Source organism: Athene noctua, chromosome 1 (assembly GCF_965140245.1).
Source record: "Athene noctua chromosome 1, bAthNoc1.hap1.1, whole genome shotgun sequence".
NCBI classification, from domain to species: Eukaryota; Metazoa; Chordata; class Aves; order Strigiformes; family Strigidae; genus Athene; species Athene noctua.
The window spans coordinates 150,310,949-150,455,127 of NC_134037.1; positions in this window are offsets into that span (position 1 = coordinate 150,310,949).

Genomic DNA, 144,179 nt, shown 5'->3' on the forward strand with positions numbered 1-144,179 from the left:
TCATCAACTAAATAAATAAACAGCCATTAGTAGCATACCTGGCTGGCTGTCCCATGCCAGTGCATAGTCATTCCCACAATAAAAGTGTTTCCTGATGTTCAGACAGCACCTCTTATATTTCAGTTTGTGCCCACTGCCTCTTGTCCTGTCACTAGACACCATTGGAAAGAGCCTGGCTCCATTTTCTTTACACCCTTCCTTCAGGTATTTATGTACATCAATAAAACTTTTCCCTCTGAGGCTTCTCTCTCTATATGTCCATATCTCTCTTGCACTGAAGAGCCCAGAAGCAAACACATTACTCCAGGTGTGGCCTCACCAGTGTAGAGTATAAGGGAAGGATCACCACCCTTGACCTGCTAGCAACACTACTCCTAAGGCCCAGGACACTACTGGCTGCCTTTGTGGCAATGATGCATTGTTGGTTCATGTTCAACTTGTTGTTTATCATGACCCCCAGGTCCTTTTCTGCCAACCTGCTTTCCAGCTGGGTGGCCCACAGCATATACTGGTTCATGGGGCTGTTCTTCCCCGGGTGCAGGACTACACTTTTCCCTGTTGAATTTCATGAGCTTCCCGTCAGCCCACTTCTGCAGCCTGTCAAGGTCCCTTTAAATGGCACCACAACCCTCTGGTGTATCAGCCACTCCTCTTAGTTTTGTATCATCAACAAACTTGCTGAGAGTGTACACTCTGTACCATCATCCAGATCATTAAAGAATATGCTGAACAGGCTTGGTTCCAACATTGCACCCTGGGGTACAATTTACAGACCTCCAGTTAGACTTTCTTCCACTGATCACCACGCTTAGGGCGTGGTTGTTTAGCCAGTTTTCAGCTCCTTCAGAAACTTATCAGAGCCTTGTCATTGATGTCAACATAAGCAAAACGATGTTCCAAACGTGTGATTTAGTCTCTAAGGAAAGATAATGCCATCATGAAATGACAGAAAACTGGAGGCGACAGCTACACAGGGGCCTGAGAAAGGAAAATGTGTAACAGAAATTAACTTGGTACTGGATGCTTTTAAGCTTTGGTTACTGTTTATAACACCCTGACCTTGCTATCAACATGTCTCCTCACTTACTTTATTTTAATAAAATGCTTAGCAAAAGATTTTAATCTGTCCAATCCCATGGGTAATAAAACCAAATAGAATGTTTAGCTCTTCTCAAGACTGAATATTAAAAACCAATTTATATAAATGAGGAGGGTGTTTTATGAGGCCTTTTTTCTTTTTTTTTTTTTTTTTTTTTCTTGAACAAGAGAAATTGGCTTAGCTTGACTCAGTTCAGCAAAGATACCAGTCCCAAGATGTAAAGTAAGGTACATTAATGTGGTAACTTTTATGAATATGGTAGATATTGCTCTGATCCCAAACATCCAGTATCTCTTCACAGTAGGATTTAAGAAATTTCTAGTTCAAATGCATTTTAAGTTCTCTACCTATCCCTAACATTACCTATCTTGGTAATATTTTAAAAAACTAACCTAACTATTTTTGGATTTACCACATTATGCCCAAAAGTTGAGTATGTGGGGGGAGACGGGGAAAGGTATAGTGTGCCAGGAAAAAAAAAGTGCTTTCAAAAAAAAAAAAAAAAAAAGGCTAGTAATGTGAAGGACACTCTTCCTCTTCAAAAGATATATACCTCCTTTCACATTAGCTGCTAATTTTTTTAAGTGAATTGTGATTTTGGGTCATCTTTGAGGCAATTTGTGTGTAATGTGTTTCAGTTTCTTCATGTCTTCATAATTTGTCTCGTTCAAAAGAACTACTTTTTCATTTATACTTTATCCATTCTTATTACATGGCCAGCCCATCCCTGCCTGGCCTCTGTAAGTAAGGCTTCAGCTGATGTGCAGTCAGTGTGCTAAAACTTCCATTTCTATTCAGATTGTTAAGCCAATAAATTTGGAGTCGTCTTCTAAAATTACTAACATTTTGTCTGCTCCCCTTCACTCTTACTGAAAGGCCATTCTCCTTCTAATGGTTAAGACCTATCTTCTAAACACAAACTTGTGGGACTTTTTCACAAGCAATATACTCTCAGTTTTGTTTTTTTTTTCTTTTGTCTATCCTGTCCTTTTGTCTTCTGTAGGTTGGTTGTGCTGGGTGTTGATTTTTTTAATTAATCCTCCTACAGCTTCTGCTCTAAAAAGCAATATTGTCTCTTGTGTTTTGTGTTGCTAGGCTACGTGACTCATGCTCATTTAAGATGCATTTATATGGCATAAAATAGTACCATGTAGAAATGCCCAAGCTAGGTTGTTGTGAGGTAGTTTGGGGTAGTGGAAGCACTGTTGCCACAACAGTGTAATGTTCTATCCAAACTAAATTACTCCACAGAGAAGCGATTTCTTTCAGCTAAAGTAACTACTTTTAAAGTCATAAAAGTTCATGTATGATCTTAAGATATCCTTGGAGGTCTGTATCTATAGATATTCTGCACATCTTTTGAGTAGACCTTCTTGTAACTTGTTCTAGTTTAACTGCTGTCTTGAACTCTTATAATTAACAACATCCAATAAAACTGGAAGCTGCTTCTTATGCTGTCTCTCTGTCATATATTAAAGCTCCAGACAGACACTCTTTCCACCAAAAGTTAAAGACCCTAAGCCTTTTGTGTGTTTGGCTTCCTTGACATGTGAGTATACCTTGTTCTGATGTTCATTTTCAGAGTTAGCTTTTTATGAAAGTATTAGTAAAATTTCCTCAAAGTGTTTTTTCAGGGGTTTGGAGTATATGGGGACTGATTAATTTCTTTTTAGTCTTTTCAGCAATACACTGAAGAGAATTCAAAATTATGGCCAGGATTTTAAAAAAATTGCTTGCATTCTCCAACCTGATTAGCTACTTATCTAAGCTTTTTCCAGCAATGCATTAAGCACAAGTAAACATCTGGTATTTGTGTAATTCTGCCATTCTCTTCACAGCTAAAAGGCATGCACAGTGTTTCCTCTAGAAATATTTTAGGTTATTTCTTTTTTTAATATATTTATCTCTATTTATGTACTTAATTACCAAGTGAGTAGTTGAAGTTTGCACTTGAAGGACAGTGGTATTTGCAATGTTCTGGTTTCTTCAGGAAGGTTTATCTTGCTTGTTCATATTTGCTCCTAAGAAAGTTGTCTTCTAGTCCAGGTATTCTGGTTCCAAGCAAGGAAGGGCTGTGAAGATAAAGACAGATTTTGAAGTAATTATAGGTATTTTGTGTAGAATAGCTATGAGAAGATAATACAAAGAGTAAATACATCTATGAAGAAACATTAGACAAGTCTTAGTTGCATTCTATTTGTGATCCAGTCTGGCACAATGTTATCTTTGTACATGACAAAATGTCTTGTATCTATATGATTGCAAACAGTACTAACACACTCCTTACCCAGTTGAGTGTACGGAATATACAGTACTAATATAAAGATTATTTGAATTATATTGCCTTATAAATGAGGATTAGCGGTCTGAAATGGGCCTTAGGTGATTTGAGGAAAAACACATCAAGTGATAACTACACAGCAAGTCCACATTCACAATTGGACAATTCTGTCTTTAAATTCAAGCTTTTAAATCTTGCCCTACTGCAGAACTCTCAGAGGATTTTCCACTAATACTGCTGACTTGCCAGCAAACTTCTTGCATCTCAGCATGGCATGGCCCAAGTCAATTGTTAGTTTCTCATCTGGGTAACAGTGAAAACCTCTCATGTATCCAGGCAGGAAACTTTCTGGGGTCTGGGAAGGCCAGATAGAAAAGAATACTTAAGAAATCCTGTAAAACAAACTTGGAAGAAATCTTAAAGAGGTCATGTTTCACTTTCAGCCCCAGACAGAATCAGGTCTTCCTATGTTATTCCTGATGCGTATTTATCTAGCTTGTTCTAAATATAATAATGGAAATTCTTCTGCCTCCCCAGGCAATCTCTTCCAGTACTTAGCCATCTGTAGCGCTATGTGCTTCACCGGAAAGTCTCTCATTGCTATTAAAGCCACTGCTTCTTCCCTCATCTTCACCACATATAAAGAAGCCTTTACTCTCTCCTACTTAATACTTTAATGTGTAAAAGATAGAAAAGCTGTTATCACACCTTCCTTCAGTCTTTGTTAGACCAAGTATCAGAATTTACTTTCAAACTTGATCATGTTTTTAACTCAAAAATCCCTCTCCCTGAAATACCAACTAGTACATACTTTTCTTGAATTACATTGACCAAAAATGGGACAGTGCTTGGTTTGAAGCTTTACCAGAACCTGATGTCACTGAAGAATTTTCTCATGCATCTTGCAGCCTACTACTGTACATCGTATTTTTTAGTATAGCAATTGAAAGAGGAGAGAGGCTTGATAATCTTGGATTTACAAGTAGTAAACTGCCCTATTTATTTCCTGGGATATCATTCAGACAAAATAAAAGGGAAGATTTTTATTTCCAATTAACTTGTCACAACACTTCCTGAAAAACAGATAATTTCAGATTGTTGTAGCTGTTTCATTTATGATGCTCCCATGTGAGAGACTGAAATGTCCTATGACTGTCTCAAAGCTTGCTTGTATCTGTGCAAACCTCCAAGAGAAGCTGCTGCAGCCTGTGAATTGGTCTGGGGGATGCTGCCCAGAGAAGCAGGAGTGTATTGAAGGATGCATCCTCCACTTCTTGGCGGTTGCATTGTCCGGACTCTTTACATGAGCCTCAAAGGGACAGACATGGACTGAGCTGGCCCCATCCTGGAGCCGTTTGTGGCTCTATTGTGTAGGCCAGACCCCATGCACGCATTGCTAATGAACTGACAAGGGGCAAACCTTCCTGCCCTTGAAGCCGGATGCAACAAAACCTGTTGGACCAGAGGAAAAAAATAAAGGCGAGCAGATATGCTGACCAGCGTGTATGATGAACTTAAAAAGGCAGCAGAAAATCTTGCTCTTTGTGCATCCACCATCGAAGCCAGATCCGTGCACACCCACCACCGAAGAACTGAAGGCTGAGGACCAACGGGACGCCGCTGGATCCATGGTGGTGACTATTCTTGCAGCCCTATCCCGCATCCTTGCTTTATTTCTGTCTTTTCCTCCCATTCTGTCCTATCGCTACCCCTCTTCACTTTTTTAATAATAAAACCCTGGTTCAGGTACACGGCATTTGACCTCGTTTGTGTCTTAATCTCGCTCTTGGAATTGTATCGAAACCTCCCCTGACATTGGATCGGGACATCCCAATATATTGTTTGATTTATCTTGAGTAAAAAACCAGCATTTTAAGAGATCCTACAGCACAGCCCTAGAAATGTTTTTAAGGGGTTCTCAGGTTAGGCTGAACTACTCTATCTCTGAAAGATATGGATGATGTTGGGAAAATGAGTTCACATATAACAACATAGGTAGCATAGATGTCCAAATAAAATTCATAGTAATTCAGCGTGGCATGAATTCACCAAATGAAAAGTTATACCGTGCATTATCACCACCAAGTAACTAATTATGTTTCATTCTGCAGTATCACAGTCTCAAAAACTAGGGCACTTCACAAATTGACACCTTTACTGTTCCCCTCCCATTCCTGTTTCTTGCATGTTGTATTGGTTTTTTGAGTTGGTCATTCAAAAAATGGAGGAAAAAAAAAATGGGGTGGGGGGGGGAGCAAAAACTCCCATAGTAATTCAGCTTTGTTTTGGAAACAGATATTCAGCTTCTGTAGACAGCATCTCAAAGTCGAAAACTTATATTTCTTTCCTCTTCCCTTTTCCCCTTCTTTCACCTTCTCACCCCTTCTAGTGGAATGACAGAAATAATGACTTGATGTTTGGCTTTTGTGAGTCATGGCCTTGGTAGCAGAAGTGCCATGATTATCTCATTGCTACTATCACAGCATTGTAAATATTAAATGCAGAAAACAATGTTTCAATAACTTTGAGGTCTTGACACTTAGTGAGAAAAGACAGGGAATTCATAGTTAATGTTTCCTCTCTTTAAGTTAATTTCTTCAATATTTTTAGCACACTTTTGCTTTATAAGCCACAGATTCTCATTATTAGTAGAATAAGCTTCTGGAAGCCCATCTCTGTACTGCTGATTTCAATCTATTGTCAACCATACTACAGGATTCACCTAGCAAAAAGGATCCCTTGATTGGCTTTCACTGCATGCCACGTATGTAATCAGACTTCTAAGAGCTAGAATAAGCCTTCACATCTGCTCACGTAATAAGGTAAGGTACATACATACCTTCGCTTCAGCAGCAATGGAACGAAAGATGAGATTATTGTTTAGCCCCTATTGTTTACTTCTTGGAAAGGTGCATGTCCATAGCTGTATTAATGGAAGTGTATTAGAAAATAAAAAGAGCAGAAATGGAGAAAAGAGAACTTTGCAGATTGATCTGAATTTATTCTATCGACATTTGGAAAAAAGATACTAGTAATCATCTTAGAAGAACTTGTTAGTACCACTATTTAGAGATTGGCTGTTGTTCTCCGCTTAGTTAACGGACCTTGTTTCTGGCCTACTCTGAAAAAAGCACCTAATTTGTGCCACTTAATCACTTCATCCACCCCCAATTTCAGTGGCCTCTGTGTGGTTTCACAGTATGTGTTCCTTTAAATGTGATGAATTCCATTCAGAAATATTCACCATGATGCCCATATCCAGATGCGGAGACACCTGTGGAGACATCTGTGGTAGTCCAAGAAGGAGTATATTAGGAACCACTTTTGACACCTAAGGCTTTCATGGTATAATTCTCTACTTCCTCTACTGTTTTTATGCTGAAGTACAGGGGCTACTCCTTGGTATGCTTTTATACAGAAGAACTTGAAACTGGATGCATCTTTGAGTTTAAACAATTAAATTAAATGAAAAAATGCTAAGTAATATCCTTAGGCAAGGAAAATGAGCCCAGGAAGAGCTACTCCTTTTCTACTGTGAGCACTTGTATTTAATCAAAGGTTAATTCTGAAGGATTATGTCGTCTTTGTGTGTTTATTTAGAATAAGATTAAGACAAATGTTTAGTTTATTATTAAAATGTACTACACAGAATTTTCCAAAGTACGCTTCACACTTGACCTACTAAATATTTGTAAACAAAGTCCTTCTTCTGACTGAGGCAAAATTGCTAAAATAAACCACAGCATAAGGTCTCAAAATGTGTTTATTGGTCTACCAAAATGTTTTTATCTATGGTATTTTGATATTTGCAGTTAGTCTTAGTCCTAAGCTACAGTTTCTATTCAAGACTAACCAGATGATGTTTTCATATTTCTTCAGTTCAGCATAGTGAAAATAAGTTTTAAATGGATGTTCCATCTTTCCTTTGTATGGCATACATTTATTTACTTCTTGCTATTACTTCTGGTCTTTAAAATTTAGCAGACACCTACCTAGACATGTGCTTTAATACCAGTCTCTATGGGATGCAACAGAATAGGAATTTTATTGAAGAATCTAGCTGACAGCATGACAGTGACAAACTTTCATGAAACCTATGTAATTTTTGCATGACATCTTTCAAGTTATTAATTTAAAAGGATATGTATACTTGTCAATGATTTTTACAAACAAACCCCCCAATATTTACTAATGGCTTTATATAATCTAAACCATTCACAGATCTTGGAAGAAAACATTTTTATTCCTTCTTTGTGGGTGTGTCAGAGATTTTATTCTTTGTTCTTTCCCTGTATTTTCTTAGTTGAAACTTATTAGAATTGCTTTCACTATGTGGCCTTGGTTGCTTAAGAAAATGAAATACCATTAGTACATGGGCAGGGGGAGTGTAAGGAAACACCAAACCAAACGCATCAAACACTTATTTAGCATTTAATGACAGAGTTGTGGTTTAGGGAAGAGGAAAAAAAAGACTCAGGCTATTAACTGGCTCAAAAGAGAGGCCAGGTAAGAACACCAAAGGAATATATAACAACTCTATTTTAAATATATGAAACTTCTTTTTAGAGCTAAACTAAGGAGGGTTCATGAAAAGGTTTAGAATAAATCTGTTAAGCTTGTTGCAGAATCTTGAGGTAGTATATTTGAAGATTAATCTTCAAAATCTTAGACTGATTAATTAAAGAGTCTCTTTTAGTTCTTTCAGAATAATTCTGCAGAATAACAGAGAAGTAAACAATTAAATATAGAGCAGAGGACAAGACTATAAGCCGTTTCAGAACAACAAGTTTGGGAATGCTTAATTTAAAGTGTTTTTTCTGTATACCTTGAAACAGAGAGGTGTAACATACTATTCCTGTTTAATCTGAATTTGCATGGTTGTACTATTTATTGAAAAGAGATCGAAGTAGCATCTAGAAATACTGCCTGATATTTATTTAATTAAAAATAATTAATTTAACCGACTCCACTAAAGCATATTGGAACTGGCTATGACACTGTGGGAGTTAATGAATTCCGCATATATCTTCCATTTCATTTAGTGTGGCAGCAGCAGCTATTGCAGGATAACTGCTTGTGGGTCTGAGATAATAACCGCATGGATGAGGCTCAAGCATGGGGCTCTAGCAGCTGCTAGGATTGGATGTCCTTGCTGATGGTCAAATAAGAACTTCCTGAATTGAACATGTGACTGTGGATGTGTTACTTCTCTGCATTTAAAAGATAATACAAATTGGAGCTGTTAGTGTGATGAGGTTTATAAGAGCAAGCCTATAAGAATCTGAAAGTAACACCTCAATTGTTAAAAGAACCTGGCTAAATTTCCCCTCTCTTCTGCTCCCCTCTCCCCCATTCACTACCAGTTGCTTCTTTAAAGTAGTTGGGTAATAGCCATTGCGTGAGCTTCAGTTTTGTTGACGTTGTTACAGAAAAAAGCTCTACCCAACTGAGGACCTGCCTGAAGTTTGTAAGTTCTGTCATGACGTTTGGAGGGGAAACAGCAGAAGAATCATGAGAGATTCCAGAGGAGGAAGGAGTCTTGCTCCTCTTTACTCTCCACAGGTTGTTAGTGCAAGAGAAATCTTTGACTCACCTCCATGTTCTCTAAAAATGCAGTTTTGTTTCTGTTTTTACTATATTTAGTCTTTTTTTAAAAAAAAAAATTTTCTTTGGGAAACCAATATGTCTAAGTCTATTTGCAGCTTACTCCCACTTTCTTCCCTTGCATACAGACTACAAATGCAGGATGTAGAAATCATCCTTCCTGAGGGCTTCTGTTACTTTATTAACTCATGAAGATTATAATCCTTCTACTTCACAAGGCCCTCAATTGCCAGAACTGCTATACTACTGATTTACAGAGTCTTGTAAGAGCTTCTCCTGTACATGCATTTTATAAAACTCATATCCAGTTTGATATTCACTCTGTACTAACACTAGACACGGCACTACAGAGGTACATGATAGATGTAATGGGATTTTGGAAAGAAGATCATTTGGATAAAGTACTTGCAGTTCTTTTTAGGCTTACAGAGTTGTAATTCCTAGTTACCTGTATTTAAATTTATAAAAAATATCCTTTTCTTTGTGGCATAAGATGCTCTGGTGTCTAGGACTTTTACTGGAATAAAGATTCTACCTCTAAAACCTAATCCTATAGAATTTTATTTATGTGAGTGCTTAGTAAAAAGAGTTCAAGAAGAACAGATCACATGAAAATTTTATTAACCTAAATTTCTCTGGAATAAAATGAGAGAATGATATCTTGCAATACCCTCATAGTTACTTTGCAGAGTTCATAGCTTAATTTTAGTATTCTATAATAAGTATTAACAACACATCTGATTAAAAATAATTCTTATTTATTCTTCCCTATTTTTAATCTGCTCTGATGAATCTTGGTAATTTACTTCCTTTCCAAGAGAAAAATTGGAGCATTTTGGGGATGGGTTTTTTTAGCTCTATTGCCATAAAGCAGATACTTTTCTACAAGATGACAAGATTCTGTCCTGCATTTTCTTACATCTCATTCAGACTTACTGCAGGTAGTAAAGGGAAAATTGGGAGGTATTTAAGTCATTCACCAAGAGCCTATACAGACATGAACTCAATAACATATACTTAGAAACTCAGAATTTTATTATGTTGGATGCTAAAAATGGCTTCCAAAATCAAGGCAAATATGTATAACTAATTGCACAGTGCATTGCCAATTTTCACAATGATATCCCTTGAGTAATTCTACAAGCAAATTTGCTATTTAGAACTAGTTTTATTTTTCCATTTGCAAGCTGGATATTTTTATTTTTTGTAAGCAGTCTCTAAACAGTCAGTCCATGTAACTGAACTGTAAAACGATGAGACACTTGACTAAGAATCTGTGGACCCTTGTGTGCCACCCAGAAGAAATCCAAATCTGCATTCAACTTTGCCAGCCTGTTCACCTTGGATCACTGAACGCTGCTTCTGCCTCTCCCTGTTGATGCCACCTTTCCATCTAGCCTGTGTAACTGAAACAGGGCATCTATGAGGTATTCCAGTGTGACATGTGACAGTATTCCATGTGTGACATGTTGCATCTGTTAGAGAGCCACCCTGTTTGGTGGACTTTTTATAATTAATTACATGTAGATTAAGTCTGTCTGGCCTGTGGAGGATAAATTTCTCTCTAAAACTCCTTCCTCTTCTTCCGTACCCTGTGTCTGGGCTAGTCGTGATTTTTTTTTTTTTTTAACATGCATGAATCCACTTCTTGTGAGATACAAGGGTCATCTTTTTAGGGCTAGTAATGTTTCCTGCATGTAAATATTAGTTACGCTGCTTGCCTCCCATAAGGAGAGGGGCTTTTGTCCTTGTCTTCTGGCAAGACAGTGACATATTTCAGTATAAAATCTCTCACACTGGGCTTAGAGGTATCAGCCTTTATGGTGACCAGCCTCCGTGCTGTATCAAACACATACATGGCCCAAGTACAGACAGTTTGTTACTGACTCTGGTGAAACCAGATGCAACAATAATTAAGCACTTCTGGGGATGACTAATCCCTAGTGGCTTTTTCCTAAGCATACTGTAACAAAAATCTTGAGCTAAAAATTATTTCTCAGCTCTAGAACAAAAGCAAGATTTCTGTATCCCAGATGCCTCTTCTTTTTCCTTCCTGATCTGCAGTTATATAAAAATGTTTGTTTCTTTAATGGAGAAAAATCTTAGTTATTCATACTGGGAGGTGTTTCACTAAAGATGACTTATTTCTTCTCTTTTCTGTGAAATCAGGATAGGCAGACAGGCATATGTGGCAGTGCTATGGGTAAGTCTTCTGATGGGAACAATAAGTGGTTTATGACTTATTTTGCGTGCTGTGCCCTGCTAGGCAGAGCCTAAAGTTGGCTCCCTTCAGACCCTGACTGACCACGGGCCCTGCTGTGCTGGGCCCAAGTCCATTCCATCCTGGTCACCATCCCCAGCCCAGGTGGCCTCTCTGGGGCTGCAGGATGTGGCTGCTCAGGGAAAGGGGGCACCAGCTCCCTGCGCCTCTCTGCAGCATCCCAGCCCATGCTCTGCCCTGGGACGCAGCTTCCTGATCCCTGCTTGAAAAGAGGATGAAGGGCAAGACTCAGGAACACAAGTTTTTGTGTGCTGTTTTTCTTTTAGTCGCTGCAACAGAATGGGAAATTACATTCCCCAAATGAAAAGAGTTGTGAAAGTTTTGGCATAGGCCTGGTACTGCACTGTTTTTCAAGAGGAAGAAAGTGACCTGCTTCCTGACCAACGGCATTCCTGGTGGTAACAGCACTCCCTTGACTTGTGATAATCACCAGAGTGGTCTTTGCATTCCTGCCTAGAATTGGTCCTACCACGGCCACTTTGGCAGCACCGGGCATGGGGGGCATTTCTCTCTGCTCAGAGGTTGTGTTTTCTGTCCCAAAGATGGTGGCACACTTCTGTCATGCAACAGGTAGAGATCTTTGAGGGACGATCTGGCATGCTCAGGCTCATGCCTCTTCAAGTTCACTTTCACAAAATGGAGCCACTGAAAGTGGAGACAGTGAGGTGGGAGCTACAACAGGCTGTAGGCCGGTAAATGAGGCAGTTACCAACTCAGCCAGAGTTAATCAAACTGTAATTTTCTGCAGTAAAAGGTCAATTTTAGGTGAATTGGATGCCTCTGTGTGTGCTTGTGGGAAAATGTAGGATGTCTGCAGTAAATTGAGGCTTGTGGTTAAATGTGCATAACCTTTGGCCTTGGTGTTTGACTCTGTAGCTACATTTTTGCTGCATTTATTGTTTTGTGGAATGTTGTCACTGAGTCTTATTTTCTACCTTTTACTCAGCCCTGGCTTATTTACGTCCCTTAAGCTCTTTATTGCAGAAGACTTCTTGCAAGTCATAAACAAATGGGGCAGAGGAAAAAAAAAAAAGCCTCTGCAGACATGTAACATACCGATGTCCGTTCTCTCTGTAGTTTCTTTGCAGTGGTACATAATAAAATTCACCACTGAAATGTGCTTTTGTAAGCTGAATGTGATTGGCCTTTATGTTTAACAAAACAAAACAAAACAAAACAAAGCTCCCTGGTAGATCAAGAAAATTATCAGAGAAACAAAGAACATGGGACAATTCTGATTCCTTTCAAGCAAAGGGAGTTGTCAAAGACATAGGCAGAACCTACAGAACTAAAATAGGGCTCTGATCACTCACCCTTTTAATATTTAAAAATTGTAGGTTCTCATATGAAGAATTAGATTGGACCTAAAACACTAAAAATACTCCACTCATTGACTAACAAGCAGAAAACCTTGACATTTAGATTAATTTGAAAATTACAGCTCAGGATTTATCTTGTGTATGCTTAAAACATTAGCAAACCCAATTTATCAAGACCTGGTAAAGAAATTGGGAAACTGGGAAAAGTGTTTTTGTATTTTATTAACTGTGCATCTGATAGTAAAGCAAAATCATAATTTAAGAACAAATTAAATATAAAGCAGCAGTCACTTTTTGACACTTAGAAAATCAGATTTAGTGTCATCACTGCTAATATTAGCAAAATGTCCTTTAATACGTTAGTATTCAGAGAATGTTTCAACTTTTACATTAGATACAGTATAAAATCATCCCCTCATCCTCTGCTCCTTTTAATCTTTTTTTTTTCTCTATCTTACCTACAAAAGCATCTTTATTAATAGTGCTATAGAAGTTTAGCCAGCAGGATTTCTTAGATCTTTTAATAACCCTCTGAATTTAAGCTTTCCTACTTTCTTTTTATGATCTACCAAGTCTAAAAACTTTAAGGTTGGTCTAACTTTACTGAAAGCCTTCCTTTTTTGCTTTGACCACCATATAAGAATGAATATTTCATAAGGGGAAAAGGTGCTGCTTTCCTACCTGATTAAGCTGTGCCCAAATCTATATTTGTCACTAGCAATAGTGTCAAAGTGAGATACTGTTGCTGACTAGTGGGCTTGTTCCTCTGTTGTTCTCAGAAGTTTGCTGGAAAACAGAATGAGAATCCTTTTAATTGTCAAAATCTAACACTTGCTCCACCGTGACATTTCTCTAGAAGTAGAGCTAAAAGTCAAAAAAGGAAAAATCATCATCAAATATGCAAAGGAAACAAATATATTTTCAAGTAAGAAGTATGTCATAAATATGTCAAATAAAGATTATATTCAAATATAAAAGTAATCTTGAATTTGGTTTAACCATTAGAAATAAACAGTACACCTTAGATCTTAATGGTTATCCTTTAATGATTCTTCTAATTGTATGGATGTATGGGCCATAATAGCTATGGAGGAGGAAAATTCATGTTTGAATGGGATTTGTTCTTATTTTATTAATAAAGATACTGGTTTACTCCACTAGTAGTTACCTGCCTCACTTCTCTCCCCATAGAATAAGGCATGCGCCTTGTCCCTGGCATCACTGTCTCTGAGGCATTTTGGACTGTTTTTTTTCTGACCCCATGTTTTTCAGACAAGAGGCTAACAGGTTTGAAAGGAAAGCCTAGGTGCCGATCTTATTTCCAGTCTTCCCTCCCATATAAGCAGATAAAGGACTTGAATCCTTCTTTTTTTTCTGGTGATGGCAGCATGTGCAGCAGTACCCTGGGATGTGCTGCTAGGTGGAGGGCTTTGCCATGTTCTAGTAAGACTCCCCTCTTGTTTTTCAGAGCTCTGCCACTCAGCAACTCTGCTTCTCTCCTGGCAGCACCCTGTGTTTGCTTTCTCGCTGCTCCTCCCCTGTGCTAGGCTCAGGAGGTAGTGCTAGGACAGCACTTCCTCTGTCATGTTCACAGACAACTCCACAACCCCATGAGTTTGCCGTGTCTTTTGCTATAAAAGCATCAGAGAGACTCTGGAAGAGAAAGAAATATATGTACTGTTATACTGCAATGTCACAGTTTGTGTCCTAGGGTTATGTCTGACTTTTTCCTTCTTCTAAAGATGGCATATTTTCACATGGTGCTGTGATTGCCCATACTGGATTTTTTGTTGTTGCTCATGGTTTGCAAGCGGTAACAGACCACTGTGGGAAACATAGGTTTAGGGTACCAGTAATACCACATGATGAGGTCAAAATTATTTGTCTTCAGTCATATTAAAAGAGCTGGAGACGTAAGAGATGAGACTGCAACTAAACTGAGTATAGTATTTATCGAGTTGTTTAATAGTCATTGGCTAGGCCACAGCGATCACGAAATGACAGAGTTCTCTATTCTTAGAGAAGCCAGGAGAGGGGGAAGCAGAACTGCCATCCTGGACTTGAAAAGGGCTGACTTTGTCTTGTTTGGGCACCTGCTTGACAGGATCTCTTGGGAGATGATCCTGAAGGGTACAGGGGTCCAGGAAGGCTGGGTGCTCTTCAAGAAGGAAGTGTTAATGGCTCAGGAGCAGGCGGTCCCCAGGTGCTCTAAGAGAAGCCGATGCCAGAGAAGACCACCCTGGCTGAATAGGGAGCTTTAGCTGCAACTCAGGGAGAAAAGGAGAGTTTGCAGCCTTTGGAAGAAGGGGCTAGACACTCACAGTGATTACAAAGAGGCTGTGAGGCTATGCAGGGTGGAAATCAGGATGTATAAAACCCAGCTGGAAAGTAATCTGGCTTCAGCAATCAAGGACAACAAGAAATGTTTCTGTAAGTATGTGAGCAGCCAAAGAAAGTCCAGGGAGAGCATCCATCCTCTGCTAGACACAGGAGGAAACATGGTAACAAGTGATGAGGAGAAGGCTGAGGTACTTAATGCCTCCTTTGCCTCAGTTTTTAATAACAAGACTAGTTGTACTGAAGGAATCCAGCCTCCTCAGCCAGAATACAGAGACTGGGAGAACGACCCCCCTGCAATCCAGGAGGAGACAGTCAGTAACCTGCTGCATCACACAGACATAAAGTCTATGGGACCTGATGGGATACACCCGAGGGTGCTGAAGGAGCTGGCTGGGTGCTCGCCAAGCTGCTTTCCATCATTTACCAGCAGTCCTGGCTGACTGGGGACGTCCCAACAGATTGGGCATTGGCCAGTGTGATACTCATAAATAAGAAGGGTGGGAAGGATGATCCAGGAAATTACAGGCCTGTCAGCTTGACGTCGGTGCCGGGGAAGCTGATGGAGCAGCTCATCCTGAGTACCATCACACAACACATGAGGGACAACCAGATGCTCAGGACCAGTCAGCATGTTTTTATGAAAGGCAGGTCCTGCTTGACAAACCTGATCTCCTTCTATGACAGGGTGACCTGCTTATTGGATGAGGGAAAGGCTGTGGAAGTTATCAACCTTGACTTTAGCAAGGACTTTGACACCATTTCCCACAGCATTCTCGTGGGAAAACTGGCTGCTCATGGCATGGATGGGCACACGCTTTGCTGGGAAAAAAAAAATGGCTGGATGGCTGGGCCCAAAGAGTTGTGGTGAATGGAGTTAAATCCAGTTGGTGTCTGGTCACAGGTGGTGTCCCCCAGGGTTCGGTTTTGGGGCCACTCCTGTTTAACATCTTTATTGATGATCTAGATGAGGGGATCGAGTGCACCCTCAGTCAGTTTGCAGATGACACCAAGGTGGGTGGGAGTATTGATCTCTTGGGCCACAACAACCCCCAGGAGTGCTACAGGCTTGAGGAGAAGTGGCTGGAGAGCTGCCAGTCAGAGAGGGACCTGGGGGGGTTGATTGACAGCCGGCTGAGCAGGAGCCAGCAGTGTGCCCAGGTGGCCAAGAAGGCCAATGGCATCCTGGCTTGTGTCAGCAATAGCATGGCCAGCAGGGACAGGGAAAGGATCTGACCCCTGGACTCGGCACTGGTGAGGCCGCACCTCGATTCCTGTGTTCAGTTTTGGGCCCCTCACTCCAAAAAGGACATTGAATGACTCGAGCGTGTCCAGAGAAGGGCAATGAAGCTGGTGCAGGGTCTGGAGCACAGGTCGTACGGGGAGCGGCTGAGGGAACTGGGGGTGTTTAGTCTGGAGAAGAGGAGGCTGAGGGGAGACCTCATTGCCCTCTACAGCTACCTGAAAGGAGGCTGCAGAGAGCTGGGGATGAGTCTCTTTAACCAAGTAACAAGCGATAGGACAAGAGGTAATGGCCTCAAGTTGCACCAGGGAAGGTTTAGTCTGGATATGAGGAAGCATTTCTTTCCAGAAGCGGTTGTTGGGCGTTGGAATGGGCTGCCCAGGGAGGTGGTGGATTCCCCATCCCTGGAGGTGTTCAAGAGTCGTGTTGACATAGGGCTGAGGGAGAAGGTGTAGTTGAGAACTGTTAATGTTGGATTAATGGTTGGACTGGTTGATCTTCAAGGTCTTTTCCAACCTAGACAATTCTGTGATTCTGTGATTCTGTTCTTTTATCTTGACTGAATCTGTGAGTCTGGAAAGAAGTGGGCGTTAAGAATCCATGGCAGGAACAGTGGGATAATAATCCTCTTTACAGACTGTACTTTAATTTAAATCATGGTGTGCTAAATAGTACAGTAGGTCTTAATAAAAGTAGATCAGAAAGCTTGTTTTTCAGACTCCATACTGAGTATATTACTCTCTTCATTCTTTATTTGTTATTGAGAAACAGGATCTGGGCTCCCTTTTGAGTGTCTCGAGTTATCCAAACATGAACCGGTTTCTTGAAATTGATTGGTTTCAAACCTTGACAATTTCTGATAATTTTAGCTCATTTCTTACACGTTATTGCTCTTAAGAATGTGTGACACTGACTTTTATTTTTAACTTTTCACTTTTATCTACCTCCATAGCTAATAGGAATACATGCATATTTTTATACATTCTATTATCTCACTAAAAATATAACCTTTCTTTTGAATACTGGAATCACTAGAACCTTTCATCTATGCCAGAAAAAGATATGTTTTTACTGGTGTGTCTGTGGTGAAATAACTATGGATAATGGCTTCTAAATATTGTCCCAATACATGCAGAGATGTTAGGCAGGCTTTCTGATATTTATTAAAAAAAAAAAAAATCTGTATATCATATATGCTGTATATGATATAACAAGAGTAAGAAAATAAATTAGAGTTGGTTTTAAAGTACAAAGGCTTGAGGTATTGCAACTGTTAGCAACTATAGCATAAACTAGCAAAATACCAAGAAGTCTTATCCTTTCAGTTGCAAAACATTTATACTGTGGCTGCACTCAGAAAAGCTGCTGTGCACACATGCTTCCCCCAACCTTTAATTCAGCTCACTTCATCAGCACAAGAATATAGTAAATATAGATTTAAGTGTGGCTGAAAGAAGAGATGTTCTGTTGTTATATTTGAGTGACAACAGTTGAAGCTACTTTTCTTTGTAAGAAAATGAAAGATACTTAGATGCCTAAAAAAAAAAAAAAAAAAAAAAAAGAAAAATATCCACGTATACTTGGGGTTTACTGTGCTTGTGAATGAGTGTTGTGCCAGGCACCCTCAGCCCATGCTGGGTGGAGGGGCTACAGGGAGCTGTGGTGGGCAGAGGAGTTTGGTGTCAGAAGCTGACCTTGGACAAGGGGAGAAAAGGTGTTTGCTTCAGTGTTAAATTCCTTATGTTATCTTTTTTCCTCAATATCAGGGGCCATAATTAAAAGCATGTGTTAATTGGGAGCAAATTAAATAATGTTAAATTCCCTCAAATTGAGACAGTTTTGCTCATAAATATGTTATTAGTTAAACCTTTTGAATTTTTGTACTTTCTCTTTGATTTGTTTATGTATGTACTTAACAGAATTAGAAATTTGGTGAGTAGATGAAATTTTTTGTCTTGCAGTTTGACTTTTTCTCAACTCATACCACTTACAAAACAAAAATGCCTTTTTTTGGCAGAAGAGTGGATGTTGCACTGCAATTGATAATTTTTGGTTTATTTTGAAAATGGATGGGCTACTTTTAATTTATTTATTGTAGCTGAAAATTTATGTGTGTACTGATGGAGGAACTTCATTTTCCACGAGTAGATTAAATCTCCTTCATGAGTTATGCTATTCTGTCATATTTTTGTCTGCTTTTATGGGTTTTTTTGCGTTAAGTCACAGAGAAAAGAAAGTGTAATTTAATGAAAATGTTTCTTTTTCAGTGTGTTCAAAACAGGCATATTTATTCCCAAATATTGGTGTAAAATTCTTTGCAGACATCTCCAAACTATCAAAACTAATTTTTATAAAGCTTTTAATAAAGGGAGGGGGTGGGGAAGGGGGGGGGAATTATACTGCTGTAAATAATTAACAATACTTTTGTTAGCTCTTTGAGTTTAAAAGCAGTCTTCTTGTAGCTTTAAGTTTATGACATGAGCCTGACCTTTCTCAGCAGACGATTAGGCATAGTTTAATCTAACTCCATGATCGGTTTCTGCTTTCTTACCTCTCTTTGGATGTGCTTAACACCACCCCACCCCACCCCCCTGAATATCTAACAGGTCTTCTTTAAACTCGGGAATAAAGGGTGAGCGGAGTGCAATAGGTTGCCATTGGGCAATGTTGAGCTGCTTTCACTTTACAGCTTTTGCAATGAGAAGTGAACCTAACCTGTGATAGACTGGAGAATCCAGCCTGAAGTCCTCAAAAGTGACTTTTTAAAGTTATTTGTAGAGATCGAAATCCCAACCATTTGTTATGTACCAATACCATTTACTCTGAAATGCCATTTTTCTTGAAGTAATATTATTACTTAGAGGTCATGGTCCAGTTAGATACTACACAACAAAAAAACCCCAAACAAACAAAACCTCATCTCAGATTTACCAGTATTTCTCTGTTTTATTGAAACTGTCTGGTACTTCACTACCATCACAAATAGTAATAGACTACAGGAATAATATTTCCTCATGTATATTGCTAAGAAAAAAAGTGGAGTAATGAGACAGTAACCTTGGATTGCATCACCTAAGAGGCAAAACTAGTACAATTTCTATCCCATTTATTTGACAGGGACTTAGTTTACCTGCATATCTGAATTAATTCCAGCTGTACAAAGTGCTCTTACCTAGAACCACATTTTTTATTAGGGAATGTGTGTCTCTGAAAGCTTAGCCTTGCTACTTAAGTGAATTTTAGTTTAATCATGAAACAAGCTCAAAATTTCTTTTTCCGTCTACTGTCTGATGGCCCTCCTGGTTTTGTCTTTTAAAATGAGTGAACAGGGACTATGTTATAAGTGAAAATTGTTTGTGTGATGCATTTACAGTCAAAGGTAAATAACTTTCTGAAATATTGAGTTCAATTTCTCATCTTTCTCCTGCCTTTAGGTGAGTACACTTCTTTCTTTAATAGCACAAATCCTGTTTTCCTTATTCAATCTTACAGCTATTTTGGGTTGATTTTCTAGATCTTTAGTGCATATGAGAATTCAGGAGAGATAAATTAATCTAGCTACATGCTGGGATAACTGGCGATGTCTTTTGCTATATGGCAGTACTGCATAATCAGTCTATATTATTTGACTTATAGAATACTTATTGGGATAATTCAAAGGAGCAAATAAGTAGACCTAAGAAACTATTATGATTAGGTATAAAGCTCCCTACTGAAAATTTTTGATCCAAAAATATCTTTTTGATGACATCTTCGAAGCTTCTAAACCAGTACAAAGCTTTTGCTGGAAAGTTCATACTGGAAAAAAATCATGTTTAAAAGAGGTCTTTGAATCTAAGGTATCTGGCTTTTGAAAGGCAAGACAACAGTTCAAAATGATTTGCCTGTAGTAGAAAGCTCAAAGGCAATCATAACACTAAAAAATTAGTGATGGATTCTGAAAAGTAATTCTTTAATATTGTGGGTGATCCTAAAAATTTACAGTGAGAAGCAGTAGCGTTATGTCCTCTAGAAAATCTATTACATGTTTCTGAGCAGAACTGTAAAACATCTGAGATTACTGCAAGGGTTTTTTCCTCCCTTTGTCATCTGACTTTGATCTTACAATAAAAATATTTCAAAGAGCATTGCCAAAATGCATTTCATATATTATATTCTAATTAAATATTTATATGAGCTCAGAGGCCAAGTAAACTAAAAAATTAAAAATAAAACTAAAAATTTGGAGAAATCTCACGATTGCTTGCCCTTGTTCTTGTAGAAGATTTAACTTCCCAGACATCTTCAGGAAATACAACATAGCAGAGTGGGACGAGTCCTGGACATTCCTGGAATGTATGGAAGATAACTTCCTTGCTCAGCTGGTGAGTGAACTGACCAGAGAAGATTCCCTGCTGGATCTCCTCTTTGTGAACAGAGAAGGACTGGGGGATGATGTGGCAGTTGGAAGCCGACTAGGGCACAGCGATTATGAAAGAATAGAGTTCTTTATTCTTAGAGAAGCCAAGAGAGGGGGAAGCAGAACTGCCATCCTGGACTTCAAAAGGGCTGACTTTGGCTTGTTCAGGCACCTGCTTGATAGAATCCCTTGGGAGACTGTCCTAAAGGGTATAGGGGCCCAGGAAGGCTGGGTGCTCTTCAAGAAGGAAGTGTTAATGGCTCAGGAGCAGGCGGTCCCCAGGTGCTCTAAGAGAAGCCGATGCCAGAGAAGACCACCCTGGCTGAACAGGGAGCTTTAGCTGCAACTCGGGGAGAAAAGGAGAGTTTGCAGCCTTTGGAAGAAGGGGCTAGACACTCACAGTGATTACAAAGAGGCTGTGAGGCTATGCAGGGTGGAAATCAGGATGTATAAAACCCAGCTGGAAAGTAATCTGGCTTCAGCAATCAAGGACAACAAGAAATGTTTCTGTAAGTATGTGAGCAGCAAAAGAAAGACCGGGGAGAGCATCCATCCTCTGCTAGACACAGGAGGAAACATGGTAACAAGTGATGAGGAGAAGGCTGAGGTGCTTAATGCCTCCTTTGCCTCAGTCTTTAATAACAAGACTAGTTGTACTGAGGGAATCCAGCCTCCTCAGCCAGAATACAGAGACTGGGAGAACGACCCCCCTGCAATCCAGGAGGAGACAGTCAGTAACCTGCTGCATCACACAGACATAAAGTCTATGGGACCTGATGGGATACACCCGAGGGTGCTGAAGGAGCTGGCTGGGTGCTCGCCAAGCTGCTTTCCATCATTTACCAGCAGTCCTGGCTGACTGGGGACGTCCCAACAGATTGGGCATTGGCCAGTGTGATACTCATAAATAAGAAGGGTGGGAAGGATGATCCAGGAAATTACAGGCCTGTCAGCTTGACGTCGGTGCCGGGGAAGCTGATGGAGCAGCTCATCCTGAGTACCATCACACAACACATGAGGGACAACCAGATGCTCAGGACCAGTCAGCATGTTTTTATGAAAGGCAGGTCCTGCTTGACAAACCTGATCTCCTTCTATGACAGGGTGACCTGCTTATTGGATGAGGGAAAGGCTGTGGAAGTTATCAACCTTGACTTTAGCAAGGACTTTGACACCATTTGCCACAGCATTCTCCTGGCAAAAATGGCTGCTCATGGCATGGATGGGCACATGCTTTGCTGGGTAAAAAACTGGTGGGCCCAAAGAGCTGTGGTGAACAGAGTTAAATCCAGTTGGTGGCTGGTCACGAGGTGCCTGGTCCCCCAGGGTTCGGTTTTGGGGCCACTCCTGTTTAACATCTTTATTGATGATCTGGACGAGGGGATCGAGTGCACCTTCAGTAAGTTTGCAGATGACACCCAGTTGGGTGGGAGTGTTGATCTGCTCGAGGGTAGGGAGGCTCTGCAGAGAGACCTGGACAGGCTGGAGCCATGGGCTGAGGCCAACTGGGTCAGTTTCCATAAGGCCAAATGCCGGGGGCTGCCCTTGGGCCAAAACAACCCCCAGCAGCGCTACAGGCTTGGGGAGGAGTGGCTGGAGAGCTGCCAGTCAGAGAGGGACCTGGGGGGGTTGATTGACAGCCGGCTGAGCAGGAGCCAGCAGTGTGCCCAGGTGGCCAAGAAGGCCAATGGCATCCTGGCTTGTGTCAGCAATAGCGTGGCCAGCAGGGACAGGGAAGGGATCTGACCCCTGGACTCGGCACTGGTGAGGCCGCACCTCGATTCCTGTGTTCAGTTTTGGGCCCCTCACTCCAGAAAGGACATTGAATGACTCGAGCGTGTCCAGAGAAGGGCAACGAAGCTGGTGCAAGGTCTAGAGTACAGGTCGTAGGGGGAGCGGCTGAGGGAACTGGGGGTGTTTAGTCTGGAGGAGGCTGAGGGGAGACCTCATCGCCCTCTACAGCTACCTGAAAGGAGGTTGCAGAGAGCCGGGGATGAGCCTCTTTAACCAAGTAACAAGCGATAGGACAAGAAGTAATGGCCTCAAGTTGCACCAAGGAAGGTTTAGTCTGGATATGAGGAAGCATTTCTTTCCAGAAGCGGTTGTTGGGTGTTGGAATGGGCTGCCCAGGGCAGTGTTAGAGTCCCCATCCCTGGAGGTGTTTAAGAGTCGGGTTGACATAGCGCTGAGGGATATGGTGTAGTTGGGAACTGTCAGTGTTAGGTTAATGGTAGGACTGGATGATGTTCAAGGTCTTTTCCAACCTAGACAATTCTATGGTTATGTAAACCATTAGAAAGAACTTAAATGTACATTTGGGTGAAGAAAGATAAAAGATGACCTTTATCACAGTCTGAGTAGAACCCACGACACCAACAAATAAGTATGTATAATGCAGTCATGATGATGTGCTGTCATCAGTTATCTGCATCTTTTTATTTTTTAATGGTAAGTATTTTATAGATAATTATTTATTGCAGATAATTTACAGTATGGAGGACTAGCCTTTACATGTATTAATTTTTCAGTATCATAAGATCTTATGGAAAAGCTCATTAGACTTTCTGGTCATCTACGTTATCAGGAAAAAATTGCCATTAAATAGAGCTCCCTAAAAGTAAAATACCATAATTATACTCTGACATAAATTGTGCTCTCAAACACTCTTTGATTTTGTTTATAATAAGGTACCAACAAGAACTGTAAAAGCAGGTGAGGTGATAATGTTGGAAAGTATGATGGTGGTTTTGTTTGGGTTTATTTTGAGTACGTGTGCTAGACTATCTGGATCTTTCTTTTCCTGAACGCAACTGGAGCTGTAACCCTGAACAACAGTGAGACTCCAGTATATAATGCTTGTTGTGTTATAAAAGATACACATTGCTGTTTTAAGCAAATCTTTAGGATCAATGAGGTCCTGGCTTCATTTTTATCTGAGGAGAAAGGATGCTTCACATAATTTAGCAGTTAAATAAAATGGTTCTCTTAGGAGAGGAACTGATGAAAATATAAGCATCCTTCACAGTAGTACCAGCAATTAAATTAGTAAGACTTTATGGAGTAAGAGCAGAAGTTTTTTGCCACCACTTTTCAGGAATCGGGAGAAATTTTTGAAGTGGCAGAAGTTTTATATGACCTTGTGTCCCTGTTTAAAGCCTGTGACAGTACAGGGGGTAGTAGGGAATGAGGAGACAGTAAGCAGAGAAATTAAATTAAAAGTAGAGGGTTATAATCTGTTTTTGATTTAAGGCCAAAACCAGTAATTAAATGTTTAAGCAACTAATACACGTGGTAGCAGTGTGAAGGAAGTGCCCTGTGATAGCTGGGCACGATTCCTATATTCCTAGTTTAATATTTGTACTTAGGATGAAGTTTATGATGCTGCACTGTGGTTTGATTTTTTTGCTCTTATGTGAAAATCTGATTCCCAAATAGACATCTTCTTGTTTTCCTTTGAAATTGTAGGACTTCAGAGGTGTAACCTGCTCAGAGAGTGTCCCAAAAGACCTGCCTGCTCACAGTTACCTCTGGTTAAGAATTTAGGTACAACTCTATCAGCTCCAAGAAAAGTGATAGTATAATCCTCTGTCAAAGCAGATATTTATTTAAGGGAACTTCCAAAAGATTTGAGCAACCAGTGCCACAATTAAAACATTCAACAATTTCCCTGTTAGTTTCCTGCCCTGATCCCCATATGAGTGGGAACTGCAGATCCTACAGGCTTCTTCTGACTACTGTTAAAAGAATCCAAAGATCTTGTTTGCCTTTGCTCATAATCCTTATCATGTAACTAGACAGATATGATAATCTTCTTTGACTAATTGCTGATCTTTTATTTTTTTAATTGTTGAGTATTGTATTAAGCAAAGGTGTAGAAACCTAATCTCTGAACTCAACAACACAGACACATAGCACTGTTATTCTATTGTTTATTTCATGTAGCAGTAGAGAAAAACAGGATTTATACTGCTTTCCTACTTTACAAATATTGCAACTTTTCTGAAAAATATTTCAGAAAATACTGAGACAAATGATCACGTCTTTATGATGCAAGTCTGAGCTACGTTGTGAATGGCAGTACACTGACAAACAGGTCAATTTCAGGTGCCAACACACCTGACATAGTCACTCCCAGTGTCCTATCCCTACAAAAGAAGAAAACAGAAGAATGCCCTTGCTGCTCTGACTTCATCCAGCAGCTCAGTGGTGGCTGGGAGGTGAGCCTCAGGTGAAGCTAATCCCCGAAGAAGTTAACATTCTCATTCTTTTTGTATTCATAATAATGTTATAACAATATTTAAATTGTCTTAACATTAATAGAATTATAGGAGAGAAACACTTCAGTCTGGTATATTATTTTAATGCTTTTTTTAATTAATGGGACTGAGGGCTGCTGGTAATACAACTGACATGGTCTAAGATCAAGTGCATGTTTCTTTGCTGAAATTCTGAGAAAGTTATAGTGCACATACATGACACTACCCACACCCAGACAAAGTGAAAACACTTTACCAGTAACTGCAGCATATTTTTGAATTTGAGGAGGCACTTGCACAAGGTGTGTTTGAGAGTTCTCCTCTTGCCAACCAAACTGCAAGTTTGATGAAGAAAATCTTTTCTGTTTGAAGTAGCAAGGAAATAGATTGCTTCAAAGCCATCGAATTAACTGCTTTTATATCACCCCCTCACCCCCCAACATTTATCGATTTGTTGGTATTTGTTTACATTTGCAATTCTAATATGGCAAAAGGTAGACATATTACTTCCCTCTCTATTTATGTTGAATTGTTCCTTTGTACTGATAAAAACCGTTCACGGTACAATTTCTGCATTTTTATCTTAGCAGGTGAAGTAGAACTCTGCTTCCACAACAGCTGGTAGAGGTGATGTGTGGGTTTTGTTTTTGTTTTGTGGTTAGTGGTTTTTTTTTTTGTTGTTTTTTTTTTTTTTTTTTTCTGACTGTTGAAATATAGCCATGGTGCTTTGTTATATATTGATAGGTCTATTATGGTAGAATGCACTTCTCTGTGGGCTAGTGGAGTTGGCAGAGCAGGCAAATGGTTTTGTGATTTGAGAGGAGGGAGGATAATCTGGTTAGCTTTTATGAATGGTTTTTTAATACTTTGCAGGAGAAAAGAAAGCTCCATATTTTAGAGCTTACCCTTTTCATCTGTTGTGAAAAGACAGAAAGCACTTTGTAGCAGGAACTTAATCATTGTGTGTGTCTAACGCATTGCATAGTGATGTCCTGGTCCACAGATGAAGCTTTCAGTGGTTACCACACTATAAATAATATGGTGGTGTGAAAATAACCTTGTATTGGACAAGGTTGACTTGTTGGGTGGGATGGGTTCTGTATGTCATTTCAGCTTTTTCCCTGCTTCCTGTTAACTGTTTGAGATACTAGTCTCTCCTCATCTACTTTAATAACTCTTACATAATAAGAAACAAAAGGAAGTTTCTCAAAGTTTGAAATATGTTCAAATTAAATCAAATCCCCATGAAAGCCAGGACTAGCCTCTATGACTAAAATATTTCTTTATGAATTAGACATGAAGTCTTCTGAGAGTTCTGTGTTCTGATTAAATGAACTGTGTGCCTCCCCTCCCAACCCCTTTTTTCTTTAAACAACGTATCCTTTTTGCCTGAAGTACAACTAGATGATCAAGTGAGCTCTTAAACCACGAAAGAAGGACTTGTATTTGCCCCTGTATTCTCCTTGGACAACAGTTATCTGCCATTTAGCATCTTAAAGAATTCCTGATGCTAGTGGAAACTACTCATTTTTCCACTCCTGCTAGATGAATATTCTCACTTATCCAGTGTTCATATTTGGGTTACAGCATTCTTGTTATCTTGTGACTCATCCTCCTCCCTCCCTCCCTCTTCCCTATTCAGGATAGTAGCTAATGTTCATTAATCAGAAAAAAACGAGCCTGTATTTTCAATGCAATATTCAGTTCTCTGAAGACCAGAGAACAAAAGGCTATTTGCAACAGACAAAAATGAAATGGGGAACAACAAATTACAGTCTGTGTTTTGTATCCATACAAAACTACTCTTCAATGTAGCCATATAGTATCTGAATTTAATAGTATTTGAATTGTTGCCAATAAGCAATAAAGAAAAAATCTATGTTATCCTATCATCTAGTAAAGTTTAGTCCACGTTATCCTATTGTTATTTATTGGATGCCCTTGTAGTTATAAAGTATTTTTAGTTGGGATATATACTTGATTTTAAACTCAGAAAGCTGCTGGAAAAAAAGAGCCAAAAGAGTATCACTATGTTTGCTTGTATATGCAATAAGTAAGACATCTGTAGAGTATTTTAAATCTATTGAAACCATTGTGACATTTGGACCTCATAGAGACATGTCTGTACAAAGTCTTTATTAGTCACTTTCAGATGTAACTTTTCTTCCCATTTTCATTAAGTTGTTAATGAACATTGCTGTGAGATTTCTGTTGATGTAGACATGAAGAAAGGTAGGGAAGGTTTTCTTCTGTGATTATTCATATTGGATCAGTCAATGAATGCAGTTCAACAAGGGAGAAAAAAGGATGCATTTAGACTATGGTGACTGATAAAGTAACAAGTAGGGGATAGAGAGGCTACATTTATTTGCTTCTGCAGCTCTTCCCATCAGAATTGTATTCCAATGTGCATGTAATTCCCTTAAGATCTATATTATCCTATTCAAGTGAAAAATGTTGTCAGAATTCGCAGAACTTCATCCTAATACGTAACCTTCAGAAAACTTTTTCATGTCTACTGATGCTCAACTAAATACGATGGGATTTTATTATGCAAACCACTGTCTAGTTGGTGTAGTACTCACTCACATGAAAGTACAATATGAATGTCAGTACTTAACTGTATTTGCAAGGGTGCATCTGTGTTTTAACAACAACAATAACCACAAAAGCTAATTCTTTGTAGGTTGTATGAATTTGGTCAGTTATTTTATAAAATGCCTATCAAAAAAACCCCTAAAAAAACACTTAGAGAAAGATTAACACCAAACCAGTAAACTTGCACAAGTACTCTTTTTTTTTTTTTTTTTTTTTTTTACTGTATAAATGCCACCATTTGTGTAGCATATGTTGCACTTTAAATTAATAATGCTTCAGAGGTTTAATTTTTTTCACTTACTACCTGCTGAATACCACAGCATTACGATTTGGATCAATTGCAAGGCATAGTCCTACACTGGTTTGAAGTACGTATTGGAATTCCTGTGATGAGCACAGTGGGATGCCAACATGGTGTGTTTTCAGAATTAGCTGGACTTAGAAGGTCTAGCTTTTATGTTGGGATCCAGTTGTGCCACTGGCCACTTTCACACAAGCATACTCAGTTAAACTCTACAATATGAGTTCCTAGCTATAGCAGTGTAGCTGAGCCTTAGAAAAAGAAATAATGAGTGATCACCTGCTTTGCAACTTATTAACTTATAGCAACTTATAATATTTTATTATTATTATTATTATTGCTTAATAATCTTGCTTGCCCTGACTGTTCTGTGGAAACTTACCAAGAACTGCTATGTTCATCAAAAATAAGAGACATGTCCTTGGAAAGCAGATGTGTTCTAACAAGTTGAGTCTTTGTAGACTGTATATGGACAGTAGAAACTAATAAGCTAGTGCTTTTAGATAAGATAGAGGTGGAAAACTGACTGAAACAACTCTTGTTGTTCAAGAAATTGGCTAAGAGAATCTGCACATGCTCTGAGGAAAAGTACAAGGTGAAGAAGAAGGTGAAGAAGATTGAGTCTTCCTCCCAAAGACCCCCGAGGACGCTCATCAGGAGGCAATGAGCAGGCACAAAGATAACATAAACTGCTGACACCATCCTTTTGAACTAACCCAGCCTTACCTATGCATAGGTATATTTGTATTATGTATTTCAGTGAATATGTATATCCACACTCTATAAGTTTCTGGTAAAATATGCTGTTAGTGTGCAAGCTTTGTGGAGAAATCCCCTTGCACCCTGGCACTGGAGTAAGAGTACCTGCTTTATAACTCTCTCAGAGTTGTAGTTTGGTTCTGTGCATCGTGAAGGGAGGAGAAAATAACTTCCTCAATTATTTGATCTTGTCTTCGGTTTAAGTATAAATATGTAGGAAGTGCATCTGTGCATGATTCTGGGCATAAAAACATCATTCAGGTGTCTCTAATGGGGGAAGTTCATATGGACAAATTACTGTTGAGTTTAAGAATAACCCTCTTCTGAGATAAATTCATGATACAGTACTGCAGTAATTAGCTGAAATAATTTTTTAAAAAATCTGTCTTTGTTATGGCATTTTTGGTAGGTCTCTGTTTCAAAATGTATGGTTGTAACCTAATTTATAAGTTGAAATGGGAGGGGAGAAAAAAGAAAGCAGCAAACCAGATGTATGGTGAAAGCTAGAAAGGCCTGACTATGACCTTTTTTTCTGCCTTTTCTAGCAGAGAAATTGAAGGGTTTGATGTAATGAACTTGTGATTTTTGTGTCTGATCTTTCACTGCTAGCACTTTAAGTTCTTAGCTGCTTTGTTTCGAACTGAAGAATGGCTAATCCTCCCTGAACAGTTTTTCTACTGTCCAGTCAACAGACAACTGGAACCAAACCATGAGAAGCTTCAGGTACATCAGGCATGCATCCTTAAAATGGTTTAGAGCTGCTTTCTTCTTGGGCCTGCTCTTAGGAAGTTTCATTTAGCTAAACTCTGGAGCATCTGACAGATGCTACACATTCTCATCACACACACATTCTGTGAAGGTTGACTACTATCATGGGCACACACGTGGGAGTAGAGATGCAGAGACATATGCATCATATTTAGATCTCTACATGTGCAAATCTAATTATAATCAGAGAGGCATAGTACATTTTAAACTATTTTTTCCCCTTTGCGATTGCATTCCCCTCAGATACATCTGTTGGAAGGAAATGTCTGTGGGCAGTGAAATATTTTAGAATAAAGAACAAGAGAATAAAGCATTGAGCAAAGCTTCTGACTCTGTAATGCCATGGCAATTTCCTAAATGTAGGTCTACTATATGGTGCCTTTGCAGACTGTTTCTCAAGAGGTGACTAAACAGAAGAGAATATGGGCAATATATTTTGCATTTAAAATCTTGAGAGCAGTGTGAGAGGGACAAAATTTTACCATCTCAAAAATAAAAATATTTCAGTTTAGCTTAGCACTACAAAAGTTGGAAAGAAGGAATTGGAGGAAGATGTAGGTAAGGTTTAAAAAATAATAATGAACAAAAGGTGCTTATTTTATTGACAGGAATAACATGCTGTCTGCCATTTTTTGCTGTATCATCATGATCCCTTTATGTGTTTTGTTGATTTATTGTTTTTTGGAGGTTTGCTCTGTGCTGCCTACTTGTATTTTCTTCATACTCATTTCTGTCTTATTTATTGCCAATCTTAAAATCTTTATTTTCTTTTCTTGCTTCTTCTCATCCCACAATTAGTATGCCAGAATTGTATCAATTTATAGTTTCTACTTCAAACTTTTTACTTAATTCCTGATATGATGGCTTGCTTTAGAGTTCAGGATGACATTCATCTTTGTTATGACATTATAGCATATCACTTAAATATTTTGACTTTTACCACTAGCAATGAAACTGCTAATTTAACTCCTTAATTTATTAAAAAGTGATTTTTTTAAAAAACCCAACTCTTTAGCGTCCTACTTGATAATAGGTAAATGGATTCAGATTAGTGTATTCATGTTTGCATTCCTGATACGCATTTGAATTAGAATCATAGAATGGTTCTAATCATAGAATTCTCCTGTTTCACCTGAGTTTCTTATATAGAGTCTATTTTCTAAATAGATATATTTTTTAACCAGTCTCTCTTGGAATCTTTTAAAGCTCTTCAGCTTAGAGGTTTACGTGGCTCTGTCCCCTGTAGGACTAACCTCAATATTTTGTCATAGTTTAAATGCAACAATGCCTTTTCAGAGTTGCTATGTTTGCATTTCTAGAGCACCTGAAGTCATGAAAATGTCTGTCATCTTTCTCAATCCATCTTTGTTCCTCTCCCCGCCCCCTGCCCCGCCCCGCCCCATTTTGAAATCAAAGAACAGAGGGGAAATGACCTTGTAATATAGCAAGTGGCTAGTGCTGAACTACCACTCTCTATTTTGCCTGGTTTTGCTGTATGCTTTGCAGTGTTTTTTCTGAATCTTGCATACAAAAAAGTAGCAGCTGTCTTCTACTCTGCTTTGCTCACAGTGAATGGGTTCCCTTGATAGCCTTCAGTACATCACGTACTATTGAACTTGTTCAGGCCCACTGTTCTTCAGAGGACTACATACAAAATTTGTAGTATCTCTGCACTGCTTAGATGATAACATCTGGGTATAGGAAAATCCTACAGTAAAGCTGAGCTTATTCCTGTCCCTATAGGAAAATTCCAGAATCATGAAAGCTTAATATAAATTCAGATTTATATTGCAGAACAGTGTAAAATAGAATTGGAATTTGACCAGATATGTTCTGAATGCAATAAGATGGCCAATTGCCTAAAACTCATCCACTAAAGATGTTAACATTAATCAAGTAATTGAACAGCTAAGGATGAAGGAAACACAGTTGTTTTGTGCTGCCTATTATCACCACACAGAAAAAAGTGTTGCTCTTCACCTTTTCCAACAAGAGGATTCTCTTCTTTTGCTCTGTGGTTGGTAGACTGCATTTGTTTTCATGAAGCAAGGGAAAAAAGGTTGTAAATCTGGTTAAACAGAGAAAGAAACCTTCCATTAATATTTATTCCTTTCTGTTTGTTCAGTACTAGTAGTAATACTTCCAGGTGTAGTATGAAAGGGAAGTGTGGCATCTCTTATTACCAATTGCTGAAGAAGACAATAAGAGGATTTCAAAGAGGGTGTTCAGCATACCTTATTCAATACAGTGAAATGCAAAAGAAATTGAAAGGGCTCTTCAGAAACACATCACAGACATTGTGCCCTCCCCAGAAGCTAAACTTTGATCTGAATAACCCAGCTGGAACAAATAACAAGTGTATTCATCTGTAAAATTAAAAAATATTACTCCTTGCTTACCAAGTTTTATTTGCTATATCATTGAATATTTAGTGGCCAACTGTTAGTTAAACTTAAGAGCTGCATTGGGATGCTGTGCTCTTACCTGTGTCACTTGCAAATTACTAAAACTTTCAACCTATCTGGTTAATAAGGTCAGACCCATACCATAGCATGGATGGGAAATGCATACTTTCCCTAAGGAAGCTGTAATCCTTTGCCCATAAACCTATTTGGCTGTTATATTTCTTTAGATAAATTGAATATTAATGCACACTTGTGAAAAAGCAGCTGGACTTCCACATTTTCGGTTGGTTTGGGGTTTTTTTTGTGGGTTTTTTTGTTGGTTTTTTTTTTTGGTTGGTTGGTTGGTTGGTTGGTTTGTTTTAAGTCTTGTGTCATGCAATGTTGAGCCTTTTAATCTCGTTCACACCAGAAGATTTTTTGGCCTGTATTTCTGCTACTGTCTAATAGTACAGTCCAGTAGTGTTGCATAAAGAAGGGTAACTACAAAATGAGGAGGGAAACTTACTCAATCACAGCTTTAAATATGACTGTACCTGCAGAGATGGAGAAGCCTTGTCAGTTTTATCACAACATAAGATGTAAGGCTATGTTTGTTTTTGAGGTGTTAGAGTGATTTAACATTAAGATAAAATAACAGTATGTTTCTGAGGTTTCACTTGCAGTCCTCTATAATTGCTTTAGCATTTTGGCTAGCAACTGTTGCTACTTTGAACTTAATGCCTTTTATTACTTTAACAAGATAACTCTGTTGGAGAATGCACCAGAGACCTTGGGCTTCCTTCTTGCAGCACGGTGCTGTCTTGTGGAAAGAGAAGAATACACAGATGTTTTTCCTGTGTCGTCCCAAGCTGGACTGCCTGATCACACCGTTATGCTACTGTAAAACTTCACTTGTTTTTCACTAATAATGTATCTTACTACCATGATTCTCCTCTGCATTCCTTGGTTTGGGTACACGTAGCTGGATTTAGGCTGATTTCTTCTCCTGTTCCCTGCTGTAGCTCTCTGAAAGTTGGTAAAGTGCTTGATAGCATTAGGTAATTATTAAAGACAGAATGATGATGAGTCTAGAAAAGATAATGTTTTATTTTTCCCTGCTATGGCTATCATCTGAAGATCAACTATGCTGCTGTATGCAATAGCTTTTGGGAATTAGACCCTGAAACACTTTCTTCTAGCCCCTCCATATATGATTTCATAGGTAGTCTGTCTGGGAAGTCTGTCGCAGTAAATATAAACTAATTTTGAGATCAAGTTGAAACACATTCCCTGTATTGAGTCAGAATTTAGAGGGTATGTATTTTTAAGAGATGCTTTATAATTCACATTTGAATCTTCCATTTGTAATTTCATGGTCTCGCACTGTGTTAAACAGTCATAAGTATAATGTTTGTTCCTCAGAAAACTTTTAAACTGTCCTTAGTGTGCTCTAAAATCATATTTCATTTCAAAGTCCTGTTTTTGAAATGTTAAATTATTAGCTAGAATACAATATAAATATTCGCTGAATAAAGCTGCTAGTCTTTTGTAAAGGAATTGTTCCTCCATGGGATTGATAACTATTAATTCTAATGTTAAATCTTTGAATCTTGAGACTAATACTGAATTTAGTATTAGACTAAATTTGTAAAGACCTTCATTGCTTTTACCTCTCTGTGTTTGAAGGAGGAAGGAGAGGAAGAGTTTTATTAACTGCATTAATATAAACAGGAATTGCAAGATAGTTTAAAAAGTTAATCTGCTGTTTTTAAAGTTGTTGATTCCTTTTGCTTTCTTGCTACATCAGACACAGCAATTTATATTCTTTTTGCATACCTATATATCATCTTACTTCTGTATGATGGCGGAAGTGGCCATACTATATACCATATACCATAAACTAATAACTTTCTGGCTTCAAGATTGATGTTGCCTGAGATTCTGAAACTGTGCCATAGCCTGACTGGATAATAAGTCCCAAGTTGCAAAACACATGATTATCCCAGTTAGAAGTTGGCAGCACAATTGTCAAAAAGACAGAGAACGTTATGATCAAATTTATTAAAGTACATATCTATATATTAACACATAGCAAGATTTCTTATCTTTTTTTTTTAAATAAAAATTGGATAGGAACAGGGAAAGTTATTGTCCTGGTTCAGCTAGGATAGGGTTAAGTTTCCCCAGCAGAGGGGAGGGAGCTCTAGCTGGGTTATTCAATACTATGCTGATGTCAGGTCCGGTCGCCCAAGTGCGGGAAGAGCGGGAATGGCTTTTCTTCATCATTGCCACCCTTTGCTGCTGTATCCTTGGGGTATATCTCTCTATATCTCTTGTCCTGTTCATTCGTTACACTGTTGTATTAAATTCTTCCTTATCTCAACCCTGGAGTTTGTATCTCACTCCCTGCCCTGTCCGGTCCAAGGGTGGGGAAGGGGCAACGGCAACATGGCCTCAGGTCCCAGCAGGGTCTAAACCACCACGGTTATAAACAGCTGAAAAGGGTTAATTATATTTCACATTTGTTATGCATATATTGAAAAGCTCGGCATTATTCAAAAGCCTTACTCAATTAAATCTTCATGAACTTAAAATTCTTATTGGTCCCTAATTAAATTAGGGAAATTACTGGCAAACTGAATTGGAGCTGATCTGTATTTAGGGACCTCTTGAATAAGGTCCCTCATCAATATAGTCTCTTAAAAATTGCTGCCTTAAATCTACCCCTGTGATGCTTCCACCTCAGTTGATCTGTTTCATGGTTTTAATTTTGTTTCCTTCTCATGAATCCTGTATCCATGGATCCCAAAGAAGGAATGATTAACAGTTAGTTGCAGAAGCAAAAGTAAATATCTCCTTTTTGTGGTGCTGTTAGGGTCTTTAATGTGTGACTGCCTGGGATGTTTGGCTGTTGAGTAAAAATGTAGTGTTTCCTAAGTTAGGAAAACGACTAGAAGATATAAATAAGAAAGTCAAGATAGAACCTGACAAGACAAATGTAATTAAATATGAATTTAGCTACAATATATCTAAGAGTATAATGGCAGGGGGGTTTTTAAAGTAATTTTCTCCTAAATTCTGAATAAGCATACATTGACAAAACTATATGTTTCCTAACGGGACATTAAAAACTTACTGCTGCCTTTAGACCAATCTGTAGAATAAAAATTCAGAGAAGTGTTAAACAAGTTTATTCATACTTCTGCCATGGGATGGATTTAATAGCAGTTCTTGATAATTTTCTGTATTAATTTCTTCCTTCTTTCATAAGAAATAAATTAACATGGAGTTATATTTGAGGATGAGAAATTACATAACTTAAGCATTTATAACATAAACTATATGGGAATTTCCTTTAAATGCTAATGAGATCCATAAGCCATCTTGATTGTTGCCGTTGGGTGCATGTTAGGAACGGGAAAACAAAGACACCATAAAGATCACTTTATTCCTACACCTATGCTTTTTCTACATACCTGCTGCTATATCATCATAGATGTATGCCTGAATCTGAAAAGCTGACAAATGGCTGTCTTCCAAAGCTTCCTGCCAATATAAATTAATGTTTACCATACTTGGACGATATGAAAGCATTGTCCTGTGAGAGATTTTTGAAGAACAACTGAGTAGTTCTGGTTCCTATACATCAAATCTAAGATGTATATTAATTAATTATAAAGCACTCCATTTTTGTTTCTTGCCAGACCTAGTATTTTGTATGTCCACATCGACAGCATCTTATTTGTTAGGGAGGGAATATGTGTCTCACAGGATATGATATCTAGAAGAAAATTAATCACTCTGCTAGTCAATTCAAATAATGACACTTAATGCTTTTAGTATATTTTATTTGTACAGCTAAACAGGTATTATTAATCCTATTTTATCCCTTATAGTTTTCAAATATCATAAAAGATATTATAGCATTGATTATTTTTCTTTCATTTTAATTTTCTTTGACTAGGAAAAGATGAGAGTTCATCAGTTAAAAAGTATGGGTTCTGCAGTGCCTAGCTGGATTTCACTCTGTCTCTTAAATGCCTAGACCTTAAATTTTAGCTACTTGATGGTAAACACAGAAACCAAATGCAAAATTGATGACAAAACTTACTCTTCACAAAGATTATCCATAAAAGAAATGAACATGCTAAGTGGAGGGCCATCTACAAGTAGAAAGTAGGTGTTAGAACCTGATACCTACTAATTGCTGCTCTCTTGTTTATGATACAGTTTGCTTGGAAAAATATTTTCTGTAAAAGTAGGATGTAAGGCCTCATGGTGTTGTCAGCTGAGGGAATTAAAAACTATTCCTTTCTTAAGAAGAGGTGCAGAAACTACTACTGAAACTACGACTATGAAGCAGAGAAGACTCTGTAGGTTGGTGAGATGAAAAATGGGGAAGCATAACTGCAGTCTGTAGTCAGCTACTCTCATGGCAATGAAAAGGCGTTAGGTTTTAATTTGACTAAAATCCAGAAGCTCATGACTTATCCTAAGTAAATGACTACATATGACAGTGGATTTCTAACACATCTGAGATTGTATTGTCTCCCTAAAATCAGTAGTACAGCATTGGTGTAAAAGTAGTTCAAGAAAACTTTTTGCTCCCATTTGGACTCTGTTGTAGCCTCAACTTTTTAAAGAGGAATTTTTATATATATATATACACACACACACACATATATATATATATATATATATATATATATATATATATTAGGAGTTTCTAAAAAACACTTTAAACTAGGGATGATGGGGAAGGGAGAGAGTTATCAGCAGCCCTGTGAGAGTGTGATAGACAGGATTGACAAGCAAAGTGCCTGAAGTGATATGTCAGAAAAGGATCACAAATTCAGGAAAATGGGACTTAGGCAGGGTTGTCTTTGGCATTTGCATGTAAGCAAGGAAGTATCTACTAAGCATCATTATGGAGAAATGTCCCAAACCCTTTCTGGGAAATCAGTGTGCTGGGATGCCTCTCTGAAGTCTGTGTACATTATTGCACACAACATGGGGAATAAACATCACGAGTTAAAAGTCTGTGTGCCATTGAAGGGCCACAATCTTCTTGTGATCATGGAAACATAGCAGGTACATGCAGTAGAGGGTCTTTAGGAAAGACAGGCTGGGAAGATGAGGTAGAGTTTCATTTTATGTGAGACAAGAGCTGGAATGCATGGAGCTCTGCCTGGGGATGGATGAGGACCCAGCTGAGAGCTTATGGGTGTTATAAATGATCGCATCCAAATTTAGTCATAAACAAAATTTCCAATTTAATAAGTAAATAAAGATAAGCAAAAACAGCGCTGGACAGACCGGGAGCCCCTGCTCTACCTGGCCTGCGCCGACTGGTTTCCTTGCTCAGTATTTAAGCTCTCTCTTCTCATACATAGTTACACCCTTTAATACATATTCATAGGATTTCCGGGAAAAGGGTGGGTTTCTGGAGATCTTTCTCGCGCATGCTCTCTTTGTCTGTTGGGGCCTTTTTCGCCCTTCCCTGGTGGTCGTGGGGAGAAGTAAACACTCTTCCTCGGCCTGCCCTTTTGGTGACCCCGAACTCACACATGTGTCTTACAAACAACTTCTTCTTGGGCCTGGATAACTGTAAACAACACTTAACAGAACCAGTTGGACCGGCCCATTAGAACAAGGAGTCAGGATGGCTTTGCAAAAAAACAGAGAGCTATTTACACATTACGTCACCCTGCCCCCTCAAACCTGCAGTTATACAAAAACATTTCAGTCAAAAATACATATAAAAAGAGCAATATTTTAAACTTATTTTACACTGTGCAAAACCATATGCTGAGGTAGGTGAAAATGGACTAAAAAGTCCTAACATTATTTTATAATAACACGAATCATGTAAACTTATTTCACATGGGTAAGGATCAATAAGAAGACAGGTAAAGGCAATATTGCAGTGAGTGTTTGACCAGGAAGAGTGGATGAGGCCCTCAGAGAGATAAAAGCAGCCTCATGTTTACAGGCCCTGGTACTCACAAAGCTATTAATCAGATGGTTTCAGAAAGAAATCACTAGATCCGTATTACAGGGCACTTTTTAAAAACCAGGCACTTGGGTTTCTGGATGTCTTGAGATATTACAGTGAGTCTGTAAAGGAGAATGCACATGTTAATTGCTGACCAAGCAAAATACACCATCCTGAAGGAAATCATGGCTACAAGTAAAATTTTAAGAAAAAACAGTGTAGTTCGAAAAATTTAATACAGTTGCAATTTTAAGTTCTTCAACTTCATTTGTTCAATGCAAAACTGCTTCTTGAAAATGTAGTTTTAAAAGCACTCTGCAAGTACTAATTGAATTTGGAAGAATTCCAGTGCTGTACTTTCTTATACCGCAGAATTCTTGACCTAGCAAAGTCTTAATTCTACTTGGTAAAAGATCTTTTAAATGGACATAGGATTGGCTTCACTCTTAATAATGATAAACAGTTCTGAAAGGAGAACAGTAAGCATTTGTTTTATTTACCTGCTGGTCTTTGTGGTGATCTTGGTCTATGGCAGTGGTCTCTCTACAGGAAACAGGAAAAAAATCCATGCGGCAGGTTTTTTTAGCTCTCATGTCTGTAAATTTCTTTTCCTGGTGCTGTACTACACTGATAATTTACTTGGAGTTACTGTTTTGCAAGAGCACTAGGAAACATAAGATATTCCAACTGGCTAGTTTTTCAGTCAGCCTTTGTATTTCTTTGTGATTAACTTCCAGTAGTAATAATGTTGTTTAGTTAGATCTCCTAGTCTCTGCTAACGTAATGATGAACATGGTAATAATGAACTTAAAGCTTTTTCTTTTAAGATAACACAAAATTGTACAGTGAACCTCACCATCTGGTGAATGTGGTGTGGTGGTGTTGGTACTAGCAGGGTACAGGCTTTGTGGTAAGCTAAGAACATGGGTCTTGGCCTGTCTGCACAGTTGTTTTAGTTTGTTTAGTTGTTGCAGCACTTTTCTAATGACCAAGTGACTGTTATCTTCTTTTTTTTAACTTTTGTTTAGCTATATACAATTGTGTGGTGTAATATCTCTTGTGGAACACAAACTGTGTTCCTAGAAAATACTGTATAACAAGTAGTTATACAGTGTAGAATGAGCTATCTGTGATGCTAGAATAAAAAAGCAGCATGTGAGAGTAAAGGTATGGGATGATAATAAAGGTACCTGGGCTACAAACAGTTCTCTAATAGTTACTATTCATCATTAAAAGAATGCTACCTGGGGATTTGAATTAAAACTGATTTCAGGGATAATAAAGAGAACAAAGAACATGTTGCATCTGCGAAATGCACCAATGCACCAAATTCAGATGCAGCTCAAAAAAAGGAGCAAGATAGTAGAAAATGTGTAAACCCAAAGTGGATTTTCATATGAGAAGGAAAGGGTGGGGCTACAACAAGCTCATGGCAAACCAAATTTTATCCCTGGTTATAGTATTTTGATGGTGGATATTTCTTCCTTGCTCCTTGGGGTATGGTTTTTGGTTTGTTTGTTTGTTTGTTTTTTTTATATTTGGTAACATACTTTACATCTTTCTCACTTGCACAAGTTTATATTCACAAAGAAAATGTTATCAGTAATGTTCAGAAAGTACGACTTTGTGTTCTTCCCAAGAGTCAGAGCTATCTAGTTATGGAACAGAACTGATACTTAATGGATCAGACAGATGTGTGAGCCAAAACACTTAAAGGAAATTGGAGAGTTGAAATCCATCCATGTTCAGAAGGCCAATGTGTAATTTTTCTTTCATTTCAAGTTCAGCTTGTGTCATTTTAAGCATTTGCTGTGATGTAAAGCTTTATTCTCTGCAAAGAAGGAAAGGAAAGGAAGTGTGAGAGAGATTCATATTACTATTTTTTTTGAGCATTCTTCTACACTTGAATCAGTATCATGATGTGTTAATAAAAAAAACCCCTAACCAAACCCCGAATAGCTAATTATATCTGAAGATGAGTGGAAAGGAATTATATTTAGCTAATGATCTTTCTGAATCAACAAGAAGTTAAAACCTGAGTCTTTCTCTCCATGTCCACAGAATCTTGGGCCCCTGTCAGAAATGTGTGTTGGTTCAAAACTTTGATTTGCACATCTGGCTCTCCGTTGGCATGATTTCTCTGTGATACGTGTATAGTTTGTCTGCTGTATTAGTAATGAAAGCAAATGTCAGGAATTAGAAAGTTTAACGTGGAATGGACTTGTCTATATGGAAAAGTCTGTTAGTCTCTGTCAGTGCCTGCTGTCTGAATCAGTGCTGCAACTGCTGCCTGTTTTCTGGATGCTGGGAATAAGTTTTAGAACACAAAACTACGAATATATATTAACATCAGAAAGATTTGGTCCTTTTGGTTTTAAGTATGCTTTCTAAAAGCATATGTATCTAAACAAACAGATTATTACAGTGATACTAGAAATGGTAGAGGAACAGGAAACCAGTAATAGGGCAAATCTTATATAAATGTACTATCAAACAAGTTTTGTTAATACAAATCAACTGCAAAACCAGGATTATTTTTCCAGTGGCATACTAGTCACTGCAGAAGTAGTAAGAAATGACACCTGCAATAATGTTAATTGGATATACAGAAAGTTTTCCCCTTTCTTTGTGTTTGATGGAAAGGTTTGACTAAATATTGGTAATTCTCCAACAATATCCTGAATAATAATACTATGCTTTTAACCTGGCAATAGAATCATAGAATCATTTAGGTTGGAAAAGGCCTTTAAAACCATCAATCCTAACTGTTGACCTAGCACTGACAAGTCTACCACTAAACCATGTCCCTAAGCACCACATCTACAGGTCTTTTAAATACCTCCAGGGATGGTGACTCAACCACTTCCCTGGGCAGCCTGTTCCAATGCTTGACAAACCTTTCAGTGAATAATTTTTTCCTAATATTCAATCTAAACTTCCCCTGGCGCAACTTGAGACCATTTCCTCTTGTTTTATCGCTTGTTACTTGGGAAAAGAGACTGACAGCCACCTCACTGCAACCTTCTTTCAGGTAGCAATAAGGTTTCCAGGCAAAACAACCCCATTTCTCTCAGCCGCTCCTCATAACACTTGCGCTCTAGACCCTTCACCTGCTTCATTGCCCTGCCTGGACACATTCCAGCTCCTCAATGTCTTCTCCTCAATGTATTTCTTGTAGTGAGGGGCCCAAGATTGAACACTGTATTCAAGGTGCAGCCTCACCAGGACTGAGTACAGGGGGAAAACCACTCCCCTAGTCCTGCTGGCCACATTATTTCTGATACAAGCCAGGATGCTACTGGCCTTTTTGGCTACCTGAGCACACTGCTGGTTCATTCAGCTGGCTGTTGACCCCCCAGGTCCTTTTCTACTGGTCAGCTTTCCATCCAGTCTTCCCCAAGCTTGTAATGTTGCATGGGGTGGTTGTGTGCAGAACCTGACAGCCTTATTGAACCTCATACAGTTGGCCTTGGTCCATCGCTCCAGCCTGTCCCAATCCCTCTGTAGAGCCCTCTGACCCTCAAGCAGATCAACACTCCCAACCACCTTGGTGTCATCTGAGAACTTACTGAGGGTGCATTCGATCCCCTTGTCCAGATCATCAGTAGAGATATTAAATAGAATTAGTAGCTTTTAAAAGCAGATAATTTCCCTCTTAATGTACCTTCCCAGTGGGATTGGACATGATGGGCTACCTACCTAATTCTTCACATGGCTGATAGCCTTGGGGCTTACTGGATGTATCAGAGTTGAGCAAAAGAGATGATGACAGTGGCTCTCCAGAGGTCACCATTGCTCAATCAAAAGATGGAATAAAACTGACCCCTGGGTGACTCCATTATCAGTCTTACCTGACCTTTCTGGCTGACTTGCTCAGACTACTGTATTGGTGAGCTGCCAGTGCGAGCGTGGCTCTGCTGTTGGTTATGTGAGGGGAGGCCAGCATGGGAAACTGTTCAAATCATTAAATTGCGTGTGTCTCTTGAGCAATATGTTGGCAGATACAGACCACCTCATTAGAACTATGAAATGCTTTTAATAAATATGGAAACTTTTTAATATGGAAAACTATCCTGGACACGCTCTCATGTGAATAGAAGGTGTGTGTTTAGTCAATGACCTCACTTTCACAGAGAAATTTTATATAAAAACAATAAGAAGGTGCTGGTTTTTGGGTGTCAGTGACAAGACTGTGTGCTGTGTTGCCATCTAGTAAATGACAGGTAATGAATGAAAATATTTCCAGTATCAAGGGCTCCAAAACAGATTGATCTATATATGAGCACCTATTCTTGTCTTGTAATCGAGACTTGCTAGTGAAACCTAATGCACAAAAGGCACTGAGTACCACAGCCTTTTCCCTGTTGCTTCTTACTAGGTCTACCACCTCACTGAGCAGTGGGCCAACACTCTCTCATCTCTTTTGCTAGCAGTGTATATATGGCAACTCTTCTTTCTGCACTTCATCTCCCTTGCTAGTTTGAACTCCATCTAAGCATTGCTGACTCTATTCATACCTGTGAAGGCAGTGTCTTTGTATTCCTCCCAAGTAGCTGTCCCTGCTTTCAACTTCTGTGTCCTTCACTTTTGTGCCTGAACTCAGTCAGGAGCTTTCTTTTTTTATCTGTGCTGGCTTTCTGCTGTGCTTGCTTGACTTTCTGCAAAGTGAGATGAACTGTTCTTGTGTTCTGACAAGACTGACCTTGAACATTAGCTAGCTCTCCTGGGTCCCTGGCAGTTTCCCATAAGATTCTGCCAAGCAGGTCCCTGGAGAGGCCAAAATCTGCTCTTTGAATCTAGGATTGTAATATTGCTGTTGATCTTGCTCATTCTTCTCAGTGTCTTTTAACTCTCCAGTTTCATGGTCACTCTGGTCAAGGCTGCCCTTGCCATTGTGCAGCTCTTTCTCTTTGAGTGGCAGGTATGACAGAGAATCTCCCCTAGTCATTTCACTAATCACATTCATTAAGAAATTGCCGTCTATTTGTTCCAGAAATCTGGACTGCTCCTGCTCAGTTGTATTGACTGTTCAGCAGATAACAGGGTGGTTATAGTTACCCATAAGACAGATCCTGTGATTGTGAGGCATTTTCCAGATGCCTAGAGAAGGCTTCATCTGCCTTCTCTTCTTGATTAGGAAGTCTGTAGCAGACATATACTACAGCATCACTCGTATAGGTCTGTCCTCTACTTCCCACCCATAAGCTCTCAAGCTCTTCATCACACACCGTGCAACAAAGCTCCATGCATTCAATCCTCTCATTTACCTGGAGCACAACTTCTCCTCTGTACCTGCTTACTTTTTGCTAAAGAGCCTGTATCCCTCTCTTGCGGCTCTCCAATCCCACCGTGTCTCTGTAATACCATCGAGGCTATAGAAGTCTGCGCATACCTGCAGATTTAACTCTTCCTCCTTGTTTCCCATGTTACATGCACTGGCATACAAGCATTTGACGGGCCTGAAGTTGTGTTGTTTTTACAGGGTGAGACTCCCTGTCCTGCTGTTCTTCACACATCTCTGCTGCACAATTTGCTCCCTCATTCACTTCTCTTCATGTTATGGTAACTGTCCCAGCATATCTTGTTTGAAACCCTTCTGACTAGGGTTTTGGTAAAAAAATTCACATAACACTTTGTCAAATCACCCCACCCTTACTTAGTAGCCCTTGCTCCAGAGATTTTGTGGACATAAAAGCCAAATCCCTGCCTACAACACCAGCAGCTGGGTATTAATCCACTGGTTGACTGCTCTTTTGCTCAAGCCTCCTCCCTCACCAACAGGGTTGAGAAGTGCACCACCTGGGCCCCCATCTTTCAGACTTGCCACCAGGCTGTCCTGCTTTTGACTCTAGGGCACATGGACAAGCCTTGTCTACTTGATTTGATTCTGGGGTGAGGAATGCAGATGGGAATGAATTTATCATTTCATAGTGTATTTCTAGGAACAAACTTGATATTGGTATTCATAGACATGGTGTGGTTTTTTTTTCTTTCTCTTTTCACTTTTTCAGATTGATTCTTTTCTGTGCACTGTATGACAGGAGTTCATGTACATGTATGTCTCAGAATATTCTTAGATAGGTACTTGGGGGTGGCAAAGGGGAGAAGCAGCAGGTAATCTTGGAGTCTTTCATCACAAAAGCCCTAGAGGATCCCTGTAACATACTTGTACCTAATATAAAAGACAGTAACTTAAATGTTCCTTCAGGTAAACCGTTTGGGAAACTTGCCTCACTCTATCACTTAGCCAGTCGTTGTAGTGAAGAGGAAGGAATTAGAGGGGGAGTTGGTGTGATTAGCACATTATCTTAAAATCCTGAACAGTAAAATCCTCATTTTCTTGATCTTGTCTTTTCTTGTCTAACTTGACAAGTCTATATGAGATTGTCTTTACTTTTTAAATAGTAGTAATCTTCCTTAGTTCTGAATATATGCTTCAGCTGCAGAATGTAGAAAAAGGCTCTGCCTTAATGTGCTTGAATAGACTTTTTTAGCTTAATGTTCCCTTCAGGGATTCAGATCCACAACTTTCAATCTTTTCTTCTTCCTGCTTCTGTCTCTGAAAACATCAGCATCTCTTTAAGTATCTCCACTTCCTCCTCGGGCAGTTTGTCATGAGGTATTTCTCCTGGTCTCTGAATTCCCTTTAAGCTGACTTTTCCTTTCTTTGCCTCTCTCTAAGTTCTTTTTTTTTCATTTTATTTTATGCTTGGTTCCACGTCAACTCCCCTGGTGCTGCCTGTGCAGCCTTGACACTTTTGTGATGCTGTTGTTTGAAAAAACAAAATTAACTTTTTTTACTGTTCCTAACAATTGTCTTCTCTTCTAGCAATTGGGAAATTGAGTTTCTATAAAGGAAGAGACTTTTTAGAGGCTGAGACTCTGACATTGCAGATATCTTTTTACTCTCTGTAATTTAAAGCATGATAGTAGTCTTACTGGTTTGAACAGTATCACTGGCATGCTGATGTTGGGCATACATACAGTGCTTGCAGGAGAAGGACCTTAAAATTTTTCCTGAAAGGGCTTGTCAGGCTTTTTCTAATTATTGTAATATAATAAGAAAAAAATTGATACAGACAAAGTTGCATAATTTGAAGGCTTTTTCCTAGGAAATTATTGGGTTCAGTCAAGTTGTGCTAGTTTCAGAATCATTTTACATGTCCTTCGGGTTTTAGAGACATATTCTTCAGGTCGGAAAAGATTTTTCTGCCTATACATTAGTAGCCTGAAATAAAGATACCTCGTCCACTATTCTATGTGCTCATTTGTTTCAGTAAAAAGTGGTATAAAATTACCATCTTGATCTGACAGTTACTGGCATAAATGACTACACAAGGTAAAAAGTGATAACGATTTTTATTTTATTTTAGGACACCTGCTCTTCTTCATTTTTCCAGATCACCATTTTCTATCGCTCTCTAGAGTCTTTGTTCTACTTCCTTTGTCTTACACTAGCACCAGAAAATATTGCCAGCAGTTTGGACTTTTTTCTAGTTTCAGAATGGCACTTTTTTCAGGAATATTTCAGTGCCTAAGTGCTATTCTTCTCCATCACTAAACATGATAAAGTGCTGTAGTAATACTGAAATTAGTAGTTTATATTTACGTTAAGTCTTATTTACACTTGTTTGTCATGAAGGTTAGGCTCCTTTGCCTGGAAATGAAGTCAACAAAGATTGTTATTCAAAACAGTCAGTGAGTAAGTATTTTGGAACAATTTTTGAGCATCGAATACCAAACTGACAGATTTCAGGGAATGTTGAGTGGAAAACTGTTGGTGTTCTTTATGTAAAAGATGATTGTTTGCTTTTATTCGTTAGACACCTGCTTGCTGAATTTTCCATCCAGTGTTATAAAATACTGAGTTCATTAACATCAGATCAAAGTGATTTTGACTGTCAAAAGTAATATCTTGGAAGAAGCTGAATATCATAACACTGCTTTAATATTAAAAGTACAGTTTTTCTTTCAGTGGTATTAGCATGTTATGCTTCTGATTTTGGTTATCAGTTTTATCACAATGCATGGTGGGAGATACTGTTTACCAGCTGTTGGTTTTCTGCTTGGTCAAGGATACTGTATCTGATTGGTTTGCTAAAGTCTTAGCTCTGTTCACTTTTTCTTGTATTTCAGTGTCCTGTTTCTCACAGTAGTGGTTTTGCCTATGCAGAATACTCTCTTCACAAAACGTAAATTGAATCACAGTTTTGGAAGTAAACATGTAGTATCTGTAAATCTTTGGGCTAAGACTTATACACAGAAATATAAAAACATGAGGGGAATGGGAATAGAGTGTTTAAATGAAACTGGTACATGGCATGCTTAGCTGAACAAGAGGAGGCAGCTCTTCATGTAAAGGGTTGGAAACAAAGAGCACAGAGAATAACATGCTACATAATGCTCTGAGTGCTAAAGTTATAAACGTGCAAAATGTGAGAAACAAATGGGGAAAATTCTGTGATGAGAAAATCCATCAAAGGCTCTGTGGTGGTGCAATTCTTACGCCTCTCTGACCCTCTTTGTTGGGCTGCATGGTGCCAGGTGTGAGTCCACCCACACCTCCCCCAAGCTATACACCAATCTGTGGAGATAAGGACTGATAACGTTAAGGAGCCTGGCTCATGTCCTCCTCATTGCTTGGAAACAGTTATAATGGCCCAGCATCTCCTGATGGCCTGTCACACATGTGCCTGGGATGTGGTCAAATGGAATAACAGAGTTGCACATTGCAACTGCTGGAAGGCACCAGGAGGTATTTGACAAAAGTCAGTTATCTTGGGCCCTATAAACTGCGACCACAAGGGAGACCCTTTGAGCTCTCCTGGATCGCAGCGGGCCTGTGACCAGCATCTCCCAAGAGCTGGGAGGCCTCTCAGGTACCAAAACCCTTAAGGTGTTGTCTGCTCCAGACAGAAGGCCAGGGCGAAGTCCCCCTGCTCGAGTCTCAATTATAGCCCATTGACGAATGCCAAGGCATTGTGAGTATTTGCTCTAAACTCAAGAGGGAAATTTTATTTGAGCTAGCTTCTATTTCACCTATTCTTATCTGTTCATTGGTGTGTGTGGGGGGGGTACATACCCTTGTTCCTGTTTCTGTGTGTTTGTCCATTTTGTGTTCATTTTACTGAATCCAAACACCTTTGTTTCTATATGTATATGTCCATTTTGTGTATGCATATGTATATATGTATAAGTTAAGGTACTGTTAAGTAAGTTAGAGTGAATCTTGTAATTTTAGAATCTATGAATGTCACTTTTCTTTCTGAATTATTTTGTATTGATAAATTGCTGTTAGTCATTAATAAATCTAGGTTTCTTACTAAATCATTACCGTGTCAATACTTTCATCCGCAACAGGGCCTAAATACAGAGTTGTCACCTTCAGCTGAGGAAGTCTCTGTTGTAAGCTCAGGGAATACTTGAGGAAATTATTTCCTCAAAGGTTTTTTTTTTTTGTTTATTTCCCCAACTGATCTCTATAGTTTGCTTTGCGAGGCAGCATACTGGTCTTAGATGGATTTTTGATCTGATGCCTATGGCTATTCTTTTGTATGTTTATTTTCTTATTTACATAGGTAAAAACTGTGGCACCTATCTCACCCTCTCCCAGCACTTTAGAAAAACCTCAGTCTGAGATAGCTAGTCTCCACAGGCTTCTCCTATTGCCAGTGGAAGGAAAGGCTTCAGCTCTAGTGAAGCTTGGTGTTAGTTCTGGAGTGGGAAGGCAATTGAAACCATTCCTGTCATTTCACTGACAACAGGGGAAACATAGAGGGTTTAGTTTCCTTATTCTAATGCACTCTGTGAATATCCACTGTGGCACTTCCCCAAATGGCTTACAATTTAATTTTGAAGCAATGCGTAACAATTGACTGTAACAAACAAATAGGAGGAGTGATGAGAAATGGAAGAACAGAGGCAACTGTAATAAAATCATTACATGGTTCCAAGTGACTTCCATCACTGGACTTGTGAGCAGAATGAAACATTAAAAACAAGGCAGTATGAAATGCAGCATTCCAGTATATTTGAAAGCACTGTGGGAACACCAACACTCTCATTCAGATGTTGACTTTATGAAGGATGGTTATTTCTCTGCTGAACTGCATAAACCAAAATGTTTTAAAATATTTGTCTGTTCTTGTCTTGTTATATTGCAAGGTCAATGTGTTGCTGCTAGGGTCTAAAATGTTAACAAAACACCCATTTGGCTCTGAATGCCCCTTTTTACCTCTCCAACGCTCAACTCTATTGTGTGATGCTGCTATCTGTTCTGTAGTCCTAAAAGAACAAAAAAAACAAAAAAAAATCCCAAGCAAACAAAAACCCCTTGAATAAATTAATCCTGTCATGCATTGCCAGTCTGAATTACTCAGAGAACATTAAAAAATAAACCACTAGATTTATAGAGCAGAGTTGCCCTTCTATGTATCATTTCTTTCTGCCTGTGGATGTATACATACATAAAGATCCCTGAAATGGTAGGAGTAGGAACATATGCTTGGACTATCCTGCTTTCTAATGTGGAAATGAGAACATTCTTTGCTTATAGTCTCGATATGAAAGTAATTACTTCAAAATCTTCAAATTGTACTTAATTATAGACTCTTGCTCACCACTAAATTCAAAGAAACTACACCAAACTGTCCTTTTAGGTTCTTTTTAGTTGTTTGAATGCTGTGTAACCTGGGAGTGGCTCTTCACTGTCCATTTGGGTTGTGAAGTTATGTAGAGGAACTTCAGGAAATGGAAGATCAGAGTGTGTTCCTTGTCCCTCATTATGGAGAAAAAAAGGAAACAAAGAAAAAAAATGAAGTTAGGCAGACAAAATATTGTATTTTGTCTTTAAGTATGCAGTTAAATATATAGATGGATATACAAGAAATCTAGAGTAGTTTTCATAGAAGATCTTAGGAACAAGGAGAAACAGCTGAGGCTTTATTGCCGCGGTTCAGTTTTGCTGAGCATTGCAAATATGGGATGTTGAAAGAAGAGCTAATAAGAGGATAGCTGTTGGCGTAAGAATCTTGCAATTGTCAGCAGTTTTAGTTAGAACTAGGTACCGCACTAACAAAAGCTATAGCAAATGTAAGGATCAAATAACTGACTTGATTTACAATTACCTCTGTGCCACTGATGTGTTTATCAAACAATTCAGATACAGTAATGAGTAAAAATACTAATGTAAAAGGAGCAGTAAGATCAAATCTACCTCCCAAGTGAAGTGTACAAATATTAAATGAGAGAAGAAATAATGAGGGGGAAGAATGGAAAACATATGGAAGATGAAATCAAATGCCGTAATTTAGAGTCAGTGTTAGGAATCACAGCGCAGGAGATGATGGAAAGACTATTATTGTTAGGTGACATTAGGTCTTCATTTCTAGAAGCTAATCATAAGTTAGGTCTCTGTTCTTAAGCAGCAATCTAAGTGGAGAAAAAACCTGATGGTAGTAGCAAGAGATATGAGAAAAGCAGGCAATGCAATTCCAACACCTAATTCTGTGAAGATCAGAGAAATTTCTACAAGGGATAACTTATACTATTTGTGGCCATTTTGTTCAGAGTATGAGAGATCTTTAAGTCATCTCAATTGAAAATGTCACTGGAGTATAAGGCATGCAGCAGAGAACTCTGAATATCAGTGAAATAAAGCATGAGAAAGATTTTCCTGGTGAGGCATGAAGGTTGCCATCTGTAAGTCATGTTTCTTCTTGCTTCTTCCTTTGTCTTCAGAAGAGATGGAGGGAAAAAAATCCAAGAGAATAGAAGATACTGTGTTATTTAAAATAATGTTATGTGAACGTTATACTATTGATATTCACTAGGGAAAAAAAAAATCATTTCTGTGGATCTTTCTGTACCATTTGTGTGAGTCATGTGTAGGAGATGATCTGCAACTCTGATGTTACAGTAGGCTTTTTGGCAATTCCCCTTCGCTATAGAATGTGTGTTGTTATCTACATTTATTACCTTGTTTGGATGACACTTTCAACTGGCGTCCCTTCAGCATGTCTTTAATGCCAAAACACTTCCAAAAGAGACTTGCAGGTTGTGACAGGCTTGCCTGGCTTTCTTGGCCATGCATACAATATGATGGTTTCCAACACAGATAAAACAAATGGAGTAACTACATGCTGTTTGGAGATGTTTACAGCAAGTTGGACTGGCTGCTAGAGAGGAAATATGAATGTGGAGTGAAGCAGATAAACCTTCTAGGATGCATAATTGGCAAATGGCATTCAGCTGAACTTGAACAAGTTCTAAGGCATGCCTGCTTGTTTGGGAAAAAAAAACCCAAAACAAACCAAACAGCATTAACAAATGATGTGGGGTAAACCTTATCAAATTTAGTAATCTGAAACTTTTTGAGATTAAAAGCTGTTCAAGTAGCTAAACTTTGGTATGTAGTACCAGTCTAGACACTCTAGGTTAACTGGCTTGGTCCCAAGCTGTTTGCCTCAAAAGGAGCAGGTGTGCTGTAGCTCCTCTGTCATCTGCAACAGCCCAATGTGGTTGTCCTGGATGCACACCATGTCTAAGATAGCACTAGTTACAACTAGTAACAACAGAACTTAATAGTGAACACAGAACCAGGAATAAAACAGAATTTAGTAATAAGCCCCCAGATCACTAGGATTTTTTTTTTTTTTCTGTTACATTTAGTAAGTAATTTGGCAATATTTTTTGACAGATCTTTTTGTATGCTTTTAATGTAAGCTGCTAGAAATCAGGAGGCTAGATCTGTATCCATGTCAAGACGTTACATGGAAGCTGAGCAATGATAATTTTAAATGGACGGCCTTCTTACAGTGCAGTGGTACTAGTTTCACTGTGAAGAACTTTCTTCCAAGCTTTTAATTTTACCATATAAACACAGCCTTAGTGAAGTTCAGGTTTCAAGGATTTCAGATGATCTTCAAGTTAGGATTCAAAAACTTTGTCCTTGTCTGGTGTGGTTTCTCTTTAAACAAGCACATATTTGAACTAGAGACCTTTTTTAAGCCACCAGCACAATGAAAAATCTTTATAAGACATGTTGAATTTTGTTTACCTTGTCCTGGAAGAATTTCAGTGCCTGCTAGTTGAGTTCAGCAAATCAGAGTTGAGACACTAATGAGTCTTGCCAGAAAAGTCTCAAGACTGCTGCAGCAGGTTGGGTTACATGTCTTGGCTTCCGGCAGAGCAGTTACTGTAACAAGGGGGCTGTAATTATCTTAACATGAAGATCTTCATGATACTGAAAATATGGCTGCTTTATCCTTAGGATATGAAGAGAGATGTGTTCATGTAAATCTGTATGCATACAAGTAGATACACACAGGGCACAAAGACCATGATCTGTTTGGGACCCAAATTTGGAAAAAGATCTTCCCAATTCAACAGGGAACTTCAGAGAGTGTGGGAAGGAGAGATGGGAGGAAAGTAATTGTAGATATCATCAAGCTACTTAGCAGGTGCTCGTAGTAGGTAAGAACAGACCTATTTTTGAGTCTTGCTTTTTGAAAGGGCAAATACATTACTTCTAGTGAATGTTGTATTGACATGTTTTATGCAGGTCAGTGTAAACCATCTGGGCACTGAGGGAAGAGTTTCAAGATGGGGATTTGCTGACATTGTTATGGCAGAACCCTTGGTTTACTTTTGAAGCGTTTCTTAGGTTTTCACCTAAGACTTAAGTTTTCAGAGGCATATGTAATCCCCAGGGAGCTGTGGCTCAGAAAAATCACCGACGTCTATAGCACCCTTGTTGTAGTAGAATCATGAATGATTTCCAGTGGAATGTCTGACTGGTGAGTCAAAGGAGTGGGAAGGATACTGTTTTATGAGAGGAATAGGGTTTATCTGTTGTATTTCCTCATATGGTAAGGAAAGAACCAAGACTACAGTGGTACTTTGTCGGAAACTTGTTAGTACATTTTTTGTCCAACGATGCTTCTGTGTGAAAGCTATATAGAAATGAGAAATAGTCTGGAAGAGTAATCAGACCTTCCTTTTCTCTATGAAAATACAGTCTGCATTATATTGTTTAGGAGTGCAAAATTGTCAATCACAGTAAATATTGTTTTAGACTATTAAATATGTGTGTATTATTAGGTTTATAATCAATCATTAGGCAAAAGAAATATATAGTAGTAAAAGTAGTCTTGGTACTAACCAGCCTTCTTTGGTAATATAACATAAACTGCAGGTAGAAGCTGAAAATGTTTATTGGCATTAGAAAGTCTGGTTCCTCATTTGCCATTAACATTAGATTCCCTTTTGTACCATGCTAACCTTCCTTCTAACTTCCTGCTAATTAGCAAGACTGGTCAATTTGACTGAAGATGTGTGCTGTTGTTCATCCCACTTGGATTAGGATGTCTGTCCAGAATGGTCAGTATTTGCTTTTAAAAAGTATCATTAACACCTTTCTCATATATTTTTGATGCTTTACTTCAGCCTGCAAAGTTGCCTGAGTTTCCGTATATGATTCTGCGTGCAGGGGGTCTGCCATCAACTCAAAAATCAGGAAGATGACATAAAAATGGCTACATACCTCTTTGTATAATCCCAGAGTACCTTCTGCATGTATATTCAAGCCAAAATACTTGTATTTGCTGTTTCCTGTCTAAGATAGTGAGACTTGCTACAAGAATAAGGATTTCACAGGGATATTTGGGAACTCTATAGCCATGAGAGTTATACCAATACTTCTGATGAAGATTAATGTTTGTCTTATATTTCCTTGCATCTCAGGAACTGGTGAGGTATATTATCTTCTCAGCTTTAGTATGCTACATAAGATAGAGCAGGGAAGGAGGAAAAGAGACTAAGGTAGCATCAGTAAAATCAGTCTGAGACCAAAGATCAGAGGGATGTGTTTGGAAGTGGTAAAGGTCAAATTATAGTGATAGAAAAGCAGGGAGAGAAGCTGCTGATGTTCTTTAAAGTTCATATGTTCGTTTTCCTCTCTACCTCATCCTTTCCTTGGTGCTTTTTGCAACTTTGTACTCACTTCAGTTTGAAATATTTTCAAGTGATTTTTTTCAAAAACCTTTTTTCTTGCTGTTTGATAATCTGAAAGTCTCAGCCTTCATTGCATTTGCCATCCTGGAGGCAATGCTTTCTATTAATTGTAGAGGTGATGTTCTGCTTCTCGTCATGGTTTTTGGTGAATAAAAGTGTGCTATATCATAATTAGCAAGCTATCAGAAGAGATAAGTTTACAAGAACAGTTCCAGAGTTGTCTTCCTCCAGAGCACACCTGGGAAAGAAACCCTCCTATCCCCATCAAAATCTTACAATTTTCTCTTAAAGAAATTCAGTGTCAGTTCCTCTTCTCTTCACTGAGATCGAAAAAACCCAACCCTTCCAAAGATGTGCATTGGATATAGGCTAGATAACTGTAGAAGAGTTTTAAGTATTCATTACAATATCAGATAAGGAATAACCTCATAACAATAGTTGAACAAATACACATAAATCAACAACAGGGGTATGTTGTAAGTGACATATTTATAGGTGTACTGTGTAACAGCATCTTTATGTGAAACCTCTGAGTAAAGTAATCGATATAGTACTGTAAAAAAATTAAATTTACTATTGGGTTTTTTTTGTTGGCCTGGAACATTTCTCTTTTTTTTTCCACCCTGAAAAATACTACCATATACCTGTTTTGTTTATTTTCCTCTGAAATATTCTTTACAGAGGTGAAGTACTAACATATGCTTGCTTTTTTAATTAGTTCTTTGAACTCTAGAAATGATCTGTAGTATTTTGATCTTTTAAGATTCTGCTGTTTACCTGATTGATTTTTTTTCCTGTTTAATTATTGTAATGTTATTCTAATTTCAGAATAACAGTTGATATAATAATTTCTGACAGGGTTAAAAGGTAAAGAGATATTAATATTTGGCCTCAAATTATCTGCAGAAATTAAGTCTTGTATCACAGTCTTGCAATACAGGTTATAATAGAATTGGGAAATAGTGTAATGCTCATTTTTTTTGAGTTTGAAGAGCCAGCTGCAAAGACAAGTGGAGGGAGTACTTTGAAGAATAAGAGCAGGATCTCTTATGGCAGGTTTCTTGCATGGTACTATTTGTTGCTGCAGAAATGAGGTAAGACAGCTGTTTATGCAAATAAAATGTCTCACAAATCCACATGAGAAGGTGTGCACAGCACTTATAAGAAAGAAATGTTCCCTTATGCCCATACTGCGTCTGTTTCCTGAATAAATCCCACACCAGCCTGAATTTCTGTCTGCCAACTTGTGTTAATGAATATGGAACTTGCCGAAGAGCCAAAGCATAATGAAAAAAAAAAGCATAAACATTTCTTTTAGTTTGGAATGAATGCATGACTAATCCAAATTAGATATACAACACTGCCCATTTCAAAGGGCAGGGTCTCTGGCTGGATTTGCTTGTTTGCTTGGTCTAAAGAGAAAAACAGAAATACAATGAAAACTTGGTTGAATGCAATGGAAAGAGGAAGAGAAAAGGGTAGAACTGATTATTAAAATTGAGGAGAAAAATATACTACAAAAGTGCAGTAATACATGTTGTTTTGACATCCAATTGAAATATTTTATTATATTTTATTATAAAGTCAAGTATCTCTTCTGACAGAGGAACAAGGGTGGCATATAGTATCAAGAATTTAGTGGGGTTTGTTTTCAAGAACTGATCATATCGTCTAATCACTACACTTGTGAGGGATACAGTGTAGCTATTTTTTGTCTCCTTAATTTCAAGTACATTTAAATGAAAATAATTAAAAAAACCCCAAGTAGTTTCTTCTATCTAGCTTCCATATAGACAGTCAGAAACAGACACTCCTGTGAGAGACAGGGCCAAAAGGATTGGAGACCTTATGACGGTAGAGTATATGAAAATTTCTAAGTAGGTGTTGCCATGATTGTACCGGTTGTTAAGCCTATGAAGTTTCCTGATTTACGTAAGTCAAAGAAAGACTAATTTGTTGGACTTGGGTAGATCTTCTGGATCTTTATAATTGTTTTTAATACTACATTTCAAAATGCTGGCTTCCAGGCATGAAGAAAATAAATGTGAAGAGGAACTGTCATTCCTCTGACTCTGACTGAGTGAATCCCAATTTCCATTTGCATGTGGAAATCACAGGACTGTATATTAGCTCTTGGTTGCTGAATATCTGTCAATAGCATTGAAGATTACTTTATGGTGTGTTGGCAGTGTCTGTTCTCCATCTTAGAAAACAGCCAAGGAATCTGATGATATCTTAGCATTTCTTATGCACTTGATAGTAAGTAGAACAGTATGGCAAATGAGACTGCAATCTAGAAATAAAAAGCTTATACTTAAAATTTCATTGTTACTTGGTATTTTTGAGTACAAAGAGTTGGCTGTTAGTAACTTTTGTGCACTTTTGTAGCTGAATTTCTCATAGGTAGGAATCTAGGAAAGGATATGTCTAATGTTACACAGCATTGACACTTTCTATAAATTGTCTCTAGTTCTTCCCTATTTCCTAATGGTGGCTTGAAAAAAAAAGCAACAAAAATACAGCTTGACAGATGAGTACACATGTGGGAAAAAAAAATAGCATTGAGCTCTGAGAACAAGACTTTCTTTGGACACTCATATATGTGTTATTTTGTTGCTTAGAAAAGCAAGCTAATCCCTCCTAGAAATTCTATTATGTGGAACGGTATTGCTACCGATACATGTCAACAGCAATTTTGTAACTGTGGAAACCCATCATATTTATTTCTGTCACCTAGAGTATGTTCCAACTGACTGATGATAGTAGTAGTCAGTCCTTTGCATGGACTAGCCAATATAATAATGGTCAAAGATAAGCCTGTGAAACCTATTGACAAAATATTTGCAACAGAAGAAAATAAAATTCAAGAATTTGGGTTTCATTCCAACTTGCTCTGAGAATATGCTCTAGTGACCTAAGCTCTATCTCTTTCCTCCATAGAGATGATGTCTGTTTCTAAAAGTGACAGTCATGATTCTTCCTTTCTCACCACAGTAGAATGAGGGGAAAAGAACATGTAAAGGATAATTGAGATGGTTTTCTTGTTTTAAGTTCTGGTGCTGGTGTTACAGGAGCTGACAGCATCAGTCTCCTTTAATTTGAGGGATAGTCCTACTGAGATCCTACAGATCTGGGACAGAGCAGTTAGAAATCTGACAGGATTTACAGTGACTTGTTTTTTCTGCTAAGATCAGAAAAGGAAATCTCCTTAGCATGTGAGAACAGAAATTTTTTCCAAGTCTTCATTTTTTCAATGTGGCAAACAATGGTGTGCTGCACTTTGAAGAATAGCCAAAGTTAATATTACAGAAAATTATGGTAAAGCTTTCACAGGCTGATTACAACTGGAAGACTGATTCAAACTCTGAATTTTAACGTGACTCTGATTTTTGGAAGTCAGTCCACATGTTTATCCTTAAAGATAAGGGCTAAATAAATCCAAAACATAAGAAAAAAATGAAAAAAATGGAAACTACAGCCTTGATTTCTGTTGCAAACTTATTGGTAAAAGGAGACAATAATGAAATAAAATTGATCAATTCCCTTTGAGAGCTGGCAAAATTCTACCCACATTTTGCTGCTAAAGATAGCACTTTTTAAGCAGTGTCTTTGGTCACCTGCTCCTAGAGGTTCTGTTAAATACAGATTTATGCAGACTTTCATTGTACAGAATACATAAAAGGGTGACTAAGCAGCATATATGTGGTAGGACTTGAGAGGAAAATTTATTAGATTACAGTTATGGCTAATTTCTGCTTCAGAAGAATACTGAATGGAAAAAAATGCTCCTTACTGTAAAAAAAAAAAAAAAAAAAAAAAGGCTACATGAGTTATCAGTTGAGGATAGCCAAAGATCAGTACTGCCAAAGTTTTGGGTTTCCTCCTTTACCTCACTTTGGTATCAAGACCTGCTATTCCTTTACTCAGTTATTTGGAACAATGATTGATGGCTATTACTTCTCTTTAAGGAAAACAAAGCTTATCAACATTGTAAGGAAAATTACAAAGTGCTTGTGAACCAGTGAAAAAGCCCCCTTATGGACTTCATGGACGTCTAGCATTATCAAAATACTCATTCAGAAATCAACATAATCTGGGAGTAGAGGTTTCCCCTGGTATACAAATTCCAACAAGAAATCCTGAAGAACTAGAGTTTATGAACACCTCACAGTGTGCCTCATCAGGTAGTGACTTGTACAGCTTGAACAGTGGTCTTTGCATAACCAGCAGCCTCACCTGCCTGAGTATGATCAGGAAACAGGTTGAGCAAGTTGCAAGTATCTTTCTTATGTTTCTGTTAGCCTGACAGCTAGATCACACTGATCTCCTGGGCATCAAGAATAGGAGAAGAAAGAGGATGACTCTTTTCCCTTCATGATCCTAATTCTGCTGGCTAAAGGTGGTTTGCCCTATATGAGATTATGATGCTTCATACCTAGCAGAGACCTTCCTTCACAGTATCTGGAAGAATGACATTGAAGTCAAAGGCCATGAGGAGGGTACCAGGTCCAGGTGTGTGTTTTGTCACATATTAACGGAGAGGCTGTATTCCTTCAATTACTGAAAGCTCCAGGGTTATCAATCTATAGACTTGATTAGAAGGTCGGGGGTGGTAGGGGTGTTTTGTTGGGTTTTCTTCAGTTAGGAATAGCTTTGTGGCAATATTAACTAAGGCTTCCCCCCCCCCCCTTTTTTTTTTTTTTTTCTTTAATCCCAACTGGTAGCAGCGCATATCTTTCAATTCCATCAGTAAGGTTTTTAAAGACTTGTGTACACTATTCTCAGATTGGTGGATTAGTAGTGAGATTCAGGCAAGTCTTCATAGTAATGATTCTGTGCACTGGAACAGTTGTTGTCACCCGTGGAAGCCTTATAGAATTTTTCCTTTAGTTTTTGTATGAAGCCTTCTGCCTTCTCTTGGAGAAGAAACAAGACATAAAAGGTATAGTGACCCCTGGTATCTTAAGACCTTCCCTATACTTGTAACTGACCAAACCCCTAGGTGTGGAATGTGTCTCGCTGAATAAATCCCTACAGTGGAAGAAGGCTCAGTGGAGAGATGCAGGGGTGACATGCCCATGAAACTCAGGGAATAAGGCAAGAAACTGACTGTCTCAACAGAAAGGTGACCAGAGGGTGGCCTTTGTTTTAGATAAACAACTATCAACAGTTGAATGGATATTCTGGTGATGTAAATGTCTCCCCGAGTCAGTCAGACCAGCATGGGGGCTGTAAATAAATGACAGTCCAACACAGAGTATGAAAACTGGACAACTATTCCAAGTTACTTTACTAGAGCAGCAAGCTTGAGCTGGCTTCACTCATGTATGCCTTCCCAGAGACTGGGGATATTAAACATTACGCCCTTCAAGTGTGGCAGTACTAGAAGTGGATAATTGCTAGAGACTGAACTGTCTCAGTAGACCAGAACCTTGATTTGACGGAGATTATCAGCTGATTCCTCCATCTGTAGAATTGCAGATCATATAGTTTTCCTTATTCTGTATGTTGTGTCATCTGGGATTGTAAAGTGCCTCAGCAACTTCTCAGAGATATAGAGGGAGTTTTCTTGGCTTGTAAGTGACTGTAAATACCTGGATTGCCACCTAGGTAAATAATTCTGTGTAGTGTCAGTTTTACAGTATGTTGTGGTGGAGGAAGGCAGCATTCTGGTTACCCACTGATATCTTCCTTTAATGTGAGCATTGCAAAGTGTGTATAGCAATATAGAGAGGTTGTTTATCTGGGCTACAGAAAAGGTAGACTTGGTTGGAGGGACTCAGTTTGTGATGCTGCCTGGCAAAGCATGTGCCTTCTCCCCTAAGAGTCACTATAAGAAGTTTCTTGGCCTGACTGGCCTTCTGTGTATAATCATCACCATGATATCTCTATTGAAAAAAACCTGCTGAAAAGAAGAAAATAAACAGAAGAGCCAGAGGATGGCAATTTTCCCCTTTGAAAGCAGGATCTTTTCAAAGAAATGGTTCTTTTTAACCTATCAAATCACCTGCTTCAGACAAGGATGCCAATGATGCTGAGTTACATAAGTTGTTCTTTAAGAGGTGTATAGGAGACATGGGCCATAAGCTTGTTCTTTTATGTAGTATTCCTGAGAAGTAGAATATATTCGACCATTATGAAGAGAATTTAGCAGTTAAATGACTAGGTATCAGTTACTAGGTGATTCCCTGCTACTGGAGCACTTATTTGTGGTCACCCAGTTGTTGCATGCAAATGCATTCAGTAGGGAATTCGTCTCCAAATAAGGATGTTTAAACAAAGGTTGGGTACTATACTCTCAGATTATTTTAACTAGTCAGATCTAATTCCTAGTACACCAGAGTTGATAGATTGCTTTCTATGCTGATACTTCCTTTGTTTTCTTGATTAGCTGACAACACCATCCAGAAGTGGTATGTACTGTTACATGTAGTGATTTAGCCATTATATTGCATCATTTTTTTGCAGACTTTTATAAGGACATTCATGTAATAGACTGAAATAGACAGTTGTTTTGACCATTTAGAACATAAGACTTTTCTACAACAGGTATGGCAGATATTTCATTCACCACTCTCCCCCTTATTATACTTGTTCGATAGTATTGGAAGGATTTGTCCTTGGAATATTGGATAGTGATATATCTTGTACCTCAGAAGTATTTTAATGGGAATAAGCTTTTTAGCACAAAATCATTACTTAAACCATTTTAGATCCTTTAGCTATCTGATGGAACTGAAATCAATATGCCAGGCCATAGATACTGAAATTAAGTGCAAACCTGATTTGAGTATCATACTGGTTTCCAGAATAACACTTGAGCTATTTAGTCAATAAATTACTTTAACTAAAAGTTTTCCATTGATATTTTCATAATGTGGTTTCCACATATTTTCATTACATTTATATATTACCTTCAGTCATTAGAGAAAATTCACGTTTTGCAAATATATACCAAGATTAGACTGAAATGCTTCCTACATAAAAAGACCTCAAATAAGGTCTCTTTCTTAGCTCTACTAAGGGCAACAATTAAAACAGCACATCTTAAGGACTAAACATGCCATATGAACTAGTGCAATGACTTGTATGTGTAGTTCACTTGCATATCATAATTGCTAGGCAGGCACTGTAGTAAGAATTCAGTTCTAAACTTCTATGTGAAGTCTTCTTAAAGTTGATGTAATCTTTTTATTTGTCACACCTTTGCACAATACAATTGTGAAAAGAGAATTGCCAGTTCTCTCAGGTACAAACTTGTTCTGTGTCTTTAGCAGTAGTACTCTCGCATTATTAAAAAGCAACATAATTACTTTAAGCATAATCATAAAACACAATAAACAAATTATCATCACATTCCAAGATTTGATCCTGCTCACTGAAATCATATAATATTTTTTTTCTTATTTAAAGCAACTGTAAATGGGTACAATGTGAAAGAACTTCAGTAAAGCAGTTCTGTTCAAAAGTGAGGAAGATGCAGTTGAGGCAGAGCATTGTGTCCACAGAGAGCTATCAAAACAAAGCTAATGGTTGAAGATACCTAGCAGAAGAGACTCAGGAGGGATAATAAATTACTTGTATGCATGGACAAAGAAGAATGCAAAACTTACATGCATGTACTATCTGTAACCGCTCTCCACAAATCGTGGCATATACCCTCGTGGTAATGCTAAAATTAATACGCTAAATAAGTAACAAGTTGCTGCTTGCCAGGACTGAGGGTAGCAATTTCTCAGCCTATGAACGCAGTCATTTTAATTGTAAGTGGAAAGAATTCATTCTTAACTTTATTTGGTAAAAGATTGGAAATGAAATATTCATCAGCTTCTGAAAAATTCTTATTTTGTAGTTTAGGAATAATTTCCCTCCTCTTTTGTGCTATATGTGAACACAAAGCACTTCAGTTAAACAATGAGTGTTATGAATTGTTGTGTAGCTGTTGACAACAAGGTATATGGTTAATGATAAATATTCCACCAAAGTTTTAACACTGAACTGCCAAATTTATTTTATAAAATAAATTTATAAATTAATTTATAAAATAAATTTTGAAACCAAAGAGGACGTATGGAGCTTCATTCTGCCTCTACTACCCCCTTCCTATTTTCCAATTAAACCAAAATTCAGCCAATGTAGTTGGTAGAGCAAGAATTATAACCAACAGAAGCTCACTGTGAAGACCTAAAGCCATAGTAGCTTTGAAACGTAAGCAAATTGTATGTCACAGAAACTGTTCCAAGCTAGCAGGCATCTTATTTGTGGAAAGCCGTATGCACTCGGCTACAAATCACTTCATCTGTATGCCTGCTAGAGTAGGCTTCGTGACTGAATTACATTACATTGAAAGATAGATATTACTCAGTTGTAATCGGGATTACATGGTAGTTTACAAACTTGTAAAACCATGATGGGCAAGGAACTTCCAAGTTACCTAAATTTTTTTCATGTCTCATGTGTTTCTATTTTGGGGGTTAGTCTTCCTAGCTAACATAGAGAGTGGCTCCTGCAGACCTCCTGCTTCTGCTTGATCCCACATGTCCTACAAATTTCTTGAATGACTGAAATATGCATTTTTCTTTGCAGCCTTCTTATAATACATGGAAAATATGTTTTTTATCATGTATAAGAAAAGTTGAATAAGTATTTTACCTAAGAATGCTTTCAGTCATTATATTGTCTAGTGTAGGAATTGATTATGCTGTCTGGAGCTGGTGAACAGTAGTACTATAATAATAATAAAATAGTGTACTGTTTCTGAAAAGGTTCTTCTGTATGTCAACTACTTGCTTTTGTGTCTCACAAATACTTTAATAGTATGCATGGGTTTTTTTCTGGGAAGATCAAACCAATTTTTTTAATCATCTAAAGGAGAAATCAAAATCAAATGAAAATGTTTCAATTCACAGTCCTTCAGTGTTTGAAGTTTTGACTGTCTTATTTAATATGTTGATTTGGAGTGGGAACTTTTTGTTAAAGTTCTCATATACTAAACACACACATTGTTCACTGCCTAACTTGTTTGAATAAACTAGTTGGAGATTTGATTTTAAGAAACAAACTTCAGCTACACATTTTGTCAAGATTAAAAGTCATCCAGGCATCAAAAGCTGAGTAGAGTTTTGGTTTGGTTTTGCTTTTTCCAGAGAAAAAAAAAAAACAAACAGTCTCAAAATTTTGTGTAGTATCTTAGCAACACTATTACTATATATTGAAAATATTTTTTTTTCCCCAAAATTTTTATTAATGTAACATCTGTGATTTAAGCAAATTGCAAAGGTGATTGCTCTTACTAGACTGGTTTTGCAATCAGTTTTGGTAAATCAACAATAGATTAAGTGAAAGTTGCATATTTAAAGCATGAACGCTTTTTTTTTTTTTTTCTTTGGTAACTGAACAAAAACTAATTCTAAACTTCCTGAAAGAAAGATTAGAAAGTTTGACTAATAAAGTTTGTTATCAATATTTTTCATGGGCAGAGACAAAATGAGATAAACCACTATTTTTAATTAGTTTTTGGCTGTTACTCATAAAACAGATTTTATGTTTAAAGGCAATAAAAAATATTTTACGTGAATCCAGAAAATTGCATTCAAACAATTGTACAGCTTTGCAGATTTCTAGAGGGTAGACTCTATGTCTGCCAAACCGCTGTTTTTCTGTTTTCAGGCATACTGTTGCATTCAAGGTGATGCATTAATTTGGTAAGAGATGAATCCTCTTGCGTTCTAGTTGGTCCTCAGAGATTAGAGGTGCTAGGGATGGCTGGATTTATTTCTTAATAGGTACGCCAGTTATGGCCATAACTATAGGCCTGACACCAGATGCATGAACAGCCCGTATGTTGTAGGTCTGGTTGAAGAGAAGCAGTCAGTTCATGAATACGGTTTATTCTTATGCAACATCTACAGATTCTTTAAGATTGCCTACGATCATAGCCAACCTGCAGTTTGTGCATTTTAGCACTACACACAAAAAACCCTATTGCAATCACACACACTTAGTTCCCGGGTAATAACTTGGCATAGTCGAGGGTCCAAATTTTACCAAAAAGATGTCCCTTCTGTGGGGGAGGGAGAAGAGGGAGGGGGGGCGAGGAGCACAAATCCATCCATCTGTCCCTCCAATTTGGTATTGAATTATTGTCCCTCTGAGTTAGATAAATACTACCCTGAGTGTGTATCTAAGTATGTATGTGTGGGTGGTGGGACTGTGGTCAAGCCAATGTTTCTTAGGTAACAACACAGCACATTCCTTGGTGCAAGGTGTGTGCTGCTCTTGTGGGAAAAGAGGAAGAATGAGAGATAAGGTCCACAGAGTACTTGAGAGAAGGGGAAGAGCAGGAGATAAACCTGCATAGCCATGTCAAATGTGGCTTGAGAAACGTGGAAAAATGGGACTGCATGGCCTCCACCTTGCTTCACATTCCTCCTTGGTGCCACAGCAACACAAATCACAGGATCTCCATCCTGTCCTGTGTTTGTTCTGGGCACCATGTGTTAAGGAAACACATGTTTTGCAGATTTTTCACTGTTTTGCTTTTCCCACACTTCCAAAACATACCAAAAACCCTCCCAGGAAGAAGAGTTAGATTTGGTACATAGTATTAGTACTAGGTGCCAAAATCTTCCAAATAATAATGAGACATCTTTTACTTTAAAATAATAAAGAAAAATTACTGAACAATGACTTAGTATAGCCTTATTCCGCTCCTATTTGTATCTTCTGTGTTTGTACATTTTAAATCTATTGTTGTTATCTGAATTTTATTTAACCTAGCCAATACATAAATGTTAGCTTATGTATTTCATAAATGCTTGTTGAAGGACACAGTTTAGTGCCTTGGCTGTTACTTTTGTTGCAAATAACTTTAGTCAATTATCCATAGATTAACTCAAGTTAATGTAGGAACAAGCATTTAAACTCACGAATAACCTTGTTATTTAGCTACGTACATGTTTAATATTTCAGAATATGGTTATAACATTTGTTACAAGCAATCCAAGCCAGACTTTGAAATCAACTTGTGCTAAATACTGCATGCTAGGAAACTGATCCTCCCCTGCAGCATGCTGCGTGCATTTTTCCCAGTGTTCCCTTTGCACCCAACTAGTAATGGCAACATTTCAGTGTATGCTTCAGCAGCCCTTTTTCTGCTATACTGCAACTGAGAACAGACTAGACTTCTAAATTCTGAGAGATAATGAAATTACATCTGCACTACAGTTACGCTTATAAGGACAGCTTAGACCTCCTTGCACTTACCCATTTAACTTGTCTGGATACTGATAAACGTATAACTCAGGCACTGCAGAGTGCAGTGCACTTGCCCAAGTCTGCCAGGGAAGCTTCCTAAATTGCAGAGGGATTAGCCTCTCCCGAGCTCACCACCGCGTGGCATCTCTTGTCTTTCCAGCCATCTCTCTTCATGTGAAGGAAATGTCAGCTGGTGCTGGCAGAAGCGAGAACTTTCACCTCTAATGTTTATTTTCTAGGTGTTGATTGCACTTCTATCACTCTTACAGAGTTGAAAAGCTGCATTTCACTTCTGCTTGCTAGCAGAATACTACATGTGATATTTCTCAGCATAAGAGTGATCCTGCTGATTCATTTCTTCAGTTTTATTTCTGTTAAATTGTAGACTTCATTTGTTCAGTCTGGTTGAGCTATGCCATGGCTTCCACCTGCCATCCTGTCCCAGAGCACATCCCTGATCAGACATGTATCATAGCTGAATGTATTTATAATGTCCACACAAAAATACTTGGAAACCTTATGTAACTCTGTGGTTATATACACAGACATACATGGCTGTGACTTAAGTCTCATGTGCAAAAGAAAGAGAGAATTCTAAAATGTAGTTGCTTTACCTTGATAAATTATAACTTAATTATAATAGCCTGCACATTGGAAAAAAAATCTTGAATTAAATCATAGTATTTTGGGAAGTGAATTTTTTTACTTGAGTGGGTGATAAACACCTCAGACAAGTCACTTCGTGTAGAAGTGAGTTGAGTTAATCTCTGTTCATGCTGAGCAAAATTTAGCTAGGTATCAGAGCCCTAGTTGACTGAAAGTGAATTGTTAGATTGTCCATGCTCTCTCTGTGCATGGTAGTTCTGTCAAACAAGAGTAGGCTTTCTAAACAAACACTGCCAACAGAAGCAAATCAGAATAGCATCAATAGCACTTTAGAAACTATGACAGCATGTGCAATACAGTCACTAAGAGTATGAGCGTAGGACAGAATATACTAATGATCTTTCTTTGGATGTCACTGTAAAACTGTATAGGAAAGATGGGCATAGAATAGTTACTGAACAGGTAGTCTGATTAAAAAGAGACCAGTACGCTTGAATCTCCTGAAAGTTCAAAAAGAAGAAAAGAAATCCTGGCAATGTTGGAACTAGCAGAGAGGATTTTTATGGAAGCTCTTACTGATCTTCTACAAGAGAAGATTTCTAAATGTAACAAAAAGGAAAGTTTGGTAAGAATTAATCAAATGTGAACAAACCTGAGTTTGGTAATAGCAGCAAGACAGACATCAAGCTGAATGGAAAATAATTTTTGTCTTAAAAAATGGTAAACCTGTGGTATATTTATGAAGTTTTATTTGGGTTTTAATCTCCTGTATGCTTGTATGGATTTGACATGTCTTGGGCTCAAGATGGCACATTTGAATTATGAGTTGACAGGATTTCTTAAAGTGTTTGGAAATTTAGCTCATTTAATTATAAGGATCCCCTGATTTTCTTTGGCATTGTCGCACCATATACTAGCACTTGTAACAGCTCTTCACTTCCTTTAGGTAGAGTTGGCTGCAGTTAGCATGACATTTCATAAGGTATGCTCATGTACAAAATATTTTCTTTGATTATTTATAAATCTTATTTGGCACAAGTGCTAATTTTTTTTTCTAGTTATATAGTTACAGTAATTATCTTTCACTAAATTATTAGAATTATAATTTATTCTATTACAAAGCAATATAAAGACAAAGAAGTTGAGAAAGTATCTGCGTTTTTTACTTAATCCAACTACCCTTAATGATGAAAGGTTAGATTTTCACTAGCCTAGATTTAGATCCACTGTATACAGATTGAAGCTATCATCGATTTGAATGCTTTTTTATGTTGATAGCTTGCAGTAAATTCTGATCAGGTTACTAAAGTGTAAGAGAAGAAGGATACTCTGTGTGAGTAATAACTTCTCATTTTGTCCTGGACATGCTGTATACTTAAAAGTGTGATTTATAAATAGCCTATAAAATGAGCTATATTTATTAATGTGTAAGTAATCACAGAAAGAATTGCTATATTGCATCAAATTCAAAATATAATATCAATGATTTCACTGAGTTGCTATTTTTCTTTTTCTTCCCAGAAAGAACAAATCATTCCTTCAGATATCACTCTTCTGCCAGTAGTTAACTCTAGCAATATCAGTTCTTTTTCAAAGATAAAACAGTGACTTGAGCCTCTTCCAGAGATGTACTTCCTTTTCTAAATCTGTAGATTTATTTCCTACTTTCTTCTTTTTTTCAAACAAAACTAAACAAACACTTTCTTTTGTCACTTTAGTAGGTGACTTTTCTCCCTCCAGAAATACTCTGTATCCTTTACACTAGGGATCAGAATTATTATTATTATTATTATTATTATTATTATTATTATTATTATTATTAATCTATTTATTATAGGCAAAGTATAAAGTGTTCAGAATTACCATGCAAGTACCATATGTGCAAGTATATTTAGAGGGGTGTGTATAGACATGGAAGTGCACAATTTGTAGACAAACTCATGGATCAATTGACACTCAATAGTCATGGAATAGCAAATGGGGCAGTGGATGTCATGCTCTGTATTAATGCACACAAGCACCTTTACATGACTGCTTTGACATGGAGATGCCTGATTCAGTGATCTCAGTTTTCTCTTTTACTGCTGCTAGGCTGGTGGAGTGGGATATTTGAAGCCTGTGTGATGGAGCCATTGCAGCAGTCTGTCTTGTGATGATATTCACATAGTCAAATTTCTGCTCTGTCAGGTGTTTCTGGCTTTTGGTTCATTGCACCGTAGATCTCAAGTTGGGTGTCAATGGGTAGTGTTTTCATGTCTTGTGATCCATGAGGGGAGGTGAAGCTGGCTTTCTAGATATCTTTTGGGACTAAAGTAAGAGCTAATCAAACATTTTCTGAAAAAAAAAAAAAAAAAAAAAAAAAGTTAAATTCATTGAAATTAAAAGATTGGAGAAAAAATATTCAATTGATTTTTCATTTCAAATAACATTTTTACTTTATCAGAAAGGAACTTCCTGATTTTTGTTTCAAAGGTTTGGTGCATTAACATAACATAAAAATGTGAGTTGAAATGAAACATTTTGCCTTATTAAATCAGTAACATTTTATTGATCAAAACCATATTTTTGTTTTTTGAGAATATTGATTTAGTATCGTGCAGAAATTCAGTATTTGATCAGGATTGAGAATGTCTCTATCTTTAGTAGAATTAATCATGAAGAGACAGCCAGTTCCCAGCCAGCTCTCATTAAAGTATAAACCAACTCCAATTAACCTGAACAGGATTTAAAACCATTCCTCCATTTTGTATATGTGCTTTGCTCAGACTTCCATTCCTAAAGCCTCTTTATTCTGTGTGTACTTGTTCCTTTCCCTAGAAAATTAGGACTGTGCTCATCAAGAAAGGGTGAACAGCTTACCTATAAGGGAGCATGGGTATTAACGTACAGTATATCTGTGAATTTACAACACACTGGTAATTCCACAGTAATTGTCCATGTGGACACTCGTTACTTAATATAGTTTTGACTGACTGTAGCTTTCCGTTGCCTACTACTAGGCTCTAAATTCAAAGCGTACGCTGTCTTTCAGTATCCTCCCTAGGCAGACAAACCCTTGTAATAGTTTACCATGTGAGAGAAGGCACCAGAAAGTAAGAGGTCATTGTCTTGCAGTCCCCAAGAGATCAAAAGAATAAAAATCTTTATGGATATGAGCTATCAAATCTAATTCACTGAAGCTTTATTATGGACATTACTCAAGGAATATAGATGTGTAGGAAATCACTTTGCTGACTCTATTTAGCTCCAGGAATCTTTAGTGAGATTATTTACTCAATGGCTAAAAGTCCTTTTCCTGTATCCAATCAAAGATCAGTATGAGCATTTGATGGTATGCCCAAATAACCATGCAGTTGCCCAGACATTTGGGGATAAATCCTTTAAAGGCTTTGTGTGTATACGTATGTGTCTGTGTATACATTGTGGGATATTGTACTTGTTAAAATAAACAGTATTTTAAAGTAGTTTCTCTTTATTGTTGCAATATTTGTTGTCACTAAACCTAGAATTGCAGTCAAGTCGGTTAGCTAGAGGCTCATATTCTTTAAGGATATGTATATGGGCACCTGTCAATAGTAATTGTAATTGAGAAAAGACCTTTAGGGCTGGCCAGTTATACTTATGCCCATCTCTCCAACAGATGGGCATAGTGGAAGTCTTAATTTGTTTTTTTGGAAAGAGCTGTAATTCTTAGGATGTAGCTTTTAATCACTGGACGTGGGAGTTGGTTTTGTACATTAATTTTTGCGTGCATATATTTGAAATAGTTACCTGATGTACAACTACCAAACAGATTTTAAATTCTATACACTTAAAGAATGGAGGGGTTTTTGTTACTATTATGCTATCAAATTGCTTCCATATAGCGCTAGGTATGCTTCTGTTTTAAGCATTATTGTTTCCCTTTGAGGATGCCTTGGTAAACATAAGTTTTTCAGTTTTACTTTCTGAATTTCTTCTTGTAAGGAAATGCACTCAGGATAATCAGTAAAAGTATTTGTGGCTTTGCCTATCGTACACCTCTCTCTGACTTGGATCTCAAACAACCACTTAAGAGGCCTCCTATGCAAGCATATGAACATAAAATAAATAAGATGAATGTTTCAAACAAATACCTTACCTTTATTTTTGATTCAACCATCCATTATAAACGTGCATTATGCTGCAACTCCTGTTGAGATGAGCACTGCAGGAGTCATGAACAGAGCAGGCCTGACTGTAGTCCTGATTAGATCGCCGACTGAGAAGCAGTGATTTAAACAAAATTGGCTGGGCAATGGCTGCTGATGTGCTATTGTTTTCTTTTAAAGCCATGGAAGCACAGTGAAGTGGTCAGAGTATGAGTCGGGAAACCAAGAAATTTGGGTTCTGTTCCTGCTGTAGAAATGTCTCATTTATGACCTGCATCAAGTGACTTATCTGAAAAATTGAGATAAAATGCTTATTTCTCATAACCATAATGTTCTTTCTGTAAACCAAGGAATGTTCCACTGACAGATAACTGAATGCCAGAATCTGCAATTTTTATTTTATCTTTTTTTTTTTTTTTTTTTTTTTTAAATTGGGTTGTTTATATCCCATAAATGGAAACTGTAAAATGGTTTGTTTGGAAAAAGATGACTGCATACTATTTCAAAAAAGAAGACACACTTCCTGCTCAGAAAGGCTGATCAGTGATATTTTTGTTAGTTCACTGCTAATTGTAATGGTGATGATGTGAGGAACATTAGTTTCTGTGAATGGCTCTTTGGGGTAACAGTGTCCTCCTTGTGGTTGTATGTCAGAGAACTATGAAAATCTAGGAATGTGAAAATAGGGGAGAACAAGGATTTTGGGGGGAAGTGGAACAGTAAAATTAGCTTAGCTAGATGTTTTAAAGTGTATGGGATTCCTAGCTTTTTGTTAGTTAATTACTGGGATGGCTTTATAATGGAGACTACCAAAATGATAAAATGCAGCTTGAACATTATCCCTGCAGAACACCACTATTATTTGCATAGCTTTTTTTTTAGTATGAATAATCAATTAAAGGCTGATTTCTGCCATTATTTACTTGTGGAGAAAGGAACGCTAACAATGCATGTCAATTTTAACCTGTAGGAATTTAGTAAGCATATGAGCAAACTATCCATACAGTTGCCCTATATCTCTGCCTCGATGAAGCTTACATCCCTGTCACTGAAACAGGAGGAGAACCTGAGGGAGAACCCAATTTAATGTTAGGTGAGAGGTGGGTAACGGCTATGACTCAAGCCCCTGATGAAATGGAATTGGTGCCTGTAGGAAATGAACTTCCTTTCTGTGAAACAATTGGATGTTGTGGCATCTGTTTAAAAAAAAAAATAAATAAAATCCTTTCTCCTAGAATGTTGTAAAATAAAAGCTGAAACACTTATTCAGAGCTGTGCTTTGTGCACACATCTCCTCAACTGTCCATAATTTATGCCATACTTTGGAGCAGTGTTCTGGGAATGAGGCCGACTGACTTGAGTGGGTGCATATAATAAAATCTGTAGATGCCATGTGTGGTGATGGCTTGAAGAAAACTTGCACAGGAAAGTATAGTCCACTACCTCTATGCAGAACACACTCTCTTCTCACAGTAGATATGTAGTAAATATAACTTCTTGCAAAATTACACAGTACGTTTTTGGAGGTATTGCATAGGATATTGTCCTCTGCAGAGACCTATACATGGTTCTCCTCTTTCTTTTGCAAATGATTCTGTAGAGAAAACATTACAGGTCTGAATTTTCTGTCAGTAGTTTATGTTTCATTCCAGACAGTGGAAGTGAAAGCAAAATCTGACAGTGTGCGACTGGTTTGCCTTCTGCTATCTCTTAAATGGCCGTTTTGACTTGCTCTGGTTTTACTTAATTTGGTGTTATTTATTTTGGTGTCTTGGTTTTCTCCACTCTCTAGCAAGGCAAAGTGCTATTTGGGGCATAACTTTGGTTACATATTTTCTTTAGTAAAGTGAATAAGCTTTCTGGCATCTTTCAGACGATTGGGGGTACATACTCTGCTCTTATGCACATATGAATCTTTTTTACTATTATCTCTGTTTGGAAAAAGTTGAACTCATCCTCAAGGGGAAAAGTGAGAAAAAAGCATGGAAATATATGTAGTTACGTATTACAGCTAATAAGAAAACATCCTGTCATTTTCACGTGTAAACATGAACTAGTTAACAGTGAAACTGGAGATTACTTGACCTGTTTTAACTTAGTATACATGTTATCAGTTTATCTTTATCTGGAAATTATTTTGCAATGGAGGTTATTCATCCTCTTAAAGATGCAGTAGCTAGATGATAGGGTTAATCTTTAACAAGATAGTTGTAAAATTATTGGCAGTGTGCTTATGAAATCCTGTTATTTAAGGGTTTTTGTTAATCAGATGCTTATTTAAAAGCATTCTTCTCTAACATCATTCAGAGTCTGATAACAGGCTTTTGTATTAGCTTTATATTGTATTAGTTCTTCAAAATCTGGATTTTCCCTCTGAATTTTATGAACATTAATTTATACAAATGTAGCTATCGTTTACACTTAAAACTATGTTGGAAGGCAAGAATAAGATAGATGTTTTCTACCTACTTTCCTGAGGTGTACAATATACTTTTTCTGAAATGTGGTATAACCAGAAATACTTTTCAGAAAAGTACAGTTGCTCTCAGCACTTAGAAAACAAGTTTTGGGCAAGTTTTGTCTTGAAGGGATATGTTTGGTATGTATATGACATATTTGATCTCCTGGATTTGTGCTCACATTCTGAAAAACTTCTCAATTCTATCAGAAAGAATGCATTAAAAAAAAAAAAATTTCCTTGATTCAGACTCTAAGCCTGAAGAATTAAGTTTCTACCAACAGTTAAATTCTGAGTTGGTTCAGAATTCTATTGTCACTTATAGTCATTTTATATAAATCATAACATGTTAATAATTGCTTCTTGTTGAACCACTAGGCACTGACTATTTCTTAATCATTTTTTGTTAGTTTGAGGTAGAAGAATATATAGATAAAGTGCAAAAGTCTCTTAGGAACTCCAGGTGAATATTTTTTGGCTTAAAGGAACAATGAGTATTTTTACCTGAAAGCTGAAATAGCCCCTGCTTCCAGCCTCAAAGATGAAACATTAGATGCTATCTTTTTTGTTCCTTCTGTAAGGATTTTCTGTACTATTGGTAACAAAGATTGGATGCAACTGCTTTGCCTTAAAGATTTATCTTATTTGATAGGCCTTAGACTTTGTACTTATCCTTTGCATACACAACTTCTGGATCAGCATACTTCCATCTCAGGAATTTAAAAATTTAAGGGGGCCCTTATTATGTCATTATGTTGAGTGGGTTTTATCTTATCTGAGTAAGACATTTTACAACTAGAGAATAAACCAGTTGATAATGTTAACTAGGGTCTCAGGTGCAATGCAACACATTATTTTTATTGCAAAACTTAGAAGAACACTGCCAAATAAGGGAGGGAAAAAAAGAAAATCTCTTTTTGGTAGCTGCTGGTTTAAATCTTTTGACACCTGTCTAGTAATATGTTGTAGCATCTTCCTTGCTTTAATAACTATATGTCAAGATCTGCAATAGAGTATGTGTTTTGGGGCTGGGATGACATTAACATAGACAGAGAAAGGGGAGAGTGTTGAAGATATATTTTTGCAAGCCTGCTAGGTACTATAATCCTATTACTGAAGAAAAAGAAAAAAAAGAAATTTTTTTAAAAATACATTTTTCTAAACAGCAGGTGCACAAAATAAACCAGCCAGGAGCAGGAATAGTTTTTTCAGTCATATATAATTTTAACCAGTGCTTCACCTCTCTAATCTCTAAGCATAAACCTTTCCAAGTAAGTGTGTATATATAAACTCACACATGCACATGCACATGCACATGCAGACACACAAAATACATAAATTATCTTTCAAATTACTGCAAAATTTTGTTATTATGAATGCCATGGTATAGCAAATATATTCTGAAGTCCAACCTCCTTCCAGAGTATTTCATTCAAGTAAAAATCCTCTATAAACAAACAAATCCTGTCATTTTGTGAACAATCTCTGGGCAGTGTAGGTTATTTTAATGGGTGCATCGTTTTAAACTTAGCCTTCACCATCTGTTCTACCCTCTTCACAAATCGAAAAAGAACATAATTCACAACTGTATCATAAAATGTAAGATGAAAGTGATTTAAATGAGTTTATGTTCCTTATTCAATAAAGTTTGCATCTGTTATGTTTTTTCTTATAAATTGTGGGAGGACTGGAGGATTGCTGTACCCAGAATGTTTTTTGTAGTTGTCTTAAGGCAAATAAAAATTCTGAGTCAGATTTGTTGGGTAAGTTCAGGTCTGTTGACAAAATAGAGTTGTTATAAATGAAGAGAAAAAAAAAATAGTGAAACAAAACAACCCTGCCGTGGAATTGGCTAGAGAATTCAAATTCTGTGAATACAACCGGAGAGATTAGGAATGTAACTCTGTCCTGTGAGAACCATATTCTGCTTGCTAGCATTTTGGCAGTTCTCAGCGTCTGTCAGTTTGCTTTGGTAGAGACTATCTACAGTACTTAATGTGGAATAGTAATTCCTGCTTAACATCAGCTCTGCCTTGTTTTTGTGGGGTTTTTACTTGTTTGTCGTTTTTTTTTCCCTCCCAGAGGTTTGATTTTGGTTCATTTTATTGTCAGCTAGCCTCTGAAGGGAATTAGTCTGCAATATATGCAATGTAGACATCTGCATACCAAGAACTAAAATCTGATCATCAGCTCTTCATCCCCAGGGCCACTATCCAGCTGCTAGAGATAGGGCAGGGCAGATGCAAAGGTTAGCCTGTTGATGAAGAGCATCAGTGCAGTCACTTCAGTCCCCTGGATTACCTGGAATTTGTTGAAGGTGTCTTCATCCTTTTACTGGAGATTATGCTACAAGGCCTTAAGAGATCATGAATAGAGATGTAAATTAGGCATTCCTCATTCAGGGAAAACTCTAAGGACTGTGCCCAGAGTCACATCAGCATGTTCAGTAATGAAGTTTGACAGTTCATGTCTAAGCTTTCAGGGTAAATGTGTGCTGGGAATGTAAATATGAAAAGGTAAAGAAATTCGCTTTTGAAGGAAAAAAAAAATGCATTGGTTAGGGAACCAGACTCTGTAAACATCCACACAGTGTTAGTGTGTCACTCTGTCTGAGTGTGTGTGAGCTCAGTGAATCGAAAAATATTTCTCAAATGAGCTGAGTTTTTCACTTGTGAAATCACGGCAGAACTGAGTCCTAAGAACATGAGACTCTTGTTTTGACAAAGCTTCAAAAATATGAAAAGGTTTAAGTTGAAGTCCAGCACAATTTGATTGTTTAATCTGAAAAGAATAAATAGGAGTGAAAATAGGAGATATAACCTGTATAGTTCCAACTATTACCTATATTTTAATATATACTTGAATTTTGAACAGAAGCATGAATATCAGATACATAAATTTTAAAAATATTCTACCTACTTCCAAAGCAACTACACCAGTATGTTATTTTAGGGTTTTTTAGTATTTTCCCTTTAAGAAATCATATTTGCATATTTAGCTTACAGAATAGATGTTCTGTCCTCTCACGTACTGTGTTTTAGTCACTGTATTGAACATACTAAAAACCCCCACGCCTTTTACAAAATATATATGTGCATGAGACGAGTACCTTTTCTTAAGAGTTCTTTCATTCTCCCAGATAAGTCTTCTAAATAATTTCCTAAGTGTGTACTTGCTCAGTAGTCTGGCTGCTCCATACATGCAAAATTCTGGATCTGTGTGTGAAGTGTCGCATACATAAAGAAATTGTTAAACTGTGTCGCTGGACAAAAGATAAAAATAAATAAATAAATAAAGCATTCTCTTGCAAGTAGATTCTTCTGCTTTGAGTTGCAGGAAGTTGCCCATGGAAAGGAAAACAGCCTGGAGATGAGGCTGGCACTACTAGGATGCTGATTACCTCTCTATAGAGAACAACCTCAGAGGTAATGTTTCCAGTTGATAAAAATGATCTTGCTTCTGGCAGTCTGAATTTGGACCATAACTTGGTTTAAATTTGGCCCTATCTAATTAAGTGCCTTAATAGAGCCACCACGCACAGGCAATTTCCAAAAACTCAATTACAATTAATACTGACTAGAGAGTTTTGTGTGCAAGGGAGTTAAAAGTGCCACAAAAACACAGCAGTGATTTTTAAAGGAACACCTTGAATAGGGAAGGAAGTAAAGTGACAACTGATAAAGGGAGGTGGGGAAGTCATAGATTCATATGGGAGAATTTTCAAGCGTTTCATTGCTAAGTCTTATAATTCTTATTTATGCATGACTCTTGACTTATTAAACATATTGATGTAGGTCCTCAGATGTGTTTTTAGACAGCTTTATTAAATGCACTCTTAGTAAAATCCCAGGATTATTTTATCTGGCTTGATAAGGTCATGTATGAGACAAGGATAGTGCATGCATTTACTTCATGGAAGTAGTATATCTGTATTGGAAGTGATTTAGTTGTCTGATTATGTGTAGAATTTTATTTTTTGTTTCTGATTGATTTTTTCCCCTGATCTAAAACTACACAAATTAGCAATCAAAAACTGAACATCAGTAGAATCTCCTGTGACCTGCATTAACAAAAACTTGTTACAGAACTGACTCCACAGTCAAAGTGGTGGAAATAGCACAGGTGGATTTACGGGATACCAATAAAAGCCTTTAATATAAGAACATCCACAGAGACAGGTCTTTTATATACTCTCAGAGGTGCATAAATCACTGACAAATCTGCCTGGCAAGCTTGTTTAGGAATTTGATTTATTAACCAAGTCAATTTAACAGCTTCTGGACTTGTTCGTTCTAACGTGTTAGAGATGTTCTCTGCACGTGTTTAAAACACCACTAAATATGTATGTGTGCCACTAAATGATAACTAAGGACATTATCAGCTTATACATTCCTCCCATTCCCTCATGGTTTATTTAGTGTACTAGAAATGGTAGTGGTGTGCTACAGCATTTTCCCTGAGTATTTTGTTTTGAATATAATTCTTAAAGAACATCTCAAGGACTATGACAGTCTTAGAGACTTATCTTTATTTCCAAACAAGAGCTTATTCTGTAATGGTTAAATCACTGATGTTTCACTCTTCCTCTGAAATTTCTCCCTATGCTTTCTGATTATGTGGAACAAATATGTTATTATTACTGTTTACATATAGACACATAAGGGCCTTTCTATCATGTAGCCTTTTTCCATCTTAATAATTCATTTCAATTCTGTGAAAAATCCCTCCCCACAGTCAGGCTGGCACAGAAAAAACTGTTCTTTTCTGAAAAGATGCATCCCACCTTTTTAAACGTGGCATTAGCAGTCCTGTCCACCAACAGAGCTCTTCTGCCTGTATGAGATTTTATTAACCAAGAGGGAAGGAGAGTACTCTCAGTTATGACAGACTGAAACTCCAGCAGTTGGATGTTACTGAATGAAGGAAAAGTGAGGAAAACTCTGAGGTCCAGAAGTGGTCCGTCTGAACAGAGGCTGGGCCTCAGCAGGCTCTGTCAGCTGCTCACTCTTGTAGGATACATGATTGTAGGCATTATAAGAGAATGTATGCACATCTCCAATGTATTAACATTCCTATTATCCACGTATGCAGTTACCATAATCAGGAGGGCAGGTGGAGGGGGCACATGTCTATTAGCACACATTTACACTTACAGGCTTGAAGCTTGTTTATGTAAACTAAGCATGCAAATATGAATCATTGCTCTCAAAAATTCAGAGCCTCCAATATCTCTCAAAATATGAGATAATGTACTGGGCTGTTTTCTTATGCTGTTAAAATGCATAGATCTTAATTACAGTTTGCCTTTTAAATGATATTCAACACCTTACTACTCGGTTTAGATACAGTTTTTAGTGTCTCTGTTAGTGGAGAATTGTTGAACTGCTACACTGAGCCTTACCTAGACAAATATATCGTGATGACACAGAGAATTCAGTAAAATTCATTATAAAGACAGAAACTGAAACAAAAAACCCCAGAAGGATAATTAATATTGCAGTGTGTTTTATAGGTTAGGGGAAGACATTTGCTCAGTCACTTAGATTCAAATTGTGGTCCTTTTGTTATTGTTTTCAGTGACACAACTTAAGTTTGCCTTCCTGATCACATTAGAATACTGACCTTAGTTGACTTTGTTTCACAGCCTGCTATTTTCTCATTTACTCTTAAGTGTAGGAATTGCTGGTGCAGGATTCACATAAAAACTTGTAGCATTATGTGGCTTCATAGGAACTGAGTGACAGTCTGTAAGAAAGAGGATAAATTAACACCAGATTTGCATCTAATAAATGTTCTCTAAATTAATCACACACATTAATTAATAGATGGCAAAGTATAGCTTTTTCTGTAATGAGTGAGCAAAATGTCTTATACTATCATGCACTCAGGACAATATGGAAGAAAGTGATGTTAACAGAAGGCTTTTTCCTCTGCCGTGAATTGGGGAAATCCTCTCCCTACTTTGTCACCCACACTCAAAAAGTGCTGTGACCGTGGCTGGCAGAAGCAAAAGCAAACATTTCCGAGCCAGCTATTCGCAGCTGTATATGTGTCTCAGCTGTGCTGATCCATCTGCAGTAGTTGCCATCTGCCAATCGCTTTAGTTGGGGAGCATCTGGAAGGTGAGCCATTTTAAAGAGAATCTGCTACACAACAAAGAAACAATTTCCTCCTTTCCTCCTTTTTAATCTTACTTCCTTCTTTTTCCTTTCCTGTGACTTGTGTATACAGTGCCACTTAGTAAGTGCCCTCTGCCACTCGTATAATTTGTAGTTTTAATCAATACCTACATGAAAATAGTATACTGAGAAACATATTATTCCCTCCAGTATCCCATGGAAAAAGGAGGCTAGTCAGATTATCTGTGGTGAGGACAACACAATGAGATGCTCCTGTGCTCCACCATTTTAATCCGTGAGTAGATTCCTTGTAGGAATGCTGTGTTATATGAGTTTTACAAAACAGGATAGGTCCATTTGTTTCCTTTTCCTTATATTTCTGAAGAATTATTAGATAATTAATTGTCTTTATAGACTTGGTTTCTAGGGATTTAGTTTTAATGATCTGGCTCTTCTGTTTTATTTTCAGTTATGAAAGACAGATAGAAACAAACATGCTCTAGGCATCTCTTACAGTTGTGCATATAATAATGCAGAAGGACTTACTATGAATAAACAGGAGTGCTCACTGCCTCATAAGTTTGTGTAAAAAAGAAAAAGTGTGCTTCATACATAAAAGATAAACTGAAGATGTACATCTGGAAATCTGAGAACTCTTTGCAAAGAATGATACTTCAGCTGCCTTGCCTTGCTTATGTTGATATTGTTTGTATTCATGTTCTATGAAGAAAGGTTGAAGTTCCATTTTTCTCTGGGTTTTTTTTGTTTGTTTGTTTTTTATTTTTTTGTTTGAATTGAGATGAATTTGAAATTAGGACTCCTGTTTTGGAGTGGATTTTACCTTGTGCAAGACTGTTTAGCCTTTCATTTAGTACCAAGAATGCTGGATAACAAAATTATCCATGCCCACTAAGATTCTGGGTTTTGAGGTTGTTGGGGTTTTTTTGTTGGGTATTTTTTTTGTGTGTGTGTTTTTTGTTGTTGTTTCTTTGTTGTGTTTATTTTTTTTTTTTAAATACCCACCTTTAAAGTTATCCCCCTGCAAAAGCAAGCAAAACAAAAAAATCCACTCCTCCCCCACCCCCACCCCTAAATGCTGATATCTTCTTGGAATCAAAGTTAGGATTTGACTGTGACATAGCCAAGAGAGATGCTCCGGTTTGTGTAAGCAACAGGAAATAAATACACTAAAATAGCTGGTTACTTCTTTGCATCTAGATCTTACCCATTCTATGATTGAGGCAATGCCAGAGTGTTGCTTTCACAAGGCATTTACATCAGCAGCTATAAGCAGAAGAAAGGATTTTGTCAGAATAAAAGAAAAATATTGGGAACTTCTACCAACTTTATTTTACAGCTCTGTGGGCTTCCCTCAGTTGGATTCCACAGAACTATTTTCTTTAAAAAAAAAACCTGCTGTAAAATTCTTCCTGCTTTTGCATTAGCTTTTTATTTACTGTTGCTTCTGAGCAGGAGGTTGTCATTCCTACTTCTTTTTTTTTTTTTTTTTTTTTTTTCCCAGTCCCCAGGTCATGTGCTTTGACGATGAACTTCTTTTTTCTGTTTCCTTTGTGTTGGTACAATAGGCATTTATTTCTGGCAACTGGTTTTGTAGGACTCTGGTCCTTGGCTGTGAATCTTGGATTCTTACCAATTGTTCCTGTTCTGGGTCTGGTAGCTTTAGCTCATTAATCTAATGTTCTGTAACTTCCTGCTGCTAATCCTAGTTGTTAGGCCCTGTGTTCATTAAGCTTGCTCCTGACTCCCATGTATGACATGGAGTGCAAAATAATCTGTAACGATGAGATACACATGAAGCACTGCCTTGCGCCCCAAGCAGCCCTCATGGCTTCAGTAGGATCACTTGTACTGAAGTGCTAATCAGTAAGGGCAAACCTGCCCTACGCAAATGATAAGACTTGTTAGGGTGCACAGAATAAGCTCTCCAAACTTTTTTTTATTCTCACTCTTGCTGAGTAAAAGCAGCGAGCCAGTGTCTATCTGTGTGTCAGTATCTGATGGACTGCCAGCATGAAGCTTGGCCCATGGTTAAGTGGAAAAGAGCAGGTCAAGTTGCAGACAGCCTTCTTTTCTCTACCTAAGATCAAGGCATTTTTGTTGTCTTTATGATTTGAATGCGAAGTGACTCATGGCGAACGACTCTGAGACTAACATCTTAAAAAGGGCAAGAATTCCAAGTATTTTCCATCCTTTAAAAGATAAAATAGCAGTCATTCTTCTGCAGCACAGAAGTGCTCCAGGCTGCAATTCAGGGTATCATTTTTACTATTTAAAGCCCTAAGGGTGTCTAAATCCTGTCTATCTGAGCTCATAAGCACAACTTGTCATTGTAATTTCAAAATGAAATTGAGCTAAGGAGCTCTAAACTAGTCTTTCCATTTAGTCATAGCCCCAGTGTTTATGGGAGCCTTTCATGGGTGTCTGTAATGCTGGCTTTGTGAGAGGGAGAACAGAAACCCCTAACCTTTCAGATCTAGGAACAGTCAGGGTGCTTGGCTGGGGAATACTCCTCTCCTCTTCATGGAGACCTCCAACAGCTACACAAAGCTAGGAAGCAGCAAGCAAGAAGGAGCAAGTTTTCTGTACTCTCCTTTTATATTTCATCTCAATTTTTTCTGTTTGTCATGTTGATTTTAATAAACTGTCATTTCCTGATGAAAGCCAGTACTTTTAGTTGCTGGAATAGTCCCCTTTTAAACTTTGAAATTGGTAATTCTCTTTAATGTTGTTACCTGTTTGTATAATCTCAATTGTGTGGTGGTCTACTACTCTGTAAAGAGGGAAAGCTACTGACTGGTGTTTCTTCAGAGTTTGAAGGTTGTAACAACTCACCGCATAATTTTTGTTACAGAGATTATTTGCTGACATAACCCATAGCAGCGATTAGGGACAGAGGCAGCAGCCTTGAATTGAGAAAGAAGGCAATGGCAGAACTAAGTGTGATAGGATCTCTGGTCATTCTCAGTGATGGTTTCTGAGCTATGTCAGTCTGTAGTTTTACTGTACAGTGAGAGCCAAAACTGGTCAGAGTATTCCAGCTGAGTCTTTACTTGTGCTAAGTAGCAAGCTTACTTCATAAGTCTTGCTGCAAGAGGGGAATTCTTTAATGTACATGTTAGGGGGCCCATGAAGTGTGGCTTTAAGTTATAGTAAAGATTGCACTTGGATACTATGGAAAAAAGAAATACATCATGGAAAGGAGGCTAGAACTCTGCAACAGGTTTCCTGGCAAGTTGTAGGCTCTCTGCCATGGGATACTTTTAAGAAAGGTTTACATAAAAAAACCCCAACAGGTCAGGTAAGACAAAGGTGTAGCTGAAACTACCTTACTATAGGAGAAGGGGCTGAATGATCTCTCTAGTTCCTTTCTAGTCCTGTGATTCATTTCAAGAAAATACTTAGTAAATGAAATCACCCAGAATCTGTCTTACCTTTCCCCTGGGTTTGTGCCATTTTGTCTCTCCTTTAAAGGTGGGCTGCATCTTAAGGTCTGAGTCATATAGTGAATCATCTCAAATATATCTTTGCACATTGCTATTAAAGAACACCTTGCAGGAAGAGAGTTGGATTGTGTAGTCAGCCCAATTTGTTTGTAGAAAAAAACCCTCTACCCATCAGTGAAATTCTAATGGTCCTACTTTAAAAGACATTGTGAATAATGAATACAGTGAATTTTGTCCAGTTTTACCCAGACTGGCTACAAAATGCTTAAGGCAAGTTTATGCTGCAAGCTCAAATCATTAAGGACAGTGGATTTGCTGGAATAAAAATAATGATAATAATAAAGCAATATTCCGGTATAGGGAATCACTCACATTCTGAGTGGTGTATTGGAAAATATGGTGTTCTTAACTGCAATTCATAGTGAGTTGCATCTTCTTGTATGTCATTCTTGACATGAATTCTTGGAATGATTATAGAGGATAATATGATGTGCACATTGACAAAATAGGTGTAATACTTCATCTCAGTGACACCTCATGCCTACAAAATTCAGAAAGATTACTAGAGGCAGCTGAAAGCAGTCTTTAAAAGTGCAAATACAATGCTTTAGTTTGCAGAATTCCTTGAATCTTGTAAGCATGAGTAAAATGTTGGTGGCTTTGACAAAAAGTGAGCTGTAGATATTTAAACATCTTCATCTCCGAGTTAACTGTGCAAGACAGCTCCTTCCTGAAGCTAGAAATTAAAATGAAATAAAAAATCAGCAAATGCCAAACTGATTATTTCTTATGATACAGAGACTCAATAGTTTTAATTGAAAACCAGTCTATAACTCATTGCCAGATTTGCATTCATTTTGATCCACATTTACATAGGCCAGGAAGAAATAGAACAGGGTAAATTAATATACAGGTCAATACTGTAGATACTGTAGATAAAACTAAAAGAAGTTTTAATCATTTGCTATTTGTGTTTAATCATTTGCTATTGTGGTTTTTATGCACAATGCATTTCCTAGCTCTGTTAAGCATTTCTTTACTGAGAGGGAAGTCAAACACTGGAACAGGCTTCCTAGAAAGGTGGCCAATGCCCATCCCTGTCAGTGTTTAAGAGGCATTTGGACAGTGACCTTAAAAACATGTTCCAACTTTTGGTCAGCCCTGAAGTGGTCAGGCAGTTGGACTAGATGATCATTACTTCCAATTGAAAGTCTATTCTATTCTATTCTATTCTATTCTATTCTATTCTATTCTATTCTATTCTATTCTATTCTATTCTATCAGAAACTGAAAGAATTAGCATATGTTTTAAAATAAAAGTATCCTCAGATGCCATTCAACAGAAAAAAGCAAATCTAGTTTGCTTTAACAAGGCAAATTACTCTGTTGCTCCAAGTAGGACCAAATTTTGAGCTCAGATTTGTGCAAATTTGTGGGAAGTCCTGCTTGGAAATTATAAAGTAATCTCACCAGGTAAAGAGTGAGCTAAGAAAGCACATCTTGTTAATACAAACCAAAAAAAAGTTATTTTGGAGTTCCCTGCTCATTTACGTGGAAGACACCTGACATACATTTCTTCAGGAGCCTGAGGAGGCCATGTCCCACCACCCCAGCTACCTTTCAACATTTTTGTTAGAATATCACATATTTCCTGATAAACTATGCATATTTTTCCTTCCTGCAACACTTTCATATACGTGTTGATACCAGAACTGATTCAATATAAAAACATATTTATTTACCCTGGCCTTTTATCTTTCCTTAAGTGTCTTTGCAAGACCAGAGGCAGGAATAGTAACTGTCCTGTTCTCCACAGATGTGCCTTGTCTGCCTGACTGCTCTGGCTTATTCATCTATTCCACGTCTGTTCAGTATGGCCCTAAGCTCACAGGCCATCTTCTGTGAGATCTGTAACAAAGATGGTTGGAATTAGAAAAAAATAAAATAATGGACCTCTCCCCTCTTTTCTTCTTTTTCTTAGATAAGGTTTGCTCAGGAGCAAACAGGGTTGCTCAGAAGCAGAGGGGTCATTCCAGTTGCAGCAGTTTTTAAACTGAGATAATTAGTGGTTCATGACTCTATTTTGGTTTTACTCAGGGAAAAAAAAAGAGAAAATTAGGAAGCCTCTTAGCTGACCAGGCTAAACAACAAGGTGTAACGCAAAAATCCTGTGCTTTACAGTACAGGGAGTGTGGTGTATTGCGCTGATTGCCTGCTTGCTGGACGAGACACACTGTGACTGGTATAAAACCTCTGTGACATTTCTAGCATGCATTTTGTCTGATTAAAATAAGATTTTACTTTTTTTCCCACTTCTGAATAACAAACAAACAAACCAACCCTGCTTCAACATCTATGTGCACTCTCGTGTGAGCCTACAAAATCATGGTGTAGGATGGGGAAGAGAAGCAGAAGTAACATCATGTATACAGAAGGGGTGAATGAGACAAACAGAGATTGTAACAAATGACAGAGGCAAATCCTCTTAATTGTTTTTACTCACAGCATTAGAGTTGTTTTCTTTCTAGTCTATATAAACAAAAATATATATAAGTGCTAAATAGAGTCATACAGTCAGAACATGGATAATTTTTTATATATTTAAAAAATAAGTTTACTGTTAATTGATTTTGAAGAGTAAGGTAGAATACAAGAAAAAAGAACAAACGCCAGCCCTCACTGGTAAAATCTTGAATGGGAATTCGGCTTTTATCTTAACTTGGATTAATATTTTATACTCATTGTTTTCATGTGCCATAGGATGGGTTTTAGAAACTGGGCCCAAAATGATGTGTACACATAGGCATGTTGAAAGGCTTGTATAAGCAATCACTGAAGCATTGTTCTTAATCATCAGATTATCTTTTATACCATTATGGTTCTCTGATACTGAAATTCAAACTCTAGACTGCAGTTCTTTTTTAAAAGTGAAGCCGTAATTAAAATTGAAGCTGTATAACTTTGTACAGTGAGTTCTGTATTAAAACTCTTCCACATTTTCCAGAATATGATTCATGAAAGGTAAGCTAATAACAGTAAAAAACCCTCAATGTACTAGAAATAGTTGTAGCGTTTTATGCAGGCTTTATTATAGATAGGGGTTGTCAACACTTTTTTTTTCTTTTTAAGTTGACAAAAAATATTAGGATCTGAGTGTCTTTTAATTCACATTTTATAACTTTTAAACTGCATTAGCTGGGCTTTTAGGATAAAGAGTTGCAATTTTCTTTGCATCATTCTTATTGCTTTTTTTTTTTTTTTTTTACTCAGACTGTGTTAAAATGAATTAATTCCTACAGTGAGCTCTCTTAATATATGGCATTTTTGGAAACCACAAGCATTTCTGTATTTTCACTTATTCAGTGGGATAGCTTTAGGAGAGCTACCAAATTCATTAAGAATTCAAGTTGCTCCAGATTTGGATGTTGTTTGAACCATGACACAATGATTCCAGGTAAAGCTTGTGTGTGTAATTCTACGAAACATACTGACAAAGTTGTCCTTGAGTCCAGTGGAGCCAGCATGGTTTTGTTCTAAATTTTTCAGTATATGGCTCTGTATACTACCCACCAAGCAAATCTGCTCTTTAAAGCAGTTCCTGTTGTTCACATGGTGCTAAAAGTTATTGCACAATTGCTATGAACCACGTGCCTTATGGTACATTTTAAGAATGCATTTTTATTAGTTTTCATTTTTAGATTCTGATCACATAGTCTTCCAGTAAAGATGTATAATAAAAAGCTAAAGAAATCCACTGAAGAGTATATGTTAGAGAAGCAGATATTACATGACATTCAGTGCTAGGAAAACAGCTATGCAGGGAAGAAACCAGAACTGTATGTTGCTGAAGCCTGTTTCAGAGTGTAACATGGATGACAAAAAATTAGGAAGCTATTCACAGTTGAGTATATATTATTGTGTTGATATATTATAGTGTTACTGTTATTTTGAAAAACAAGATGATTTCATGCATTATGTTTGAGGAAGAACTATGCATTTTCATCAGTAAAAAATGGAGTGATAATATCGTTTTGTCAAAGCACTGGGACTAACTAAAAAATACAAACTTACAGAGAGGAAAAAGAAAATTAAAGATTTTTCTACTCTGGGGAGTAATTTATAACTATGTAATTGCAAATGATAGTATGACCAGTTCCTGGAAAACATGCAGGTCTAAACCAAGTCAATATCTGACTGGGAGACCTCATCCACACAGAGTTATAAAACTACCATTGCTGAGTGAGTAAGCTATATGCTCTTAGCTAATATATTAGGCTAATATCTATATTAAATTGTATATATTAAAGATAACTTAGTAATTTCTGCAGAAGTATGGATGCTAGGCTAATTTCTTGGAGTACTGGCAATCTGTTTACATAAATTGACTCTGCTTTTTTGTGAACCTTCTTCTTGTCAGTTCTTAAGCTGTTTTGCCAGTGCTTTGCAGTGTAAATGCCACTGCTGTATTTAATCACAGATATGCCCCTCACAGTACCCGAGTCATTCTTTCATTCTGCAGGAGAGCAGATCACTAGGAGATGCCATATATGAATGCAAAGCATTATACTGAAATTACATTTGAAGGCTTCAATACAATACAGCTCAATGGTCTCTTTTTGCCTTAGAGGCAACAGTAGGAAAATGTAGTACATAATAAGAATTTTAACTACAGTTCTGCTTTGTATTATCTAATGCCTTGTGGCATGATGCTGAGAAAGACATACCTCTGGGAATCATACACGAAGACTGACTGGTAGATAAGATATAGGTGATGATAAATTTAAGTTCCTCTAATCAAAGCCAATACTCTTCTCATCCTTGATATAGTCTCTTTTTTTTTTTTTTTTTTTTTCCTCCGAGATTGTTTATATTTGTTTCTTTCTTGCACTATGTTCTCGGATACTTGCTTTTAAATGTAGTACAAAGTATCCTCAGGAAAGTTATAAGTCTAAAACTGTAAATGAATTATTATCAATTAACTCACTAAAAAAACCCAAGCATTTTTACTCAAATTTATGACTGGTACAACTGTTGGCTTCAATAGGTTTACACATGAATTAAATTTGCCTTGAATCACCTGAAGTAAGTAGCTTTTCAAAGTAGAATAACATTGGTGAAAATAAACAGTTAAATCCTGTGTATTATACAGGGAATTAAAGAGGCAAACAGTTTTTCTTAAAGTTCTGTTGAAATACCAGAAATTATTATTTTTTTAATATTGCTTCTGACCTGTATGCCTTCAACCAAGAATTAAGTGGCATACAGGATGGGAATTTGTATCTTTTCTTCTTACACTTGAAACCTACAGTGTAATAAAAAAAAAAAAAAAAAGGGCAAAATGGAGTCACTGTCTGAAAAACCTAAAATATTTCAGTATTTTTGCCACTAACTTTATTTTTATTGCACTGATGGGAAAATTGTGCATTTCTTAACTTGCAGAAGGGAAGACGTGTTTAAGTGCTTGTATATACTGATAAGTACTTTCATAGCATTGATTTTATTTCACTTAATGCAGCACAAGCAATACACTGGAAGCAAAGCCAAATACTGTATTAAAAATCAAAAAACAAACAAGAAACAGCAACAAAACATCTAAGGAGGAAATGTAGGAGAGAAGAACTTTGTAGGTTTGAATATAAGTGGTGTGGCCATTTTAAACTCACTGAGTAATTTGAATAAAACTTTATAATTCTTTTGTGAGAAAGGTGAAATGCGAGTAATTAAACTATCAAGTAGTCTTAGTTTTTCCTTTTGAGTTTCATATTACAGATTCTGTGATTTCTTTTGGGTTATCACTCAAACCTAATAAAAGAAAACTTCATAACAATTCTTCTGGAGTTAAGAATTTTAGATATCTGTTACTATTTTTTTATTTTCCATAAGGAGACATTCATATTATAATCTCATGATAATTTAGCAGCTCCTGGTAGCAAGGAAATAGGTAGAGATTTTTATGCATCAGTATTGCAAGGGAAAAGGGCAGAGAATGGCAAGGGAGCATGGTGACTGGTGACAAGTTTTCTAGGATTTGAAAAAAAGTGAAATATGGATTTTTTTAAATCTCCCCCTCTTTCCTGTACAAAAAGTTACCATTCCGAAAACACTTGGCAATCTAGCATATGTTTGTGTGTTGTTCTTCCTATGCACACACACACCTTCAAGAAAGATAAAGTGACACCTTTTTCACTGTTTGCAGGAACACAGCAAGCTGTGTTGCTGAGCAAGATGCCCATCTTCAAATACCTAACAACAGATGCTGTTCATTGCCAGTGCCTCCATGTTAGTCTACTACCAATTCACTGATTGCCAGTTTCAAAAAATATATATAAAAAGAGTAATATAAGTGTGCTGATTTGTGCCCATTGTCACAGATGAAAGTATTAACACGGTAATGACTTAACAGGAAATCTAGATTTATTAATAGCTAACAACACTTGATCATTACAAAATAATACAGAAGATGTTATAAAAATAGCAACTTATTTACAGATTCTAAGATGACAAGATTCACACTTTCTTTATGGTATCTTAAATCTATATATATGTACATGCACACACACAAACACAAAATGTACAAACACATACAGACACAAAAGTATTCAGATCCAGTAGAATGAAGTATGTACCCACACACCAGTAAGCAGAGAAGCAGTGGGTGAAAGATAAGCTAGCTCAAAGTAAAGACTCCCTCCTCTCGAGTTTAGAGTAAATACTCACAATGCCTTGAAACTCCTCAATGGGCAATAGTTGAGACTCGAGCAGCTTGACTTCACCCTGGCCTTCCATCTGCTCTGGCAACAGACGACACCTTAAGGGTTTTGGTACCTGAGAGGCCTCCCAGCTCAGGGGAGATGTCAGTCACAGGCCCGCTGAGATCCAGAAGAGCTCAAAGGGTCTCCCTTGTGGTCACAATTTATAGGGTCCAGGATAATTGACTTTTGTCAGATACCTTTTGCTCACGCCCAGCGTGAACAACAAAGTATTCTGGTGCCTTCCAGCAGTTGCACAAGAACTTAACGAATGCGCAACTCTGTTATTGTTCCCATTTGACCGCATCCCAGGCACAGGTGTGCCAGGCCCTTAGGAGATGACGGGCTGTTATAACTGTTTCTGAGCAATCAGGAGGGCAGGAGCCAGGCTTGTTAAGGGGGTGCCTTAACATTAGCGATTCTTATCTCCACAGATTGGTGTATAGCTCTGGGGAGGTGTGTGGAATCATACCTAGCACCAAGCAGCCCAACGAGGAGGGGTGAGAATTGCACCACCACACCCGTTTAATTTACACCCTGTATCTCTCAACTTGCAGTTCTTAGCCAAAATGAAGTTTTTAAATGCAGAATGGAGAAAGGAACAAGAAAGGTGTTGCAAACTGAATAGGGAAAGGATTCCTTCTCTCTAGCACTGTGTTTGTGAGCATGTGTGTGTATGTGCACTAATCAGAAGTACAGCCCCAACCAGTTACATCCTGAATTATTCTGATGCTCAATGATCTTAACTCCCAATTGGAGGAGCCGAGTTCTGGCTGAAACATTAAGCCTATTATGGATGAGGATTATTTTGACTACTGTCAATGGACATGGACAATACTATCTCAGTAAAACAACTGTGACGAAATCCACAAAAGATCTGGCTCCTGGAGAAATACAAAATAAAGCTGCCTTTTTTTTTTTTTTTTTTTTCTTTTCATCTGATTTGCCTATGACCATCTGCCAAAAAGTACATGTTGAATTTCAGTTTGTGAATGAATGATGGTCTGTTCGGTTTCTTTGACAGGGCAGGTAAATCTAGTAAAAAAATACAAAGAACTTAAATGTAATTTTCTAGAGTCTTAAAGGAGGCCACTCTTTTATGGGTGAAATTCCTGTCAGATAAATCAAGAAATATGTGTCTAGAAGTTGTGAAGAACAGCTCCTAAAATGAATTTTGATGACTGTTAAAGTGTTGGTTATGAAGTACTAATGTGGAGGGGCAGCACTGACAAAGCTGAGATAGCTCTGAGTTTTAGAGTGGGATTAGTTCTTTATGTTTTGTTATGTGTAAGAAAGGCAAATAACTAGCTAGACACTTGCAGAGAGACAAACAGCACTCAACAGAAGTGTTGTTTTGATGGGATTTTGTGTCTTCATGTGGGTGTTTTGTTTATTTATTTATTTATTTATTTTTAAATCTAAATAGTTATTTGACTTTCTTGATAGACAAACAACAGCGTGGTTTTTGTTTTTGTTTTTGTTTTTTTTTTCCTCAAAACCACAATGCAGTGGTAACCAGTATTTTCCACTTCAGTGGTAGAGGAAAACGTGCTCATTAAGTAAGTGTACATGTGGAACCTGGAGCTTTTGTAAATTAATTGCTAGGGTTAGTAACTAAGTCAGTTGTATGTCCAAAAGGAGTTGTTTAATAAAACAAGGATATAAGTATATATTTAGGAAAAAAGAAGTAATGGATTGATTCTCAGAAAAAAAGACTCTACAACTTGAATAGAGTTATAAAACAAGTATGTTTACTCCAGCGCCAGGGTGCAAGGGGATTTCTCCACAAAATTTGCACACCCACTGCACATTTTACCAAAAACTTATAGAGTATTAATATACATATTCATTGGGTTACATAACACAAACATACATATACATGAGTAAGGCTGGGTTAGTTCAAAAGGCTGATGTCAACAGTATATGTCATCTTCGCACCTGCGCATTGCCTCCTGATGAGCGTCTTCGGGGGTCTTTGGGAGGAAGACTCATAGTCTTTCTCACCTTGTACTTTTCCTGGGAGCATGCGCAGATTCTCTTGGACAATTTATTGAATAACAAGAGTGTTTTTCAGCTGGTTTGTTCATTGTATCTTATATAAGAGAACCAATAGAACTTCTACTATCTGTATATGGCTACCTTCACTCATTACCAAGACCCAACTAGTTAGAGCACATCTGTTTCCCAAGGACAAAAACATGATATTTTGTTGAATACTGCATTTCTTGGTAGATTTTCACAGTAAACTGCTTTGTTTTGATGAACACAGTAGTCCTAGGTAAAATTCTACAGAACAGTCTGGGCAAGCAGGATTTTTAGCAATATTCTAAAAGACTATAAGTAATACTATAAGTTGCTATAAGTAAGTAAATAAGTTGCTAAACAGTTTGCTATAAGTAAATAAGCCTCAAAACAAGTAATCTTTTCTCTGTATCAGGATCATCCTGAAGGTTTTGTGTTTAGCTGTTCAGGAACTTGCCCAGATGAGAGGTAGTGCTTGACCCACTGCAGGATAGCCATAGAGCTGAAAGTACAGGGCAAGGAAGCATAGCTATGCTGCCTTTATGTATGTCGAGGGGATGAAGGCAGAACAAATATTTTAAACCTTAGCATTTAAGTATGAAGATGATGGAAATGATTATGAAATAGTAATGGAGAAGTTTGATGAATATTTTATCCCAAAACAAAGCACAATTTTCTAGTGGAAGAGCTAAAAGTTTGGGGAACAAAGGAAGGCTGATTTGTCAGGAACTATTGCAAATCTGAAACTGATAAACAGGAGCACATCAAGGACAACTGAGTCACTGCTTTCTTAAGAGCAAATCTTCCTTACATGTAATAATATAGGTAGCTAATATAGTTAGCTAATAATAGTTTTCAAGCTAATCAAAGGAAAATAAATAATGAAGTAGACTTGATAAGAAAATAGAAGACAGGGAATTAATAATCACAAATGAATACAGTATTTTTAAATCCTTGTCTTTGACAGAGGAATGCAGCATAATGAACAGCAAGGCCATCAAATGTGGTGAGGAAAATGTACATGGGGAGAGCCAAATGCAACATATGTTTTACAGTAGCATATTTTGCAGTCATTAGCCATAGGAAAATGAATGAAAATTGGAAAAATGACAAGGTAGTTCAAAAGATTTCTGTGGATCAACTGTTACTGTCCGTGTTACTTCAGCTAGTCAGTGGAGCTGCATTAGATTTTACATGGCAATGAGCATAATGATGCCTAATGTTTAGTTGATACAGGAAATGAGAGTAGGGTTTTTTTTGTGTGTGTGTGTGTGGTGGTGTTTATTAACCAAAGAAGCTCTCTAATACATGTGTATTCACTCTTGGTCCAAATCTATGAGTTTCCGTTTTCATGTGTTCTGTCATATGTGTACCCTACGGGGATGGCATATCCCTTTTCAGGTTAGCAGTCTTAAATGCAGTCATCCTTAATCTATAGCATGGCCTCATTGTCGAGAGAGGTGTCCACAGGATTAGCCTAAAAATTGGGTAAAGGGGCTAAATGTCAATCAGAGTATGATGAAACTGAACTGGCAAGGGTGAAATGCTTATGTGTAGTTTGCTTAATGAGGAGAAATACTGTGAAAAAGATAGATTCTTTGGACAGGGAATAAGGATCTGGAATAAGCCTCTTTCAAAAATGAACAGTGGTGCTGGAGCCCCTCAGTCAAGGGGAGGAAACTCTATGACCAGAGGCAGAGCAGAGTCATGGGAGAAACACTTTGCAATGCTGGCAGCTGGGCTGAGGTTGGTGAAATTGTCACGTTTGCAGGCTGGGTTGGCATTGTGAGCAGATCCAAACTGAGCAGAAATGACTTGACAACAGCCATCTGAAGCATAAGTACACAGCAAAAGAAGATTTCTTGACACAGACAAAAAAAGTGTAAATTTTATTTGAAATTTGATAAACAGAGAGATGATATGTTTTCTGGGTTTAAGATAGGTACAGAATGTATGCAGCATGCCGTGTGGGAGATGCAGTTCCATAAATTACTCTTTATTTTACTATATTCTTCTTTATTTCCCTGTCCTGGCCTTCACCTTTCTTCAGGGTCACTGAGAAGTAAACTGGGTGAATTGTGTCAGTCCTGACACTGTCTTCTAAACTGGAAATGTAAAAGCAAACTCCGGTGAACACTGGCAACTCTGTGAAGGAATTTGCCTCCTTAAACCATCCTCGAGACAGGACACAGCAGAAGAGGGCTCACCTGACAGAGTTACCTTAGTTTTTCTCAACTGCTTTTCCAGTGATTGCAGTTTTTCTGATGGATTCTGATTTCCAGCAGAAATTGCTGCCTTTTACCTTTACCCATCCTGGATTTCTAGCTAGATCAGTTTATTAAATTTTACTTAACTCTGCCCTCTGAGCTGGCACTGCCCGCTTGGAATGGTTCATTGCTAGCTTTGCCATAATAAATAGACAAGAGAAAAAAATCAAGACTGTGCCATTGTACTGGATTATCATCTAGAGATTTGAATTCCAGCATTTTTATGCATGCTTTGCAGCTGCTGTTATCTGTGTTTGGTGTCAACCTACTGAATGGTGAGATTAGTTGAGCAAGTTGGCAGAGACAAAAGCAGCATTGGTGAGATCGATAACAGAGACGCTCCTCTGCTTGCCTCTTCTTCCATCTTCACTTGTGTTAAACTTCAACCCACTGCACAAATTTTGCCCATTTTCCCCTTTTGATCTGGCCCTCTTTTCTCTCCATTTGGCACTAAGCAGATTATTGTGACACATAAAAAGAGAGAAGCAGTAGCAGCTTCAGCAGATGTTGCCCAGCATGCTCGAATTGCAAAAGCATTCCCTGTAACAAGAAAATAGCAAAGTTGATACCAAGTACTTTGTCAGTACAGGGGGGTGTCAGGCATGCTCTGGGACTGCCTGACTACACCAACAAATTTCTAACTTGGCAGTTCTCTCAAAAGGGACGTGGAAAAAGTTGGTCTTGGTGAGCTCAGGGAAACAGTGCTTCTGTCATACATCGGTTGATGTTCAGTTAAGATTAAATGGAAATTTTATGATACAAGCCTTCCAGTTCCAGAAGACTTAGGAAGGGGGGGGTATTGTAAAGGAAATCATAGTTTTCATTGAGTGTCGCTTTGTGTATCAGATGAAATGTAGAGTAGTTCTTAAATGTGTGGTTGGGAGCACCCAAACAAAATAGTTGGGAGATTAATGAGTCTTGTGCTGCAAGGCATTCTTCCAAGGGAAGAGCTATTTTATCTCTTAGCCACAGGTGTATATTTGGTGTTAATAGTGCTCTTGAGATCATCAAGAGGAAAATGCCAGAGGCACGGCAGGATTTGGAATGGCTAGTCATTTATTATCCTTGTGTACAGTCACTGTGAGAGAAACATGTTAAATTGTCTAGCGTATAGTGAGGGTGGGGAATAGGATCTAAAGCTTGCTGAGAACTGCCTGCTGTGACAGAAACAACTCGACTTCTTTACAAAGGAACAGGCATACGTCCAACTTCAGAAGTACATTTAATAAAGAACTGGTGAAAAGACTGCTACTCTTGGAATGATTCAGTGCCTATAATATTAAACATCTTAAAAACACTATAGCTTTTGAACAAAGTCTCAGAAAGTGAAAAGGCATGTTTCTGGAGCTCGTACAAGAACAAGCCTCCAACAGAGGAAAACAATTGTCTGTGAAAGCATCAGACATTACCTCATGACTTTCTGAAATGATAGCTGCTTATAGGTGTTCATGCTAGAAGGTGAGGATTATGGGACACCCCGCTGAAACATCATGGATGGCAGCTGAAGCCATCTGTGGAGTGACTTGGGATCAGTTTACTCCATGAGGGGAGTGCCTTTTTGCAGTACTGGCATACAGGGTGAAAATCAGATACATGAATTACCATTAAAGTCTATTCCTGCAAACCCTGGATCAACAGTAAAGGCTTTGAGACACGCAGGCATTAAGGCAGGAGAGGAATTAATCAGTATTGCTTTATGGCATAGTAATGAGGCACGTGCTTTCCAGACTTCTTGTTGTTCAGAGAGCGTCTGAACACCCTGGGAGTGTGAATTGATACGAATTTCAGTGACACAGATTAAATCCTGATCTTAGCTCTGTGGTTTTTATGTAGGAAACAAGATCAATGCAGGCAGTATTGCTCATAGTTGATGAAGTGGAGTCTAATAAAAGAGCTCTGCATGACTTGAAACCAGTATCATGACAGATCCAAAAGGAGTGACAGACACGTAGTTTTGGCATACTCACCCAGGAGGAGGAGGATTGAGATCTTGTTCTTCTCTAATTACTGTTGTTATTTTGATATATTTAACAGATATCATAGGGGAAATTGGAACTTCCGTTCTTCCAAGAAAGCATCTTACCAGTAGGCTGTGACCAAGCATTGCTCTTTCTTCTCTTTCACTTAATGATCTTCCATTTTTTCCATTTAAAGAGGAATAGCTAAACTTGACTAGTAGTGTCTTTCCCTCCCTATCCCCATAAAACAAGGAACAATAAAAAACCCCATCTAAGTTAATGATTAGGACATGCTAAAGAGAAGCGAGAGAATTGAGTATGCATGCCATAAGGGAAGAGTGCTTTCACCGCTGGACCTTTTTTGGGAAAGATATGAGCATCCCTGTTCTCCAGGTGTGTTTTGCAGGGAGTGCACTGTGCTGGCTGTCCTCCCAGTGGGCCCTGCAGAGCAGCTCAGAGGCTCATCAGGGAGAATCAGAACCATGTCTCAGGAGCCCTGTTCAGCATTGATTTGCTCAGCATCATCAAAACGTAGCTGCTTCTAGTTGTGCCAGCAAGGAGAGTTTATGGTATGTTAGTAAGAAATCTTCCTGGTAAAATCTTTCCTGTCTTAACTGTGGCTAGTAAATTAACATTATTAAAGCATAGGTATTTCAGACTTAGGTATGTAAATGATCCCGTGGACCTCTCTGTAGTCTGTCAGAATTTTGAGTTTAATCAGTTATCATACAGAATCTGGTAAAACCTGATGACAACATATGTGAAGTAAAAGGGAAAAAAGATTTAGCTACAGTTGACAACAGTTTCAAATACTTAAAACATATCTTTGCCACGTTTCAGCAATCTGAAGGCCCAATATTATAAAAAACCCTATTGTACAGGAAAGAACGTAGGACAAACTTATCAAACGATAACTTGCTCATCTACATTTTGTCACAACAGAGTATGTTTTTTCTATGGCTCAAATAATTTTTGTGTATTACTTATGATTTGTTCTATGAACAGATTTCTATTCAAAGAAGAGGATCCAGTTCTAATTGTATTAAACTATTTAGTCATAGATATACTCTAGAATAACTGTTAGACAGTTGAAAAATAGTCTAGATTACAGAAATTGAAACAAATTAATCTATTTTCAAATTTATTTATTTATTAATAAGTTTATATATTATATATAAATACATCAGACAAAACTAAATGATTCACAGATATATATAAAGTTTTTCAAACTTTATTTGATGAAATAAAAGCATTTCATTTAAGAAAAAAAAAGTAACAGATAGAAAATATTCTGCAGAAAGCTTTTGAAGGTCACTAAGCTCCATATAATAGAGCATACTGTGTATACTAGGTTCTGTCTCTTTGTTCTGTTAACACCATTCAGACATACATAAGAAATCACAAATGTTGTTGGCAGGGCAGTAAAAAAGAGCAATATCTAATCTCTCATTTAAAAGCACTAAAAGCTATTATATGTGACTTGCTAAATATTAAAAGCTACTTTATATAAAACTGTTACATAATCTGCAGAGCTGAACAAGAATAACTTTTTTTAGCTATCCAAGCAAAATAAAATAAAACCCCAAAAAGTGGCTCTCTTAATAAGCTGCCAGACTGCTGCTGCTCTCAGAGATGTCAAAAAGTGTATTACTGAAGTTGTCCCCGTAACAGAAACAGAAGTACTGGAGGCATTAATGTCTTCACTTTTCTGTAAAGCTACAGGTAAAAGTAGTTTTCTCCCATTGTGTTTTACAAAATTGTTGAGGCTTTATTAAATACAATTCTTAAAAAGTTAGAGTGTGTGAAATGATTAACTGTTTAGGTTTTTTGGGTGTTGGTTTTTGGTTTGTGGGTTGGTTTTTGTTTTTTTTTTTTAATTTTCCTCAGACATTATATTGATCTTTTGGACAGTATCAGCTAGAGTCAGCATGTAAATGGACTGAATTTCTTCATGGATTACAAACTGCAAGTACTAACAAAATTCCTTTCCACAGCAGTACTGCTGTCATGAAGAAAGTTTTCAAAGACTAATTGTATGGTAGAAAATAAATGTCTGGTAGGATAGGTTCAATTGACAGGTATTTTGTTTGATAGGACTGTGTGCCCACACTAATACAGTATTTTATTTTTGTGAGTAGCACCACAAACATATCTTTAGCGACAAAGGCCAAAGTGTGTGCGTTGGAAAGAAGCCAGAAGATAGTGTAGAATGGACCTGTTTAGTTAAAGTCATAAGAGTTTTATTTACAACTTACGAGTAAAATCCAGGCAATTCATATGCTTGCAGTAACTTCGTAGCCTCAGAAATATTCCTTTAGTTTATGAAACACATCCAGGTATCCTTCTTCTGCTCCCTCCATAATGAGCAGTCTTGAGAATTAAGGCTGGAGACATACGCAGAGTTGTGTCACGCAATTTTTTCACAAATTTCACAATTTTTTTTTTTGGTATTAGTTTTAAAGAAACTAATACATGTCTAAGAGGCTTTTACATGAAGAGCTGTAGGCTTCTATTTAGGTGATCAAAATCATCTTTCTTCTTATACTGACTGTACAGGAAACTTGGGTTCACAATTTTTGTCTTCTGAGCTGCAACTGTATCCTTATTTAAAGTGGCCTGTATTAGGTGGCTATATATACAGCCTATATTAGGTGAGATGTAAAGTCCAATGCTGTTGTCTCAAGAAAAGGAACTATGTCATACAGTGATGATGTGAGATGAGAAGACATAGCAGATGTATATCTCTTCCTCTTATACTCATGCAGTACCTGTTCCATACTGTAAAACTTTTTTTCCTTTTTTTTTTTTTTTTTAAATTCCACTCCTCATAGAACTGCATAAACTTTCAAAACCAGTAAAATTAGAGTGATTCTCTTGTGAAATGTAAGGTAATACGTCTTCAAGATAAAAGTTTGAACAAATGTAATACGTGAATGTGTATGTCTCATAGTCAAAACATAGGGAAGGAATAATTTCAAGTGGTTTTTGAAATGTTATACTGGCTGTAAATTCTTATTTCTTTTAACAGCGATGTTCTCTGTAGGTACCTTAAACAAAAGCTATATCCACTACAGTGATCCAAACTGCAGGCCTATTTTGTAGTAATCTATATAGATTGCACATAACAGACATAGTTTTGAAAAGTAAGTTTCACAGCCTTCCTGTGGAAGTTCACTGAAGACTTCAAATTGCATTCATATCCCATGAGACTTTGATTTCTAGTTGTTCAGTTACTTACAAGAGAAGTCTGTTTCTCCTCTCCCCCCACAGTACTTGTGTTGTGCGCCATCTTGATCTAAATTAGAATACTGTCAATAAGCTGGATAAACAGAAATGTCTGGACTTTGATTAAGTAAACACCTGAAATTATAATAATATCACATATGTTGTTCATATGTCTTCCTGTGGTTTGGCTGTGCTTGTCTGCTCAACTACCTCTTCCAAACTGCAGTGCTATCTCACTTATATAGTGAGTGTCTAAAATTAAGGACAAGATCAGAGAATTGTGTGCATAGTGGCAATTTTTAGTTTTGCTTGAAAATATTACTGAAAATACTTTAAAATATTCTAGTTGTGATTTTTCCCTTTCTTTTTTTCATGTTGGCTTCTGCTGAAAATATTTTTTGAAATATCAGATAATCCCCAGAAAAAGAATTTCTATCATTTGTGAGGTGTAATTAGTCTTAATTTGAATTTTTTTTTTTAAATAAATTTGGTAGGCTGTGTCTGTGTTGTAGTAACAGGGCTGACCAGTGCATGGATTCTTATTTTTCTGTGTTGTGCAATTTGTATCTCAAGATATTATTTTCTGTGATTCTGTAGGTTGCTCATAGTTGTACAGGTTTTGGACAAAATATGAAAAAATGATGTCTCATGTGCAGTACAGAGTGAAATATTTGGAAACAGTCAATCTTTGCTTTTCCCGTGCTGGTATATTTGTTTGGAACAGATCATGTTGGTTCTTTGTTCTTGAATTCTTATTCAGGATGCCTTGGCTAAGGTTCTTGTTCCTATTCAAGGAACAAAAAATTTTATGAAGGTCTTAAACACCGAGCAAAAATAAATTGCAGTGCAGTGTTGTGAAGATCGAAGATACAGTACTGGTTTTAGTGTTGGCAAAAATGTGGGTTCAGATACGTAAAAAAGAAATCCACCCCAAAAGCTAAGATAGAAAAAGGAAAACAGGGTATGTGTGTGACTTCAGAGTTTCAGCAATGAATGATCTTCATATAGTGTTCATTTCAAGAGAAAAATGTGCCTGTTGTGCCTCTGGAATATGATGAGACAGCAGTGGAAACAGTAATATTTTTGTGACTGTTGGCTAATTATATGGAAGTTCTACCAAAAAGGTTATACATAGCCTAAAGTACTAAAGACTTAATGAAACTGTCGTCACAGTAGTGATAAATATCACCATTCCAGAATGTCTTCTCGGACAGTACTGTAAGCAGATCAGAATAAATATTTGACCATAATTCTGTAATGCTACCATATTTCTTTTTATTTTAAATTATAGGCCTTCAGGTAGAGTACATAGACGAATTAGGGATTTGTAGTAGAAATTGTTGGAACTAGTTTGAATTAGTAATAATGACAGCACCAAATTCTGCAGGTCAAAGCAGTGGTAATTATGTCCAGTTACCTCATGGAATAAGTTGCAATTCCCTTGAAAGCCTCCAAGTCAAATTCAGCCATTATGTAAATGATGGCTTAAACTGATCATAAAAACGGGCACATTTAGAAATACAGCTTACAGTCATTTAGCATTCAGTAGATCTACAAAATGGATACAGCAGCTGAGGCAGACAACAGAAAAGAGTAACATAAATCAGGCACTTCCCTGCTTAATGTATACTTCTGCTGCTCCTAACAGCCTGACAGAATATCAAATCAGTGGAAGTTGCCATATACTCAATTTAAGGTGTCTACTGTATGCCGAATCAGTGTAATTTAGTATGGACTTGTTACACTACTTTGGTTTTCCCTTAAATATGTTACATATTTAGCATGCAAAGAATAAGAACTAATTTCAGTAATGTATGTTGATTAGGCTCTTGTTAGGCATAAATAAGGGTTATCTTGTGCTATACAGTACATTATGTTGTAAATTTAATAGGCTCATAGCTTTCTCTGTCTTCTTCCATTTCCACCCACAGACATTCAGACAAAGAGCAGAAGATGAAACATAATATAAATCTGTTAGCTATGAGCAAAGCCTGATACATGAAGCAGCAACATACTTATTGATTATTTGCATTGTTTTGACACTGTAAAAACACAGAAGAAAACAAGTGTACAGAGATTTAGAAACTAGAGTTAACACTGCCTCTTCAGTGCAAATATATGAGTTACTGACTAAAATATACAAAATACATGTGAAGATATTAATATATAGCTGATCACTTGAAAGAATGAAATAAGGTAACTTATCTTGATTTATCAAAGTTTTGTTCCTGGAAAGAAGGAAAGAACATTTTGATTTATTGTATTAGGCTTATTGATATTAGTATAACCAGAAAGTAAGGGCAAAAAGAAAAGTAGTATTAGAAGCTAGATAAGCAATGGAATTGTATTTGTGAGTAGAACTTTTCTGATGTTAATACAGTTTTTCAAAGTGAATGAGATCATATGTTAAAAAGAAAGGATGAGAGCACTTAGAGGGTAGAAGGAAAAGAAATTTAATCATCTAGAATAACACCCAGGAAGGTGTTCAAGGAAGATAAAAAGTTGGAGAAGAAAATTTTCCACTCTGTCAAATGGACTAGATGAGAGGGTAAGAACAGAGGAGTAAAATTGGGAGTTCAGGAATTAATCTGTGCATAAGTACTTGTGCAAATAAAAAAACTGCTCAAATACAGAGGAAAGAGAAATTGGAAGGCCTCTGGAGAAGGAACAGTGACTAGACAAATGTTTTTTCTGGGATCAGTGAAAAATGGATACTTCAAGGAAATCGACTGAATACAGTCATACTTTAAATTCAAGAAGATCAAATCAGAGATTTTTAATCTAAGGAACAATTATTAATAATTTACCACTGTTGCTACTGAAGAGTTAAAATATGGCTGGTTTACTCAATAAACATATCTATCTATGCTGTTTAAGATTATCTTCATGTTTTGAAGACACTGTAAACATGTCTGGAAATGACACACTCCCACAGTTTCTATACAGCAGAACATGATGAAACCAGCCACCAAAAAATATTACATTTTCCACTTGCGTTCATATCAGCTAACAGAATAATATCCATGTGATTTAGAATTAGTATTTCAGAAGTCTTTAAAGGACTTGAAAATCAAGTTATAAACTATGATTCTTCCTAAAGTTCTCTAAAAAATACATCATTTCTATGTGATGTGCAAAGGAGAGGAAAAAATGTGGTGGTATAGAATATTACATTCTTTTATTTTTCATTGTTCTTCATGCATATTTTGTACTTTGTTTATAAGCAGTATTTCAGTTACGAAATAGTAATTCTTGTCTAAAATATGAATACTGGGAGTCAGCTAAAAGATCACAGGGCTATGATTAATTTTTCTTCAGCAAACTGTAGATTTCTAACCTGGTTCTGTCACTTGAATGTTAGCATTTTGAGGCAGGGGCTGTGGTATTGGTATTATTTCTTTTCATGTTTAGGTTATTCTTATTTTAATATCACTTTCAAGAAATTTTAAATTGACCCTTTTGAACATCTCTCAACAGTGATGACTGCCATGCAATTATTCTACAGTCATTTTTGGGTGAGACTGGGTTAAAGTAAGGTGGTACTTATAATTTCAATGCTGCTGAATTCCACTAAAAGCAAATAAGCAACTGAATGGAAATAAGATGATCTAATACAGATTTTTGAGATTATTCTTTTTTTTTCTTTTTTTTTTTTCCTCAAAAATACACTACAAAATGATGAATGATAATTCTACTGATGGCTCTGACAGGTGGAAAAGGTTTGATTCCAGTAGACCCACACCATAATGATTTTATACTTCTTGTACTTACTTGCAAAGGTATTACATATAAGTAAACAGTCATTACAGATACCTGATGCAAATTATCACATTAAAAGCATTTACATCAATGCTTTTAAAGTGCAAACTATTTTTGCTGTGCCGGACGTACCTGGCAGTGCTGACAGTAGTAATAAAGCTGACATCTCTAAACCTTTCTGAAGCAGGGAAAAAATCCATCCAAGTTTAGTAAACAGTAAACTATAAGGCTAAAATGTAAAGAATCTTTTTAAAGACAACAAACTTTTAAGAAGAATGAAATCGAACTTAGCGTATCACTGAACACTTTACTGATGAAACAAGCAAGGGCATCCTGAAGGATGGTCAAAGCTTTATAGAGATATATATGTTGTATGGTACATGTAGTGTCAGTATAAAGCCAACTGCTTTGAATAAATGCCTTGTGAGGACTGGACCAAAAAGCCCTGAAAGCTTTCTACATCTTGGTTTCGGTTAGAACTGCAAGAAATATCTTAGCAAACCTCCAAAACACTCAAACCCTAGTTCAGTACACTCAGTTCACAGCAACAGAACTGAACTGAAAATAATTTATTTGAAATAGCAATGAACACCTCTCTCTCTCTCTCTGCTTAAAATGAGCACCAACTTCTAAAATATGTGCTGGCATAGGTGATTATGAAATCTCTAAGGATGTATTAATCAGGAACATCTAATATGGACTCTAACTGCAGGACTATATGCAGTATCTTTGAGAAGGAAATAAGGAGTAGTGAATTCCTGTACTCTGGATTACTTCATAAATACAGATATAAATAATTGAGTAGAGATAACACTAGGGGAGATTTTTTCAAGAAATTGAGGTGTGCTGAGAATGCAGATTCCACTGATTTTTATCTCTAACTTTCTCTTGGGCATTTGAAATCTCTTCCATTATTGTTAACAAAAAGCAGCTCTTCTCAAGTGCAAAATAGGCCAGAATGATCTTTTTATCAGTTAAAGAATGCCTGATAAGTGGGTGCAGTAGACATTGGTTGTGTTTGCACACGAGGATTCTGGGCTGAGGAAGTGTCATTAAATGGCATGCACAATCGAGAGGCATAACTGAGCCATAAAATCAGATACACAGAGAGTGAGGAAGGAGGCGCTCGTTAGGCATACAATGAAGTCAATTAACTTGGCTCCAGTTACTTGGGTTAATTTTGCATTATAAATGCAGTTTATACAATGTATTTGCAAAAAGAAACCAGAATGGAGACTGTGACAATGCTTGACATCTAGGAAGGCAAAGTGATGTTCTTAGGTAGTTTATTATAAGCCATGTATTAAACAATTCAGCTTTAGCAGTGGTTCCTAATAATACATGATGAGTAAAAAACTGGTAAATGGTTCATCTGTACAGGGAGCTTGTTTACTTGATACCTGAGACTGTTTTTCTGAAGTGAATGATTTTTGTTTCCAGTATGACTATTTTCATAAAGCTTCACATGAGTATTACTAACCCTAAGCACTGGGAAATCATGTAACTTTTCAAACTCATGTTTTGCAAGAGGTTTGCAACATGGGAGCTCACGTGAGTCCTTGACCCTAGCCTCTGAGGAAAATACCAAATACACTGCAGCTTTTGATAAAATCATGAAAGTTGGCAGCAGTGTGCATATAGTTACTTTTTCTAGCTAGAAAAAATTTGTTTTGTTTTCTAGGAGACAGAATTTGTTTTGTTTTTTATCTCAGCCAAAGCTTTAATTGATAGTAATGACACTAATAAGTAGAAAATGCATTTCCTTGAGCAGGTAAGAGCTCTAAAAGCCATCTAAGCTTTAAGCTCACACAAATGTAACAGTGCAAACTTGCTGTATTTCTGTGCTTTAATATCTGCAATTCATAACAAATCCAAATGTAATTCTCATTTTTCTTCAGGTAAGAATTCTTTTACTTACAAAGCTGCATTCAGATCTGAGGCAGCTATGAGGGACAGCCCAACACTTCATTTCGGAAAAAAAGAAAAAAAAAGGTCAGCATTGGTTTTTGACCAAACTGCAATTTCTCAACAGGAATTTGCAACAAGTTATCCCTTATAATTTCCCACCACCTTAACTGATATTTCTAATTTTGTACCTAATTGAATATTAAAAAGAATATTTGTTTTTAAAGTTGTTTTCCCAGAAGAAGGACTGAATTTTATCACGTTAGTAAGACTTAGCCTCATAAGTAACAAAGATTGTGATAGCTAACAAATACAGATATGAAGATGGATCTGCACCACCATTTCAACATACGGTGTTGATGTTTTTTCCAAAATCACAGATATAGTACTTAGTGGCCTTTTATAGCTGATGACAACTTTGTGATCTTTTGCTTATCTAGAGGAACAATATGCCTTGTACAGAAACACGTAAGAGTTAGTTAAAGGAAAACTCTCTTGAACATGAAAGGTGTTGCCCTTTTGAACCCAAATTCAGCACACGCAAATATTTTGCTAGTAAAAACAATGGTTGATTCCCAATGCGTCTGAGGTAGGGAAATAAGTTTGGCTCTTACACGGGTGAATATAACATGAGTTCAAAATGAGAACTGTGGCTATAGTGAAATCACTGTGTGTTTTGTTTTGTTTTGTTTTTTTTAACTTTACTTGAGCAGAATTCCCCTCCAAAGCTGAAGATTCCTGGTAACAGAAAATAGCACATAGTCAGAATTTATGCAATTTGTTTTGTAAAAACAAACGAATCTATTCTATTTTCCATTTTCAGGCACTAACATTCTAGAGGTTACATTTCAGCTGAATTAATTTTTAAGAACTCGCTAAAAACAGATATTTCAAAGGCACTTATTTACTAATTGTGTATCTGATACTGAAATTTGATCATTTTTTTGTAACGTGTTTTAGGGCAAATTTTATTTTTATGCTTAATGCCAGTTCAGTATTACTTTGAATTGAACCACACAGATGTGAAAATCTGATAGATTTAATTCTGTCTTTCACTCACTTTAAGTTTTAGTTTCACAATTATCATTAATATTTGTTTTCCCTTGACAGGTAATAGAACAGTATCATCTGTGTTATCAGTGTTCTTGAACAGTCTTTTTATTGGAGTAAAGGACATATCACTTTGATCCTTTAATTTTTATCCCTGAAAAGTTGAAATATGTATTTCCAGTTTGTTTTAATAATGCCTGTATATATTTCCTTTGAGTATTTTGAGTTTTTCATCAGAAAATTGCATTCTGGGTGAGAACAATATTGAAGTACTCTGAGGTGTGGAAATTAGTCTACAAAGCATTTTGAAATTATTTTGTTGTGTTCCACTCATTTCAATATATGTACTCTCCTTTATTAGTTTTATTAAACTGGTGGTATGTCTGAAGTTGTCTGGAAGAGATTTTTTTATTTACTTGTTTTTAATATATGGAAACTTTTTGGCAGATTGGAATGCAAATCTAGGGAGGGGATTTTTGTCTATTTAACAGATTTAATGAACTGTCTTCTAGATCCTGTCATATACTTTCTGGTACAGAAAGTTCAATTATACCGCATCGATTCTTACCATCACAACATATTAAAGATTGTCAGTTCCTTGACTTTTTTTAAAAGTTAACAATAGCAAAAAATCTTTTTGTCCTACAATCTCTACAGTTCAGAGAAACCTTGAACATAGTGCATAAAAATGTGTTGCAAGATTACACTGCACTGTAGTGCAATGTTTGGTTTATCGTAGTAAGGCAATTAGTGCCTGTGGAACACTTCTCTTTGGCCTCCAACTTGTGCTACCTTGACACATGAAGTTATCTAAAATAACTTCAAATTTCACGTGGTGAAGATAATGTGAAAAGCTTGCATACTTGTCAGTGAAAGTATAGCTTTAAAATTTATTTCAGAAAAGCTGAACATTTATGTCAGTTGTGAAATGAAAACTTGATTTACTACCAACTGGCAGTAGTCATTTAGTAGTGTACAGCTTGTATTAATGTTGATAAACCAATTTAAGTGTATAAAGGAGAACTTTTCTTTGCGAGCCTTAAAGAATGATAACTGAATTCTCCTCAAGAACATGAATTAGAGTTTATTTAGAAAGCCCGTAATTTTATTTTACTTCCCAGGAAAAAAAAAAAAAAAAAGCACTTTATTGTGGTGGTGAAGAGATTGGAAATGCAACATTGTCTACTCAGACATCAAGTGATGGATAAACAAATGCCTAACATGGATTTTTCTGTGACTAACCAATGCATCAAATAATCCTTTCTTTTTTAGAAGTATCAGTACTGGAAAGTAAATCTAAGAAAACTTTTGTCTTCAGATGAAAATAAAAGGCAAAGGTAGTGAGAAGAGGGTAGAGGAAATATGATATTTACAAGGAAAAGGATAGGGATTGTAAGAAATGAGATGTTACAAAGGAAGAGTCACCTGTAAGGTAAACATTCCTTCATATTGGATGCAAACATATAACCTATGCTTCCAAATTGTAGGGGATGATGTCCTTCCTAACCTACAGATTAAGGGCTCAAAAAGGTGGTCATAATCGTTGCAGACTTTTCTTTACTTTTTCTGTTGACTTTTTTGTTGTTGTTGTTTCCTAAACCCACAGTTATAGTTTATTTTTTTTCCAACTACTCAGGAATTCTATTCTTACTGGTCTTTTTGTAGGTTTGTCACATCTGTCACTGAACCTACTGCTCATGCAAACTATCATGCATGTGTGTAGTAGGTATCAATGTGCATGTACATCCAAGCTATGGATACCCAGCTGGTCTAATACAGAACTGCTGATCTGTCACAAACGTACCTTGCAGCTATTATAGATGTGCATGGCCACTCTGATGCATTTGAGATGTGTGCATTAATTTGGCGTACGATAGCTAAGATAGGACCAGAGCTTGTCAGAATTACTGGATATAAGCATCAAGAAGTTTCTTTAGTGATGGATCTGCCCAAGAGAGGAACTTCAGAGTAAAATCAATATTGCCATTAATATTAATGTAATAAATGCACCTGCAACTGAGTGAAACATATAATAAATGACTTTAGGTATAAGTTGAATTTAGTGCTTTAATTCAGGAAATGTGCTGTTAAGAGAAATATCCAGTTTTCCTAATGCTCTATACTAGCCTGTACAATATTTTTCTGCTTCTGAACACTTGGACACTTTTTTATACGAGCCACTGAAGTTTTGAATGCTTTCCTAACTGAAGAATTGGAAATGCATTTTTAATAGTGAACAAAGCTTAATGTAGTGATAATTCTGGTAGCAATGTTAAAACAAGATCTTCTGATGGGGAAAAGTGAGAAAAAGGATTTTAGGAGAAGAGACTTTAGGGAATATATGTATAACCTCTTTACAGCAGCGACCCAAATGAGATCAATGTGTTGTGCTGTATTTATATTACTTCCAGTACAACATTGCTATTCTGGTAAAAGATTGTAGCGAAAAGTGGAGCAAAGAGCTTTTTAGTGATTATTCTGTATCCTGAGTATGCAGGGTCATATGTTGTATCCAAATGCAATTTGTGTGCATTAGAAACATATAATTTTTTTCCTCCCTGAAACCAACTAGTACCAGTAGCAGGATTACATTTATTAAGCTGCAGTTAATGAGTTCTGGAAGTGCTTAATGTACAAATGTGGCATCATATATATTTTACTTAATTTGAAAAATATGTAAGAAAAAAGGGCGAGACTGTTTACTGATTAAAACCAAAACCATCCCCTTTACCTCCAAAATGAGGACATCAACACAGAAAGAAAAGCAATAGTTAAGTCACTTACCATGCAGACCACTATAAACTATCATAACATGAGGAAACCTAAACCACAGAAATTTTGAGACTTCTTGAAACGTAGAGTTTCACAACCACAAGTACTAAAGGTCACTCTGCAAAAAACTACTGGGCTTGTATTACTGTCTAAGAGAAGATGTATGCATGTGCACTTCCCCTCAAGTTGTGCAGCACAAATAGCATTTTGTTTCTTCAGTCCTCTTCAGCTATTATTATTTCTAAGTAGTAGATGTATTTGGGCTTGTATAGTTTGGAGAAAAGGAGGCTGAGGTGTGACCTCATCGCTCTCTGCAGCTTCCTGAGGAGGGAAAGTGGGAAGGGAGGCACTGATCTCTTCTCCCTGGGATCCAGTGATAGGACACATGGGAATGGTTCAAAGCTGCACCAGGGGAGGTTCAGACTGGACATTAGGAAGCATTTATTTACTGAGAGCATGGCTGAACACTGAAACAGGCTTCCTAGAGAGGCGATCAATGCCTCATCCCTGTCAGTGTTTAGAAGGCATTTGGACAATGCCCTTAATGTTTTAAGTTTTGCTCAGCCCTGAAGTGGTCAGGCAGTTGGACTAGATCATCAATGTATGTCTCTTCCAATTGAAAATATTCTCTTCTCTTCTCTTCTCTTCTCTTCTCTTCTCTTCTCTTCTCTTCTCTTCTCTTCTCTTCTCTTCTCTTCTCTTCTCTTCTCTTCTCTCTTCTCTTCTCTCCTATCCTATCCCATCCTTTTCTATCCTGTTCTAAAATACATTGCTTAGTAGTATACATTAATAGGAAAGGATGTCTAGAAGCAGTTGGCCAGTTACACTGGGGACACGACATCCACACCAACCACTTTTACTTTTATTTATTTGGGGTTTTTTTGGTTGGTTTTAATTTTGTATGAGCCCTAATAAGGTTTCATGGACTGAATTAAGTATACTAGGGATGCCTTCAGAGTGCATCTTCCAACTTTTTTTCATCTGGAAGGTTTCTAGATTATGTGCTTTGAAATCATTCCATAGAGAAAACCAAAGTACAGAAAATGGAGATGATCATGCCATTTTCTTCAAAAGCACCCTTGAACCAAATCGGAGAAACTGTAAGTACACCCCATATGATTTGCCCTCCTTTTAGAACACAGTGGTTTTGTTTATTATAGGGTCTTACTTTATCCTCCTTTATGAATAGATTTGAGAGCTTTTGTGAAAAGAAAATTAATACAGAAATTACCCCCACACACTTTTCCCCCCAAATTGTGACAAAATACTTGTTTCCTTGAGAGAGGGAAATAGAATGTATGGTTTTAATGTATGCTCATCTCCTATTCCCCTCATCTTGATACTCATAAAGAAAATTAGGTTAAGGTGAAGCAAAAATGAGTTCACTTTTCAGTAGGTATGCAGTTTTCTCTAGTTTTACGTGTTCCTGAATTTTTCTCCTCTTTTGCTCTTTTCTTTCAGGTGTCGTTATAGGAAATTACTATAATTTTATATAATATGCTTGTCCTAAGAGATATACAATTTTGTATGCATACGAGCCCCTAAATATTTTTAAATACCCCTCTTTTGTTGCAAATCTACCTTATTTAGTTGAAGTCAATAATGTTTCTTAGGGAGATGTGCAGGCTGGAATATTACCTTTACATGCTAATTAATTGAATATGATAATGAGGGTATGATGACAAAGTCAAAGCAGAAGCTGAAAACAAGTAATCAGACTATTTTTTAACAAGAAAATTCTAATTTAATAGAGGCTAGTGAGTGTCTCTGCAAATGCAGTTTGCTTCATACGAGTTGGGTTTTAGAGTGTAAGTCCCATGGGCCAAATCTTAGGAGATAACACTGTCTCTATTTCTAGTTTTCCATAATATAACTGGTACACTTGGCTATAGAAAGAGTACTTCTGATGAAGGAGTATCCAGGATCTCATAGTTCTAGGACACTCTGTTGTGCAGTGTAGGCCTTGATTCTGGAAGCTATAAATTGAGATCCTAGCTTGTGGAGGGTTAGAGCAAGTACCACCTAACCTGGAGTACTGAGAAGCAGGTTGGCTAGACCTCAAAATCCTGCTGGACCTTATACTTACAAACAGAAAAAACTGGTTGGGGATGTGAAGGTTGAGGGTAGTCTTTGTTGCAGTGACCATGAGATCATGAAGTTCAGGATCTTTGTAGGAGGGAACAGATCAAAAAGCAGTATCACAGCCCTCAATGTCAAGAGAGCAGTCTGGCCTGTTCAGTATTGTTTAAGCTCTTCAATAATGACCTGGATGATGGGGACAAAATGTACCCTCTTATGCTGAAGGATCACTGTCAGCAATCTGCCTCCGTCAATCACCCCTGTTTTCTTCCTTCTAAACACAGAAATTTGTATTATTGTTGAACATCTACCCGAGGACAGTCTAGTCAGCAGTTATATAACCTATCCCAGGGAAGGAAGCACTCTTGAAATGCTCACAAGATACATACAAGATTTGCAGGAGCTGTAGATTGGAAATTCCTCATACAGTAGTGTAACTGATGCCTTTTTATTAAAGTAGATCCCTATGTATTTTGTACCACTGAGACAGACCACTCTTTTGAACTAATTTATGTCTTGAGATCTTTGGAACTAGAAATTCTTCCCAGACAGAAGTTCTACAAACACAAGAGCACAAACATAAATTTTATTTCTCCTTCTAACTTCCACGCTGTGTTAGCCCTATTCTTCTAGCTGCTTATCAGTATGTTTAGGATGATAAAGTACATGTCCTGCTTCCTGACTCAATTTTCTCCTCCACTTACTGTTGTGCACTACTTTTCTTTTATTCTGTTTTAGTTCTAACATCCAGTCCAGAATTATTTGCTTTACACTGCTATCTCATAGTTATGGAAACACTTTGGGATGAAAGCTGCCACCATCACATATTTACAAAGAACGTTCTTATGCCTGTAGACCGCACGTACTGCCTGGAACAGGCACACAGAACTGCCATTGCCTTGCTCTCATTTCTTTTTACACTTCAATTTTTCAGGAGAGAACTGTACATTTCTGGGTTTTAGACAGTCTCACTTGTATGGTTTCATAAACAAAAGACTTGGTGTTGAAGCATGAAACCTAACAAAGCCCTTAATCAGGCTATATATCTGTCATTTTATTCCCTCTTCATATAGGCTATGTAAAAAAAGGAGTTCTTATTTTAGTCTATACCTCACACTGTTCTTTGGCAAATGTGAGCTTTACAGAGGGCTCTTTCTGCATATATTTACAAATACTATTTATACCTCAAGCTACATACTGCAAGGGAAATGGATGTCTGTCTCACCCCTATGGAATTTGTATGGGATGAAAGGAGTAACATCAATAGGAAGTCAGCTTTTCCTTAGCAAATAACCTCAATAGGATTTTGTGCTTACCAGCGACCATTAAAAAATGGTATTTTTGAAATGAGAAAATTACACATAGCAATAGTGTGACATGACTCAGGCAACTTGATGTTGTATGTCAAAATCTACCACCAGCAGGAAGATTTGAGAGCATTGCAGATCATGGAAGAAAAAAAAAAATTTGCCTTATTTTTTTTCCCCCTAGTAATTCTATGGGGGTAAGCAATTAACACATGAAAGGACTTGCTATAGTGACTTACTTTTAAAACTCAGGCATTTTTTAAACTCACATGTGATCGCTTCTAATTTCATTGAAGATCGCCAAATTGCAGTCATGTAAATTGTGAATATTCTTGCCTTGTGTTATAAATATTAATTTGGTCAATAAAGCATGAGACTATGTGTAGTCAGAAATAGACCATGTAAAAAAACAGGAATTAATTTTCAGCAAAAAATATTTGCCAGGAGTTCTCTCTTAAGCCATTTTTAGTGAAAAATTCTTCATGTTATTCCTGTCTTCTACACAGTTTCTCTAAAACATCCACAAGCTGTTCCATCTTTTCTTTTTTTTTTTTTTTTTGATCAGTGGAGTTAAATTAACAATATACACCCATAACTCAGTATTCATCAGTTACGTTCCGTAATAGCTCATCTGAAAACTAATCTGTCCAGCATACATTAGACCTAAGCTTAAGGTATGAAGTCTTTGGACTTCTAGAATGGACAATGAAAAGTTTTTGGAGAATGGACAAAAAGAGAAAGGAGAGAGTATGTGTGTATGACTGATAGATGGGTTAGATTAACGTCTTGAGAAATTAATGTTGAAGCATATCAGTAAGCAAGGGACAAAGAATGAGGACAACAGGTGAGGGGTGTGGTGCTGAACAATGAAGTGGATAATAAGAAAGCAGAATGCAGATACAATGAGCTCTGCTGTATGGAAACCACTATTTTTGTCTGGAGTTTGTTACTTCCCTTTGAAGCTGATGTAAAATACTTTAGATCCCAATAACTATAAATATCATTACAACTAATGTTGTAATTAAAATAATACAGTATCCGCTTGTAGAACTTCACTGATACTGCTTAGCTCTGAGAAGTGGTTTGGTTTTAGAATTATGTTATTAAGCATTTGCAAAGACCTATCTGGTAAGCAAGCTTAAATAAATAAATAAATAAACACACTACGAAGCTTAGGAAGAATTTAATTAAATTTTTTTCAGAAGTTTCTTTACAGTTGAAAAAGACTCTAAAGTGTTCTCTCAGGGCTAGATCCATTCCCTTTCTTCATGTTTGAGAAGCATTAATAACTTGGAAAAAAAATAAAAGAAGGAAAAAAACCCAAAAAGCAGCAGCAATGAAAAAATCATAACCACCACAAAACAAAAAATCTACAATGCCACAAAACCAATCCTGCTTGCAACTCTGGTGGTCAGAGGGAGCAGTCTTCACTGGGGCAGAATCTCCCATCAAATGTAATAGTTTTTCCAACTCCTTCCTCTCTGACTTCTCTGTACAACTAGAAATTTTCCTCTTGCCCCATGTACTCACCAGAAGGAATTGCCTTCTCACTGTTCTTTTTCTTGCCATCTTCTTGTCAAATAGTTGGCAGTCATTGGGTGGGACACATGCTCAGTCTGGGCTCCTCTCTTCACTCTAGGAGATAACTGTCAACCTGTATTTAGCTCAAAACAGTTTCTCTACTGTCTGTCCATTTTAAAAAGCTATTGAGGTGAGTTGGCTGTGGCTGCTAGCACTCCCCCTCCTCAATGGGATGGGGAAAGCAAGATGCAAAAGCTCAAGGGTCAAGATAGGGATGGGGAGATCACTTAACAGTTGTCATCACAGGCAAAACAGACTCGCCGTGGGGAAAAATGATTTAAATTTATTGCCAGTTAAAATATAGTTGGATAATGAGAAACAAAGACAAAAACTAAAGCACCTTCCTACCATCCCACCACATCTTCCCAGGCTCAACTTCACTCCTTCACTCTCAGCTCCTCTGTCTTCCCCCTCCCTGAGCAGCACAGGGGAGCAGGGAGCCGGGGCTGTGGTCAGTCTGTAACAGCTCCTCCCTGCTGCTCCTTCCTCCTCACACTTTTCCTCTGCTCCAGTGTGGGTCCTTCCCACGGGCTGCCCTCCTCCAGGATAAACCTGCTCCCGTGTGGGCTCTCCATGGGCTGCGGCTTCCTTCAGGGAACATTCGCCTGCTCCACTGTGGTTCTCCATGGGCTGCAGGGGATCAACCTGCATCACTGTGGTCTTCTCCACGGGCTCCAGGGGAAGCCCTTCTTTGTTGCCTGGATGCCCTCCTCGCCCTCTGCCCTCGGCGCTCTCGGGGCTGTTTCTCACCCTTCTCCCCTCAGCGCTGGCTGCGGGGCGGCGCTTTGCGGTTCCTTGCCCAGGCTTTCCCCGAGGCGCCGCCATCGTGTGTGCGGGGCTCAGCCGCGCCCTGCGGGGGGGCGCTCGGAGCCGGCTGCCGAGGTGGGGCAGCCCCGGCCTCCCCTCACACCCGCCCCGCGGCAGCCCCCGACTGACACGGGCACCCGCACCCCGTACAGCAAGATAAAAGGCTTTAAGGTGAGATGTGATTGTGCGCCAAAGCAAAAACTAAAGGTCTGGATGAGGTGCAGATAGTAACACACACTTTGTGGCTTCAAGCAAAGGATTTGAGTAAGACTATTATAATTCTTAAACATGCTTTATGTTATGGAGTAGCAGCAAGGTATGAATTGCTTAAAAAACTTTAGAGCATTTTGTAGAGGTAAAAGTATAAACCATTTCCCCTACGAGTCAGGGAATGAATTGTCTGCTTCGTAAACATGAAGCATGTTCAGAATAAATAGACATGGAAATAAACACAAACTTCTGACTTCAAGGAAAAAAACAGCAGCACAACCCAAGCCACTTCATTGCTGAATGGTTTTGAATGAGTACCGCAGCCTTGTGTCTTTCAGTAAAGGGTCTATTTACCCTGCCTAAAAATATACATGATGTCATTTCTGCTGTAGCAACCTGCACAAGGCACTAGATTCTGTTAATTCAAGGAAGTCGTATATTTTCTGAGGGCAAAATAAAGTAAATCTAGGTGAACAAGTATGATAGCTATACTTCTTTGAATAAAAGAAAATATTTTTAATATCCCCTAATCTCTTTAGAGTACCAAGAGGCAGGACTACTCTATACCTGCTCACCTATAAAGTACTTATATTTTGCTTTATATATATATATATTTTACTATATATATATATATATATGTTTGTTAAAACTCTGAATTCTGATTGTCTGAAAGAGGAGTAGTGAAAGATGTTATGAGCAGTGTTGAGACTTGGTGCCTACTTTTCATAAGTCACACTGCAAAAATCTCTGTGTATTAATTAATAATAAGCTTCCATCAGCGTGCAGGGATTTGTTAATAACCACATATTGATTGCACATCTCTATTCTTTTTTTCCCGTCTGAGTGGCAGCTGCCTCCAGGACTCGCTCTGTATCTGAACTCTCTAATATCATCTCTATTTCTGAACCCTGATCTTATTCTGTCATTCTACCCAAGTCCAAAGACTAAATATTATTTAATTTTGAAAAGAATGATAGTTATTTGAAGGGGGGAAATATGACTAAACATTCTCTATCTCATTTAATCTCGTTATGCACTCATCACTGGTATCTGAGATATTTTCTCAGGAGGCCATAGGGAAGACAGATATAGTCAGATACTTTGGACAAGGGGACAGACAGAGGTAAATGCTTCACAGGAGCATTCACAAACTAAGATGGTGGATTTTATGAATATAGGTGGGTAAGAGTTTCTGAGGTCAACAAGTCAAATTCACTGTTGCACAGACCACATTTGTTTGAAAGTGGGGCACCGTCATGAGTCTCTAAAAAGCTGACTATCATTTGAAATCCTTTGAACTCTGAGTTTCAAGATTCTTGGGACTGTAAGACTGCAAGTGTATGACAAGAGTTTGGCACCATATTTTATCATGTTTTGTACTTGACAGATGCTGTTTTATTTTTCTGTGTTCTCATAAACAGTCCTCTTAAAATAAGAGGATTTTTTTTATTTGATTGAAAGAAAGAAAATAATGTATTTATAAATAAAAAGTATGCAAATAATTTGTAGACATTTGTCAAAATATGTAAGTACATGTTTTAGTTAGCTTTTTCTCATTTTTTTCAGAGAAGGCTAAGCTTCAACAACAGTTATATAGGACATGTATTTTAAGAAAAAAAATGTACTGTAAGGTAAAATTGAATAATCTTACAACCCTAGTTTGTTGTCATCTCGGGTTTGATTGTCAAATCCTGCTGTCTGAAGAACTTCATTCAAAATCAGTGTAATAAAATAGGTTGCTTGGGGTTGGCTCTCATACTACTGAGCTTTATAGCCAACTGTCAAAAATTTAAAAAGCAAAGTACACAGAAGCTGGATAACTCTGTGTGATTTGGCTTGTAATGTTGTCCCTGGATTATGGTAGCTTCTTTATCTATTGTTCAAGGATTGTTCTTGCTTTCTTGGACAAAATCTTAGTCTGTGTTTTGTTTCACAACTGAATTCCATCTTTCCTTTCTAATTTCTACTAAATTAATTAGTTTTGACTTAACGATTCTTATGATGATCAGTTTTGCTTTTTCTAGGCTTTGTTAGCTGCATCTTACTTTTCAACATCCTATAATTTTGTTCTTGAGTTGTGTGGTTTAAGAATAATAAAAACCTGTATATAGGAAAGGAGAAGAATAGCACTGCAATTACAGAGTAACATTTTTTCAACCTGATTAAAAAAAAAAAAACCCAGGATAAAAGTGAAGAAGCATGACGACTTCTCTGGGAAGGCACATCCACTTGCTCATCTATGTAATCAGTAAAGAACTACACAGATCAGCACTGGCTCCAGGGGGATCTTCCTGAAATCTTAATCTTTATAACATCTAACTCCTCTTCTTCATTAAAAAATGGTATTTCTACAGCCACACTATACTGGTGGATGTAGGATGTGAAAATGCATATAAAATTATACTTCCCTGAAGTGACACAAGCTAAAATAAGACAAAAGCTTGACCAAAACTGTCTTTTCAGTGAACGCAGACATATGTTACTGAGACTCATCCTGCTACCAGTAATACAAGGTATCAACTTTTTATAAGCATGTTACTTATTATAATGATGCCTAAATTACAAGTCTAGTAGCTCGCTAGGTAGATACTCAAGGATATCCCACACCTTCACCTGCTTCTGCAGAAGAACAGGAATCCAGGCTGTGTGTTGCGACTGTCTTGTATACACTTGTGAGTTTAAAATGGCAACCGATGCTTGTGTTTAAGTACATGAATCACTCCCTTGGTATAAGATTCAGTGTTGTGTTTCTAGTTCCAAATCAATAACAGAGGAGTTTATTTACAGTGTATTGCCCTCAGCTCTCTTTTCAGCTGGAGAATCTTTTATATTTTATTATTATCATCTTTACAAACTGTTATATAATCATCATAAAAAGGAAGAGAAGGAGGTGTATTTCCCCCTTTTGGGTTTTATTTTTATTGTAAAAGAAAGGTAAATTATGTGATATCTGATGGAAAGAACACAGTTGGACAATGCTATACCTTAAACAGACCTGACTGTTAAATTTCTGTGGCAGATGTTTAGTGACTCTCTTTCATTGGTTTTATTCATCTGATGCTGAACATCTACATATAAATGAATATTCAACAGAATTGAACTGAAAGTTATTGTTGGTAGCAGCATGTCATAGTAGATTTTGGTAGATGATCAAAATTAAGAAGGCTAAGTTAAACAGCAAACCTCAAAGCTAAATGAATTTTTATACTCTCTTTCCCCGTGACTCCTGTCCTTTCTAACATGTTTTTATCTTTTAAAATGAACCTATTGTTCACCCCCCTGTATTTTTCCCTTTGCTGACTCCATACATACACTTTCTCTGGTACTTCTCTCCTGAAGCATTTCTGAGATTCTGTGACCATTTGTCTCTCTTGTGGATACTCTAATGATGATGAGAGGATGATGAACTCTATTTCCTATGGCTGATGTTATCTAATTATGTTTCTTACAAATACTATGTTGTTAAATGTAGCTTAAATATATCTTTTAGACAGTCTTTTATAGTATTTCTGACTGAGATTTTGTAGTGAAATCATTAATTGCCAGAGAAAATGAGGTAAACTGAAGAAAAATGTTACTTCTGATACCTACAAACAGCGCACCAGGCTTTAGAACTGGGTGATTGCTTCTAGCACGAGGTTTATGACAATTTTTTTCACCTAACATATTTCTCTCTTTATCTCAATTTGATGTAACATTTCTTTAAACGCATCCTGCAGAATGTTTATCACAGGACTTGAAAATCTTGATAGATTTCTATTTTGATCATAATATTTAGATTTCTTTTAGTCTTATAATGATTAAAGTGCACAAGCCTCTACAGGCTGAATTCTGAATGCAGGATCTGTAAGGAATGAGGGTTGAGTTCCTCACAGGTCTTGCATCCAGAATCCTAAGTGTGTCAAAATGCTTTAAACATATTTCATTGTTATTAGTAAAAGAAAACCTCAAATCTGCATGTAGCAGGATTTCTCTCTTTCTCTTCAAAAAAGAAAAGATGGTGGTGTGAACATCCTGTGATCCGACAAATGCACGTACAGCTAAACACTCATTTTACTGGAGATCTCTAGAAGAATAGATGCAAGAAGGGTACTTTCATGGCATATGTGGACTAACATTCAGGCAAAATTAAATCTTAGTAACTATACTACAACCCTGTCACCACCATATTCAATATGTTCTTGAACGTTCTTTAATATCTTTAAATGTACATTATACTTAGGTGTTTGTTTAATTTTTGTCAGCCATGGAGAAAGCATATTTTTAATTGGACTTCTATGGAATAAGTAGTATTTTTATTAATCCTGAATCTTCCTTATTGTAATTTCTTATTAGTTTAATCTTTAGACTTCATGCTTCTCTGGCTTACTTGCAAGTACCTTGGACCAAAGTGCAGTGAGTTCAATGTGATCCTTCAGGTGGACTTCAGAGTCTTTTGGAAAAAACCTCTTTAACTCATCCTGGTAAATATTTGCAAATAATGTAACAGTGGCCATACAGTTTACAATTTGTTTCTGTCATCTGGCAAGGGAGCTGTTTGAGGAAAACCAATTAAAATATCACTGCCCACAAACAGCTCATAAATGTAAACAGTAGTAGCATGAATATCTCCACCTCTATTAAGTGCCAACTTTAAATTATTACAAACATGGATAGACCATCACTAGGTATTTACTGACCCATAAAAATCTGGTCTGCAGCTTTGTTATCTTGCACAAGATCAGACTAGACTTATAATGATCTGCAGAAACCTAAATTAGACTTTTACATACTGAAAGAGAAAATAAAATATCTACTGATTGAGTTACTATTTTCAGGAAGTGTTACTGGGATGTGTAATTAGTGCAGTTTTATTGATCCCCTTGTCCCCTTTCCTGATCCACCCCATTTTATAGTCCTGTAGCTCTGTGATAGTTCATACACAAACAAAGGGGATAGTTTTCAATTAAAACTCTTTTCTTGAACAACAAGGAAGAAGTGGTTTAAGGTGTTTGTGCAGAAGAGATTCATGAGAGATGAAGGAAAGAGTAGAAATCAGCTCAGAATTTCTAGGTTAGTCAGTCTTTTTGCAGAATACAACTAGTGATTGTTAGAAGTGGTATTATTTATTACTCATACAGGGGCCTTTTCTTTGGGATATGTATTCTATAAATACCAAGAGCAGAAAATATGTTGTAGTATCAATAGATAAGACAGAAAGCGTGTGGGAGAGAAAACACAGGTAGACAGAGGTAAGGTCACCCAACAGAAAATCATCAATTAAAATCTAAAGCCAGAGTTACAGTCAGGTCTTCCAGCTCCTATTCCCTTGTATCAGAGATGCTGAAATCCCTGTTTTAACTCTTGTTGAGTTTGTCACTATTCAGAAGAAAAATAATTTTTAGGGGGAAGGTAGCCCATTAATAACAGATGAGGTGATGAGATCAGCTATTTTTCAAAAAATTGTGGAATTACTAAATCCTTTTTAAACTTGATCATCTAACTAGGTACACAAAAAAAGTTTTGAGCAATATATGAATAATGATCTTGAGAGTATCACTGTTGGCAAGATGCAATAAAACAACAGTCTGAAAAAATATTTAAATACAATATAAAGATCTATGACTGTATACAGATAGGCGGCAACAATAAAGGTAATGTACTTAATTAAATAATAAGAACTAATTGTTAAAAGTAAGAGAAATTAATATGAGACTGTCAGAAGACTTCACCCCCCTATAAAAGACATGCTGACAAATTAAAGAATTTACCACATTTATCACTTCCCATGTTTAATCTCTGTGGACATGGAGAGACAATAATTATTCAATGACTATGTATAAAAGATTAAAAATACCTTAAATAATATTATATGTTAGCAGTTATGCAAAAAAAAAAAAAAAAAGGTTAAATGTAGTCTAAATCAATCCAGAAAAAACTAATTAAAAATACCCTTAAAATTGTTTACAGGAAAACTTACTAATACTTGCCCCTTCCTTGCTGTTAGGCCAGGATGTTGCCCCTCTGGCTTGGTGCACCGGGACCTCTTTGTCTCAGCTTTCTCATCCCATCCTGCTCCCTTCTTACTGCTCCCAGGCACCTTGCTGGCCTCTGCCCAGCGCCGTCATCCTTTGCTGGCAGTGCTCACAGCCAGGGCTCCCAATCCCTGATTTGTGTTGGATGATGAAATCCAGAGCAGCTCTTACAAGCCAATATGGAAGTGTGTCTTGGTTCCTGGAAAGCAGGTTACTGGTGGCTGAAAAAGGTTTTTAGTCTGTAACACTTTGTCCCTGAGGTTTAGAAGTGTGGAAGATGCAGCTTATTGTCCCCTTACAAGAATCAGTAGTATTGAGACAAATGTAGTAAGAGGTTTTCATTGTTGTATTTGATGAAATAGGTTTTGGCATAGCATGCTACTTCAGCATTTATTATTTATGTGATTTTTATCTTGTCAGGCTTAATCTGCAGTGTGGTTAATCTTTAATGGATTTAATGATGCCTGCGAGGTGTTGGGAATGCTATGTAAAAAGAAGAAAATTACGTTGCCATTGTTACTTCCTGTAACAGTGACATATCCATAGGATACCATTTAACTATTATAACAAAGGGTTTACAGCTCAGGGAGAATGTTACAATCAGGTGTGAGAGTGACTGCTCCTAATGTCACCCTGCTGCCCTGAATGTGTGGCCAGACCAGATTCTGGATGAAGCGAAATCTCTGAGCCTTGTTTCTTTGCTTCCTCCATCAGACCAAACTACATCAGAGAAAAGGCACAGTTATAGTCCTTAGCAGTTTGCGTGCAGGGATTTCTCCACACCATTGCTCTGTACATGATCTTGGAGGAGGAAGAGAGGGACGGGTCTGTCCATACCTTTGCCACTTGTCTGCTGACAGATTTGGGAAGGGGAGGCTGCACTGGAAATGCTTTATCTATTCTGAAAGCACAGACTCAAAATTTTAAGCATGTACCACAGTAAAACCTGTATGTCTGTTGCTTTTAAAAAGCTGACCTTGATTCTGCACCTGGTGGTTATATAGGTAAATTTACTCAGGTTAAATAGCGGTGTCCTCTGTGTTTGGCCACGAAAAAATCTGCTGCTTTTTTCTTTTTTTTTGTATTTGAGGAGTAACAGGCTTTGCAAATTAGCAGTTAGCCAAAAAGCTGACTTGAAAACATGGATGGAATGGAATTGTTGTCTCTACTGCTCCTGACAGGTTTCTTCTATAACTCAAAAAGAGGGGCTGGGTATGTTCTCTAAAAGCCTTCATTGGCTTCTGTTTTGGAATATATTCTGGCACGTGCAGTTAAAACTAGCTGTTGAAAGTTCATTACATAAGTGAATTTAGAAGAAAGGAAAGAAAGTGTTTTATTTCTGTAATTGGAAAATATCAGTTGTTGTGCTAAGTAACAATTGTTAGCTTAACTTCTGTAGATAGCTATGTAAGTTTTACTTTTTATAAATCCCATTTTTATATGGCCATTAACTACAATGACTGTAATGGAGATTTTGTCAGAAGCGTTGACTTCACTATGGCCAGGCTTCAACGTATTTGCCTGAGCTGCATGATTTTAACCATTAAACTCTCAGCATTTGCTAAGCCGCTACTCAAATAACCAGCAAATTTGCTTGAATAATTTTTTTTTTCTTTTTAAGCAGTTGAAAACTTAATGCTGAAACTCATATTACTGAGTGTCTTGAGGCTGTGCAGAGCAGTCTCAGTCTAGAACTGGGATCATAGTTTTCCAGTTCATGTTGATTTTTTTATTTTATGTTTTGCATTATACTTTAAGTTACAGGAGGTATGGTTGAGTGTAACTTGTTCTCAGTACTGGCATTTTCATTGTGAGACTGAACTGTGTGAGAGAAAAAAATATTTTTTCTATACACTTAATTATTTTAAAATAAGAAATAATAAAAATCTCTGAATTCTAATCAAGTGATAAACAAGTTTTCTTTATTTAAGAAGTAATAGAGGATATATAAGGAAGGAGAAAGATAGCTATCTGCCTGGTGCTTTTTCTTCCTTGAAGGCTGAGGTATACAAGTTTTAATGTCCGTAAGAGCTCAAGTTTAACTTGCATAGTTTATTCTGAATTTATCATAAAGATAAATACCCTTATAAACTATACTGAGAGCAAGGGAGGAGGAAAGAGAAGTGATTGAAGATGATTATGAACAGAAAACTATCATTTAGAGAGTCATTATTCTAAAGCTTAGCCCTCTAGTGCCTCACTGAAAAGCATATCCTATATAAAAATTGTCTGAATGACTTGGCTATTCCTGTGACCCATGTTAAGAACACCAAGTAAATATTCATATATCTGTACTATTGCCTTAAAAAAAAAACCAAAAAAAACCCTGATGCTTGTTAAAAGGACTGTTGTACTGCTACTAAGAAAAAGATCTGTTAGCTGAAAAAAAAAAAAAAAATTCCTGCCAAAAACACCTCCCAGAGATATTCAGACAGGTTATTTCCATAAAAACATCACGCTTTACTATGTGAACTGACTACCCAAGAAATCTTACACTGAATCAGTCTAAAAAACTACCTAGCCCAGTATCCTGCCTCCAGGAATGTTCCTCAGCAAATGACAAGGCAAGACTAAGAACTAGACAGTCAGATATGAGACTTCTTCCTGTATTTTTTCCATGTTTATTTATTTTTAATGTCAGAAAAGTTTTTCTAAGCCAGATACCCGTATGTGTATTCAACAAATCTCAGTGCCTTTTTTCTTCCAAGAGTTTCTTCAGCCCTTGAACCCATACAAACTTTAGTAGCCACAATGTCCATTGTGGGTGGGGGAAGGTTTTGCAGCTTTGGAACACAGGGAAAAAAACCCCAACCCTAACCCAAAAATTATTTACTTATCTTTGGATTTTATTTTGACTTTACTAACTTCTTTTTATTCTTAGCTTTTCCTCTATCAACTCTTAGCTTCTCACTGGAGGCACAGTGAACAGATAATCCTTAGCCAGTCTATGCTTAGACCAGCTCTTACAGCTGTTTTACAGCAGCCTGATTTGATACCTTCATCATTTGTTTCTGGATTGTGAAATGACATACTGTGCAAAAATCGACTTGTTCTGAAGTTACTCACTACTTTTGCTTAAGCGGTTGATGGGTTATATCCAGAAGTGCAAACCTAAAAAATTTCAGAGCTGCTGAAATCAGTGGGGAAATATTCATCTAATTAGAGCCAGGGTTCCTTAGAGGATTGTGTCTTATTCATAAATGTGTAGAGATCAGAGTGAAAGTGATAAGGATCTTCCTTCACCACTTTATCAGAGCAAGTACAAAAATAATCTGAACACAATTTTTTCTAACTGCTTTTGCAGTTAGGAGGTAGCAAATACGACCTCTGCCTTATTCTTTCACAGCCATATTAACATAATGTAGGTGAATTAGCTAAACTGATTGATCTAATGAAGTGCTATACAATACATCCAGAAACTCTAGTGTGTTTATCTAACGAAGTGTCAGTATGTCTCAAATCGTCCCTCAAATATTCATTGTGAGATTTAGTTAAAGAAGCCTCCAATGATATACACTATTGCATAAAACTCTTAATTGTTTAACTGTAGGAGTACTTCAAATCTCTCATCGTTTTTTTCAGGTACTTATCCTGATGCATATACTAATGTCTAATTTGCTAATTAGAGGAAAAATATTGCACTGCTTTGACAGGCAAGGCCAAAAATTGATTCTTTCCATAAAAGAAATCACAAAGGTAAAAAAGACAATTAAAAAAAGGGGGATTAAGACATAAATAAGACAAACAGTTGCAAGACTGGGAATTTACAATTAGTCATCATTTACTAGAAAATATTAAAATGAATGCAGAATCATGAGAAAAGCATGCAAATTTAGAGGAACATCCTAACAGATTTTTAAAAACTTCATAGAAACTCTTTTCCACAGCAGTTTTAATAGGTTCCCATGTTAAGCAATCTTCTTCAAAAAATTGCTCTCGTTATGTAATCTGTCTTAAGAGGAAATGATAGAAATTCCTCACTCATTACTTCAGAGTGATGTTCAGCTGAAGGACATCATCAAAGACTGCCAGAAGAATTAATAAAGCAGGAATGTAAAGAAAGAGAGGCAAGTGGTGAAACATCTTAAAAGTCTCAGAGTTTTGTAGGGGATCCAAAAAATCAGAGAAACAACTCATTAAATAGAAACATGTGATTATGTTAATTTTACAAAAGCCCACAAACTCGGACAGACAAACTTTTATAATTGCAGAAGCAACCATAGCTTTGTATGTCCAAGTTTCCTTTGTCACATGTTTCATGACCAAAAAGAAATTTCATGGTGTTAAGACCCCAGATAGAGACCGTACCTAAATTACAGCTGAATTATGTGAAAATCAGAAAGCAAAATTTGCGATAATAACACTAGTATTTATTCTGTGAGATCAGCTTCAAAATAAATTCAAACATCACAGTGTCATAATACTTAAATTACAATGAATTACAATATAGATAGTATATCACATTAATTTTAATACATTAAAATTGTAATCAGAAATAATTGGACTCTCAATACAGAAGTAAATGAAGTTGCTGAACCAAAAGGAAATTAACATTGATTGCAAGTTGAATAAACTGTGCAGATTTAGAAGATCCTGATTTATTGAGGTGGAAACTGCTTCTAAACCCATTAACATAAAGATTTAATTAATGTGTCATGATTTTTGCCAGCTAGTGCAAAGAGTTGTAAACCGTAAAAAAATATATATATATTTTGATAATGAAAATCAATACGAAAATTGCAAGAGAAGCAATCTGAAATTACAGAACTGGACACTAATAAACCTACCTCATGATAACAATCAAGAAACAACAAAAGCTGCTAACAAGCATGACAATTGTTGCTATTTCAAACACGAAAACCTGTTGTCTTTCACATTCAGATGATCATATTTTTGCCTCTTGGAGACAGTAACATGTCTAGGAAATTTGTTTCTTTCTTTTTTGTCTGAAAGTGGTATTTATGTTTCCGATCTTTCCAGTGGACAGCCCCTCATACTCCTCAATACCTGCCCTTTGAGGAGGAGCCAAAAACTTTTGACCATTACTTCCTCATTTAACCCTCTTTCTGTACTTTGCCCAGTTTATACCATGAGTCAGAGAGCATTTGATAAACTTATTACATCTGCGCATAATATGATGTTATTTTAAAAGGAAACCGGTGCTTTTGTAAAATTGATGATGGATGATGTGTTGGGATGACTTTGTACATCCCAAACCAGTACAGATTAATATTCTATGAACTAGGCAAGGATGGGAAAAGTGACATCCAATAAGAGCTCTCACATAGGTTAATTCCTGATTTGAAAAATCATCCTGTTTATGACTCAGTAAAAGGTGAATACCTCCTGTGCTGGTTGAAGAGTGCACGGATAAAATCCATTCACAATTTTATAGTTCTCAAACTGTTTCTGAGGACCTTGCAGGCACCTAGATATATAGGAAGAGATAGATTGATTTTTATCTATTTACATTCTACGGACACAAACAAGAAAATGCTTACCCTCTGATACAGGGAAATGATAACCTGCTGTGCAACTTATAGTAACTTATAGCAACTTATAATGATTTCTGAATATTGCTTAATAATCCTGTTTGCCTTGACTGTTCTGTGGAAACTTACCAAGGACTACTGTGTTTGTGAAAAATAAAATACATGTCCTTGGGAAGCAGATGTGTTCTAACAAGCTGAGTCTTTGCAGAGTACAGAGAGCATGTACAGACAGTAGCAAACAGTATGCTAGTGCTTTTAGATAAGATAGAGGGAGTAAACTGTCTGGAACCACTCTTGTTGTTCAAGAAATTAGTTAGGAGAATCTGCACATGCTCCGAGGAACAGGGGGAAAAGTACAAGATGAGGAAGACTGTGAACCTTCCTCCAGTCCAGAAGACCCCCGAGGATGCTCACCAGGAGGCAATGGGCAGGCACAACGATAACATAAACTGTTGACATCAGCCTTTTGAACTAACTCCAGCTTACTAATACATATGTATGTTTGTATTGTGTGACTCTATGAATATGTATATCTACACTCTATAAGTTTCTGGTAAAATATGCTGTTAGTGTGCAAGCTTTGTGGACAAATCCCCTTGCACCCTTGCAGTGGAATAAACATACCTGCTTTATAACTCTCAGAGTTGTAGAGTTTGTTTCCACGCATCACCTCTTTGCCTTCCCATTAATTAAATATACCAGAGATTTTGTAAACTAGGTTCCCCTCCCTTGCTTTTAGTGGAGAGCTTTGAGATACAATCCTCCCACCCCCCCAGGGAATTTTGCATGTTCCTTCTATCACATGTGAATCCCATAAAAGTGTACAAATAACTCTTTTAAGTTTTATAATCTTTCCCTTTCTACAATAAGTAACATCCTTTAATTCACTTAATATCAAAAGAGAATGTGCAAGTAATGATGCTGAAAACTTTTGATTGAGTCTCAGTTTGTAAATGAAATGTGAGGCACCTCCTCCTCGCTCATGAGGACTGTGTCCTGAGCACATTGGCAGTATAGCCATGCAGACTCTTTTCCTTTACCGCTAGAGAGGCAGAGTAGCTATTTCCTGGGGGTTTCCTTGCAAGATTTCAGAAATTGGAGCTGTTCACTAGATTCCCCAGATATCTAAGAAAGGCATATTTCAAAACAAATTTCTTTGTCAGATAAAATTAAATCTTGTCTTGAAGTTTGGCCACTCTTCATGGGAACTCTAAACTTCTAGGAATCACCATTTTGCAGTGTTCATTGTCAGCATCACTGTCAATGGACAATTTGGGACAGCAAAACAAAAAGCTAAGGCTCTGTATCAGTAGGCAAACCACTGTGTTGTGAATAGACCCTCTTTTTGTGTAAAAAAAGCTGCTTAGTCAGGTCATTGCAAATGTTAAGGTCTTTCAAGTGTTTTTTATCAGATGCTCTCTATCTTTGGGTACAAAGAGCATATGTGAGGATTACTGAAGATACTTCCTTTCACCTAAACAGCAAACAAACAAGACAAATACAATGACCAAGTGTCCCGATCCGATAACAGGGAGGGTTCTTAAACAATCCCAAGAGCGAGATTAAGACACAAACGAGGTTAGATGCTGTACAACCTTGTGAACTTTATTTTCTATAATAACTGATAAGAGCGATAGGACAGAGGGAAAAAGAGAGGAAGAAATCAGAATCCCTAAGCAAGAGAGCAGTAGAGATGCAGCTAAATACCACCACCACCATCAGGGGTCCCACGATGTTCCACTCGGTCCTGGTCCTCAGAGGATGATATTCCATGCTCCTGGCTCTGCCAAAGTCTCCAGCATCCGTTAGCAAGCAACAGACTATAAGCAACAGGCCCAAGAGGAGTATGCAGTCCATCCCTTTAAAGTTCCCGTCCCCACGATTTAGTCTGCCCATTCTCCCTGGGCTTGTTGTAAACTTGCGGGGGGGAGTTGACCAGTAGTATCTCTGCACGTCTCCGTCGCCGCCTACCTGGCTCACACCATCTTCAAGGCTGATGTTGTTCCAGCCTCGGGTGGACGTCGTGGTCTCATTGGGGACTTTCCGTCTCCTTCAGGGTGTACTCCTCCACAATGACAGCAGGAGGCTGAGGTCAGGGGAGTGGTAGTTGTGAAACAGCAATGTTGAGACAGATAAGAGTCCAAAAAGTCCCTTACACCAAGTGAATAAAAGATATCCCTAATTTGCCAACCAGAAAAAGCCTTTAAGTATTTCTCCCCCATTCAATTTTTCTATATGTATATGGTTACCACAAATATAGTTACTTAAGCTACCTAAGGCCTAGTTGTCTCCTATTTTTCCTCTCTTTATTATTGTAGCCTAAAGTGATTTATATGAAAACAAGTTGTTCAAATATAAACTGTGCAACTTGGAATTCACCTAAATAGTATTAAAAAATCTGAGATGCAGTTTACATTTATTTACAATTTCATCCTTTCTTTACTCTCTGGACTGTAAGGCTGTGATTGCACTCTTTTAGTATCATAAAATCGGTGGATGGGTAGTGGATTATGACCTAATAAACAATTTGAAACTGGTAGAATATAATTTCTTTATTAAATTAACAAATTTATCCTTATTCATAGGATTCTTAAACTATCCTGTTGAGTCTCAAGGAGATAAGCATAGTCTATTATTAGATTCCAATACGAAGGTTCAAGATGTTAACAATTCGCTATTGAGGCTTTTCTTTAAGAGTGACATTAATGTATATAACTTCCAAGCTATAATTAACTTCTGCCTCACAGTCAGAGACAAGAAGGTGTATGAAGGATTCTGAGATGGCTATAAAAACGGTAGAATAGCTTGACCTGACTTTTGTAGAAGTGGAACTCTGACTCCTAGGACGTGTCCTGTGTTGCAGAATTGCAACTGCACAAGGTCTCCCCTTACTGACTGCTTTTACAGTGGACCTGAATGGGTTATATGGGATATTTCAGGCCAAAATCATGCCTTTTCCCCAGAGTATAACTGAGGTGGAGACACCAATATCTGAAGGTAATTGCTCAGCCACAGCAGCCAAATGCCACCGCCATACAAAAATGTTGATTTATGTCACACAAAGGCAGCATGGAAAGCAGGCACCTGGGTCAAGCGTGTTTTTTCATTTTTTCCCTTTGCTTTTTTTCTGGGCTCAGTCACAAGAAATGATACAGAGCCAGCCTGAAGAGTGGAACTGAATGTCTATGGGAAGACTTTCAATTTTAAAGCAGGCTCAGGTGTAGATGTAACGGCCGTATCAAAAAAGACTTTCACTCTCCTCACAGCTGAACCAGCTGTGCCACTCCAAATAATCCTAGAGGTGGTGTAAACACAAACAGTAAAAGCTGTAGCTTTAATATTCGTGCTTAGGAGACTTTAGACTGATATTGTCCTTCATCGGGACACTTAGTACTTTCTTGATGAAAGGAATGAGAGAAAAATTTAAAAAGGGTACACTGGACTCTTTTATCTGATCTGTATACACTGTCACTGTTTATAACATTGAAACTATAACCTTCACAGAACTTCCTTTCTCACACTTTTCAAATAGTTTCCAGTGTAACACAGGGTTGGACCAGCTATATTCAGCATCTTGTATGATCAGACCTGGACATGTCAGGAAACCTGAAAAATGTAATGGAGGTGTTTTGTGTTAGTAGTATGGTATCATCTACTGTCACATTGGGAAGAAGAATGTAAAAACCCAGACATACAAGAATCCCAGAGAAACTGAAGTAGAGGAAAAAACATTACACCTTTCTAACTGTGGAAAGTTTTTCTTGATCTTGTTTCATAACAAAGTTAAAACTATATGCATTTTGCTACATGTTCCCTCTTACTCAATTTTAACCTAATAGCCATATTCAGCCACATATGGGACAGGAGCAAAGGTCTCCTCCTACTTAGGTTCAGAATAGGTCTAAGAGCTGAAATGACATCTTGATTCTGGAGGGCTGAAGTTTTATGTATATTAGCATCTGTCCTGCATCAGTATCCTCTAGAAGGCTGGTGGTAGGGTATGGTTTCAAGAAAGGGTGATTTTTCATTCCCTTCATCTGATAGACTGGTTTCCTAAAAAGTTTGCCTGCTCTTTTTTTCTGATTTTTCCTTAGTCAATTCTGTATCTTTATTACATATTGTCCAACTATAAAGCCAGATTTCTAGTTGTAGCCTCGAGAAAGCTGAAACATTCATAAAGTGTGTCAAGGCAAGATTGTTCTCTCTGCAGGATTGCTATTGCATGCTGAAAAGCTAAGAGCCATTAAAGAAATGCCTGGACCATGAGAAATGGCTGCACCACCAAATACTATATAGAAAATAAGTACGATTAGTGCTTGAGTATCTATGACCTTAGTAGTATATTACTGTAGTTGCATGTAGCCATAGCATAATGTTTTTATAGTCTGATTGAGACTGGAAGATAATATGCACAGTTAGAAAAGGAATGACCCGTGACTGTCTGGATATATGGGAAAACTTGTAGGCAAGTCTGTAGATTTGAGTTATAAATTATTAAGAGACTGTGAACTTGTGGTACCTATCACCAAGGTGCTCTTCATCAAATCCCTTTGAAATGTCATAGTTGTTAGACTAGCCTTGTTGAACCCATTTTCAGAATCTAGGTTACAGTCTGTAGCAAGTATGTAATTATACTACCAAAAATTTAGAGAAACTGTAGAAAAACATTTAGTCTTAATTTCTTCATAGGTAATTTTTTCTTCCATTGATATAAAAACAAAACAAAGGAAAAAACCCAAACAAACCTGATGCTCAAAATAGTCTTTCTGGAAAGTATAAGTGAGATTCCGTCACCCATGTTGAAAGCCCCCACAGAGGAAATTAATTTTATCCTATGAAAAAAATCCAATATAAATGGGTTTAAAAACAGTTTGGAAGTACCTCCCTCTGTTTTCATTGATTACCACAGAAGCCTATAAAACTCTTTTAAGTGTATTTTCAACAGCAAAAGTTAAATGAGATGAATGTCACACTAAATAACCCTTTAATAGCCAAAAGCTGAGAGAGGAAATATCTCATGAACAATACAAAGACTTAACACAGCTCTGCAATGTCCAAAGTAGTTACTATCCCTGTCTGGAATCTAGTGAGAGTAGAAAAATAGGTACAAAGCATGGCTAATCACAAAACCACATGCTAACTATTTGTACTGTCTCCACATACACTAGATGAATCCTATGGTCTGGGTGCTTATATCCACAGTACATTTCAGAATTTATTGCTACTTTCTTGTAGCAGATGCATTAAATACTTATTAAAAGATGCATTAAAATACTTATTGAATACACCAAATGTATTGATGAACAGTACGCATATACCCGTGTCATGGCTGATATGCCTGGAAAACATATTAATTAAGGGTTATTTGAACTGAAGTTTGTTACATCCTAATTTCCATTTTCCAAAACTGTGTAAAAGTTTTATAATACTGACAGTATAAATGCTGAATTGTCAAGCAGGGAAGGAAGAAACCAAAGGTAAGGGGTAGTGGGTTAGATGATGGAAGTCCATATGAAAAAAGGCTTTCACCTCATTATATGGCTGGGACTTATTGTATCTCATATTGGTTTAATGATGTTATGAAATGGGTATTAGAAAAGAAATGCATACTTTTATCTAAGCAGTGCTTCCTAGTAACACTGGAATGAAAAGACACAAAATATGAAATGGGGAGAGAGGCCTCTTTAAGTGAAATGCTTTCTATTTCTGTAACGGAACCTTGGAGTTCTTGTTATTTGTAAGAAACTTTAATTCAAAGAAATATTGAAGTAGAAGGATATACTTCAGGCCTTTGTAAGTCCTCAAAAAGTCTTCGTAAGAGGTATTGGATATAGTCCAGGACAGATACTTTGAGCTTGAAGTAATGGGTATGTATTTCTACAGAAAGATACAAAAAAGAAATTCTTACTGCTTGAAGCAGAAGTAAGGATACCTAGCTGCCTTACAAACAAGTCAGCTCCCTTATCCCCTAGTAAGGCTGAGATGTGGCCACTGAGACATTGGTTTCCTCAGCCTGTCCCAGGGAATAAATTGATTACTAAAGAGATATTACAATAACTTGATGTTAGGATGTTCATCAAACCTGTTGGGGAAAGTTTTGAAAGTTAAGGGTAGATAAAAATCTCAGTTGTTACCTGTTATGACAAATGTATCCATTTATCAAAACCAGTATTTTAAAATTGGCCTAAGTTTCTTTCATTTTTGTAAAATGTAACTGTCTACATGCTAAAGAACTAAAAGCTATGAAACTGCAGTAGGTGTTTTGTATTTAGCTTATGTGTAAATGTAGTATTTTCTACATGGAGGACGTGAAAGTCTATGTTTTAACTTTACTGTCAAGCATTTTCTTACCGTTCCCAGAGGACAGAGTAATAATCTGATTAATGGCTGTAACATTGCATAACATAAATGTATGTTCCAAGCCTTCAGAGAGTGTTGATTATTTCTTCCCTTTCATATATGGAATATTAATCACTCTACTTCTTCCTGGTACTCCTTCAAGTATGAACAATGGGGTGCATAGTCTGAATAAGGTATGTGCTACTTTTAATTAAAACAACATATCAGATAAAACTGAGGGTATAGAGATCAGATATGACTTCCTTTCTCTAGTTATCTTCCAGGTATTATTAAGACTTTGGGAAGGAAGAATAAAGTAGAAAGTAGGGTTTAGCTTTATTATAGATGTGAATCACATTTCTAGGAGATAATACTATATTATTTTTCTGGAATGACAATGAACACGATCACCTTAAGAGGCTTCCTTTGATGCAGTATTTAAAATGATAAGTGAAGAATGTGTTAAGAATAAAATAGAACCACAGGTGGTGTTTTGTTCTCTGTCCCACACTTCAAATACTGAGAATAAATTAATAGATAAATGAAAAAATACATCGAATTTTGGAAAAGACTGTATCAATTACTAAAATATTTAGTTTCCTGATTTGACTCTGAATAAAAATCTTCAGTTCATAAATCAAATATCCCAAAACAGCAAGGTTTTAAGTTAAATGTTAACAAATGTTTAATATGTATCATCACGAGTTTGTTTCTAAATAGTGGTGTTACCAAGACAGGTTGAGAAGTGTTTAAAATTCTAGCATAAATTAATAGATTTAATAAACTCTTTCCACTGGTTTATTGAGGACTTTTGTTCATTCCCAGGTTCAGCATTCACTTTATTGTTAATATTTACATGATCATATTACTTAGAGAGCGTGTGTAGGTGGGCTCCCCTACGCTTGCCAAGGCAGGTGTAACTTGTGCAGCTGGAGCCTTGCAGCTGTGGGGAAGGTCTCAACACCTGCGGGGTTCTGCTTGTTTGACAAAACTGCTCTGTGTGCTTCTCCATGAAAGACTGAAACTAATTTTACAAGTCAGACAAATGATAAGCAGGAGAACATACTGTCCTCCCCACTGTGCCAGTGTGGCACTGATTCGCAAGGAGAACAGATGACTTAGCTGAGACTGGAAAGAAAATCTGTGGCAGAGTTGATTACTGGCATGAGTGTGGTGCAATACATCAACTGCAAAAACATCAGTGCTGTATGTTCTGTGGTCTTCAACTTTAACAAAACTATCTGCCTCTCTTTTGTTAAGGCTGAGACTGGGATTCTTGCCTTCTTCAGAAATTAGTGTCAGCTGGACTCAGAGTGGTGGGTGGCAATGCCTTCCGCCCGAGCTGTCAGTGCATTTGCTGGAGATCTAACTGATCACCTCCTTGAAAAAACACGGTGATCAAAACCTGTATTACTGAAGTCCTGATTCAGAGTTTCTTGTTTGGTAACTAAAGAGCTGACACTATGTCACTAGCTTGACTAGGCAAGGACTCATTAAAGTGATTATTGTCATGTAATGATTAGGGTCAATTATGTTTGCAGGCGCTGTGATATATCTAGCTGCAGCTTGGATATAGAAAAAAATGTGTGAAAGGAAGCCTTGCTTAATGAAAAAGTAGAGTTCAAAATAGCTTATAAAGAGTAAAAAGGGCATTTATGTGAAAGGCAATAAAAGTATGTAGAATTGAAAAAGGTATGAAGATGGATGAATATAAGTATTTAAATTGCTTCAGAGAAAATGTTAAGGTACAGTAGCATCTATATCAATTGTAACAATACAATTTATCTTTTAAGATTTCCATTTGTATTTATTTTCATCTAGTTGTATGTCCTTTTCTAGTATGTAATATTACATGTTTTTTCTCAACTGTTTCTTGTAACAAAGCATTTGTTGTGGTATTATAAGATCATAGAATCATAGAATGGTTTGGGTTGGAAGGGACCTTTAACATCACCTAGTTCTAACCCCCCCTGCCATGGGCAGGGACATCTTCCACTAGACCAAGTTGCTCAAAGCCCCGTCCAGCCTGGCCTGGAACACTGCCAGGGAGGGGGCAGTCACAGCTTCTCTGGGAAACCTGTTCTAGTGCCTCATCACTCTCACAGTAAAGACTTTCTTCCTATTATACTAAATCTACCCTCTTTCAGTTTAAAACCGTTATGCCTTGTCCTATCACTACAGTCCCTGGTCAGGAGTCCCTCCCCACCTTTCCTGTAGCCCCTTTCAGTACTGGAAGGCTGCTATAAGGTCTCCCCAGAGCCTTCTCTTCTCCAGGCTGAACAACTCCAACTCTCCCAGCCTGTCTTCATAAAGGAGGTGCTCCAGCCCCCTGATCATCTTTGTGGCCTCCTCTGGACCTGCTTGAATGGGTCCATCTTTCTTATGCTGAGGCCTCAGAGCTGGACACAGCACTGCAGGTGGAGTCTCATGAGGTCAGAGCAGAGGGGGAGAAACACCTCCCTTGACCTGCTGGTCATCTTTCACCTGATGCAGCCCAGGATATAGTTGGCTTTCTGGGCTGCAAGTGCATGTTGCTGGCTCATATTCAGTTTTCCATCTACTACTGCCCTCAAGTCCTTCTTCACAGGGCTGCTCTGAATCCACTCATCACCCAGCCTGTATTTGTGCTTGGAATTGCCCAGACCCATGTGCAGGACCTTGCACTTGGCCTTGTTGAACTCCATGAGGTTTGCACAGACTCACCTCTCCAGCCTGTCCAGGTCCCTCTGGATGGCATCACTTCCCTCCAGTGTGTTGCCCACACCACACAGCTTGGTGTCGTTGGCAAACTTGCTGAGGGTGCACTCAGTCCCACTGTCCATGTTACCAACAAAAATGTTAAACAGTGCTGGTCTCAACCCCAACTCCTGAGGAACGCCCACTTGTCACTGCTCTCCACTTGGACATGGAACTTTCTCTTACAATGTATCTCTCTCATTCCTCTCCATGTTTTCTGGGTGTTTTTATTTTGACAGATGGGTTGAGATCAGATTGGCAAATTCTCTGAACCACATATAGATTTGAGAGATGTTTTTGTAACTCTTGAATTTTGGTCTCTTAAAGTTGAATCCTGAGCTCTTCAGTTTTGAAAAATAGTCCCATCAAGTTAGTGGAAAACCTGAAGGATTTGAACAAGAAACAGCTACTGCTTTTTCACCTGTCCTGTAAGGAAAGTTTTCAAACATACAATAACATAACAGAATGTTGCAGTCTCTGTTATGCATTTGTGTAAAGATGGCAAATTATCAGGGAGAGAGAAAGCCAAAGCTTTGATCATAATGAAATAGGAAGAATGTTGAAACAAGATGTTCCTGTCTAAATATATGCTATTACCAGGGGAAAAAGTCAAAACCGTTTTCTTAATTTTGTGAAGGAGGAGAAGATGATGACAGGCTGTGGAGTCGTCACAGCCAAACAGTCCAACTACAACAGCAGCATCTGGCAGACAGTACATCTACACTGAACTTTGAGCTCAACTTTGTTCACTAGCTTCCTTATAGTTCACTATATTCATCTCCTACATCACTAGCATAAGCTAGCTGTTCCTAGGTGCTTGATGTCCACCACAGCTGCTGCTGGATGGGAAAAGCAAACATGTAATGTGGATGGATTAAAAGTGCAGGTGCTACTGTTTCCTTAAACCCCTTAGATGCTAGTATCAAGTGTATGAATGTTTCCTGTTGGGTTCAAAGTCAAGCAGGGCCTTCCACAATTATTCAAGTAATTTGAGATCATTCCAAGGTATTTCAGATCAGTGTTTGAACACACAGGTTGGTGTGCTGATTGCATGTTCTACTATTTTAATAGATTCATTTGCTACTCTGTTACCTGGAGCAGAAAAATTTTGTTGCATTGTGCCAGTGATGATAAAATATTGGTGACTTCTCACTTCAGGCAAATATGGTTTTAGATGCTGTATTTTGTTAAAAGTCTATTCTTCACTTTATCTAGGGCAATGCCTGCTTTTTCATTTCCTTTAGAGCTTTTGGAATATGAGTATCATTAGCAGGGGTTGACAAAAAAATAAGTGTAAATGATAGCTTTTGATGTAACTCATAGGGTAAAGTCCTGGATCTATTGAAATAAATGACAGAAGTCTAATAATCTGCAGTGGAAACAGTTTTATAAACATAGTTCATTATCTTAACTAAACATTAACTAACTTTCACTTAAACCTTCCCTTGTTGAATTGGATTGGAATTAATGTGAGTGGGAAGAAGAACAAACTACTATTGAGAAAAAAGATCCCTTCAGTGGGAAATTATTGATGTGGTCTCATACATTTTATGGGTTATGCTTACATAACAAGTCATTACCAGTAGAAATAGGGATGGTGGAATGACCACCAAAGTTATTAGGGTGTTGCTTGTTTTATTACTTTAAGTATTTTTGTTGATTCCAGAACAACCAAAGTTAATGGGTCTGCTAGTGTAAGTAGAGTGAGCATGATTTAGTCCTTTCTGCATTCATATTTATGTATTGTTTTGTGGAGCACTAATTCAAGCCATGATTATTCTATTAAGCCCTTGCATTCATTCAAATTTTTCACATGCTTCTTCTATTTACAAAATGTTATCCAGGCCTTGCAAGACCTAATGAATTTTTCATTGTGAGCCAATGATACAGGTTTCTGTGAACACTCTGAAGTCATCCATCATTAAATACATTTTATAAAACAATTCCCTTTTGCTTACCTGAATCTAACCTCCCTCTTTGTCATCTTATCACTTGACTTCATTGAAATACAAGACATGTTACTCAGTTTTTGAATGCCCTCTGTATTATCAAAGTTTTGAGAGTGAATGTTCGCTTACATACATTAAAAGCTTAATTTGATTGTTATGTCATGATTTTGGAAAACCTTAATATATATGAATTTTATTATTTTGGGCTCATTTGTTTTGATGATATTTACTTGGAAAATACACATAGATGTTCTGTGAATAAGAAATAGACTTGTTTCGTTGCACTGTCTAATTTATGATGATAATCTAACCATTGATACTGACTTCACCATCTCAGTAAAAAATATTGGGTTTTTTTATCTAGATGAAATGTCATTGCATGAAAAAATATTTTTTATGAATATAGCAGTGTTAGAGAAATTACACTTGCATTTTTCTCTATTTGTGTGCTTCTTTTGCTATCACTCGAGTAGGGTGTATTTGTATTGCATTTTATACCTTAGATACTGGGCAGTCAACGTAAACACCAGAAGGTTCTTCTTGAACTTTGAAAGAATAATTGAACTAGCCAAATTTGGACTGCAAGACCAATATGTGCATTCATGGTTGGGATTATAAAGGCAATTCTTGAGAAATAAGATATTACTTCTGAAATTTTGGCTAAATGTAACTGCAATTTCTTGGGTAGATTTTTGATCTGAATAACTTAGTAAACCTGGCATTTTCAAGGGACTTAAGAATTTTCCAGATAGAGCAATAAAATCAATTGCACATTTACATATACAGTGCTAGGATCCCTAGAGCAATCAAGAAATGCTTATTCTATAATTCTGAAGAAGAATTGTATATTTAAAGTTGATAAAACCAGTAGAAATTATGATAAATACGCTTCACAACACTGAATTTAGTTAGTAGACTACTAGATCTGAAATAGAATTTTTAATCGTTTTATATTCAATAAAAAATCATATTTAAGTTATGCAATTCTAAATGTGTTAGAAATTTGCATTAAAATGTATCTTTTTTTCCAGAAGAAAAAATGGGGATGATGCTGCTTATTGTCCCCAGAACCCTTTAGTTAGAGTTTATATTGTGGAGTTCATATGTAGCTACTTGAAAGTGGCAATTTTACAGAGAAAAAACACTGGGTAGATTAAATATAAAAAAGAAGCTAAATATTTTTAACCATGATACACAGTGTAGTGAAAAGTGATACTGTTGCTATGTAAGGTGCCTTTAACTGTGGAAAATTATAGTCTTTCCATAAATTTAGTTGGTTTTGAAATTTATCTATAGAACCCCTGCTCAAATGCCTGTTACATTCCTTAAGCCTTTTTCAAATAGGCAAGTTTGAGAATATGATTTAGCTACATTAATCAGCTTTTCCAAATGAAAATGTAAGCCTGTGAGTTCTTGGCATTGACAGAAAACAAAACATGGTAATTTTATTCTTTCAAGATTATCAGAAACATTCATATCTAAAGAAGTGATAGAATTAGAAACAGTATTTTTTAGAAAAACTGCTTATAGTTGAAGACGTAAATTGGTATATACCAGCCATTATTTAATGAAGCTTATAATTCATAGTTTCTCAGAATGATAAAGTAAGACTAAAGGAATAAAGTCAATTATTTCAGCTACATTTTTATGTGAGTCATGATGTTAATGTTTCTAATCCATTGAAATGATGGTACAAAATCCTCTTTAAAAGTGCATGACCTAATGCTCACAATATTGACTAAGATTTCATAGGTCAAGGATCCTATAAAAGACATCAGCATTTTTGCTTTCTTTAATCTTTATAAACATGTGTGAAATAAACAATCCATTGATATTTTTGGGGCTAAGTTCTAGGATAATGTGATGTGATATGGAAAATTTCAGGCAAATACTTTTTTGTAGACTATAGCGCCTGAGTGCAGAGAGCAGATGCAATCTCATGGCAAAATAACGGAGATATAAAATTTAAAAATCCTGCTTTGAGAAAGCAGTGAAATAGTTCATCTAAGGACCACAATGTCTGCAGGAACCTTTCCTATGGGTACCTGGACAGAAAGATGACTGTACTCTAAGGCTTTGCCTTTGTCTCTTTTGCCAGTCTTTCAAAGGAGAGATCTCATAGATGTTCTCAGCTGGGTCATACCATTGACAGAAAAGGAGATAATATGGAGTTAGACATTAAGAATGCTTGTTTGTGAGATACAAGGGAATCATTTGAGATACAAATTATAACTGCTGATTTAGACATCCTCCTTCTTTACTTAGACTAACTGTAAGTTCTTTCTAAATTAAATCTAAAACCAAGATTCAGTTGGGTTTGGTATTCAAGCTCCAAAGGTTTGGAGAGTTTTCTCTCCTTTTTGCTGGAAGCTGTTATATCCTCTGAAAATCTTGCCATATATCATGAGAAAGGTTCATATAGGTTAAATATCTTCCTGTCTTCTGTGTTCATAAGGCCACACCTCTGAAACAGACTTTTCATGTGCTGTTCAAAATAATTGAAATGGAAGACCTGTCCAATTTTGCAATGTTAGCTGAATATATGTTTTATTTTCCTACTGTCTTTGAAATTTGAGTATTGAATTACAGAAGATGAGGGGAAGGAATTCCAGAATGGAAATTTCTAGCCCTTTTCTGCACTGCCATGAAGTACAAGGGTTGCACTGGTGGTTTTGTATAAAACAGTAAGCACACCTTTAGACATGTAAAGGGAAACTGTGTTCTGTTAGACCTTTGCTGGTCTAACTGTTAACTTTAGTAGAATTAAACTGCTGTTAAGAGTAATGTTGTAGGGGAGACTCTGGAAGTTGACAGAATTTGGCAAGAAAAAACAGTTGTGGTGTTGTTCTTCCTCTTGTTCTTCTTTCACTCACTTCTTCTTACATCTGCACAACTCTCCAGAGATTTTAGGAGCCGTCTTTGTGGAGGATTATTTCAACTGAGTGTCTGAGCCTTTGAAGACATCAGCCCTTAAATAAGAAGATAATTCTTTGCTTTCACCCACAATACTCAACCAACCCATGAAAATCCTAAATGACTTAAAATTCTTTGTGAGCAAAGGGAATTGCCCATGAAGTAGCAGTATTTGTTTCATCCCCTTTGTTTCTCACTAGAGATTAGTTTTTTCAGCATGTGCCAAGAGATATTTTGGTGGAAATCCACAGAAGCAATTGGTTTTTGAAATCCAAATCCCTGTTGCAAATATCCATTGTATACCTAGAAATTTCATTACAGAATTAGCCAGTGGGATCCTGTTTCACCTACTTAACTTGACAAAATGCATAGAGGCAGCAACAGGGTTAATTTATAAAACCTATTAACTATCATTTTCCTCTTGAGCAAATACATTAGATTGGACAGTGCCCTGGCAAATGTACAATAGGGAGTAATACAGTATTATATTGAGAAGACCCTCTATTACTTTCTGTAACTTTTAAAGCCAGTTTTAGTAGATATAAATGTGTAGTTGGGATTCAGTTAAGGTTGAAATCTCCCGTCCTTTGAAATGTCTCTTCAGCATTTTTGACTAGATGGAGCAGTTTAGATATTTTTTTTTTTTAATGAATATAAATGGATGATATTTTTCAAATGTCTTAAGTGTAGGCAAACAAATTAAAAAAGGTTGCCTTTTCAGAAAACTTTCTTCAACTTTTTCATTTACATAGCCTTTTAGAAAGGGCAGGGTTATGAAAACTCAAGATATAAATACCAAAGAACAGTAGGAATGATCTTCCAGAAAATAAGAAGGGAAATATACTCAGTTCCACACTTAGTATGGAGATTATTGGTGTTTCACTAAAAAGGGAAATCTAATTTTGAGAAGAAACTAGTTTTTAATATATTAGGTACAAATTTTTCTGACACTGTGTAAAATGGGAGGAACAATGACTAAAAACTATAAATGACACCTTTTTGTCCTGGACAGGTTTTACTACTAGATTACTACAAAATTCAGTGTTTAAATTGTAGCTTTTAAAATATTTATATAAATGATTTGGGTGAAGGTTCTGAAATTAAAAAAAAAAAAACAAAACAACAAAAAACCCCCACAACTCTGAACAAAGCAGGTGATTGCACAATGATTTACACCAGTAAGTATCTGAACTAATATTATGCAAATACAGTTTGCTGAAGATGACTACAGAATAATGATTCTAGTGCTAAAATTGATGAAGACAACTGTATTTTCTTAGGAATCTGACTTCAAACCTTGGACCTTAGGATTGACCCTGTATATAATTAGTGACAAAAAAAACTTCACCAGCAGGTAAATGTTCTGGTATGAAAGGACTCTATCAAGGGCTAAATCATGACAACACGTATTCATGTCAGTGATTCTATCAATTAATAGGACTAGTTCAGTAATTTAACATTGTGGATAAGTGTCCATCAGTGGAAAGTTTATGAAAATGATAACTACATGAGTAAAATTTAGTGAACAAGAAGTGTAGGACAAATAATTTGTGGTAGGATTCAATGCGAAATTGAAAAGGAGCAGAACAAATTTAATGCAGAAAAGTCTGTGTGGCAAATTCTAATACCAAGAGAAATTAAGCTAGAGTGGACACAGAAATTTAGCAGCCGGAAACTATAATATGCCAAGTGAAATTTTTCTTTGTTTCAGAACTCTCATACTCCTCGTAACTAATATTAATGTTACTTTCCTGCATACAGAAAAAAATTTGTCTTCAGAAGGAATTATCTAAAAATTTATGTAGCGTTTTTGTCTTTTCTCATAATGCTTAGATGTTACATTACTAAAATAAATAGTCTTTGTGACAGAATCTAAATATTTCAGTGTACTAGTAATATGTAGCAATGTCACAATGAAAGTAATGGTTTGATGTTTCTGTGTTATTAAACTTCAATTTAGTTCTTCAAAGTTATAAAATACTGAAATTGTCCAGATATTTAAAAGCTTCAACCCTTTAAAAACACCTTATTGTGGAACACCATTGGTGTATTAGATTCTTTAATCTAATTAAATGGAATGTGGAGAAATTGGAGTAATTAGTTTTCTTACATTTTAAATTAGTCATATAATTTGTTATTTTTAATATTTTGTGGATTTAGCAATTAATTTTTATAACCCAGCAAAACAGATAAATTTCTTAACCTAGACTAAATTAATGCTTTTGCTTGATAGTCTGTACCATTTAACAAAACTCTAAAACAGTGGTGCTTTTCTCTTTTGATAATCTTAAATATTTGTGTAATTTTCTCTAGCTTGGATTTATACAGTTTAGTGAACACCCACTTTTCTCAATAGTTTTGCAGCTTTTTAAGATTGCAGTCCTGCCATGTAGTTCCCCTTGAGCTTCAATTTGTGACACGGAGAGAGAACTATAGGGATACTGTTTGGGGATAGATTTCTAGATGCACATTTTCCTTTGCTATTGCTCTCAGTACATAGAGCTAGTCCTCTGAAATGCTATTAATTTCAGCAGGAGTTCACAGTACGTTGCAGAGTGCTAGTGGACTCCAAATACCTCCTAAGACTATGGATGGGGGAAGAAAACATCAGACTAGTCCAGAGCTCCTGTGACTTGTGTGTATGTGTCAGGTATATCAAAAGTAAAAAAAAAAAAGAACCACCAAAACCCAACAAACCCACACAGTTTACAGATAACACTAGGTTTTCTCAGTTGCCTAAGTTGTCAAATCTCCCTTTTATCCAACTATATTGTTTCTGCTTACCTCAGTGTATCAGTAGACATAAACTATGCTTTTCCTTGTTTACAGCAGTGATTGCATTTTCCCAGTATTCCCTTAAAATGTTTAAAAATGTGATACATCTTTCCAACAAACAAAGACAATCATTGTGGATGCTTAATCTTATCCTAATTTTTATCTGTATTGAATTAAAACAAAGTAAACATCTGAAAAATTCCATCAGTAACTTAAAAGATTAAAAGATTTATTTTAGCAACAACTGGAAAGCCACAAGGACCGCAATGAATATGCTTACCTTTCTGAGGCTACATGTGTTTCGTTCAAAAGGTATATGCTGTGTTCCAGGAGTGGAGTGTAGCTATATTTCTTACAGTTAATTTTAAAACCCTGAGAGGGTTTTTGTTGTTGTTTATTTATTTATTTTCAAAATGCCTGAAAATCTTTCTGTAGTCAGTCTGGGTACAAGACTGAGTACAATAATGGGACTGAAAATGAATTTTGATTATATACTCAAAGTATTATCATGTTACAGGGACAGCAATTGTTCTGTATTATAGTATAAGAAAAGATCAACTTCAGCATTGAACTGGTGAACAGGATAATTCAAGGAAGAATTGACATTGCTTGAGGCCAAAATGCTGAAATATTCTTCAATAGAATTATAAGAACATGAGAGAATTTTGGAGAATGAATAAAGGTCATTTGGTCCATCAAGGCATATTCCTTTTAGTAGTCTGTTTCCCCAAGGATGATATCTAATTGTTTCTTGAATGACACTGGCACTTTTTGCCTTGACAACTTTGCCTGCAGGCTATTCTAAGTATTTATTATTCTGTACATGAAAAGGTGCTTTCTGATATATGTGCTGAATTTATTTTTTAATTTCCAGTTATGTTCTCTTGTCCTATAATCTATGTTGGAATGGAAATAATAATTTGAGTTGACATTATCTGTGGCAGTTAAGACTTTATATGCTTCAAAAAAGACAGTTCAACCCTGTCTTTAAAATTAGATGCTCAGATTTATAATGTAACCATGACTGAATATCAAGTGGTGGCAGGGGTCTCCCTTAGAAGATTTCACATCAAAATCAGTCTTACTTCCCTAAATGTGCTTTGCTGATGTTGCTGATGCTCTGTTCCCCATCGGCCAAAAACCTGTCCAGTATAGAACATCTGATGACACTCAATGTTTTTCTTAACATCAGCTGAAGGGAAAACAAAAGCAAGATGTACTTTAAACTTTTTGCAACAGGCAGAAAAGTGAGAGGCAATAGCTAGGAATATGTCAATAGAAGTTCACTAACTCCTCCTTTGTACTTTTTTTCAAAACACTTTGGTCTTACTTCAGTTCTGGATGATTTTAAAAATAAATCAGATCGTCTACACTAGTAACTTTTATCAGCATCAGACAGGGTTTCTGCCCTTAAAGGAGGGGTGCCTGACCTTCCTGTGTCTTTAAGGATTTTGCCCAGGGCTGGCCAGGCAGCCCAAGTAGATATTAAGCAAGCTGGTCACAACCCTATTCCCGTTTTCTCTGTGTCAGGCTCTAGAAAACCAGCTAAAACAGTGTTTAGTCGTGTGTACCAGAAACTACTGCTGAAGCAGCAGCCTAGTCTGCATGCCACATTTCTTGTTTGCCTGGAGACAGAGAAATCAAAGTTTCTTTACATCCTACCACCTTGCCCTAGTTCCATCCATACCTATATTATCAGCAGAAGCCTTACCTAGCCTCAGATAATCCAAGCCTCCCGTCTCTTGACAAAAAAAATATCAGTTTTCCTGACACTCCTGAGAAACTTCTTGAAGTTTCATATGGAAAATAGCTGCAGGACACATAATCTTAGATGGCTGACCTTTAGCAGACCCTGCTAGCACTCTTCCAGTAGCCCAGATTTCAGATTACTGACAGTCCACATTATCAACAGCTCCACAAACACGAGAGCCATGCTTTAATAGCTTGTGAGCTGCATGCGGTTTATGAAAGAAAAATTGACTACCATCAGCTGATCACTTAGATATTACTGTGTACAGGTTAGTGCAAAGCTTTATGGAAATACATAAGGAGCCTCCACTCCATCTCTGAGCCAGGATTTACTTCCATAGACACTGACCTTCCATGGAACGTTTATAAACCAGTTCCTACTACACATGGACAGAGTTGTGTAAAAGGGGCAAACAGGTGTCAAAATAACAATAAAACGTGTTTATTTAGAGACTTATAAAATACCAGGCTTTAGGAAGGACCTTGACATTTCCAGAAATTATACTTTAGAACAGAATGAATAACCCCTCATTTTCTACTAGAAAACCAGCACTTGAATTAAGGTATTCAATTAAAAAAAAAAAAAAAAAAAAGCACACAACAAAAAATCATGACCAATTTCCAGTCCTGATGGAGATTTTCTCCCTTGACTATGAATGTTTGTAATTAACTAGTTTTCCAACGTGCTTTCAAGATAAGAGAATTTCAAGTTGACTGAATAACCATGGAAGTGGTTTCAGACATAAGCAGGCTCTACTGAGACTCTCTTATCCCTCATTTAACAATAAGAACTTAGTCATAATTGTTCCAAATCATTGTTACATAGGAAGAATGGAGATCCATGAACTAGGCAGGTTTTTTGCTATCCTCATTACCTAAATTATGTTTTTAACCTAGAATCCTCTACAATATTCCACAATATCCTTGTAATATACTGGTCACAAAATACTTGCCTTTATAGTTTGAGTTTTGCATACCAGTGCCTATTTCTGATCATAGAAATCTGGTCTTACTTAATTTCCCATTAATGATTATGAACCTGGGTCATAGTTTGTGAGTGGATATAGTGTCTCACAGAAACAGTTAAGTTATATTGCCTGATGTACAATTACCATTTAACAATATCAACTTTGTTTTATATAGACTGAATTGTGGACAACCAAATCTCCTTATGCATGTTCTGGTCTTAAATGGGCACAATTACTGGCCACACCACTGGAGTTGAAAGAGAGGATCGCATTAAGTTTAGTCTTTTGTTTGTTGCCGACAACATATGATTCATTATTACACTCTTAATGGTCTGCATTTCTCCATCAGTTTATAATACAGAACTTCTGGTAATCACTTCTAACAATATTCCTGGTCAACCAACACCTTCTGGGAGCTCTCAAATTTGTCTCCCCTGATTCAGTTCTCTCAGGGAGAGCGGTTTCAGGGCTAGGTCCCTGCTGGTCAGAATGGGTCTGTACAATAATTGCAATAGCAGTGACTGTTTAGTGTCATTGTGGTAGGCCTATGCCTGATGGGAAGACACCTTCTAGTGTGAACTTAAGGGAGATAACCACTGTCTTGAGGTTAACAGAGAAGTTGAGTTGCTCCATACAATCTTTTTACTGCATTCATGCTAAGACCTAGGTCAGCTCAAGGACAAGGTAGCCTACAGATATCTTGCTGCCTATCTTGCCAGAACTGTCTCAGTGAAACCATTATCATTAGTTATAACACCTACAACTAGTGTAAAAAGGGAGAGAAATATTGAATAATATAAAATATTAAATTTCCATTTTTTCAACAGGAAAATAATGTGAAATTAAAAGATCCCTGGTTTTTTTCCCCACTTTTCTCCTACTAA